The sequence below is a fragment of the Mixophyes fleayi genome, chromosome 2, assembly GCF_038048845.1.
Source record: "Mixophyes fleayi isolate aMixFle1 chromosome 2, aMixFle1.hap1, whole genome shotgun sequence".
NCBI classification, from domain to species: Eukaryota; Metazoa; Chordata; class Amphibia; order Anura; family Limnodynastidae; genus Mixophyes; species Mixophyes fleayi.
This window is the reverse complement of record NC_134403.1, coordinates 222,941,819-223,085,997: the sequence shown is the minus strand read 5'-3', so window position 1 is coordinate 223,085,997 and position 144,179 is coordinate 222,941,819. Positions and strand designations below refer to the sequence as shown.

At 41.4% G+C, this 144,179-nt stretch overlaps 1 protein-coding gene across 1 annotated transcript; it reads left to right on the top strand.

Moving 5' to 3' along the window:
- Positions 1-47,804: 47,804 nt before the first annotated feature.
- Positions 47,805-142,485, top strand: LOC142138671 (putative transmembrane protein 244). The gene is made up of 6 exons (XM_075195516.1): positions 47,805-47,903; positions 53,701-53,786; positions 93,242-93,315; positions 105,813-105,938; positions 140,651-140,695; positions 142,255-142,485. Exons 1-6 carry the CDS (start codon positions 47,901-47,903, stop codon positions 142,344-142,346), a joined length of 426 nt encoding a protein of 141 aa, XP_075051617.1. The 5' UTR covers positions 47,805-47,900; the 3' UTR covers positions 142,347-142,485.
- Positions 142,486-144,179: the final 1,694 nt, after the last annotated feature.

Below are 144,179 nucleotides of genomic sequence, written 5' to 3'. Positions count from 1 at the left end.
CAAAGACTGGCGCTGATGTTCAAAAAATGTACAGCCCATGGTACACTGAGAGAAACCACCAAATTCCTAAAGAAACCAAACATATGCATGAAATAGTGTATCTAAAGCGCTCATTCTCCCAAAAGGCAGTTCAACCGAGGTAGTTCCTCATAGCATGTATATATAAATCTTCCACATGTTGTATGATGTGGAAGATTTATATATATATGTTATGAGGAACTACCTCGGTTGAACTGCCTTTTGGGAGAATGAGCGCTTGAGGTACACATACACACATGCTTTCTCTGTCACTGTCACCTTTATTTTTGTATTTTCATTAATAGGAACAACAGTTCCCTCACACTCTTCTTTACTTCCCTCAGAGTGTGTGCCATTGTGCCTCCTGCTCTGTTAATTTACTTACCTTTCTATTGCCTTCTTCTTTTTTGTTCTTCTCTGTTCTCTTCTTTTTTTTCTGTTCTGTCTTCATTCTTCTCCATGGTGTGGCTCCTCCACCTGTCCTCCTCGCTGCCGCTTGTCCGCCGGCCCAGGATAATAAAATGCAGCCAAAGATAAAGAAAAAAAAATAAAAAATCACCTGACTTGGAAGTCACATGGCCCGGCAGCCTCCTCCCCTCCTCTCTGCTCCGTACCACTGAATGTCGGGCGTGACATATTCAATGAGGAGCTGAGAGAAGGGGAGGAGGCTGCCGGGCCATGTGACTTCCAAGTCAGGTGATTTCTTTTTTTTCCTTGTCTTTGGCCACACTTTATTATCCTGGGCCGGCAGACAAGCGGCAGCGGGGGGGCCAGGTGAAGGGGAGCGCATCTCAGGCTTGGCGCTCCCCCCTCCTTTCTTACCCTGCTCACAGTGGGCCTCCTGGGAACCGCTGGGTTCTAGGCATGTGCCTAGGTTGCCTAGCGGTAAATCTGACCCTGGCTTAAGCAAATATGCATATAGACTGAATAACTGTTTTCCCTTTCAGCCTCTTTACACAAGTGAGAGAATACTTATCATCAAATAAAACGGCAAATCAAAAACACCTATATTAGGTGAATGAGGATTCTCTTTTAGAATGAATTACTGGCCAAAATTTGCTATCATTTTCTCTTTTAAATGGACACCATATTTCAGTTTTAAAGATAGATAGATAGATAGATAGATATCCTGACTTGAACTGGAATAGTGGGCACACTAAAGTGTCATTTTTGATGGTTTCCATGTTGCATGAATAGACCAGACTGCACAAGCACTTTTTATTGGCATAGAAAAACACACAATCTGATTTTCCTCTTTGAAGTCATTTAATGTATTAGAATTACCAGGTATTAAACAACTATGCAATGTACACTACACAATGATAGAGGGAGCCAGTGAGTGCACCTGTTTGGTATGGCCATACATGTTTGGGTACAAATTTCCGACACTGGAATAGCCGACGACATAATATCCGACGCAATAAAGAAGACATGTACAGAATTGTGACAGTTATATAATAAATGCAATGTAAAATAGACTCAAAATATGCCTACACATAATATCCCAACATGCAGACATTATATCCAAAATTACATTTACAACTCAACAAATGCCTACAATAAATAGTACCGACAAAATAGAAATGTCTAAAGAAAAGAATCCAACTAGATGTAACAGACAAATCCAATATAACGACAAACAGATGCCTTCAATCAATAATTCCGACATGACAGAAATATCTACACCCAACATTCTGATTCATATGTAATTTCCGATCAATCCAAAATAACTACATAACAAATTGCAACATACAATACTACCTACAATACTAATATACCGACACACAAAATTGCTACCTATTTGGATTACCTACAAAAACAAATTTTGACATATAAACATTAAAAGCACGCAATAAATAAATCTGAAATCGCTAAACGATTTATAAGGCTAATCCTGAAAAGGCAATGTAATTACCATCCAAATATCTAACAGAAACTGTCAATATGAAAATAAATCATATCAACTGATATTTCCTCACTCAATATACATTACATTATATTTAACTGTTAAAATATTTTTTTCAGTATCTTATCAAAATTAAATGTTCTTTGTGGTCTATTTGTTATATGTTAACATCTATTTGTTAATAAATTATAATGTTCCCGACCATGTTTTTCATTAGTATATGTTGTAATGTATTCTCTACTAGCGTTTCTTACTTGTTATGGATGTAATTTCAGTTATACCTATGCTGCCTTGTTGTGTGTCTATATGAGTTTTATTGTGTTATACTTTAATCTGTGGTCTGTGAAGAAGTGATGTTAATAACCAATATTTTTGGTACTCTGCAGTGTTTGATGTATAATTGTTATTGTTTATTGTGATAATGATGGTAATTTTTGTAATTGTTTGAACACCTTTGAATATCATTGTATAAAACATTTAAAGTATGTTGTTTTTTGCTGGGTTTTGTCCACCATTTTCAAAATATATTCAATTTTACCTTTGTGTTCACTACTGTTATATCCGTTATATAAGTGTTTAATTGTTTTATGTGTAACCAAAGTATATTATATACATAAAAAGAATACGGTTACTATAATAACAAACTATAAATTAAAATAATAATTAATTGTAATCAAAATATTAACAATATTCAAAACTTCTATAGTAATTTAATGTGCTTTTGCAAAAAAAAAAAAAACTTATTTATATGCATTTTTAAATATCAACATAAACATTTTATTACTTCATCACCATAGATTTCAATATATAAACACATTATTATTTTTTAAATGGAAGACCCTATTCCATCACTCCACGATATGCCAGTTATATTCATGGATAGTAGTGATGGACCCCGTGTTTTCTTTGTATTAGTTGTCTGTATGGAATAGAGATTTTTAATAACTATGTTATTCTTCTTTATTATACATTGGATCCTATAAGAAAACTCCTAATCTTCATCCAATCTAATGCCTGTCCTAATAATGGTAATGTGTTAAAAATTACATACAGTGTTACTTTACCAAAAAATAATATTACATTTTCAACCGCAAATGTAATCTAATACATATACTCACCCTGGTTGTGATCCATATTAATTTAATGTTCATATTCTTCTCCCTGTGTATTCATTAATACTTTAATGAAATTTAAAAGAAACTTGCTTCTTTGCCTCACATTTTCTTCCCTACAGAATCAATACACACAATTTAGTATAAAAATAGCCAAAGTAAATCGTCATTAAATACAATACAGTATCTTATAGATCCTTCCGATTGTTGAAATGCTCATAGGCCTGAGGTAATTCATATTTGCACCCTCCTCTTCTTAGCATACAACATGTCCTTTTTTCCCTATGTAGAAAAAAGGCACTAAAGGCACACTTTCGGTCGGGAGGGAAGCTTGACATCCAGACTTGTTTGAAGACCACCTCAGGCACACAATTTCCTACAGGCAAAACACATTTTTAAACAAAAAACATCACATAGCAGTTCATTTTTTGTAGCACTGCGGTCAACATTGCACAGGTTCTGACATAGCTCAAAAGGCAAACTTACGGGCAATTTGCGGGAGGGAAGCTTGACATGCCAATTTGAAGTCACTCGACAATACATTACATTGTTTAAGGGAAAACAAGACCTGTAAAATATAAAATAAAATTTACATATCTGAAAAGTGCATATCTTTGTGAATACGCAGACATTTTTCAGTAGTAAAAACTCACCTTGAATTTTGTGGTCGTGAATATTCCCACTGATAATGACTACCAGGTACCACAATTTTATAAGTGGTATGCTATCCCTCTTACAAAATGTCATCAAGACCACATTATCTCTTTGGTTGATGCAAGTCTGTTTTCCTTGCTTTTTGCTCCCTTCGTGGTGATGTCCTTTGAGTCTTGGCAGTCACCTTCTCTATTTGGGCTTTTGTGGTGTTCTGTTCTTTGATGAAGTAGGTGATCATGGTGTAGACACCTAACTTCTTCTCTCCCAATATACTATTCCACCGCTGGTGCCAACCTTCCAATTTATTACTGGTTCTAGGAATGCCCAAACGATTATTGTCATGCACCGACCAAATGCTTGGGGGGAAACAACGGTGCTGTTCCTACTGATTGGCTCCTGGTTTTTTTGCGACTTCTTCCCAGCACATAATTTTCTGCGAAATATGTCACGGGCGCTTCTGCATTGTCTGGCAAATGTCTTTTTAGTTCTTCAAAAGCAACTGGGATTTCGTTTGCTGGAAGAAATGGCAGGGCTTGTAAATGCGTCATCAGGAGTGCAAAATCAGTGTCCAGGCCGTATAGCTGAGCTAATCCTGCTGTCTGGATGGTTCTGTAAATGTTCTGACCCAAATGGAACAAAGAACATTTATGTCTGCAATTTCCAAATTCTTGTTGGGTTTCATTGATAGCAGCAATCTCAAAATCTGTCAGGAGATATTGTGGTGCCAAGTCAATGTCAAATTCCATGGCATACTCCTGGAGTTCTTGTGAAAACTTTTTATAGCACTCCTGGCTTGTACTCGAAAGTAATCGATACACCAGGGGTGCAAACTGTAGGGTTTGTGCCCCAATGAACAATTATTCATTGTTTTGGCACTTGTTTGTCATTGTGGTTCAAACAATATCACACTATAATGTATTTTTAATTTTTCTTTTCACATGTCATATACCACTATGAATAATTTATATGGAGGAGAAGATCACAAAGCAGTGATATAAGGATCCATCCTTCAAGTAAATAGAAATATATTTTTCTTCACAATACATATTTTTTGTGTGTGCACTATTAAATTAATAGAAGCACATTATATCAGAATGTGTTTATTTAATTTTTTTGAATATTGGGTTATGCGAACACAGTGGCGCTGGATACTCTTTATTTTCTATATAGCTATCTATATATATGAGAACATTTTGTGTGGTTCTTTTTAAGAGTAAAGAGCAGATCCTGTTAGAAGTGCGGTCCATCACTTTTAACATTTCTTTCCTATTTCACGATTAGATGCCATGCTTTTTTTTGTTTAAGACGCCCGTGACTCCATAAATTATCCATCTATTTTGGATTCTATTTCATTACAAATTTTAGTTTCTATTTTATATGCTTGTGTTTTTAACATTTTAATTTGTATGGGTGTTGGGGGGCAATAGCAATGTTTTGCATATGAATCTAACCATCTCTATCATAAAGTATTTTGTACTAATTTAAAATTATTACATGTGGTTTAGTTAACATTTATTTATATTGCCACAAAAGGTCTTCATTTGGAGGCAAAGCTATACATTTGCTAATAAGATAACTAACTTAGTTTCACTCACTGATTTCTCAATACTTTCAACTCTACTTCATCTTATTATTTAAAAATGTCTACATAAGTTACATACAATAGTTCCTAACATTGTGGTAGTAGGTTATTTATATAGGATTTTTTTCTGTATGGCACATTGCGATAACTTTACTTACATTCACAATATATATATATTTAATGTATTAATACAGTAAGAAAGAACAGTTGTTAAAATTATTAGGTTGAAAAGTTAGACAATCCATCCATATATTTTCTAAAAGGGATGTTCATGTACACTGGCCCCTCTATATTCCTGTCTATATAATACCCTTGCTAAACTTATCCTTTCTTCGTAAATAAAAATAAATGTATTGTACAGACAAAATTATAGTATTTAAAATGAATTTGTATTAAAAGTTTGCTATGATTCAACAATAAATGTAATATTCTTTTTCATTCGATTACGTTGCTCATAAAGATATTATAGACTTTGTTCAGACAGTACATATGATATTTGGTGTCCAGATAATAGTGAGCAAGTGTTAAAGCATAGTACAAGATACATTTGATGCTCTACAAAATCTCCTTAGTATCTATTTTTTTGGTTGGTGATTTTCATTTGTAACGTCAAATGGTCATGGGACAGATGTGATGAAGATGTCTGTACACAGTTGTAGATAATTAGGTGCAATATAAGTTTATGCTGATTTATCTTGAAGCTGAAATTTTCTTTGTGGACACTGATTGCTTTCACGGTGAGGACAGGCAAAACACAATAAAAGTGGTGAAGGGGGGGGGGGCAAGTGTGTGTGTGTCTGGCGGGGTGGTGCAGAGTAGGAGAGAAGGATATGTGTGGTGCAAAGTGTCCATACCTGATGTGGTGCAGTCACTCTGGCCAGTGGGCTCTACTGTCTTCATTCATGTTGCTGTCCATCTGTAGATGTTGTCTGGTCTTCAGCCTCAATTCAATCTGCTTGTGTGAATGCTTCAGAGGTTTGTACCTGAGCTAGCTGGGATGGCCTCGGAGCACTCTGTTGCTCATTTCTTCACATCATGTCATTGACCATCAGTTGCAGACTTGTGGAAACTATATGGCTTGCAACTGCCACCTGCCAGATTTCATTCACTGTTGCCCACATTTAATACTGTGACAGTTGAACATTCCTGAGTGATGCTGAATGCTCCATTTAATGCATTCCCTGGTTCAAAAGTGCTTGGGCAAACAGATTCCGAATGGCCAAAATCTGTCTCTGATTGTCCAGAACCATGCGAATCACAGAGGAATGAGTGACGGGCTCCTGTTGGCTTGCATCATCACAAGATCCTTCCTCATGCTCTGTTGTTTGAGACAAGAGGCTACTTCCACTTCAAATTTGGATGGAGGAGTGTTCACTAGTTCTGCTCTTGCCTCAGGAATTTCAGTGACCTCTATTGGGGATGTGTGCACCTCTTCAGGTTGTTCGCTATCCCGTTCCTGAATCGGGATGGGTACGAATTAATGACACTGAAAATAACAACAACCAATAGAACTACACGAGAATGCCTACAAGTTCCCTATCGCGACAGCTACATACTAGGCGCGATGTAAAACAGACGCGAGCTATGCCACCACATAACATAACAGCATACATAAAATTCCTACAAATTTTAAATATCTATAGCCCAAATGACTACAATAAAGGTGAATGACAGTGTTAAATGTCTACACAAGAAATGCCTACTGAGAAATATTACCTACAAATATAAAAATCACTACAAAAAAAGATCCAACAATAAATATTACCTACACTACATAAGTGCCTACCAAAATAAAAATGACTCTGAAATAATAACCACAAAACCAAAATTACTACAAAATATATTCCTACATCCTATATTAACGACAAAACATTAATGTGTACATCAAAAATCACTACTGAGATATAAACCCTACACATTATTTTTGTAAACAAACCCAAATTGATAATCTATTACTAAAAATAAAAAGTCCATTTAATCACACAAACAAAAGGTGTATGAAAAAGAGTGAAATCGATATCATTAATAGTTATGTAATTCCATATGTACCCAATTACTACATTATATATGTCACGACTAGTATAGCGTACCTGCTATCGTTGGCACTACTCGGAGGAAGGTGCGGAGTCTAACGTGCCCCTGGTGTTCACCAGGGACCCCCGCAAGGAGGTATGGGCTTAGCTGCAGGAAACACGCAGGTCGCGGTCCTTCCACGAGTCAGATAGCAAAGTACGAGAGGAATGTCAGACATGCCGGGTCGGCAACGGTGTGGGCCATGCAGGTACACAAGGAGAATCCGAAGGGGTAGTGAGTCAAGCCGGGTCGATAACGTTCTGACAGCGAGGTACAAAAGGGAGATCCAAAAGGGTAGTAAAGGCAATCCGGGTCACAATGGTCACAGGCAAACGGCAATAAACTGGAGGAAGGAAAGTGTCAGGAAACAGATAATCACAGGAACACTGGAACACTGGAGGACAGGAAAGGACCTGAAACTCTGGCACAGGAAGTGGGGTCAGAGAGGCTTAAATAGTGCTGCTAGCCAATGCCCTCAGCACTAGTAGTGCTGTCATACTCTTTCGTTCTTGGAGGAACTGTTATTATTATTTTAACTGCTGCCGTTTATGATGTTTAATTGTCTATGTTTATATTAATTCAGATATAATTTAAAGAAAATTGATGTTTACCTTGTAATGTATATACTTTAAAAAATAAATATAATTATTTTTTATTATTATATTCTCAACCATTTTATTCATATTGTGTAATACTGTTATATACATGGTATTATAATTCTTTATTTTTACATTTAATTTTTGTTTAACTTTTTTACATACAACCAATTATATATTATTTAAAACATAGTTAATTTTCTCCCGTAAGCATTGCAGACACATTCTTTTGTATATGTGGTAATTTATTGTTAATTTATTAATATTGACATTATTAAAAACAGTAGGTTTAATGTTGTAAATGTACAATTCACAGATCACATCCATAGATTGGGCATATAAATCTGTTCTTCTCAATTCTTCATTTCCACTGTATTTTTGAAAAACAAAAAGGTGATTGTTAGCATAAGAAATTGTATAGAAAATAATAACAATATTCCTAGACATATTTTAAATGTAAATTTCCTGTTTAAAGCACTTCAATCACTGTAACATCTCTAATTTTTAAGCATAACTACAAAAATATATGTTATATCATAGCCCTTACAAGATAAATACTTACATTTGATTAGGAAATGGAAGGCCCTATGCATCACTCCACGATATGCCAGTTATATTCATGGATAGCAGTGATGGCCCCCGTTTTATCTTTGTATTAGTTTTCTGTATGGAATAGAGATTATAATAACCATGTAATTCTTCTTTATTGTACATTGGATCCTATAAGACAAACTCCTAATCTTCATCCAATTTAATATCTGTCCTAATAATGGTAATGTGTTTAAAATTAAATACAGTCTTACTTAATGCAAAAAAATATATATTTTCATAGTCAAATCTAATACATATACTCACCCTGGTTGTCCATAATAATTGTATGTTCATATTCTTCTCCATGTGTATTGATTAATCCTTTAATTTAATCTTAAAGACACTTGCTTATTTGCTGCTTATTTTCTTCCCTATAAGCCAGGGTTTCCCAAACCCAGTCCTCAGGGTTCCCTAACAGTGCAGGTTTTCCGGATCACATGTGACATAAATAGGACCACCTGTGGATCTGTTACAATGTGTCAGTCAGTAATGAATACACCTGTGCTCAAGCAAGAAGATATGGAAAACCTGCACTGTTAGGGAGCCCTGAGAACTGGGTTTGGGAAACCCTGCTATAAGCAAATAAATGAAAACACACAATTTAGTTGAAAATTAAACAAAGTAAATTGGTCATTAAATTCTTTGCACCCACGGTATTCTATAGATCCTTTCTATTGTCGAAATTCTCATAGGCCTGAGATAATTCTTATTCAGCACCCTCCTCTTCTTATCATACAACATGTCCTTTATTTCCTAGGTAGAAAAGGTCACAGTTTATATAAAACTAGCATTAAAAAGTAGTTTGTAACATGTGGTAGCGCAGTGCTCAAACATTGCTCTAAGTGCAGACTCAGGGCTCCCCAACAGTGCAGGTTTTCTGGATCACATGTGACATAATTAGGACCACCTGTGGATCTGTTACAATGTGTCAGTCAGTAATGAATACACCTGTGCTCCAGCAAGGAGATATAGAAAACCTGCACTGTTAGGGAGCCCTGAGAACTGGGTTTGGGAAACCCTGCTCTAAGTGTATACTCATGGGCAATTTTCGGGAGGGCAGCTTTACATCCAGACTTGTTTGAAGACCACCTCAGGCACACGATTTCCTATAGGAAAAACAACATTTTAAGCAAAAAATATCAATCGTCTGTTCATTTTGGTCACGCAGCGGTCAACATTGCTCATGCTCAGACATTGCTTGAAGTGCGGACTTATGGGCAATGTGTGGGAGGGAAGTTTGCATTACACTTATTTTATTTGCAAAACCAACTTGTTTATAAGTGGTAGGCGATCCCTCTTAAATATGTCATGAGGTCCACTGTTTCCCTCTGGCCGATGCATCTTTGTAATGCAGTTTTCTGTTCTTTTTACTCCCGTTGTGGCGGTGTCCTTCCAGTGTTGCCAGTCACCTTCTGAATTTGGTCTTTTGTGGTGTTTTGCTCTTTAATGAAGTAGGTGATCGGGTTGTACACACCTAACTTCTTCTTGCCCAGTATGCTGTTCCATCGCTGGTGCCAACTTTCCAATTTATTATTTGTTCGCGGGATGCCCAACCTGTTATTTTCATGCACCGACCACATTCTGGGGGGATCAATGGTGCTGTTCTTGTAGATTGGCTGCGAGTTCTTTTGCGTTGTCTACCAAGAACATAACTTCAAAATGTTTAACGACTGGTTCTGCACTATCTGGTAAATGTCTTTTCAATTCTTCAAAGACATCTGGGATCTCGTTCAGGGGCAAAAAGGCAAGGGCCTGCAAATGCCTCATGCGGAGTCCAAAAGCTGGGTCAGTGCCATACAGCTGAGCTAATCCTGCTGTCTGTATGCTACGGTAAAGACTCTGACCAAGGTGAAACAAGCAACATTTATGCTGGCAGGTTACAAATTGTAGCTGAGTGGCATTTATTGCAGCTATCTCGAAATCGGTGAGGATGTATTGCGGTGCCAAGTCGATGTCAAATTCCATGGTATAATCCTGTAGTTCTTGTAGAAACTTTTGATAGCACTCCTCGCTTTTACTGGAAAGTAATCCAGAAACCAGTGGCACAAAATGTCTGGTGTGTTCATTAGTACCAACCATAGCATGGATGGTGTATATCTGCCTAAATAATGTTGGGCATGTTTTGAAGGTGCCATCCATCACCCAATATGCGGCTTCCTGTAGTTTTTCCAAATCTCATGCTTTGCAAACTGTAAAATTAGTTCACTGACAAATATGGTGTTCTCCATCGATTTCTTTTAAATTGTCGGGGACATTTAAATCGTTTATAGACGTTGGCTGTGCCGCCATGTCAGCAAGTCTCACTCTCTTCACCGACTGCCTGAGAGCAGATTGATTTGCCATGTACACTGGCATTTCACCTATGACATGCTGGATGATCTGTGCCGGGCTCTCCATCGTATTACGTGCCCGTTCCCTGATGTTGTGTCTTGCTCTGGCAACATCAGTTCCTTCTGCACTCGCTGCATGGTTATGTTTAGTGTGTGAGATGAGCTCGCAGCTATTGCTATTGGCTATTGATGACCCATGCATGACAACTGTCATTTTTAAACTCGTTACAACGCGCTTTGTTCTTGGTGAAAATAAATCCATCTACGTTGAGTAGATTTCCACCTTTCTAAGACGGCACTAGGGAAACAGATGCAGTAGCCAAAATTTCGGTAGTAGTATAATCTGTGTCTACACAAGTTTCTCGAATTTGCAGAGATTTGACACAAAGGTGGATAACAGCGGAGTGGAAAGCAGGTATCCCAAAGGGGTATATAGCAAAATCTGTTGTCTGTAAAAGAGTCACGCAAAGCCAGGTATGCAACACGAATTAGCAAGCTAATTCAGTAGTAATAAGTGACGATGTGACTCTGGTCGGGAGAAGTTTTTATAGGGGCAGATGTGAGGTTGGACTATTTACCTACATTACATAATTATTTACTCTATGAATGAATTTCTGAATGATAGCCCAAAGCTGTAGTTGTCAGACTGTGTGTCTCTGCAGTAATTTACTGTTTGTTATTCAATTAGTTGTAACACTTGTAACAGATACACCGTGACATGTTCGTATGAACTTTATTAGCTTGTAAATTAGGCGACAGGTTTGCAGTTTCATCATCATCATCATCATCATCATCATCATCATCATCATCATCATCATTTATTTATATAGCGCCAACATATTCCATAGCGCTTTACAATTGGGGACAAACATAATAAACTAATAAACAAACTGGGTAAAACAGACAAAGAAGTGAGAAGGCCCTGCTCGCAAGCTTACAATCTATGGGACAATGGGAGATTGACACATGAGGTTAAGTATACATTTTGCATCTTGGCCCAGCCAGACTGCAAAGGTAAAGTGACTCATAAGCTAAATGATCCTGTCACACAACAATGTTGATCAGGGGGTAGTTGTCTTGTGTGAGATTGTGTAACAGGCAGTAACAGGCTAAATAAAGGTAGTGAGGTTAAGAGGGTGGTTAAGGAATATTATAAGCTTGTCTGAATAGGTAGGTTTCCAGAGAACGCTTGAAAGTTTGTAGACCAGAGGAGAGTCTTATTGTGCGAGGGAGAGAGTTCCATAGAGTGGGTGCAGCCCGAAAAAAGTCCTGTAACCGGGAATGGGAGGATGTAATGAGGGTGGATGAGAGACGCAGATCTTTTGCAGAACGGAGTTGCCGAGTTGGGAGATATTTTGAGACAAGAGAGGAGATGTATGTTGGTGCAGCTTTGTTGATGGCCTTGTAGGTTAGTAAAAGTATTTTATATTGGATTCGGTAGAAGACAAGCAGCCAGTGTAGAGACATACAGAGTGATTCAACAGAGGGATAGCAGTTTGTTAATACATGTAGATTGTAAGCCACAGACAATTGTAATATCTTAACAAACAATGTGGGGAATTAGTATAATAAATTTAACTGATGAATCAGATGCCATATATGTTTGTAATACAACATTATTCCATATGTAATAAATCTACTTTCTACAGTAAATTTAATGTTGTGTTTTTAGTTTTTATTAATTAAAATTTTGAAATTTTTAATAACGCTGGTGGGTTACTGACCATGTTATGTTAACGAATGTCACTATCAATGTTATGTAGCGTGTTTTAGGTGATTTTTATACATGTTTTTATAAACATGTACTTGCAGGGCACACTATAGGATTTATGCTGTTTAAATTTTATAACTATGTAGTATTAAAGTAATTCTATCGTTTTCAAATAAGCATTGCCCAAGTGATTGTATTGTGTTTCCGAAGCACAAGCAATTTATTTAGCAAAAGCAATTTGTTTAGCAGTTCAATAAATAAGTACAATACAGTACAATATAGCCGATACATGATACCTATTAAAGATGTTTCATTAAAGCAGGAAAGTATGAAACACCAAATACATTACATTTTCCTTATAGAGCTTCACCGAGGTCCATGGAACACAGCCATGCTCACATGTAGCCACGTTCAGAGAGAGAGAGAGAGAACAAAAACCAGCATGCTTGTATATACTTGTCCAGCTAACACTTAGTAAGGTCTTCATTGGTCCTGGCTTAATGGCATTCCAGTTCCTTGCAAGTTATAGGTCAGTTCATTTGATCCTTACAAAGGGTGAGGGGAACATCCCCCACCCTATTGTTCCCATGATTTGTCTCTGAATGACCAGTTCAAACTGACCCACACAAAAGTATTTTTTTTTAGCATTAATCTCATATTGCTTGTATCTTGCAATCGCTAGAAGCGATCGCTATTCCGTCCACACCGGGTTAATGCTGGTGAAATAAGCTTTAATATGAGACCAAACTCTTTATCTTTTAAAACACCTGAACCATAAAAATCTTTACTACAGTATTATATATGAATAAATATACAATCTAATAAATTTTACTAATAAATGAATAAGTGGATTGGAACCTTAATAAATATGAAATATATAAATAACTAAATGTTGTAGTGTGAGTGTGTGCGTGCGTATTGTACCACGTGATAGCGCCATGCCCCGTGTAGCATGGCATACTGAGTGCAATCGCACGATAAAACAAGATTAACCAATATACTTTTGTTCATCCAAATATACAACTTCGACAGTTCAACCCTTTGATAGTATAATAAACTATCACCTTAAAGATTTTATATGGAGGATCTCAGTACCACGTTTCATTGCTCTGTAATGTAAGTCCCCCTTGGTGTATGACCACACTGTCTGTAACTCTAAACAAGTTATCACAATATAGAGTCTTAATCCTCAAAACTTTTTTTTTCTTTTACTATAGACCGTATATACCTCTGGAGCTTGGAGATAACCTTTTTGTCTGCCCTTCAAGGGTACATTAAAACATGTAATACATTATTTGGAAGGGTACAGAGTACAATAGAACATGTATCAGTTATACAGAATACTCTACTACAGTTCTTCATGTCTAACAGGTTCATTTGTTAAAAGCATGTCTTTTAGCTCAGACAACATTTAGATAGTATATGTTCATCAATAACCTCATCCTATGTCTATCAATCATGTCATATACAATCTCCTTCAGCTTGCGTTAGTATATACCCTCTAATAATGTCATCAGTTCTTTTCATCAACACTTGTGGGACGGGCTATTGTCCGTTCGTTCTTCCCAGTCTCCCAATACTCAAGTTTCTTTGTACGTGAAACAGTGATCAGCTTGCCAAATATTGGGAGACTCCAGACTAAGGGACCTTTTCCCCTAGTGACCTCCCACCCATAATTTGGGTACCTCAGGAATATTTAGTGGAAACAGAACTACTCCTACTCGATATAACCACTGGGGCACATGAGAGCACACCCAGCACTTTTTGGTCTACAACCTTACCCACCCAAGAATGATAATCATTCTCAAGGATGCCTGCTCAAGTCCGAATATTACTGGACCGGTATCGCTGGATGTACCTCTCTTCAACTATGGGGTCAATGTACTTACGGACGTAATGCTACTCAGACAATAGCCCCTCGCATTTTCTCCAAGCTCCAAGATTTCCACATTTTCCTTTACCCCTGAATTGAATAGAGTAATTGGCTGGACCGATTTTGCTACTAACTTCTCCTTCATCCCCAACTCCTCAATATCATTATCTGAACCAGCCTCTGTCACCTGTTCACAATTAAAAGAATTGACTGTTCTGAGAAGAGAATGAAATGAGAGAAACACAAAACAGGAAAAACCACAACTTCATGCTGGACAACTGTCTTAGTCTTTGGCTCAGGTGCTACTAACTGCATTCGAGGCCTCCCAGAACAGACCCTTCTCTGGGGGCTGGCTCCTCTGTAGTGGGTGGAATGGATACCAGTGTGTCTCTGCTACCCTTGAGGTCGTGATGCTGGTAGCCCACACTTGGTACCTGTCTCTCGAATAACCTGAGCCTAGGAAATTACTGTTCCACAACTTACTCTCCCGGTCTAACATCCTGACAGTTAGTGTAACTTTTGAGGAGACAGTGTTTTGTACGTTCTCGGTTACTGTCTCATTGTTTACCCTTCCTCTCAAGGTCTAGACTAGCCTTTCAGTTACAAACTCATCACAAAAGAAGTTAAAAACATTTCAAAAGTCGACAGGTTAAGAGGCAGCTCAGGAGTGATCATGATAGTGGGGAAGGACTAGTGGCCAAAGCTATTAGCCACTTCAATCAAGTTTCAACCCTCATTCTATTCAGTTCGTTCTAACTAGTACTGTTACTTTATGTTCACACTGGTTTGTGGCTAATCAAAAGTATGTAATTTGTTACCACTACTCATACATTACACATTTATTATCAATAACGTGAATACCCCTATCACCTATTATAACTCTAGGGCTATCACATTGAATAACAAAAGCTTTGAGTATGACACAGTAATACATTAGACCTTTACCCAGATATATTTCATCGGTATACCAGTGTATACTTGAGAATCCTGCAAGGTGGTAATTGGATGACGTGGATTTGTTTTACCTGGAGAAAAACCCATCAGCAGGAGGGATATGGGATGACTCTATTGGTATCATCTTCCTGACATTTTCTTAATCAAGACAGGACGTTGCCGTCCTACTGACTTGAGAAGAAACGTCTGGTGCACCCCAATATACTCTTACCAGCTTGCACATACCTTCTGTACCCAGCTGAGCCAGACAATGTGCTGCCTCCTGTAGGTCTGGAAGATACACTCTGGGAGCTACTGGTCTACCTTGTCCATCTCTCCAGGGTCCGCCAGACTCCTAGCCACATCTCTTCACCTTCCAGACAGTTTATTCTTCAGGTAACACAAATCTTCATATATTAACTAATATGTATATGCATGCATGTGTGTGTGTGTGTGTGTTCACATTTTACAACAATACACTGAAAAACAAAACAAAACATAAATTTGTCAGCTGTCACATAAAACCCTGCTGTCTATTTGACAGCTATGTTCGCCCTGGTGTGACAGCCATGTATAGTCGTGTGTGTAAGTGTGGTCTTTACTAGCAGCTACTTCAGTTGGTAACTGTGTCATTGTATAAAGTCCTCTATGTAGTGTCCTACTCATGTGCTGGTATTGCTATAAAGGATTTCTCAGTCATCTCAACGTCGCCCCCTAGATTAGAGAAATGCTGAAGACCAATGTATATCAATCGATTTTCCCTCTGCCAACTCACATGCCATTTTCAGTACCTCACATTCAGCTACTTGACTAAGTGAGAAGGGCAAAGGGGTCTGTTTCTATAACACTTTTCTTCAAATATAACTGTACCCAGTACATGTCTGTCTAACAGTGAAAAAAATATAAAACACGAAAATTCTACATTTTCTAGGGTTTCACATCATGTCGTATCTTGTGGCAAAAATCCTACTCCAATGTTCTACTCAGAGATGCATATCTGTATGCCTAATCTCTAGTGATCTCTCCACCCTTTGTGCATAAATATAAAGGCACACTTTGTACAGGAGGCCCGAGAAAAAAAAACAAAACAGATATGCAATCTATAAAACATGAATCGTATTTCCACAACAGAACCTTTCTGCTTAAAATTAGCAGCTTCTATACACATAAGACAAACCCCTAACTGTTTCTGTAACTTATGTCAATCTAGTGTGTATATCCCTGAGTCCGTCTTAAGACACAAATGTCTTAGACCCATGAATGAGACCATGTCTACGTCTTTTTGTACCTCTATACAAGAGAAGAGAGTGAGATACTCACAGAAATGTAAAGAAATGAAGAATAGGAGAGCAATTAATAATAAGAATACAAAGATTTGAATACAAGGATTTGAAAACAAACAGAAATGCAGAAAAGGAGATTTTTACAGTAAAAATGACAGCTGGATTGGACACTATGGGAAAATAGCTCTATTTTATTCCACTAATTTGCTTAGCTATTCGCTAAACTATGACCCCTCCCCATACTTAACTAGGGGGTCTTACGTTAACCGTACAATCCAGTGTCGTCCATTGTTAGCTCATATGGAACTCAGTATCTCATGACTATAATGGAGAAGTGCAAAGTTTACCCATTGTGACACATACTTTATCTCATGTGTGTCCTCCTGAAATACATAAAACAACATCAGAGCAAAGTATGTGCACACTTCATTTTAAATGATGAATCTCAACCAAATAAATTATTGTTAATTTGTCTTTCAAGGGAAAGCTTTGTACTTCTTCTGTAATCCCCATAATAACTAAGTATATATCCTTCTTTCTTTGTCCTTACCTACAAAAAGAGAAACAAAATAAAGTCAATTTCAAATAACAAAAAAAATCAAACATGATATTTCTTTTTGCTTTCAATCCTTATCATCGACCTGTGACAGGAACCTAAACACAACACAACATAAAATAAACCAAAACTCTCTGTCTCTTCATTCATTGCAGAAGAACTCCTTAGCAACGCTATCTCCAATCTTTTGTGTACTGTTCTAAGGCTATATAGCCTCATTACAGTCAGGGTCAACTAACAAAGACCATTTGTCTGGAGACAATGGATATCTCTCACCTACATGTGAAACCTTATTTTTATTTTTTTTCCTCTAGGATTCCTGAATCTCAGGCTATTTGCATAGACACAACACATTTCTTTTGTTATACTTCAGACTGTTTGAAAAACCTGGTCTTTTTTTTTTTTTTTCTATTGCAGGGTTATTTTCCCAAATTTAATCACACCCACCATACACAAAAAATAAAAAAATAAAAAATATACATTTAAGTTACTCAGCTTTTAAACCTGAATAGTTACACATATAGTTACATTTGCTATTTTTATAAGTTTGTTTTTTTTAAAATTATATTCGGTTTTATATTTTCCTGCTTTGCGCTTGCTTCTCTTCACTTGGCAATGCTTACTTCCACTATGCACGTAGTTTTCGCCATGCTTACTTTCGCTGTGCACGCGCTGCCTGGCCACGTGTACCCCTCTAGTTGCCACAATTTCAAACAATCATCATGTTCAATTCTCGTTTTTGTTGATTTAATCAACCGCACTTTATCTCTAACATTATTTAACACCTCTGACTCGAAACTACCTATGTTTGGAAAATGTCTCTCACAATCCTTGGTCATCTTGATCCATTTGTCACAATATGCCGTTGCGTACGCACCATATTTTTTAAACATAAGAAACCGCGCCGAACCAATCGGCACTTCCTTAACCTCATCAACCATTTCTAACATATGTTTAGAGACCTGTTTTCACCGTATACCCTGTATACTACTTATTCAAATCACGTACTTCTTCAATACACTGTATACTACTCACAATACCGTATACTACTTAAAATAACACCGTATGCTACTCAAAATACCACATACTACTTAAAATAACACCGTATGCTACTCAAAATACCGCATACTACTTAAAATAACACCGTTCGCTACTCAAAAATCTGCATACTACTTAAAATAACACCGTATGCTACTCAAAATACCGCATACTACTTAAAATAACACCGTATGCTACTCAAAATACCGCATACTACTTAAAACAACACCGTATGCTACTCAAAATACCGCATACTACTTAAAATACCACCGTATGCTACTCAAAATACCGCATACTACTTAAAACAGTATTCACTTTGCAAACACAACCTCGGCCGTCCAGTCCACCTCGTCAGGCAGCAACTGATATCCCTGTCTTTTCAATCACCTCTTTGTCTGTCTCTTTTCAACAGTATGCAAATTCTTTCCTTATCTGTCTCTTTTCAACAGTATACAAACTCTTCTCTTATCTTTATGCATACCATTCACATACAACCTTTTGTTTTCTGCCCAGAAGATAGATTTCCCAAACAATAGTAATATTTTTTTTTCAGAGGCTTTAACAAGTGATTATACTATGCATATATAACAGACTATGAACACGACTGTTTAAACACGTGGCAATAATACCGTAAGTACACATACTTAATGCAGGGACACATACGCTATGCAATACAAACAAACCACATTTAAATTGCAAAATGACATAAAAAAGAAACAGTTTTTTTTTCTTTCTTGTCCCTGAATTCTCACTAGCACCCCATAGATTGCACAAAGCGGATATTCGATTTAGCAACACTAGATGATATAAAGGCATATGTTCTCATCCCACCCTTTGTTGGTAAACCGAAATCCGGCAGTTTTGTGAATCTTTGAGCAATGTAGTGCCTTTTCAAGCCCCCAAATTATTAAAGTAATTCTATCATTTTCAAATAAGCATTGCCCAAGCGATTGTATTATGTTTCCAAAGCATAAGCAATTTATTTAGCAAAAGCAATTTGTTTAGCAGTTCAATAAATAAGTACAATACAGTACAATATAGCCGATACATGATACCTATTAAAGATGTTACATTGAAGCAGGAAAGTATAAAACACCGAATACATTACATTTTCCTTATAGAGCTTCACCGAGGTCCATGGAACACAGCCATGCTCACATGTAGCCACGTTCAGAGAGAGAGAGAGAGAACAAAAACCAGCATGCTTGTATATACTTGTCCAGCTAACACTTAGTAAGTTCTTCATTGGCCCTGGCTTAATGACATTCCAGTTCCTTGCAAGTTAAAGGTCAGTTCATTTGATCCTTACAAAGGGTGAGGGGAACATCCCCCATCCTATTGTTCCCATGATTTGTCTCTGAATGACCTGTTCAAACTGACCCACACAAAAGTATTTTTTTTAGCATTAATCTCATATTGCTTGTATCTTGCGATTGCTATTCCGTCCACACCGGGTTAATGCTGGTGATATAAGCTTTAATATGAGACCAAACTCTTTATCTTTTAAAACACCTGAACCATAAAAACCTTTACTACAGTATTATATATGAATAAATATACAATCTAATACATTTTACTAATAAATGAATGTGGATTGGAACCTTAATAAATATGAAATATATAAATAACTAAATGTTGTAGTGCGAGTGTGTGCGTGCGTATTTTACCGCGTGATAGCGCCATGCCCCGTGTAGCGTGGCATACTGAGTGCAATCGCACGATAAAACAATATTAACCAATATACTTTTGTTCATCCAATTATACGACTTCGACAGTAGGTAATATACTTTGGAATTCAGACTCAATTTATAAAGTGATTGTTGGTCAACTTATGTCGTAATGTCCTATTTTTGACTTTAAAATATATATTTGTGTATTGTTCAAACTTTTTATTGGAAAATTTGCCAAGTATATTACACTATTTATCAAGTTAACCAGTAAATTAACCAAAAATTTACATTCTATTGTAATACGGATGTTAATATTCACTGCAACCACATTACCATAGACCCCATGCAACACTTATGTATTTTAATTAATTGCATAGAAAAAATTAATTAGAATGGACTTCTTCCCCTGCTTCTGCTGCTAACCCTTGACTTTACTGTAGTAGCTAAGGAAAAATAAAAAATAAAAATTATTTTCAAAACCCAAGTGAGAGTAAAATTTTTAGAAAATGCTTAAAAGTACCACCAAAAAAAAAAAAAAAAGAAACACATTGTATTATAATTGAAACTAGGCCAGAGGAAGGAAAGCAAGGGCAAAAGAGATAATTATACTGAAATAAAACATAGTTTTGCCATGCTGTAACTTTAAAGTGTAATTTACAGATGGATTCACATTTACAGCTGGGTTAATAAATGTGCTAGATAAACTAGAAATGTGATTTTTAACATACAGCTAACAAGTTTTTGGGTGCAATGGGAAGAAAATAGTATCAATAGACTTATGTGTATAATAAAGTTTTTAGACACACTTGCAATTTAAAATGTGGTATCTTGCACTCTACCCATGTCTGACCCACCCTAACCATGGCATTTTTGTTTCTGTCTCTGTACCATTAAGATTATAATTTGTGAATATGAATACTTATAAAACAAAAAAAATAGTGTCTAGGAGAAATGAGGCACATTTTTTAACTAGTTTTTAAAATAACATATGGAAAATAGGTTTAGCAATTTTAATTTAATTATTTAAAAGCTTACCATGAGACTTGGATTTTCCTTTGGGGGTTTTCACTGGCGAAAGATCTTCATCATATGTATTGAGGTCATCATACTTCTCCTGCCATTGGTTGAAGTGGACATTGGGTCTCTTCTTACCAACGGACACTTGGGCTGTCTTCGCAATCTTCGACTTGGTGTTCTTACAGCAGTCACGGAAACGCTTCTTACAGGTTTTTTCACTCCGAGGGGTGCCATGGACTGCAGAAACCGCTTTGGCAATGGAAATCCAGATCTTCATCCTCAGTGGCGCACGCCCTCTGCTTAAAAAGTGTCCTACATAGCGGCACTGTACTATACAGCAGCCGCTGCGCTGTCAAAGAAGCGTCCGTGGCGGTGCTGTATACAGCACCGCCGCGGACTCTTCTTTGACAGTGCCGCGGCTGCTGTATAGTACAGTGCTGCCGAAACGGAGCTGCTGCACATGCGCGGGTGCATGCGCAGCAGCTCTCTCGCTTTTTTTTTTCCGGTGGGGAAGGGGGGGAGAGGAAACCCCCCCCTTAACAATCCTGCGCGCGCCCCTGGTCCTCATGTGATAGCTGGCTTTCATGCCCTCTTTGCCCTTGTCCTCGACTTGCAAAACCTATATCAATTAATTAATAAAATGATTCCAAAATTAATAAATGTAGGATTATAAATGTTTATGTACTGTATGTAGGATTGGCACGGCCCATTGCTGATGGGACTTTTAAAGGAAAAACTTTTTTTTTTTTCAGTGGGCAAAAGATAAGAGGATCAAGTGTGGTTTTGCAAAAAAAATAAAAATAGGTCCATTTACATGGGGTGAATAGAGGCTCCACTGAGTTAAGAGATTACAAATGGCAAATAGGACTATTGTAAACATAGGTTAAAAGCCATAAATGTAAGGGAGCACAGGTTCAATTTATAATTGAAAAAAGTAAACAAATGTGTGCCACATTCAACAATTTGTTTTGGGGTTAAAGAAGGGTTTAACAGTTTAACATAACACTTTAGATAAGCAAGTATATAACAGGTAATATATATAATGTGCAACTATGGTGACAAAAATAAGATGATTTTTATAAGTTTAAAAGTAAATCATACTGTTGAAAGGAATAAAAAAAAATGTTTTACTGTTGCAAAATTCAAACGAAAATGTATGTTTTAAACAAAAATAAAATATCTTTAAAAACAGTTGTGTATTACAGAGCACACATTTTGCAGGGCCAATTTTTTATTACAACTACAGGGCTCACTTTTCAATAATATTTGGGCTCCAAGATAATTAAATGAGTGGACCTTTATATAATCCAACCAATTTGTCTTGTTACATATATGGCACTAGTTATATAATAAGCAAGGAGAGGAGTCTTACTGTACAACTAATCAGAAGCGGTCAATTGGTAGGCACTGGTATAAATTAGAAAACCAGGAAAATGTATAATTACTGGAATTAATCCTATGACAAATATTTATGGTAATAAGGCTAGTCCAGTAACTTATGGAGTAGTAACGCGGTTGGACAATCAATATTGTCCATTTTATCAGTATTATTTCCAATCAATTTGATCCACTATTCATTTTTTATATTTCGCTATTAGAATGTTTTAAATATAAATAATATAGGAGTATTTAACAGAATTTAATCATTAGAACACCAATATTTTATCCATATGAGTGCCCCATTTGATCATTTCTTTCCTTCTCTCTAACTATGTTCTAAAGTAATTCATTGATCGGGTGCACCTGTCCTCAAGGTGAATAGTCAATGCTATTGAAGCTAGATTGATACATATAACATTGAGAAAGTGTATGGATTACCTGGTGCGGTTTCTCTTTCCAGTTGCAAAATCGTAGAAATGGCAAAGAGCAAATTTGCACTTAACATTTTTATAGGAGCTGGTCAGAGGCAAAAAATGTATCGATATTATGCTAATCCTTATCATCTGATAGGATACCATTAATATATTCATATTTCAGTGACGTCATCGCTGAGTTAGGACCACAACTACCTGGTCATTTTTTTAAAAAAACCCAATTAAGACGTATTAAAATGACAATGCTATCGAGTGTTCTAGAACAAATATATTATTCAATAAAATTTAGAAAATTTAATTACATTTAAAATTTGGTTAATTAATTTAAATTGCTGTGATTTATACGTGGGTTTAATACCAATAACATGTAATTGATGTACCTTTAAGTAATATGATGGGGATGTAGGAAAAAATGAAAGCAATATTATTGTTTGGTTATGTAACACATCTGCATACTGTTAAAGCATGAAAATCAGACATAAAGAAATTTAAAGTGTGGAGTATAGATTACGATTTGGGGCGTGATTTAGTGATTGTCTACATCTATAGCGTAGATGGTTTAACTATGTCATAATTTTAGATGTCAGTATTTATATTAAGTCAACTTTAATTGTCTGTATTTATGTTTGTAGGCAATGAAAGTGTGTATGTTTTATTTTTTTGGAACCTTCGTATGTCGGGAATGTTGGTATGTCTGTTTAAAAGATAAGTAGGTATTGTTGGTTGTCTAAATTATTCAAGTCTATGTTGTTGTGTTGTAGGAATTATATGTGTCTTGATGTTATGTATGTATTTTTTATGAATATTTCTATATTTCAAGTGTTGCTATGTATTATGCCAATTTTTTCACTTTGTAGGTTTTGTGTTTGTTGGAATTTATTAATGTGAGTGATACTTTGATATTTATTTTTTGTTGTCATGATTTATTTGTAGTTTCAATTATGACATTCAGTAACATCGCGTCTGTATTTTTAATGTCGGAAACATCAGCATCGGAAATATGACTAACATTGGCCATACACATAGCCAGCTCTATCCGTTCAAAGGCAACAAAGATTTTATAAAGATTGTTTTTGATCAGCTCTGTTACACCCTTAAGAAAGTTAGGGAGCTGAAGCTGGGATGTGTTGTTAACAATCAGCTTTCCCATGTCAAAGTTACATCATTATATAAATATTACTTAGATTAAAAATAGTTCCTGGACAGCCTGCACATATTTAGCGCTCCCAAGCAGCTATTTAATAGTACCAGAGAGGCATGGTATACTCTGCTCTAGTGTATTTTCATATTTGCATATCACCATGTTTCAATTGGCTAATGCTTTCCCCTGAGCTGTCTGACAATTACACTGACCAATGACAGAATTCCATTGTGAGGTACACTGATAGGGAGTTCCTGAATACCTGAAGGTCTTGGATGGGAATTAGGAATGCAAATGCATTTTATCCTGATCAGCCTGTCACCTGACTGGGAGGCCAGATACCCAAACTGGTCCACAAGAATAGAGGACAGCCCTCTCTCCTCCATTCACTCCAGGCATCTTAAACCAGCTCTCCACCAAACCATCGGTCTGACAGTGGTAAACTAAGGTCCTTGAAGGTGAGTGACCTTGAAGAACCTACATAGTTCCTTCATGAGCTTTGATATAATCGGGATACCCCGGTGTCAGAATTTCTTTGCTAAAGTCATGGAGTACTTCTCTAGCTATTCTCTTAGTTAAAGTATTGTGTAATGGTATCACTTTTGGATATTAAGTAGCATAGACCATTATTACCACAATACAGGGTGTTTCAAATAGATAGACTCAAAGCAATATATTTCTTGATGGCAACATGTTACAATTACACAATAGGTTAGACGGTTTAATGAGTTATCAAACTTTAGTAATCATTTAATGCTCTATGTGCCCTCCACCTGCTATATGGACAACATTGAGACAATAGTTGAATTCGTCCCAAACACCTTTCAGAGTCTTCTTCAACTGAATTCACTGCTGCCGTGATTTTGTTTTTGAGGTCATTCAGATTACTCCCCACAAGAAAAAGTTGCAGGGTGTAATGTCTAGGGATCTTGGAGGCCAAGACTGTAGCGCCAAGTCTTGGGGTCCCGTGCGACCTATCCAACGTTGAGACAGTGTGTAATTTAGAAAATGTCGAACCTGCAGGTCCATCATGCTGAAAAATGAAGTAATCAGAACCTTCATTAAGTTGTGGAAAGAGCCAGTTCTGCAGCATTTCGCAATTATTAAACGTCGCTTTAACACACGCCAGACAGTCGTTTGAGGGAACGCAAGTTCTCGGGTGGCAGTAATTGATGATTGAATTGAATGATTAAGCCTCAAGGGCGAAACGTACGTCGGGCCGTCACGTTAGTGTGACGTCAGACCCGGAATAGGGTTCCTATAGCGGCATTTGAACCGCTAGACCGACTATAATTTGTTACCCTAATACTATATAGGAAGGATCCTTTTAGTAAATATAAGGCAGCATATCACTGACGGGAGCACGGTCTATATGATTAGTGCTTCCCATACTATATCAGCGCTGCGTGAATAGAGAGTTTTTCAGTAAGGCAGCTCTGTCTCATACCAATTTATAATCGAATGAACATTGACCTACTTAGATATAGGACAATTATAACCTTTGAATATAGCAGTAACCCTTTATGTGAGCAAACAACTTATGAGATAATAAATGCTACTGTTGCACACTGTCAATGGTTATACAGACTATTAAACACTATTAAACAATGGTGCTTAACCTTTTTGAATATAATTTTTCAATCTTATCTTCAACTCCATAAAAATTTGACTTATGAGAAATATGTTTCAGTGTGAATAAACATGTATTGCTGCCATCTAGAGTCTGTCTTTAGATAATGTAATTATAAGTTACTAAATAGGTGCAACATTGTTGCTTTGTGTGTCAGGCAGTTTGCTAAGAGAATTCAAGAGGGATACTTTGAACCCTATTATTATGTAAACACTAAAGGCAACACAAAGAGTGCCATGTTGATGCTTGGTGCATAATTTATTTAATAAAGAGGATCTATAAGAGATCAATCATATCTTTCTAGTATTCCAATTATACCTCAGACACTAGTTGCCAGCATTTTTCGTTTCTCATAGAAGTTATTTTCATTGCTCATACTTATATAAGGGTATTATTACTGGCTAATTCAGGTCCAAATCACTATCAATATATGGTCAGTGCTACTACCGGGTCATATTATTTTAATATTCTTTCTTCTATTCAACACTATTATTTTTAATATTTCGCTCCTCCTATTTTTGGCTGTTTACTAATATTTTAATCAATACTAATAAAAAATAATTGTATTAATGTAATTAACTTTCTAAACCTGGAGTGCTTCTCTGGTCATATCTTTCCACTTTTGGATTTGTATAAAAATGTATATTTCACAGTTGTTTATGGTGGCTAAGGTTAGTATAGCGAGGCTGTGGTTAGTCCCGACAAGTCCCACGATTAAGAATTGGAAAGCTCTGGTTAACACCACTATAGGGCATGAGAGATTTGTATATGTAACTCTCCTGTCTTTGATATTGGCTTAAAAGAGATTGTTTTTCTTTTTTATGTTATGTTCTGTTTGATATGTATGCAACTTGAAATTTCCAATAAAAAAAATACTGGATTTAAAAAATAAAAATTCCTACAGAGATTTTATCTACCTCTAAGGGCTAGATTTACTAAACTGCGGGTTTGAAAAAGTGGAGATGTTGCCTATAGCAACCAATCAGATTCTAGCTATCATTTATTTAGTGCATTCTACAAAATGACAGCTAGAATATGATTGGTTGCTATAGTCAACATCTCCACTTTTTCAAACCCGCAGTTTAGTAAATCTACCCCTAAGTGTCCTGTCATTATGTGTTCATGAACAAGGTCTAACACTGTTCTGATTCTTTTATGCCCTTTTTGGCCACCTGTACAAAAACGTATCATCAGCTTCTACTGGCTAACTAATAGTGACAGTAGAACCACAGTCTATGTCTAACTTAGCTGAAATGTAATAAAAAATGTCTCTGTATATAAATTGTCCCAGCGGTTTTCCCCTGGTGTTTTGTGGTGTTAATTTCTCAAATTTTCATGGTCCTAAGCATTATCAAGGATCAAATGGAAATAAACTTCTTGAGGGTCCCCAGAAACAAATGGTAAAATGCATGCATGCTTGTTTTTAAGCCATCTTATTTTAGCACCACAAAACAATTATTTCTAAAAACAGAATTAAATGACATGGGTCAGGATGGACCTATACCACCCTGTCTGTGCTTACTGGGGACAAGCTGGGCTTGCCTTGCCACTGTGCCCTTTTTTTTATTCCAAACTGTGCCCCTCTACATGCAGTAGGTGGGCCTTTTTCTGCCACCACTATGCTCCATTGCGGCACCTAGGACTGCTTTCTTCTGGGTTGATCTTGCTGCTAGTGCACCCCTTTGCTGGGCAGCTGGGAGTGTACACATGACCTCTTCCTTTAGATCAGGATTGCTGTGGATGGCTCACCCTGGCCTATCACACTGGCCAGAGCTGTGCGTAGTGGGCAGAACATTGGTACTGGATGCAGGATTCCAACCTCAGAACAGTTGGATAACAGATTAGATTGGTTTAATCTGTAGGTCACAGGAATTACAGCACAGGTAAGTAGTTGTCTAAGCAGGATCTTGAATCAATGATGTTTTATTAGCTCACGTAGTCATAATAAGGACAGTTACACACCAGTCTGTGGTACTAGCGATCTTTCCAAAAGTTACAAATGGTATGATAATACATTACAGCTCCTTATATATAGTTTGCACGCAAACCCTAGCAGGAGGTAATCCAGCCTCTTGCCCCTCTAACCAATCCAGGCTGCTTTATGCAGCCTGCACATAAACTAACCTGGAGGGGTTTACACATCAAAAGGCCTAATCAACTGAAATGAGGGATTCCACTCGAAGTTACACAACAGATTTCTTCAAACAATGCCTCAGAAATCAGTACATTTCTAACACACAGTATCAAAAATCAGTGCATTTACAATTACATAAATTGGTGCATTGTGCTAATAATTTAAATATATTTGTACAACAAGTTATTTAAAAGTGATCCAGCCACATGACAACATGACTTTTACTACTCGCATGCATCCTCCAATACAGTGTTCCCTAAACCCAGTACTTGGGGACCCGTAACAGTGCAAGTTTTTAATGTCACAAGGGAAATAAGTAGTACCACCTGTGGATTTTTCAAAATGTGTCAGCCAGTAATGAATGCACCTGTGCTCCAAGAAAGAGATATGGAAATAATGCACTGTTAGGGGTCACTGAGGACTGGGTTTGGGAAACACTGGTTTAACAAATCGTTACAGGCACAGGTACCAAATGTTATGTCCTGCGGTAGATTATGGAATTTAGTAACACAGCAGCCAATAACAGATATGGAAGTCCAAGAGAAAAACTTAATCTACGGTACCGCAATAACGTACGAAAATCCGCATTATTGCGGTACCGTATTACCGGCAGTAGTGCGCATTTTTCGCAGTAACGCGCGTTACCGCAGATCGGGATCGGAATTGAATATGCCCCATAGAGTCTGACATACTAGAATCGATTTAATTTACTATTTATTAAAATTGTGTGTGTTTGTGTGTGTGTATATATATATATATATATATATATATATACATATATATATATATATGTAACAGAAGAACAAGCAGGGCGCCTCTCAGTGATATATCAAATATACAACGTGGTATAGAGCAATAACATGCGTACCGTGAGGTAAACAACGATGAGTCTTTTAGGAGATAGTGGAGTAGTCTTTGCTGTACTTGTAGTCCTCCAGATCACCACCGATCAGTACAAAAATGCGGAAAAAGCAAACATAGTATAGCTCTGTAGTATTCTTAGTAAGGGCAATATCACCAATAACCCCACTATCCTATGGGGTGTGTGGGAGTGGTATCCCAAAATTACCAATTTAAATGACACCCATATAAGTGCAAAAAACGTCTAAATCTGCGTACCAGATATCATGAAGTATCCCACTTCTGAAGAATGTTAAAACAGTGCAACACCAATGACTTCACAGTCACAACCTTATCCAGATGGCGAAAATGCATAAGATTGAAAAAAAGGAAGATATTTTGGTATGCATATACATTTTTTTAATAAAATGTAATAAAAGCACTCACATGAGGTACTGGAAAACACACTGGATACAGCTCAACGCGTTTCGTCTTGCACAACTCAAGACTTCATCAGGAGCATAAGACATACATGTGCACCATATTGGAGCTATTTATAACACAGCCACGCTGATTAGCACATGCGCGGTGACCGCCACTCATCGCGCATGCGCAGACTATAGAGAATAGCTTTATTGCTATAGATATAAACAAACAAATTCGAAAGTGATCCACTGGATAAATAAATAAATAATCAATTGAATAAATGGAATGTGAAAGGTCCCCCAGAGTTGTATATAAACCTTTTTTAATGATATGTGAACTCACGTTATATAACGTTATTCATAGCGGACCCATGCTGAATTGGTACATTCACAGCATGAACCCGTCAGCGCGCATGCGCCAGAAGATGGAATAACTTTATTGCTATAGTTGATATATGTGCAGCGTGAGCCCGTCAACGCGCATGCGCCAAAAGATAGAATAACTTGATTAACACAGAAACAAATAAAACAAAAAACGGCAAAAAACGAAAACAACATGAACATAAACAAACAAATAAACATAATACAATATAATTCCAGGTCATCACTATACCACAATTGTTTTAGTCCTGCCTATTATGATATACATTCTTTGAAAAATTAATTAGCTATGCCATACATCTAGACACCTAGTGAGTTGTTTAAACTATGTAAACGTATGTGAATAAATAATACTGTTACCTTACTATACAGCATGGCAACACTCACAACGTTTCTACATATAATCCACAGTATATTATAATATTCTACCAAGGTGTCATTAAAACTGTAATAAACCACAATAAAATGTATGTAAATAACATATATACAATTATCTGAACAATTTGGAGAAGTTGTCATTGCCATAGCATCAATATTAGTATATATATATATATATATATATATATATATATATATATATATATGTATATATATAAATATATTATACAGTATACACACATCAAAAATTGCTATACACAAACTGCCAGATGGTGTTCAATGCATCCAATACCTTAGAAACACTTGATATAAATTGATCATGCAGTCTTGCAGGAACTGTATCAATAGATATTATCTAGCTTTAAAGGATACACTCATCGTCTTTATGGTAAAACAAAATATAAGAGGCTATCGGCGCTATATGTAGGTATAGGGTCTAAGATGTAATTTCCAGCACTACTGGTGTTTAAGAGATATTCTCATTGCCGTAACCACAAGTCTCTTGATAAATAAGCTCCCCAGTCAGCGGCCTCATTATAAAGATGTTCTCTCCGAGTCCGCTTCAGTGTAACCTTGTTATCATGCACTGGACTCTCAGGTCCTATTACTTGCCCCTCTGCTATCTTTCTCGACTTTGCCTGCGATCCACTTTCTCTGCTGGTTCCAGATCTTTCTGCAGGATGCTGCCCAGTCTATTTCCACTCCAGAGATCCCTCCAAAACCAGTGCACGGGCGCAGACATCTTGGATTCTGTCACATGCTCCCTCTCAGCCAGTGAGAGTGCTGCTTAAGCTCAGCTAACTGCAGCCTACAATCAGTACATGGCAGTTCCTATAAAAGGACATTCTGGACCTCTAACCCATTGCCAGTGCAACGTTTATTCCTAAGATGCCAACCTGGTTTCTAGCAGTCTTCAGAGTTAATTCTGCCTAGACAATGCAGTCAGCACTTTGGTTCCAGTCTGGTCCAACAATCCGGTTCCAGTCTGGTCCAACAATCCAGTTCCAGTCTGGTCTCTCCTGCTAAATCTGATCACTGCCTTTTTATTCTCGACTTCTTGACAGTCTCCTGTGCAATTAATATTTAATCTCCTGAACTCTCAGCAACCACCATCTGCACCTGTTCTTTCCCTCCCATATGAGGGAACCTAATCAAGGCACCCAGCTGTGTGCACATAGCCACCAGTTCAGTTCCAGAGACACAACCCAGTACAGGTACAAACAAATCCTCAAACATGACACCTGTCTGTACAAGATGAACCGTTTTGCTAATCAGCTGGTTCCTGTGTACAGGTAAGATACAAGAATGGATGTAATGTTATAGCTTTGATCATCGACTCATTACAGTGTTTGTTGGCACTTTCATCAGAAGGCGGTAACTGCTTTAGCTTCAGCTCCAACATTATAAAGAAAAGTGGACATATCACATTAATTAAAATAGCCTAACATTCTCAGCACACTTAATGCTCTAAGACACTTATATAAAACGTTTCAAAAATAGCATATTCATAAATAAAAAAATGAATTAGCACATTCAATTAGTATATTAAAATAATGCCTCAAACTAAGCTAGTCATGCTATTGCATAAAACAATAAACAAATAACAGTTACTTTTGTCCATATAGTGTGTGTGTCTATTTGTATGTGTGAATGTATATATATTAGAGATGCTCACTGACCCCTGTGTTTTGGTTTTGGTTTTGGATCTGGATTACCGTCGTGTTTTGGTTTTGCCCGACCGCCATTGCGTGTTTTGGTTTTGTTTTTGTTTTGCTATTTTGTTTAAAAATCAATATTTTGGGGCATAAAATAACCAAATTTAGTGCTCCACCTGTTTCTTGGATAAGTAAGGTCATTCTAAAGCTAATAAATTAGGAATAAAACAGTTTACTCCCTGGTAGGCCGTTCTTAATTCTGCACACAAACCTGATTGTCTTCCTCTTCATCTTAGCCTATTGGCAATGCAGCCATCGTCTTTGGGTGTCTATTACACCCTACACTTATAGTTAAATATATAAAGAAATGGACAAAGGTGGTTTAGTATCTGTCTCTCTAGGCCACCCTCCACTTGTAGCAAATACTAAAAAAATCAGCCGTTATAGACTGTACAATATAAATTGAAATGGACAAAGGCAGTTTGGTTTCAGCCTCTATAGACCCCCCCCCGCCCTCCACTTGTAGTTGAATAGAAAAAAAGCAGCCTGCATAGACTGAACAATATAAAAGATAAATGGACCAAGGTAGTTTGTTGGCTGTCTATGACCCCCCCCCCGCCCTCCACTTGTAGTTGAATAGAAAGAAAGCAGCCTGCATAGACTGAACAATATACAAAATAAATGGACCAAGGTAGTTTGGTGGCTGTCTATGACCCCCCCCCCCCCATGCCCTCCACTTGTAGTTGAATAGAAAAAAGCAGCCTGCATAGACTGTAGAATTAGAATATAAAAAGAAATGGAGAAAGGCAGTTTGGTATCTGTCTGCATCAGACCCCCTCTCCACTAGGAGTAAAATAGAAAACTATTCAGCCGTTATAGACTCTAGAATATAAATAGAAATTTAGAAAGGCAATTTGTTATCTGTCTGCATCATAATCATCAACATCATCATTAGTGCCCTCGTCGCCTACACAAATCTCCTCCTCATCCTCTTCTAATTCCAAAGTGGCATCCTCAATTGGTGTATCACTGGCTACATTCGGGCTGTTAAGGCACACATCAGCAGAACTGCTGAAAGGACCCTTCTTTATGGGTACACTGTCACTAACAGAATGCTCACGATTAGACATACCAGTGGTGGATGGACTCTCCACAGGGATTGGTGTCATTTCTGATTCAGAGCATACATTATCCTCTAATGCCTTACTGTTTTCTTGCAGCTCGGCTTTCACGCGTAACAGTAGTTGTGCACCACTTTTAGACTCCAAATTACTTGGTCTTGCTTGGTCACGAGTGACCGTACAAGAAGAAGGCTCTGTAACATTTTTGGATCTGCCACTAATTGAGAAAGGCGAAGGCCTCATTCTCTCTTTGCCACTGCGTGTGTAGAATGGCATGTTGGCAATTTTTTTTTTATCGGCACTTAACTTTTCCTCAGTTACACTTCTTTTTCGCTTCAACACGGTAAACATTTTTGGGGTGTGTGTTTTTTTCAAAAGATTATGTAGTTTGACATCGCCTTTCCCAGATGACGTAGAGGGAACACTACCATCAGGACTGGTGACAGAACCTGGTTGCTGATTCTGCTCATATGTGGACTGCTCTGAATCCATTTTAATGAGGCCAAAGCACTTGTAGTGCTAAATATTGTTTTAGATACTGCTGACAAATATGACTTTTGACAGCCAGAAAAATTACAGTAAAACACTGGGGAATTTGGGACACCCCAAAAGCACTTGCAGTGCTAAAAATTGTTTTTTATACTGCTGACAAATATGACTTTTGACAGCCAGAAAAATTACAGTAAAACACTGGGGAATATGGGACACCCCAAAAGCACTTGTAGTACCAAAAAATGTTTTTTATACTGCTGACAAATATGACTTTTGACAGCCAGAAAAATGACTGCAAAAGAATGGGGAACACCCCAAAAGCCCTTGGAGTGCTAAATATTTTTTTAATATACTGCTGACAAATATGACTTTTGACAGCCAGAAAAATGACTGCAAAAGAATGGGGAACACCCCAAAAGCCCTTGGAGTGCTAAATTTTTTTTTTTGTATACTGCTGACAAATATGACTTTTGACAGCCAGAAAAATTAATGCAAAAGAAAGGGGAATAAGGGACACCCCAAAAGCACTTGGAGTACCAGAGATTGAAAAAAAAACCCTTCCTCTATCCTCCTCTTACTGCTGTAACAATTGGTATTAAGATTAGAATTGTATTGAATAGAAACAATAATGTGTCCAATTAATGCTCTGTCCCTGCGCTGATATTGCCTGTGACCTAACCCTGCTCTCTCCCTCTGTCAAATGGCGATAGATTGCTGTGGAGGCGGGTATTTATGCTTTTCAAATCTCGCGAGACCCGAGCCCAGAAATACGAATATGTCACGATGACGTTTTGCCTCGATTTCGATTCCGAATCGGCGGGAGAGTACCGAGCGTGCTCGGCTCGGTACTCGGATAGGCTTAATTCGGATCTCAGGGGAACCGAGCTCACCCATCTCTAAAATATATATATATATATGTATATATATATATATATATATATATATATATACAAGGTTTGTCTATTAAATAATGAGTCTGTGATTCCACCTAGTAAAAAAGTAAACAAAGCAGTCAGAACCCATTATAACTGCATACTGTCACGGGCACTAGGAGTCTTTACCCAGGGATCACCAGATGGTAGGCTTACCAGAGCAATGTAGATGGTAATAGGGTACTCTGGTAGCTGGGTGATCACGGAACATGAAATGATGGCCGATGAGATGCTCAGGAAAGTCTATGACTAGCAACACTGGTAATAATGAGGTAATGATACACAAGGAACTGTATGGACAAGGACACGTGAAGGTAGTCAGTGGTCTGCGATAGCAAGTTGTACCACTGCTATAGTGAGGTGGAATGTCCAACAGAAACAAGGAGGTGATGAGAGTCAGCGGTCTGCGGGTAGCAAGTTGTACCGCTGTCTGAGTGAAGGAATGGAATCCAAGTGGAGGTATCCAGGTAGTCAGTGGTCTGCGGTAGCAAGTTGTACCACTGCTCTGTGAGAGGATAATGGAACAGGTGATACCGGAAACAGGGATCAGTGGTCTGACATCAGCAAGTTGTACCACTGCATATATATGTGAGGAGGTGCACGGGGGAAGACTGCAACACAGGATATACACAGGCACCTTATACACGATCCACAGTAATATGCACAATATAGGTATATAAATGTAAATGACTGATCAGGTCTGCAATCTAGAAAGTCTCTTGAAGTAGTCCAGCACAATGATAACACAGTCAATGATGGCAATAGACTCAGCGGATAGCAGACTCCAGAGAGAACCAAACACAGTCCAGCAAGATATGCAATACACAGCACAGTCAATGAGAAGTATGCATACCGTGGTTCAGTAGTAGCAGTCAGATGGGATTGCAGCGGTACCTGAGCGGCTGGAGGCCGACTGGATAGGAAGTCCCTGGATAGGAGAAGCAGCGGTCTAGCAGGTGCAGCGCACAGGTGAGTAGACCGACAGGGACACGAATCCACAGGAGTCAGCAACACGTGGAACTGGACTCATAGGAAACCCAGGAGAATGGAGATGATCCAGCAGAGGGTAGTAGAAGAGATACAAATCCAATGCTGACAGGAGGGTAGAGACCAGTGGAACACGTGAAGGCGTGGAGAGTGGATCAGCAGGAGATGGACGATAGCGCTGACCACAGCGGCAGGACTCAGCGGCACACGGAGGTAACCAGTAGCAACCACAGGAACCAACAGCGATGGGAAACAGGAGTGCAGCGCAGGGCCGGAGCTGTAGATCACGAAGTGTAGCAGATGGTAATGAAAAGCGGCAGTCTCGAGGAAGTCACAGCAAAGATGAGATGAGAGTGTAGTGCACGGAGGCAGCGGATAGTAATCAGCTGGCAGTCACGATGTTGAACACAGGCGAGTTGCAAGCAGGAGACTGTAGTGCACAGAGGCAGCGGATAGTAGTCAGCTGGCAGTCACGATGTTAAACACAGGCGAGTTGCAAGCAGGAGACTGTAGTGCACAGAGGCAGCGGATAGTAGTCAGCTGGCAGTCACGATGTTGAACACAGGCGAGTTGCAAGCAGGAGACTGTAGTGCACAGAGGCAGCGGATAGAAATCAGCAAACAGACTTGATGAGAAGCAGGTGAGTGAGGTAAAAGCTGGAGTGCACGGAGGCAGCGGATAGCAATGAGCAAACAGTCACATTGATATAAAATAACGTTGAAGTGGTGTAGAAGACTGTAGTGCACGGAGGCAGCGGATAGGAATCAGCAAACAGTCATGATGATAAAGTTGATGGTAGAAGTGGTATGGAACCACAGTAGTAGAAGTGGTTTGGAAACCACAGGAATCAGCAGCACTGAATACACAAGTAATACAGGAACACCTTCAGAGACTCATGAGGAATGAGACTCCAAGATCAGGCAACGTGGTGTTGACCACAGGTGCTTAATATAGGGAGGTTGCCTGATCTGCCAATTAAGTTAAAGGGGTATACACTGAAGTATAGAAAAGGGCTGCGCATGCGCAGACCCTCAGGATGGTGGACGGCCACGGTTCCTAAATGTCCGGGAAGAGGCACTCACGGTCCGGTGAGTGACACATACGTAGTAACCTTGAACCAGTCTGTACCTGCAAGACAAGCTGCAATGCTCTATGACGTTCAGTTGATTGTATTTAGTTTGGTTGTGTTTTGTGAAGAGTGCTGAAAAAATGCTAAATTTAAAAGTTGAACAACGTGTCAATTTGAAATTTTTAGTAAAATTGCACAAAACACCAATAGAAGATTTTCAAATGCTTAATACAGTCTATGGGAATGACTGTCTGTCTCGTGCACGTGTGTTTGAGTGGCACAAAAGATTCGGCGAGGGGCGTGAGAATGTCGAAGATGATGAATGTCCTGGACGACCTTGCACTTCAAGAACCGAAGAAAATGTAGAAAAAACAGTCAGATTGTTCGAAAAGATCGCTGACTCAGTGTTCGAATGATAGCTGAATCCGTGAACATTGACAAAGACACCGTATGGAAAATTTAGCGTGAGGATCTTAACATGACGAAAGTTTGTTAAAAGATGGTCCCAAGGGTTCTCACACCAGAGCAAAAAGAACATCGCAAGGAATGTTGTGTTGACATTCGGCAGCAACTTGACACAGATCCAAACCTGTTTCATAAAGTAATCATTTGTGATGAGACCTGGATCTTCCAGTACGATCCTGAAACCAAAAGACAGTAAATGCACTGGAAAACACCATTATCACCAAGAATATAAAAGCTTGTCACAGCAAGTGAAACTTCAAAGCAATGCTCATTGTTTTTTCCGATATTGAGGATGTAATTTTGGAAGAATGGGTTCAGAAGGCACAACAGTTAATCAGCATTATTATAAGGAAGTTTTGCAATTGCTGAGAGAAAGAGTCAGAAAGAAATGGCTGCAACTGTGGAAAAATGGGTTCTTTCTAAACCAGGACAATGCACTTGTTCACACAGCACTTTCTGTGAAGCAGTTTTTGACCGACAAACCCATTACTACACTTGAACATCCTCCATATTCGCCCGATTTAGCACCTTGTGATTTTCATCCTTTCCCAAAAGTTAAATCAGTGCTTAAAGTAGAGATAGGCGGGCTCGGTTTCCTTTAAACCGAACCCACCCGAACTTCAGGGATCCAAGTACCGAGCCAAGTCGGCTCGGTACTCTCGCGCCTATTCGGATTCCAAAAGGAGGCAAAACATCATTGTGACGTCATTGGATCTCGGTTCTTGCGAGTTTTAGAATCAATAAATAACCGCATCCATGGCGATCTAGTGCCACTTGAGGGAGGGACAGAGAATGGTTAGGTCACAGTATACAGCAGGAATAGAGCCGTATAGAGCAGGCATTTTTCTGAATTTGCACTATAAAGTGTTTGGGGTGTCATATACCCCCTTCTAAAAAAGCTGAATTGTCTGAGTGCTGAACTCCTAATATAGCACAGTATTTTACTGAATTTGCACTACAAAGTGTTTGGGGTGTCATATATCCCCTTCTAAAAAAGCTGAATTGTCTGAGAGCTGAACTTCTAATATAGCGCAGTATTTTTCTGAATTTGCACTACAAAGTACAAAAGAATAAAATACCTTGGAGCGCTAATAGGGTTTCACACAGAATATCAATGGAGGTTCTAAAAATGAAATAAAAAGCATACATAGAGTAGTACAGTAATAAACATACACATGCTATCCAAAAGGGAACCCTCTTCCAAGTGAATAAAATGGGAATCTTCTTAATTCAATCCACCACGTGAAGGGACCCCCTGAGGGATTATGCTTACAGGATTCCCCTTGAAATCAGGCACATCAGATTTATCAAAGACTCGTGAAGCTTGCTTCCATGGAAGTCCAGCACCTCACATAAATGGAAAATGGAGCAAACATAATATAATATCATTTATTAAGAAAGATACTTTTGGTACCATAAACAAAAGTGAAACAGGAGCTAAATACTCCTTATACGCGTACCACAAAGATTCTTGATAAAAACAATGTAAAACAACAGGAGATGATTCAAGTCCACATTCCTACCACCAGATGATGAACCCAAACTTCCCTTTACAAGGCAGCGCCGCTTTAAATTTAAGCGCTGAAGACGCTGAACTTGCCGGAGTTTTATACATTTACCCCCAGATCTCCGCGATGAATAGATGCCGCTCCAGACCAACGCGTTTTGTTTCCGCCAAAGGAATCTTTATCAAGGTCGTGTTTGGTTTCTCATATACTCCCTTCTAAAAAAGCTGTATTTTCTGAGTGCTGAAATTCTAATATAGCATCGTATTGTTTAGGGAGGGCCTATCCTTTTTCTGAATTTGCACTGCAAAGTGTTTGGGGTCTCATATACACCCTTATAAAAGAGCTTATTTCTCTGAGTGCTGAAAGCAGTCATTGCACTGTATTTCAAAAGAGAAGCATGGATGACGCAGCTGGCAGACAACAACAGTTTGACATCTGGTCTGGTTTGAAAGATTTTACCAAAAAAAGTGTGACCTCGGCCATAACTCCATCCGATCCTACTATTAACATGCAAAGGATGATGGAGGATTATTTTCAAGAGTTCATTGAAATCGAAATGTCAGACAGTCCCTTTCCATACTGAAAGGAGAAACAAGCAATTTGGAAACCCATGTACAAACTCGCTTTGCAATACCTAAGCTGCCCACCCTCCAGTGTGTACTCAAAAAGAGATGTCAGCACAGTCGGGAACCTTGTCAGTGATTGACATAGGAGGTTACTTCCTAAAAATGTGAAAAAGATCTTCCACGAGGAAGGCCTTTACCGGCAAATACATCCAAGTACTGACACTTCTCTAATGGCGGATTCCAGCGGAGATGAATTCATTGTCTGTGATGATGATGTACACACTGATGAGGGTGAGGATGATGCTGAAGATGATGACGGCAACATCTTGACAGTGTAGAATTCATTTCACAGCACTGTTGGTCTAACATGCCTTTAGGGCATTGATAGCTGGTTTAGTGGGGGTCCAAACAAACCAAGCACTTCAGCCACAAAAGTGGCAGCCCTTGTCGCTGAAGTGCTTGGTTTGTTAAAGTGTGCATGTCCTTTGTAAGTTCCAACATATCGGTGGGTGGGAGGGCCCAAGGAAAATTCCATCTTGCACCATTAATCTTTCCTGGCACTGATGTGTGTTTCTGCCATTACTCTAACAAGCCCATTGTTAGCTTGTTTAGGGAGGCCTAGCAGTGATTAAACTGTATTTTTCTGAATTGGCACTAATATGTGTAGGCTCTAATATATACACCCTTGTAGAAGAGCTGATTTGGTCATTTTTATTAATCCATAAGTCTTTGTAGGCTTTTTTTCTTCATTTGCACTAATAATGTAGGGTCTAATATATACACACTTCTAGAAGAGCTGCTTTGGTCATTTTTATTAATTTACAAGTCTTTGCAGGCTTTTTTTCTTCATTTGTACTAATAAGTGTAGGGTCTAAGATACACCCAAAGACGAGTGCTCCATTGCTAACAGTCAAAGATGAAGAGGAAGACAAGCAGACTTGTCTGTAGAATTTGCAGGCAAATTCAACAGTGTTACATTGAATGAACAGACACATAGGGGAAGAAGGAGAAGAGGGAGACAGAAAATTAATAATTTTCCTCTTACTCAGGACTGTCAATGGTGTTATAGTCTCTTAGTAGGCTGTGGATTAGCCTGCGACAGTCCTGGATGGTCATCTTCTCCCTTTTCAAGATGAGGCGATTCCTGGCAAGCCACATAGCGTCCTTAAAGCAGTTCATTAGGCTCCAGGCCTCCTGGATTGCCCCAATGATGTGGGTCCTAGGAAATAATCCATAAAATACCGAATGGTATGAAAGGCAAGTTCTGGGCACACAGTCATTATGTTCACGTTCCAGGGCATCCAACAGTGCCTGTGCACTGGTGCAGTCCCAACAAATATGCTGTGAGTCATTGCTCTGTTGCTTACCATCCAGTCAGATCGCTGCAGTATTTGGCTGAAAGTGTTTGAAAAGCATATTGTGACCTGTGAGATGGTAAAAATTGAATGGAAATCACTGAAATATAGTGTTAGTGAGGTTAATAATAATGTAGGTACAAAATAATACCTAAATGATGTCAGGGCCATCTTAACAACATTATGGGCCCCCGGGCAAAGCAGTGCACCGGGGCCCCTAGATATAGATATATAGATGTATACAGATACAGATATAGATATATAGAGATAGATAGATGTACTTGCTTAGTGACCCTTGTAGGCTTTTTTGCAGGTTTTTTTTTTTTGCAGGATTATTTATTCTCATTAAAAGCTATGCCTATGGGACCCCCTTGCCCGTGGGGCCCCCGGGCAGCTGCCCATCGTGCCCAATGGAAAAGATGGCCCTGATTGATGTGAATTTAGCCCAAAAAAATGGAATTTTGTAAAAAATGGCTAAACAAAGCCAAAACCAAAACACGCAAGGGCGGTTTTGGCAAAACCAAAACCCAAAGGTAATCCAGATCCAAAACCAAAACACGAGGGTCAGTGAGCATCTCTAGCTTAAAGGGACACATTTTGAGTCAGTTGATGCTGTAAAGAAGAAAACAACAGATATGTTGAAAGAGACAGAAATTGATCTGCTCCATGCCTTCAACCAGTGGAAAACAAGACTACAGCAATGTATTAGTGCAAATGGGGAATATATTGAAGGGGGCAAACATTAAATTAATTTGTAATACCAATAAATAAGGGTGAGTTATTTCATCAGTCTCGTTATTTAATAGGCATACCTTGTATATGTATATATATATATATAAATATATATATATATATATATATATATATATATATACATTTTTTATTTGGCCACAAGTGTTAATTATTGAATTGAGGTGTTTCAACAAGACCCATTGCCAGAGGTGTATAAAATCAAGTACCTATCCATGCAGTCTCCATTTGCAAACATTGTGATACAAAATGGGTCACTCTGAAGAGCTCAGTGACTTTAAGTGTGGTTCTGTGGTAGAATGCCACCTTTGCAATAAAACAGTTCATACAATGTCATCCCTGTTGGATAATCCCTGGTCAACTGTAAGTGATATTATTAGAAAGTGGAAGTGTTTAGGAACAACAGCAACACAAAGCGGAAGACAACGTAAAATCACAGAGTGGGGTCAACGACTGCAATGCAAATGGAGCGTAAAAGTCACCAAAACTCTGCTTATTCCATAGCTGAAGAGTTCCAAAACTTTCACTGGCATTAATGTAAGCACATAAAATGTGTGGTGGGAGTATAATGGAATGGGTTTCCATGGCCGAGCAGCTGCATGCAAGCCTCACATCACTAAGACCAATGCGAAGCGTCAGATGGAGTGATGTAAAGAACACCCACACTGGACTGTGGAGCAGTGGAAACATGTTCTGTTAAGTGATGAATCACACTTCTCTGTTTTGCAGTCAGATGGGCAAGTCTGGGTTTGGCAGATGCCGGGAGAACGTTACCTGCATGACTGCATTATGCCAACTGTGAAGTTTGGTGGAGGAGGGATAATGATATGGGGCTGTTTTTCAGGGTTTGGGCTAGGCCGTTTATATCCAGTGAAGAGCAATCTTAATGCATTAGTAAATCATTTTGAACAATGCTATGCTTCCAAGTTTGTAGTTTGGGAAAGGCCCTTTTCTATTCCAACATGCCCCTATGCACAAAGCAAGGACTACAAAGATATGGTTTGATGAGTCTGGTGTGGAAGAACTTGACTGACTGACTTGGCCCACACAGAGCCCTAACCTCAACCCCATTGATCACCTTCGGGATGAACTGGAACAGAGATTGCGAGCCAAGCCTTCTCATCCAACATGACATGAAAGTGTTCTTGACTGCCCATTTATCATTCTCTAATGGTGTGTATAATATATATATATATATATATATATATATATATATACAAGTTAACCCGTGCATGATACTCATGCATTCTAGTCAAATCAAGCTACTTGAGGTGTTAAAAAGGTTCTTGTCATGCATTTGGGCCATAGCCCAGGCCTCCTCAGGGGAAGAGCGTTACTTCCCGATGTAAGCGGCCATTTTTAACGTGGTTTTGTCTACATGTCACCACCTCATCATTCTTCTCCATCACCTCATCCTTCATTTTCACCGCCACATCCAGATGTCTATCCAGACACAGGGATCTCTCTCAGCGGTCCTGAGTATCACACTCCTCTCACTCTGTCACCCACGGCAACCACCAACCACTCACCACTGTCACCCCCGGCAACCACCAACCACTCCCAACTGTCACTTCTCCTTCAAGAAATATATATATATATATATTTTAAATCTTTATAAACACTTTTAACAATTAACAAATTAAATTAACAAATTAAAAACATCTTAGTATACCAAATTCCAGCACTTTCTGAATTTTTTTCCCCACACACACTAAGAATTTAGTAGGTCAGTGTATAACTCCGCCCAGCAGGTGGCATTGCAGCTTGGTTTTATTTTTTTCACACACACACACACACAGACAGACTAACACACGCCACTAGACATTTATATTATAGATAGATATATTGTCATGTTCGTCTTATTACTGTCCAATAACGATTATCCACTTCCAGTGATGTGTTTCTAAGCACAATTCAATTTATTATCCAAAAAAGTAGCAGAGTAACAAGTGAGAATAAAATAAGTACAGCCGTTACTTATCGCAGGCGCTCTGGATCCAGTGTGCAGTCATTCAGGTCTGAAGGCTGTGGTCAAGTAGACTGTCCACTAGGTCCAGAGCCCCTGCTTATATACAGTCAGTGAATACAGTAAAACAATACAGATGATCTGGCTTGCTTCCATAGGTCCAGGCTTCAGGAGGGTCCAGTGTAATGCAGGTCATTGGCCAGTTCAAATGAAAATATTCAAGGGTGGGGGTCAGCTCTCCTGGAGATGTATTCCAATTTCCCATCAAGAATCCAGTTTAAACTAGTCTACTTACATTACACAGACAATATCATTCTAATCATTTATTCCCTACAATCTATACTACCATACGCAATGCGCGTTCTGTTTAGTAATTGAACCAGACGTCTGCAAATAAATTGGGGATTAGAATGATACAGACATGATATGTTTCCTGTAACCTGAACCTTAGATGTCACTAACATGTATATAACTTTTAATATCAACCATAAACATTGCAACATTTCGACATAAATAACTATGTGTTGCAACTACTATTAATGTGAACTAATTACAAATGTGCATGTTTGTGTGTATGTGTGTAAATGTAAAACAAAAGTGTTTGCCAAGTGTTACGGCTGAATACCCTCCTCCACGCTGTAGCATACTATACGCATAATTTCGGACAAAGACAATCAAGTTGTTAGATATTAATTGAAATGACTATATCCGATTATCTGACTTCGATAATATGTATATAGATATATAGATATATCTATAGTGGCCTGATGAAAGTAACCTAGCTGAATTTTGTATTTTTATTATTGCTGGTGCTGGTCTGTTCGTTTGTTAAACAACTTTGGGTTCTGTTTTTTGAATTATGAACTATGCACAACTTTTCATGTTTGGATTTATTTATTGTGATTTAAGTGCATCCTTATGTATGTTTTGTGTGTGTATACTTGCATTCATATGCTTGTGGGGACATTGACCTGTTTATACACCAACACTGTGGTGACCTGAGTCGTGGTGGAGACAAAAATTGAGGTCCCCACAAAGCTTCCCAACGCTAATCAATGCAGGGGACCTTGCTGATATGCTCAACATAAAAATCTAGTATGTCCCAATGAGTCACATTTGTCGTAACAAAAGTGTGTGCATGTCCGATGCGGAGGGGAGAAAGTGTGTGTACGCATTCCACCGCTATAGGCCAGTATTCCGTCTGAATGTATAGCAGGAGCAGGAAATGGAAGTGACTGCATCCTGCTGCGTTTTGTACACCAAGCAGGTAAAAACACAGTCAAATTCGTCTGCTGCTGAAGGTAAAGCGAGGACGTTGAAGCATGACAGAGCTCACCGGTAGCTCTCACTATAGCCCAGAGAGCAGTGGAGACGAATATGCCCCTGACACTTCGGATAAGAGCGGTTCAGATACCAGCTGTGATGCCCTGTTGCCCACCAGAGCAGCAGAGTGCAGATACCCAGAGATCAGTTCTATGTACGAACATTCTCGACTTTCCGCTAGCCATGTTTTAAACACAGAAGGTCAGAGAGACGACGCAGTGTCTGTCCAAACGCTATCCAGAAACAGTGATGGCTCCAGGGCGTATAACAAAAAGCAGTACTGCATCTACTGTGAGAAGCCCCTCTTAAAAATTGCCCGGCACATGGTGCATGTTCACTGCAATGAGACTGAAGTTGCCTGGGCCCTGAAATTCCCCAAGCTCTCGAAAAAAAAGGTGCATGCAATTGGCAAATCTTCGCAATAGGAGCAACTTTGCACACAATGTTGAGGCAATGAGGGCAGGCCATGGCTTTCTGGTCCCGTGCAAACTTCTAGACAAAGAGGTGGATGCTGAAGGCTTCATGTAGGTCACTGTGTAGCCTGCCAGGGCTTGTTTGCAAGGAAATACCTGTGGAAACACTTGAAGAGATGTAAGCTAAACTGAAGGGGCAACAAGCTCACACCTGGCAAGAACAGAACCCAGTCACTGTGAGCCTTTGCTCAGCCTGTTCCACCTGACATCAGTGATGGCTTTTGGAAGCTCTTGAATGACATGAGCCAGGATGAAGGCTTACTCGCAGTCAAAAATGATCGATGCATCATGCAGATGGGACAGCATCTGTTCAACCGGGTCGGATCAGATGTTGGTAGGCACGAGTACATCTGTCAGAAGCTTAGAGAAATGGGCAGGCTACTGCTACAGGCCAGAAGAGCTATCCCTTTGGAGAGGATGGAAGACTTTACCGCCCCGTAATAGACGCTGTGAAGCTCGTAGTTTGCTATGACAAGGAGACAGGTACATTTAAGGCGCCCTTGCTGGCACTCAAGATCGGGCACGGCCTACAAAAGATAGTGAGCATTGTGGAGTGCTGAGCCATGATGGAGGGCTGCACTGCTGAGGTTGAAAACACACAAAATTTCAGGAAGCTATATGAGGCGAGATGGAACGAGTTGATCTCATCGGCTGCCTTGAAAACTCTTAAGGAGTCCAAGTGGAACATGCCTCAGCTATTACCTTTCACGGAAGATGTGAAAAAGATGCACTTGTACCTTGATGAGACGCAGCAAGCCTATCGAAGTGGACTATCCACCGAGCCTACGGTTAACCACTGGGCACTACTTGCAAAAGTCACCCTGGCACAAGTGATCTTGTTCAATCGAAGAAGGGAAGGGGAATGTCACGGGCACTAGGAGTTCTGCCCAGGATTCACCAGTTGATAATGCTTACCAGAGGGGCGGGGTTTACACAGCGGTCCTCTGGGCAGTAGGGTGAATAGTAGGAACGTATATAACAGCAGATGGAGAGAGAATGTCAATGGAATAGATGAGAGTCAGTGACTTGCAGCTATACTTGTAGGAGTCAGCGACTTGCAGCTGTACTGGTAGGAGAGTCAGCGACTTGCAGCTGTAGTGGAAAGGCAGGTCTCAACCAAGGAGAGCAGAGTGGACGTGAACAGGTGAAGGGAGGTAACGGGAGAGTCAGTGGTCTGCGGATAGCAAATTGTACCACTGCTGTGATGAGAAGACTTGTCCAGGTGCAGGTAGGTAACGGGAGAGTCAGTGGTCTGCGTATAGCAAATTGTACCACTGCTGTGATGAGAAGACTTGTCCAGGTGCAGGTAGGTAACGGGAGAGTCAGTGGTCTGCGTATAGCAAGTTGTACCACTGCTGTGATGAGAAGACTTGTCCAGGTGCAGGTAGGTAGCGGGAGAGTCAGTGGTCTGCGTATAGCAAGTTGTACCACTGCTGTGAAGGGAAGACTTGTCCAGGTGCAGGTAGGTAGCGGGAGAGTCAGTGGTCTGCGTACAGCAAGTTGTACCACTGCGAGGAGGTGAGGACTTGTCCAGGTGCGGATAAGTGGAGTAGTGATAAGAGTCTATAACTGTATAAATACAATTGGAGAGCAGAGGAGCTAGTCCCAAACAGAAATGCAGCGTCACAGCTAATAGTCTATAGCGGGTATGTAGACCGCTGCTGAGTAGAGAGGCTTGTCCAACGAGGATATGCAGGCACAGCAGGAGAGCTGAGAGACTGTAGGGGGTATGGGAACCACAGGTGAGCAGAGCAGGTAATCCAGCAGACAGCTGAAGACACGAGCAGGACACAGGAGTCAGTAGCGGGTATGGGAACCGCCGATGAGCAGAGCAGGTAATCCAGCAGGAAACTGAAGATACGAGCAGGACACAGGAGACACCTCAAGAGACTCACAGGGAATGAGACTCAAGATCAGGCAACGATATCATGGCCACAGGTGCCTTAAATAGGGAGAGGTGACTGATCCACCAATTAGGTTAAAAGCAAGGTCACAAGAGTTCATGGATCCTGCGCATGCGCAGTCCATCAAGATGGCGGACGGCCGCGGCTCAGGAAAGACACCGGCAGGAAGGATAGAGAACCACGCTCCAGTGCAGAGGCACTCACGGTCCGGTGAGTGACAGGGAAGTTTCAAAAATCTTGCTGACTACCTTCTCCTCAAGAGATACCTCGGATCTCTACAGAGATGTGCTTTCCGAGGTTTAGAGAAAGCTCTGCAGGCACTTCACTCGCATTGAAATCCAAGGAAAATAAGGGAGAAAAGTCTCCATCCTGCTGACACCAGCCATGCAAGCTGCAATGGAACGTCTCGCAGAAAAGCGTGATGCATATGGAGTGGATAGCCAAAACGTCTACATGTTCGCCAGACCAGCTGCCTTGTCACACTTCAGAGCCTACGATTGCATACGACTGTTTGCCCGAGAGTGTGGAGCCAAGCATCCCCACACGCTGTCTTCCACAAAGCTTTGAAAGCACATTGCCACTCTCTCGAAGGTCCTCAAACAACACAGAACTGGATCAGTTGGCATACTTCCTTGGGCACAACATCAGGGTGCACTGGCAGTATTACCACCTCCCAGAAGGTACCCTCCAACTCGCCAAGATAAGCAAACTGTTAATGGCTCTCAAGAGTGGCAGACTGGCCAAAGTCAAAGGCGAGAATTTGGACATGATGCACATTAAGTGGAAAATCTGGGGGTAAATGTATCAAGGTCCGATTTTGAAAATCCAGCGATTTTCTCGGGAGAGTTGAAACTCGCAGATTTATAAAGCTGAGATTTCATGTAATGTTCGCCAGAGTTTTGCTTCTGTCAAAACTGCTATTTCCAAAACCGATAGAGATCAAACTCCCGATAAAAACAAGTGTGTATGTGTGATGTACATAGTGACCTAAGATCCATTCTTGTCACCAGAAACCACACTAAAAGGTGCATTTTTCCTGCATAGTCAAAGAGTCAGGGACACTCAAACTGAAGTGTTTTAAAGTAAACAGGCCTGTGTTTGGGCAATCCTTAAAACAATTAGAATCATGAAATCGGGGCAGAATAAGCCCGGCCTTTGTTCTGATCAAACTCTGCCTACTAATGAGCTAATTTGGGTAAACCCCACCCACATTTTGTTAAGCCTTAACCTTTTTGTGTTGCATCGAGGTGTGCCACCAAAATTGGGACAGATGTGAGGTATGGTTTGCATCAGTTCGGCCATAACTAAGGCTAAACCGACCAGAATTTTAGGAGAAATTCTTAAAAGTTTATTTAATTGAAGGGAATGGTACTAAAGTGATAGCAATTTAGACTTTGATGTAAGGTTTACATTTTTGTACAGTACACCTCCTAAAGAGTTTATTTTAATCATTCTGTATAGTGCTGCACTACTAGCATACTAATACTTTAGAACTATGAAAATGCAGATTGATGGTGATGTAAAATCACTGTGACGTGCTCCACAGTCAATTCTCATTAGCTAATACCAAAAGAGGATTTTTAGAATATCCCATAATCCCTGTTGGCCACGTCATGATCGTCTAGAGGATTATCCAACAGAAAGGAGCATGGTACCGTAACATAATTTAAATGATTATTTATTTAGATGTTTTGGTGACTTTCATTCATGCAGAAATTTGATATATGTATAAAGGGCGCATAATCTTGAACTTTGTGATAGATAGTACTGTGTCTTCTGGAAAATGCAGTTTTAATAGTAAATATAAAGATAGAATTTTCAATAGATGAGGATCTGTTAGTGTGGGGAACACATAAGGGCTGCAGAGTGTAGACATGAAGCTGATTTTTAATCATATAAAGCATTTGTAACAAAACAGAGGAAAACAGGAGTGTTCACAATTTATATTCCCTGGGAAAAATCCTTGTTAAAAGTAACTATCCGAGGTTAATATATGAGGTAAAGATGTGGTCTGTTACTTAGACTGGGACGATAGCAGGAGATGGGATTATATGTTATATTTACAGACTCTAGGATTGTAGAATTATGTTCCCATCAGCAGCAGCTAAGCGAATTTGCCATTTCTTGCTGAATGCTGCCTAGGAACAGTAGTGTACCTCATATTGCACCCAAATGCAAAGATGAGATTTTGTGTTACAGAAGCAGATACTAAAATGAGCATTAAATATACATTTCTCATTAGGGGGTCATTTCTGGTTCAGTGGGTGGCCAAAGAGCATCTTTAACCCCGCAAAATAACTTGATTTTTATAAATCCTCAGTGGTGTCGGTGATTGGGCGTCTATAAGCACTTTCAATGGCATGCTATTTCACCATTCAGGCAAAAACACTTGAGATGCCGGCACTCTGCATGTGGAGTTCTGTCCATCACTTTGTCTGCAATGCTTACTTTTTCCAGCAAGCTAACACCAATTCACCATGGCAAAACAAACAGTGGATATAATAGCCCACTGCAGGAAACTGCTCCATATAGCGATATGCAAATGTCTTCAGCAGAGTTTACATAAGAAAACATGAGGTTTCAGGACAACAAGCCCCTTCATCTGAGAGGTTAAAAAGCAACAAAGTGTATATATTTAAATAGAATTCAACCAATTATGGAGTATAGCCAGAGGTCACCTGACCACTATCACCACACTTGATAAGTACACCCATTCATAGTAGATTCAAATTGTATCTTAACCCATTCATAGCAAAATCAAATAGTCTCTTAAAGTGATATGCTGCCAATATTTCTGAAAGCTATATGATAATTGCAAAGAATATTGCTATAATTTAATAATATATTGTCATATAGAACATTGAATGTTACAACCAATGTCCACTCACTAATGTAGAAATATAGCAACAATAATATCAAGAAAATAACAAGAGTTTTGGTACAAATATGGTACCGAGTTCTGCTAATATTTTTATGTACATGTGCCCTGTTCCTAGAAAATGCTAGATATGCTCCACATATTCAAAATTGGTATAGATATGTGGAAATTTACAGTACATATAAGTATTTTTTTTTTAGAATTCTGTTGTGAATAATAAAATTCAGAATAAATTTGTAAATCAACTGTTAAGAATAACATGTTATGTTATGGTAGTTTTCAGCCCCCCGGGTACCATAAGAAGTTTGCCATAGAGACAATTAATTAGGACCAGAAGGATAATTTCAGATGATGTGCAATTTGATATGAAAGCTAATGAGATTTTTTGCAAAATCTTCACTAAAAGCATATAAAAAAGAAATGTTATTACAAGTTAAAAGGAAAGTGAAAATGATTCCAAGGGCATCACTGTTGGGTGACACCAAAAGTGAGACAGTTAATACAAGAATTCTATTTGCAAGCTGCTATGAAAGGATGTTTGAGATGGTCCACAAGATTGTGCATAAATATTGGTCCTTGTTGAAAGAAGATACTAAGAAGCCTAATTATCAAGTGGAAATGGCTGATCTCTCACAAGCAGGCTTGATGTTCCTCCCCAAAGAGGTCATATATATTTTTTTAATGCCCCTTTAGGTTGGGATACGTTAGTCAGAATTCAAGGATTTGCAAAGTGTGACTGAATTAACATAAATTTAAAAATAAAAATAAAGAAAGTCCAGTCAGCAGACATGTCTTTACACTTGGTCACAAAATGGGCCTGATTCATGTCCGAACATACTACTGAGCCTGATTCATTAAGGAAAGCAAAGCAAAAAAATTAGCAACTTTGCACCTTGGCTAAACCATGTTGCATTGGAGAGGAATTAAATTTAAAATGTGGGGACAGATTTCGGGAAGGGCATGACCTAGATCTACTTTAAATTTCAGTGTAAAAATAAAGCTATCAAGTATTTGTGTGCTAGATGAAAAAATAGGCAGTATTTAACTGATGTGCAAAATAATAAATTAATTTGCACCCTTTGCATTGTTTTACACTCATTTTTTTGCCATACTTTCCTTAATGAATCAGCCCCACTGTGTTTTAATGTAAATACGGTTGTTTTCAGCCGCATCTTTTGCACCTGCTACAAGGCAGTTGTAAATACTGGATGATATTAATGACCAACGCTGCATTACCTATCCAATTTTGATTGGATCATTGCGACACCATTTATTTGCTGTTTGGGAGGTATTTCAAAATGTTGTCTTTCTATATATATTATAAATCACAGTAGCTAGCACAGCAAAACTGTATGCATTGAAGATTTTCATTTGATACTATAAAAGGTACAATTGCCAACCAGTGGAGGCAATTTAAGGCCAATTTTACAACCAAGGGGTTTAAATGATAATTTTAACCTGAGATGTTTTTTATTAAATCGTGTCTATACATTGGGTTTGAAATGTTATATTTCCATGAATATAGATGTATCTGTTTATATTTATCTTTGTTATAGTTTATTCAATTTGTTGTTTGTATTATCTGGGTATTTATGTAATATTTATACAATGGATATAAAAGGTCTAACTCACCCTTATTGAAATTATAGGTGTTTGTGATGTAGTCTTTTCCCGCATATAATGTTACCTTGCAACCAACAAAATTCAATTGAAAATCAAACATCAAGTGACCAACGACATTACTCATTGATTGGTTTAATCCTTTATAAATATATGCACTATGTTGTTTTAAAACTTATATTTTGAAGAGACTTGCTCTCCCTAAACATCATGTTTTATTCTGTAAACTGTAATGACACTGTTTGAGCACTGAGTATCTCTCTCTCTAGCTTTCCCTGAAATGCCTAACGACTATGATGCAGCTATGTATTACCTCTAGGTAGCAGGGTGGCTTAGTGGTTAGTACTTCTGCCTCACAGCACTGGGATAATGAGTTTGATTCCTGACCGTGGCCTTATCTGTGTGGAGTTTGTATGTTCTCCCGCTGTTTGTGTGGGTTTCCTCCGGGTGCTCTGGTTTCCTTCCACACTCACAATATACAATATACTAGTAGGTTAATTGGCGGCTATTAAATTGCCATTAGTCTCTCTCGGTCTGTGTGTGTGTGTTAGGGGATTTAGACTGTAAGCTCCAACGGGGCAGAGACTGATGTGAATGAGTTCTCCGTACAGCGCTGCAGAATGTGGTGCTATATAAATAAATGGTGAGGATGATATGCTCCGCTGTAGGTTGTGACCTACCTCACTATTAATGTTATATGACTATATAGTAAGGGGTGCTTCATTCAACATTTAATGATAACATGGGAAAGAGGAAGAGACAAGAATTGAATCTTGAAGCACTCCAGTCTCAGAGGGTTACCACAAATAATTAAAATTGAAAACTTTATTGAGTAATATAAAAATATCATAAACTACCAGAAAAGGATACGCGAATATATATAAAAATATAGTGTTAAAGTTGGAAAGAAAGTGGTTAAAATAAATAGATAGACCCTGTGGTGGGACTGATTACAAGTATTGTATGCCCCAAATCTCGACCCTCACATAGCTTGGACCAATTAGAGCATTCTCCTTATAAAGTTACTGCATAGTATTGTAACATCGTGTTAATATGTCCTAGGGCTCTTATTTATATCAGAGGATGAGCAGATATCATCCAAATTTCAATTATTACACATAACACTCCTACTTATATTTTTAATTATATTCTTTGTTTATTTACTCATTCTTTATTACTCTTATATTTTTGTATATTTGTTTTTCATATGCCACATGGACAATCCCATTTGTTTGGTCCAAAGCAGATGTTGTATATTAGGTATTATACCTGGTATTGGTATTATTTGTATCCAGGTCCCTCAGTTATGTCTGTTATATAAAGGATTAATTATAGCAATGTAATTTCCCTAATTGGTGTATACAGGGTCATATATTCCTTAGTGACGCCTTATCAACACCATATAGATTTTCCAAATCAATTATTGTAACCTTTAAAATCTATATTAATAAACTATGTAATCCAATAGAAATTAAGAATGTGTTGCTTTATTACTAGTGTGTCATCGCTTATCGCCCCATTGTATATTGGAAGGACAGTAACCTGCAGATTGTCTGCCAGGTTTTAGTCGATTGCATCAAACACACGCTATTAGCCGTCCACATTCACTCGTCTATAAATTATAACAGACATAGATGCACTAAGTATCTTAGCAGAGACAGATAACAAAACACTAGCTAACGACCAAACGCCAGGAACAGTCCCTACCACTTCCGGTTCTGACGTCACATAACGTTACATCTGGCGCAGCGTACGTTTCACCTATGACGGCTTAGTCATGGGAACTACTCGTCTGTTGCCAGAAATTAATTGTATACTTCAAGTGGCCAATCAGCATGCTTAAATTAGATTACTATATATCTCGGCCAATCATGAGTTATCAATGTAATATATTAGGAGAGCATTTATTTCTCATGTTACTAGTGTTTCTTATATAGTGCCTGGTCAAGGAATTGTATTATTAATAATAAAACATTTTTTACAGATCGTAGTTGGATATATTTAAAAAGTAACTCATTTATCTTACTTACTTTCTCCAAGACAGATTGTCACAGATATCGGATAAAAATAAATATAAGTATTGGACACAAATATTACTAATTTAATTAATTTTAGATTTGTATTGAATTTTGTTATTTTTCATTTTATATAATTTATTATATTCCATATATCAGGCTACCATATTACAAAGTGAAAAGTGAAAAAAATTGTTGAATCATTAGGATCACAGGTGAGTATTGATACTGAGTAGGATGGTGTGTAACTAATTTTTACTTATTTTTTCTACGCTTTTCTTTTTTTCAAATAGCTTTAGTTTTAGTTTCAGCACTCTTTTAGTATAAGGATTTTGGACAATATCCTTATAATGTGGAAGGGCAATCAGGAAACTTTTGAAAATTCTTAACGATAACCCTAATAACTTACGTCTGGCATACGAAATGCACCAAGAAAGTATAAACTTCTTGGACTTGACCATCCAGAAGTGAAGGCAGATTAGCCACAGATTTATTTCGTAAATTAATTTTCTGACATCAACTGGCCTAAATGAGAACACAAGCTATGCTAGCTTTCTGTAGAAGCATCTCAATCATGCCCAGCTAAGTATAACATGGACATATCAACCTGGAGCATTCATATTCGAGCTTTCCCATGTGCTATCAAATTGACCCAAGTCTGTGTGTGTGTGTGTGCTTTAGATTGCAAGCTCCAATGGGGCAGGGACTGATGTGAATGAGTTCTCTGTACAGCGCTGCGGATTTAGTGGCACTATATAAATAGCTGTTGATGATGCATGATGTTTAAATAGATAGATCTGTACATCTGCATTTTTGCTGGTTTGAAAATTAACCTTAACATGCTTCTTGATGAAATTAAGTTCTTTAATGTAAAAGAAATGTTGTTGTAAGGCAAGCAGTGTTACCTTATCTAATTCTCTCATATTCCTCCTTAGAACATCCATATCCATGTTCTCCTCTGTCTTCTCATATTCTATACCCTGTTTTACATGGCAAGTAGTGTGTGTGCTGGATTCTTGAGGTAAGAGCTTAGCTACCATGTTCACCAAGCATGCAAATTACTGTAGCATTCATTCCAAAGTAAAAAAAAAATATACCCCTAGAAAAATTGGTCACATTTAAGTGAATACAAATCTCTTAATTAGGACTGCCCAACCATTTTCACATATGTGCAGTACTGTGTACTGTGAATTCAGACTTTCTCATGGGGTACTGTAAGGAAAATTATAAAAAGTAAAATGAAGCAAAATATATGCCAGAGGTGCTCAAACCCAGTCCTCAGGAGTTACCAACAGGTCACGTTTTCAAGATTTCTGTATGTAGAAAGAGGTGGGAAAATTACTGACCAAGCCAAATGGATTAACTTACCTGTGCATGATTAAAGAAAATCCTAAAGAAAATCCTAAAAACACGAACTGTTGGTAGTTCTTGAGAACTGAGTTTGGTCACCTCTGACCTACGCTATGCAAACCAACATAACCTTTAATTATAATGCATCTACCCCCATTATACACCACCTACATATGCTATACAATTATTATTCACCCCTAGGGGATGCTTGAGGGCAATGTAAAAGTTTGATCAATAAAATACAACAAGGCGCATTGGGCAAGACAATATGACCAAATAATTCTTTGATCTTCCAATACAAAAAATAGGAATGAAAATATATTCTATATTCCTTCCTATCTCTTTTGTTCTCCAAAACGGGATAATAAAATCATGTGGTACTACAATAAACTTGGCATAAAAGACTGTTGAACCAAATAAATAGATAGTCCACAATGTCCATAAATAAAAGAAGTCAATCCTTTCAGAAAAAAATGGAATATTCTTAATAGGTGTTTATCAAAGTGGATGTCATGCAGTAAAATCCTCTCTTCTTTTGTGGTGTCTCCAAATGATTGGATGGACGGAATAGGACAGAAGTAAAAGGACACCCAGTTAGTAATTGTACTTATACATAAACTCTGTATCTCAATTCTACGTCCAAAAATATATATACCAATTTAAACTGTGTGCTGACTATTAAGTACTCTAATCACCACCACACGTGTTGCTCATAGCAAAAGGAGCTGAATCACTTACATAGCACACAAAAAAGCAATCCCCGTATAGACGTGATTTCCAAAATCGAGTCCTCTTAGCAAATCATTACCCGATCATATCATATAGAAAGGGAAAGATATAGAGGTAGAATCTGGCATATTATCTGCAGGGTTTATTTCGTAAAAAACATACAACATAAAAACATTAAAACATCAAAGAATCTCTTTCCATATAAGATCCAAGCTTAAAACAACTGATGGACTCGTACCAGATAGGAATGAGAAGTCAGCGTGTAGTTAGAATAGTCGCGGGTAATCACCGCTGTACAGATCACTCTCCTCCGGCTTGTGCACCACCCCAATGTAAAAGTTGCTTGTTTGTGTAAATATGTGTCTGTGCATTTCTATTTCCACCAGTGACAGTTCAAGGCATGGTATGACTGGGTAGATGCCCAGGGGTGCAACATGCAGGGAATGCTGGGGCAGTCACCGATGCTTGTGTTTTGTTTTTTTGTATAGTTAAAAAAATACACATAAATAAAATAAGTAAACTCTAATTACCAAGATGCTTACTACCTTTTGAGTATGTAGTGTCCCTTGACTGCTTTCATTGAGAATGCTGCAAATATGGCGTCTGCATAGAACCTTTGCTATCTTCATTGCAGATGCTGTAACCACATTTCTGCGGGTCTCTTTGGAGGTGGTCAGGTGACTCGTGAATCTAATTATATTTATGCAAAATGAAGGCATGGGGCTATTTAGCAGTAGCCTAATGCGGAGGTATCAAAGATAGTTCCTGCATTAGGCAAACTACCGCACAATACTGCAGTCCCCATTATCAATATATTTTTGATAAATTATAGTGGGGAATCTTTAGTGCTATGATAAGCAGTGAAACAAATCTTACATAACACCAAGAAGGGCCACATATCCCTCCCCCTAGTGTTAACCACCTTGCGGACCATGCAAGGAACACATAATTTCTAGACAGGGCATCTGCATTCTAATGAAATATTCCTTGCCTTTGTTTGACCACGAATTTGAAAGGCTGCATTCACCTCTCTTTTATTTAACTTACGGCTTAAATGCAAAACGGGGTACTCTAATCCATCTTTCTCCTGTGACAACACAGCGCCTAAACTGACCCCAGAAGCATCACTTTGGCGAAAGAACCTGCTATTAAAGTCAGATGCCTGATGCAGATCTGACCAAGCAGCGTCTGCAAATTCAGAACACACTAACTTGTCTGGACAATGCTTTTTCAATAAATCAGTGAGCAGAACTGCTCTAGTAGCAAAATATCTGATGAATTTTCTGTAATAGCACATTAAGCCTAAGAATGGTTGCAACTGTGCTCTCTTTTCTGGCCTCGGACAGTTCCTGACTGCTTACACTTTATCCAATTGTGGCTTATTTAAACCCTGTCCCATGACATAGCCCATGTATTTGGCTTCTTTCATTGCCAAATCAAATTTCTCTGGATTAGCTGTTAACCCTGCTGACCTTAAAGAAGTTAGGACTGCCTACACGTTACTTAGGTGTGTCTCCCAGTCCCGAGTAAAAATCAAAATGTTATCTAATTAAGCAGATGCATAGGCTGTATGTGGCCTCAACAACTTGTTCACTGAATTTTTGAAAAGTACATTTGACCTTGGCATTGTAGTTCCCAGCTTACAACCCACAGTAGTCAAATACCTACTACCAGCTAGCTGAACTACCATTTTGTTGGTCTGGGGTACTGGACCAATGCTGCATTGATAGTCTTTGACTAACTGTTTAAATTCATTGTGATGGAACCAGGCCACACTGACAAGATAACATCTCCCACCGGACCATCAATTAGGGTTACATGGACTGTCACTCCAGGATCAGTTCTTTAATTTCCGCCAGCGGATAGGGGGAGTGCTTATTGCGGATACATGAGGGAGTAAGAAGGAAGGGACAGAAAGTGAGGGGCAGCTAGAAGCCCTGACACATACCATAAGCGGGGAAGAGGTTAATTTCAGGAAGAACTGGGTGTTTTCTAAGATCTGGAGGTGGGGAAAGCCATGGATTACCCATTGTCGCACAGACATTGTGGCAGGGAGACAGCAGGTGTTGCAGCTGTTTCGAGGAAGGAGTCTGAAAAAATTATATTTCTAAATAGAGTCAAATTAATTAACTCTCGTGGACATGGACCAATCTGGTCTAAGACAGATGAGAACGGTAACAATAATACATTTGTATGTGTGTTTTATAAGCAATAATTTTGCCACCCTTACACAGAGGGCATTTAGCTTGGCATTTACACTGATTGAGTAGAGGTGAGCATAATTAATAGTTATCCAAAGAACGCGCCTCATTAACCACAATGTGTTAAAATATGATGTCCTGCCTCTGTGGTTTGGAGACACTAATTCTCTTATCAATGTTTCTAAATAAGCACTAGTATATGAGACAATATGGCCTTGGAGAAAGGGCACTTTCCATGAAGCATAAAAGTTAAACACTTTCATTTCTTGCATAGTGGCTCCCCCACTGTGGATGGCTGACTCATCTTCGCTCTGACTCCAACCTTCTGGTCTAGCACCACCAATGTTTAAGAAGGAGAGTATCCATGGGGTCTTCCCGGGGGAGGGAAAGACACCATGAGAATTTGATCATGGATATAAGGAGCCACTCCAAGTGGGGGGGGGATATTTTTGGGATTGATTTCCTGGATGGTGCAGGGTTGAGTTTCTGTGCTCTACCAGCAGACCTGCTGTCCTGTGTTAGGGAAGGATGTTGTCGCTCCATTTGGGGACCTATCATCACCTCCCTCCATCAGGAGATACTCACCAGGTTCTGGAGAAACTGTTGTGGCCACAGGAGTGGGGAGACTAATATGAGAAGCCCTGACTGACCGGGTGTAACAAGATACCAAAACTACTTTACTACCTGTTGACAAACTTTTTTGCCTGTGGAACTTCTGCGTGACTAAAGTGGGTGGGGAAGTTTACTGGGACTCCTATTGACACTGGTGATCCACTGACCTATTGTTTAAGGTGTGCAGGCTTATTATCTGCTTTGTTACAGTAGAAAAAGTAAGATTAGCATTGTATCTTTCGTTTTTCTCCTTGCCTGTGTGATTCCTGAACCTATGAGGGCAGGGTAAACTAGTGAACTTCGGTTCTAAAAACCTGGTATCTTCACATTCTTCATCAACACAAACAATCCTGTTATCTCCAATGAAGTTCCCACATCAGGTTTACTTAAAGCAGAACGCTCTGGAATGGAAGCACAGACATCCTTATTCCGGGGTATCATTTTGTTCACCTGATATTTTAAGGCCTGAGATATGGAAGGTTCTATTGCCATTTTAAGTGCCCACACAACCATGCCTCCCAGAGAACGAATGTAGACCTTATCTTGCCGACGCACAGTGGGATGGGCTTTCTGGCATACAGAACAAGCCCTACAGAACCTTGTGAGGAAACTGTGTCTACCAAGATTGAACAACCTACTGAGATCCACTGTATGTGGATAAATACTTACACCCAGGCAGATATCCAACTTAACCAATGGTACAATAGAACAGCAACAGGCACAAAATCAACATATGTACAGGAGTAATAATTACAGGTATGCACAATGGATACGAGGGTAGTACACACAATACAATACTATTATGGCCACCTTGGGCAGTCCGACTGTTGGCTTACACTTTGTTATCAGCTCCTTCTATGCTTCTTAGCACAAGTCCTGGGATTACGAAGCCTCAATGACTGCCTGCTTCCCTGTCACCTCACTTTTGGCTAGCACACAGATTCACAATACCTGGGGTAACTTATCCAAAGGAAGAGGAACAAGGGTCCTCGCAGTTCTTCTCGATCCCCCATCCTCAGTCAGCTGTCAGGAACCAATACTCCCTACACCAGCCTGATCTTTCTTAATCCCCCCTGAACATTCCACTGCCCTTTCTTATACCCAAAGAATAGCCTCAGGTGGTAGGGGGGTGTTTGGATGTCTTCTGTGTCTTAGAATATGAAGGCATAGAAACACAATACGCATTTCCTTATTAAGGTGATTAAATCAGGCACAGAGAGCCACCCAGGCTGGCTTGTGAATACACTCCTAAACCTTATCTAGTTTGCCTACAAATGTAGCTAAAAGCGCAAACATAGTCTAGTTAAATAGTAATGTAAATAGCGAGATAGAATATTTACAATCTATATAAAAGGGTTACAGCAAAATGTAATGTTGACTATTCACTCCATTGTACTTTAAACTAGGGATGTGCATGGGCGAATTTGGAGGTCTCGTGTTTTGTGTTTTGGATCCGGATTTTCTCGATGTTTTGGGTTCGGATTTGTTTCGCAAAACACCTGCCGAAAGGTTTTGGTTCGGATTTAAGGTTTTGGATTCGGATTTTTTTTGAAAAAAGCATAAAAAGTTAAAAAATAAATTTTTTGGGCTTATTTTCACTCCTACGCTATTATTGACCTCAATAACATTCAATAACAAGCATTTCCACTAATTTACCGTGTATTCTGAACACCTCACAATATAGTTCTTAGTCCAAAACGTTGCAACGAGCTATCTTTCTGGACTGCGTAGTGGAGTGGTCCCCACAATATAATAAGAAAACCATCAACTGGTCTTAATCGCACCAAAACATGTACCTGGACTGCGTAGAGGAGTGGGTCACCACGATATAAATTAAAAACCCTGAACTTGTATGATTCGCACCAATAAATGTATCTGGACTGCGTAGAGGAGTGGTCACCACAATATAAATTAAAAACCCAGAACTTGTATGAATTGCACCAAATAATGTACCTGCACTGCGTAGAGGAGAGGTCACCACAATATAATAAGAAAACCATCAACTTGTATGATTCACACCAATAAATGTATCTGGACTGCGTAGAGGAGTGGTCACCACAATATAAATTAAAAACCCTGAACTTGTATGAATCGCACCAATAAATGTATCTGGACTGCGTAGAGGAGTGGTCACCACAATATAATAAAAAAACTATCAACTGGCCTGAATCGCACCGAATAATGTATCTGGACTGCGTAGAGGAGTGGTCACCACAATATAAATTAAAAACCCTGAACTTGTATGAATCGCACCAATAAATGTATCTGGACTGCGATAAGGAGTGGTCACCACAATATAATAAGAAAACCATCAACTTGTATGAATCGCACCAATAAATGTATCTGGACTGCGTAGAGGAGTGGTCACCACATTATAAATTAAAAACCCTGAACTTGTATGAATCGCACCAATAAATGTATCTGGACTGCGATAAGGAGTGGTCACCACAATATAATAAGAAAACCATCAACTTGTATGATTCGCACCAATAAATGTATCTGGACTGCGTAGAGGAGTGGTCACCACATTATAAATTAAAAACCCTGAACTTGTATGAATCGCACCAATAAATGTATCTGGACTGCGATAAGGAGTGGTCACCACAATATAATAAGAAAACCATCAACTTGTATGAATCGCACCAATAAATGTATCTGACCTGCGTAGAGGAGTGGTCACCACAATATAAATTAAAAACCCTGAACTTGTATGAATCGCACCAATAAATGTATCTGGACTGCGTAGAGGAGTGGTCACCACAATATAATAAGAAAACCATCAACTTGTATGATTCGCACCAATAAATGTATCTGGACTGCGTAGAGGAGTGGTCACCACAATATAATAAGAAACCCATCAACTTGTATGATTCGCACCAATAAATGTATCTGGACTGCGTTGAGGAGTGGTCACCACAATATAAATTAAAAACCCTGAACTTGTATGAATCGCACCAATAAATGTATCTGGACTGCGTAGATGAGTGGCCACCACAATATAATAAGAAAACCATCAACTTGTGTGATTCGCACCAATAAATGTATCTGGACTGCGTAGAGGAGTGGTCACCACAATATAAATTAAAAACCCTGAACTTGTATGAATCGCACCAATAAATGTATCTGGACTGCGTAGAGGAGTGGTCACCACAATATAATAAGAAAACCATCAACTTGTATGATTCGCATCAATAAATGTATCTGGACTGCGTAGAGGAGTGGTCACCACAATATAAATTAAAAACCCTGAACTTGTATGAATCGCACCAATAAATGTATCTGGACTGCGTAGAGGAGTGGTCACCACAATATAAATTAAAAACCCTGAACTTGTATGAATCGCACCAATAAATGTATCTGGACTGCGTAGAGGAGTGGTCACCACAATATAATTAATAAACAACCCTCCACGGTTCTTAATTCCCCCAAAAAAAAATCTGGACTGCGTAGTGCTGTGGCCCCGGTACCCAATTTGATACCGGGGCCACAATATAATAAATACACCCTCAACTGGTCAGAATTCCACCAAACAAGTATCTGGACTGTGTATTAAGGTGGCCCCGGTACTAAATTTGGTACCGGGGCCACAATACCTCCTTCAAGTTCCAAGTGTAGTGTTTATAACATATTAACACTACACTAATTCTAGCACGTCAATACCTCTTGTTTTAAATAATGACAGGGCATTAAACTTTTGATTTAATTTTTTGAATTTGTTGACATTTTCTTTTACTTTTTGAACATGGCAAACGACTGTTGAATGGTCACATAATGCCAAAAAAAGAGTTGCAAGATGGAATTGTCCTTGGGCCCTCCAACCTACCCTTATGTTGTTGAAATAAGACATGTACACTTTAACAAACCAATCATTTCAGCGACAGGGCCTACCAAACAACTGTGGCTGAAATAATTGGTTTGTTTGGGCCCCCACACCGAAAAAACAATTCATCTCTCCCTGTACAAACTAAACAGGCTCTACTGAGGAAAGATGTCATCCTCATCCTCAACCTCTGATTCCTCTCCCCCTACAGTGTGTACTTCCTCCTCCTCACACATTATCAATTCGTCCCCGCTGGACTCCACAACCACAGATCCCTCTGTACTATCTGGAGGGCAGTGCTGTACTTCATTGAGGAATTAATTAATCATTTTTATAAACATCATTTTTTCAACGTCGTGAGGAAGCAACCTCCTTCGCCGCTCACTGACCAGGTTCCCCGCTGCACTAAAAACTCTTTCCGAGTACACACTGGAGGGGGGACAACTCAGGTAAAATAGAGCCAGTTTGTACAGGGGCTTCCAAACTGCCTTTTTTTCCTGCCAGTAACAATATGGACTGTCTGACATGTCTATTTGGATGGTGTCAGCAAAATAATCCTCCACCATTTTTTCAATTGTGACAGCATCCAATGCAGCGACAGAAGACATGTCTGCAATGGTTGGCAGGTCCTTCAGTCCGGATCAGATGTTATCAGCATCCCCGCCAGCGGCTCTTTTAGGAAAACTGAGCTTTTTCCTCGCAGCCATAGATGTAAGAAGAAAATGAGGGTGGAGCTGTTGGCATGTCACGGTCCTCAGAGGACAATCTCCTGACCAGAAGGTCTTTGCACCGCTGTAGACTTGTGTCCGCCGGAAACAGAGACACAACATACGCTTTAAACCAAGGATCGAGCACGGTGGCCAGAATGTATTCCTCTGACTTTAAAAGAGTGACCACCCTCGGATCCTGGCAAAGCGTACGAAGGGCTACATCCACAAGAGCTACATGCTTGGTGTAATCGCAATGGTTTACCAGCTCCTCCCTCACTTTCTCCAGCTGCTTTTCCAACAGCTTGATCAGGGGAATGACCTGACTCAAGCTGGCAGTGTCGGAACTGACTTCTCGTGTGGCAAGTTCAAACGGCTGGAGAACCTTGCACAACACGGAAATCAGTCTCCACTGCGCTTGACTCAGGCGCATCCCCACTCCTTTGCCTGTGTCGTAGGTGGCTGTGTAGGCCTGAATGGCCTTTTGCTGCTCCTCCATCCTCTGCAGCATATAGAGGGTGGAGTTCCAGCGCATCACAACCTCTTGTTTGAGGTGATGGCAGGGCAGGTTCATGCTTTTTTGATGTGCCTCTAGTCTGCGGTAGGCACTGGCTGAATGCCGAAAGTGTCCAGCAATTTTGCACGCCACCGCAAGCATCTCCTGCACACGCCTGTCACTCTTGAGGTAATGCTGCACCACCAAATTAATGGTGTGGGCAAAACATGGGACATGCTGGAAATTGCCCATATTTAATGCCCGCACAATGTTACTGGCATTGTCTGACACCACAAATCCCCATGAGAGTCTAAGTAGGGTAAGCCACTGGGAGATAATTTCCCTCAGTTTCTCTAATATGTTGTCAGCGTTGTGCCTCTTATTAAAGCCTGTAATACACAATGTTGCCTGCCTTTGCACGAGCAGCCATTTTGTAGATGCTGCTACTGATGCAGCTGTTGCTGTTGCTGCGGAAGGGGATGCATCTACCCAGTGGGCTGTCACAGTCATATAGTCCTTCGTTTGCCCAGAACCACTTGTCCACATGTCCGTGGTTAAGTGGACAGTGGGTACAACCGCATTTTTTAGAGCACTGAGGACACTTGATCGTACTTCTCTGTACATTTTTGGTATCGACTGCCTAGTGAAGTGGAATCTCGACGGGATTTGATACCGGGGACACAATACCTCCATCAACCCTCTAAATCCCACTCCACTGATGGCGGACACCGGGCGCACGTCTAACACCAACATTGCAGTTACAGCCGCAGTTATACGCTTTGCAATAGGGTGACTACTATCGTATTTTGTGGTCATGGCAAACGACTGTTGGACGGTCAATTGTTTTGTGAAAGACTTAGCGGTCTTACGACTTCCCCTCTGGGAAGATGACCGACTAACAGCAGCAACAGCAGCAGTGGCAGTAGTAGGTGTACCACTGCAGGATTCCTCGGATGAATCCCGTATTGGAGAGGACTCAGTCTGGCTGCTGACTTGGGCTGCAGGACTGAATCTGATGGAGATCGTGGAGGAAGTTGACGAGGAGGGTGTTGCTGGTGTGTATCCAACTGGACCACGGGATTTAGGTGTCCCTGTACCGATGACGGTCCTAGTCCCAGTTCCTGAACTAACCACTGAGCTATGAAGGTTATTCAGGTGACGTATAAGGGAGGATGTCCCTAGGTGGGCAAGATCCTTACCCCTGCTTATTTGAGCTTTACATAAGCTACATATGGCCATACATTGGTTGTCCGGATTTGGATAAAAATAACTCCAGACCGAAGAGGTGCATTTTTGGGTCTTCTGACCAGGCATGACGATGGACTTTTTCATCCCATGGACATCAGCTGTTTCCCCCCCCCCCTGTGCCTCATTTTCAATAACCACATCACCATCCTCATCATCAAGTTCCTCCACAGCGCCAGCTACATCATCAATAGCCTCCTCCCGAGCCACCTCTTCCCGTACAGTGATGGGAAGGTCAGGCTTGATAACCATCAACACCCTTGAACTCGCCTTGGGGATTTGTGATAATTTCTCTTTAGAAGGCAGAGTTGTTTGCTGTTTTGTTGCTGACAGCATAACTCTCTTCAATTTTTTGTAGGGGGGGGGAGGAGGAGGAGGGCTAAGATCCTTGGGTGAAGCTGGACCACTAGTCATGAACACGGGCCAGGGCCTAAGCCGTTCCTTGCAACTACGTGTCGTAAATGGCATATTGCCAACTTTACGTTTCTCCTCAGATGATTTTAAGTTTCTCTTTTTGCTATTTTTAGAGAACTTGGGCTTTTTGGATTTTACATGCCCTGTACTAGGAGATTGGGCATCGGGCTTGGAAGACGACGTTGATGGCATTTCATCGTCTATGTCATGACTAGTGGCAGCAGCTTCAGCATTAGGAGGAAGTGGGTCTTGATCTTTGCCTACTTTATCCTCCAAATTTTTGCTCTCCATTATATGTAGCACAAGATACTGCTGAATGTGTGAACTTGGTAATATTGCAGTACCAATGGGCTTATACTGCAGGATTGGTTTTGCAAATTTTGTTGTAATTAAAAAAAAAATTAATTATTTTTTTGTATTTTTTTTTATTAACTTTTTTTTAATTTTTTAAACACTTGGGAATATTGGGGAAATAACTATGCCCTTAGAAGCACAGAGCACAGGACACAGGACCACTGGACTGAACAGGACACAGCACACAGGACCCAGCAGCACCACTGAACTCAAAATTGACAGAGCACAGCACACAGCACCACTGGACTGATACTGCAGAATGTGTGAACTTTGTAATATTGCAGCAGTACCACTGGACTTTTACTGCTGAATGTGTGAACTTGGTAATATTGCAGTACCAATGGGCTTATACTGCAGGATTGGTTTGGCAAATTTTGTTGTAATTAAAAAATTTTTAATTAGTTTTTTGTGTATTTTTTTTATTAACTTTTTTTAAATTTTTTAAACACTTGGGAATATTGGGGAAATAACTATGCCCTTAGAAGCACAGAGCACAGGACACAGGACCACTGGACTGAACAGGACACAGCACACAGGACCCAGCAGCACCACTGAACTCAAAATTGACAGAGCACAGCACAGAGCACCACTGGACTGATATTGCAGAATGTGTGAACTTTGTAATATTGCAGCAGTACCACTGGACTTTTACTGCTGAATGTGTGAACTTGGTAATATTGCAGTACCAATGGGCTTATACTGCAGGATTGGTTTTGCAAATCTTGTAATTAAAAAAAAAATTAATTATTTTTTTGTATTTTTTTTTATAACTTTTTTTGAATTTTTTAAACACTTGGGAATATTGGGGAAATAACCGAGTGAAGATGGCGGCGACTAGCGGGGAATTTATAGGTTCCGAGTATCGCGAGATCCGACAGCGGGATTATGACTCCGAGCCTCGGTTTCAAGTTTTCATTGGGCGCCAATACCCGGATCTGTCTCGGATCCGACTGGGATCGGGAACGTTCGGGTGGGCTCAGATTCAGGAAATCCGAGTGCGCTCATCTCTAATAATATAACTGGCCCTATGTATGCAGAGCACTTTGATCTTGGGTAAACACGAGATCTTGGCTCTAGCAAGGACAGAGCTGAAGACTAGTCTAAGCTCACACCCAGAGTCCACGACTGCGAGACAAATCTTGTTGTTCACCTGTACAGTCATATTAATTAAAGACGGACCACTGGTTGTGAAACTACGAGAATAACAACTTAGAAAGATAGGCCCAGCCTGGGCAAATGAACAGTTCATAGGCTTTTGGAGTTCAGTGCACTCTGTTTTAAAGTGGCCAAGCTCCCCATATTCAAAGCAGCCCAGTCAGACAGCCTTACAGCTATACCATGACTGACTCTCTCTGAGGACTTGGAGTTGAGGTTCACAAATTTGGACGCTCTCATCCATAGTGTTTGCTAAGTCCCTTATGTCATCATTCAGCTGCTTGCTGCATTTTTCTAAATCCGCATTCGTTTCCAATGCATCTTTTAGAGAAGATGCCAAGGCCAAAGCTATGACCTCTTTATTGAGAGCCTCTGCTTCAGTTATGTCATAGTCTTCAGCATATCTAGAAGAAAAAGTCTTTTCCACAAAGGACAATCGTTCAAACCCTTTACAGCCAGAGAAAACCTTTCTAACTTACACTCCACAAGCCCCTTTATAGACTTTTACTGAACCATGACAAATTTTTGTTTCAAAACAACAATTCCTTGCTCTTTCTCTGTTGCAATCTATTTTGCAGTCTCTTTGGGAGCTTTTACTTCTTTTCCTCTTTCTTCATATTACTTTTGCAACTCTTACAATTCACGGATTTAAAAACCACTTCATAAACTTTTATCCTTTTATCACACTGTTCCTTTAAGTTCCACTTGTTCTTTTTCATGACAGTGTTTTTTTTCTCTGGTAAAAAAAAAACCTTTTCTCCATGCAATCAAAGTTTTCCTTTGCTCCAGGTAATAAGAGGTTCTTGCAGAGAGCAAGAGGTTTTCCAAATCATCCTGCTGGAACTGATGTTACATTGCAACATGGTTTTGTCCAGAAAACTTGAGTAAGAAAACTTACTCCATTTTTTGCTTAACTTTCCTTAATAAATCAGGCCCTTTATGCTCAATAGTGACAAACACAGAAGTTTACAGCAGTACCTATTCACATTGGGCTTGATTCATCAAGGAAAATAAGGCAAGAAAAGTAGTATGTTTTCTCTGGACAAAACCATATTACAATGAAAGGGGTGCAAAATAGTTTACTATTTTGTACATAAGTTAAATACTGTCCGTTTTTTATGTAGCACACAAATACTTGACAACTTTATTTGTCCACTGAAATTTAAAGTTGATCTAGGACATGCCCTACCTCAACTATAAATCTGCCATCACATTTTAAATTTAGCTCCCCCTCCAATTCAACATGGTTTTGCCAAGGTGCAAAGTTACTCATTTTTTTTTGCTTTCCTTTCCTTAATGAATCGGGCCCATTGTCCATTTTACAGAAATGAATGGTAGTAATATAATTTATAGCCTACAATGCAGTTTCATTCTCAAAAATTTACATTCTATTTTAAGCTATTCTGCTATTGGGTATGGTAACATTTTTGTGTAGCTATATTTCAAATTTGCCTATTTTTGAAATAGAATTTCAGGGAGATTGTGCAAGTAGCAGCAGGACACATAAGCAAGCATAAACTGCTCTGCCCAGAAATGGGTATAGCTCCATCTATGGGCATATCTATCGCCACACAGTTGTGTTTTCAGAACCACCAGGTGTAACTTATAGTACTGTGCACTGCATGCCGCCAGAGGGGGTTCATGTATGGAAGCCACGCCACCATTGGCTTTATAGTGTAGCAAGGCTGAAGGGAAGATAGCAAAGTTGCATTAAATTGATTAAGTCACACACCAGCAATTTGGGAGGCACAGCAGAGTTCTACAGGGACAAACGCAGGATTTCTAGATCTGGGTTCCACAATACACAGCCAGAGTCGGCTTCACTATCATGCAAGTTGCGTGGCTATCATTTTAGCCAATGCGAGGTTGTATATGTGGCCGAACTAAAAGAAGACTGTCGAAGCACTGTTAGCTTCAACGATTCCATGAGAGATTGTCTGGTGTGTGGGATTTCAACCAAAAGTGTGCAAAAATTTTTATCAACAGAGACAGATCTCACGTTTAAACGTGCAGTACAAGTGGCACTATCGATAGAAACTGAAGCTAAAGATGTTATGGAACTCCAGATAGGAGGCAAGGCAGCATCGCAAGTTCACAAAATGATGGCAACAACAACAAAACCCTTGCACGCAAATTCTACCGCTATGGGGCAGGTATTCATTCACCCAGGGACTGTAGTTTTAAACATGAACTGTGTAGGAAATGCAACAAAAAAGGGCATAATAAATGGGTTTGTCAGTCACAGGCATATAAACCAGAGGCCACTTGTGAGAGACCAAATCTCAGTAGAGTACGGAATACATACGCTTTTGAAGGCCACAAGGTGGACAGTGACCATGATCTGTGCAGCTTGGAAGGGTTTGCAGAAATGGGGGGACAAGCAAGCAATTTGGCTCACTCCACAGGTAAATGGCCAACCTATAAAAATGGAAGTGGACACCGGATAAGCAGTTCTGTAATGTCGCAGTAGGAGTATAAACATTATTAGACAAAACTTCACTGCTGTTAAAAACATATACTGGGGAGAAAGTAATTCCATGCGGAATGTTGTGTGTACTTGTGTAGTACAGTGACTTTGAGGAGGCCCTAGGCTTATACATTGTACGGAAATATGGCCCAGGATTTTGGGGCCAAGAATGGCTGCGAAACATACAATTAGACTGGTTGGCCATCAAAAGCCTGAGCGTCACGCATGCCCTTAAGACAGTCTTTGATTGAATGCAGTTGTTTTACAATCAGGCATTGGGATTTTGCAGCACATAAAGGGAAGCTAGCGCTAATGGATGGAGCTGTTCCCAGATTCCATAAAGATTGCCCAGTACCTTTCGCTATCTAGCAGAAGGTGGAACTGGAGTTGGACAGGCTTTAAGGTGAGAAAATCTTATCCAAGGTGGATTGGAGCCCTTGGACGACTCCAGTCATCCCAATAGTAAAGAAAAATGGCACAGTACAGCTGTGCAGGGACTTTACTATCACGAGTAATCCAATACTACAGACATATCACTATCTGTTACCAAGAATTGTAGATATATTTGCGAATCTGGCAGGAGGACAAAAGTTCAGTAATTTTGACTTATCTGATGCGTACCTATAGATGGAGATAGAGGATGATGCAAAGGGGTTCCTTACCATTAATACTCACAAAGGACTTTACAGGTACAATTATTTGGTGTTCGTTATTGCTTCTGCCCCTGCCCTTTGGCAACGAGACATGGACCAAGTGTTAAAAGGGGTACCTGGTACCCAATGCTTTCTGGATGACATTATCGAGACAGGCTCATCTGATACTGAACACCTTGAAAACCAGAAGCTGATGTTTCGGCTTGAAAATATTGTTCAGTGTTAAAAGACATAAGTGTGTGTTCTTCACGGCTTCTGTCACATACTCTGGGCCCACCATTGATGCAACTGGAGTGCACAAATGTCAGGAAAAAATGGAGGCTGTGTTAAAGGCTCCACCACCAAAATATATGTCCCAGTTTTGTACCTTCTTGGGGTTCTGTCACGCTGATCGTGAGGGAAACCCACCTTTTGGTATTGGCACCGCTACTCCAGGAGGCACAGAGTCTAAACGTACCTCTGGTCTTCACCAGAGACCCCCGCAAGGAGGTTTGGATTTCAGCACCGTGCGGGCAGAGATAGAAGGGAATAGGCAGAGCCGTAGTCAGGATAGCCGAGGGTCGGCGGTCAGAATCAGGTGACCGCCGACAGGAAGCAGAGGCGGGCGTCCCGTTGCCAAGCAACAGGGACGGCGCCTGCCGGGCATGGACGCGTCCCGTTGCTTAGCAACGGGGCGTGAGGAGGTGGAGAGGGAAGGAGTCCGTCCCCAGCACTTCCTGTAAGTGCGGGGACAGTGCCTGATAGTACCTCCCTCCTCTCCCCGAGAAGGGTGATCCTTAAGTCTTTTAAGAAAGGCAGCCATGAGACGGGGAGCATGGATGCCCTCTTCATTCACCCAGGATCTTTCTTCAGGTCCAAATCCTTTCCAATGAACCAGGTACTGAGGATGCCCACGATGGTGACGAACTTCCAGGATGCGACTAATCTCGTACTCCACACCGTCAGAGGATGGAACGGGAGGAGGATGGGAGGGAAAATGAGTAAACTTGTTGAGCACTAGGGGTTTCAATAAAGAAACGTGAAATGTATTGTGAACCTTGAGAGAAGGAGGTAGAAGAAGTCTGTACGTGACGGGATTGATGACTTGAGTTACGGGAAATGGACCAATAAAACAAGGGGCCAGCTTCATGGATGGTACCCGTAATTTGAGGTTTCGAGTGGAAAGCCACACTTTATCTCCAGGCTGAAGAACAGGAACCAAACTCTGGTGGTGGTCAGCAGAATTGGTAGAGGATTCCTGCGAAAGTACTGCTCCCACACCGACAGATGAAGCATCTACCTCGAGGAAAAAAGGCTTCCCTTGGTGAGGTTGGATTAGAACAGGAGCTGTAGAAAAGGCTTCCTTTATAGACTCAAAAGCCGGGATAACTTCCGGAGTCCAAATCTTAGGATTTGCTGTCTTCTGAGTCAGGGCGGTGATGGGTGCGATTCAGGGCCCTCTTTCCCATTGGGCACGCTGGGCAGGTGCCCGGGGGCCCTGCAGTCCAGGGGGGCCCTCCGGAGGCAGGAAAAAAAAAAACCCTGCAAAAAAAGAAGAAAATACTTACCGTGCTGTCAGCTGGCGATCCGGCTCCCTCCCTGGTCTCCTCCTCCGTCGCGCTGGCAGTGCATGTCGGGCGTGACGTCATCACACCTGCCCGACATACATCTTTTTTTTTGTATATACTGCTGTGCCCGGGGGCCCAAGAGGTTCTTAAGAGGGCCCTGGTGCGATTTCCTGATAAAGCCACATTTTAGGTTTTCAGTGATGTAAAGGGACATGGCTTGGTTTTCCGGCAAAGAGAGTGGAAAGATTCTTCCTTTATGTATGGGTTTATCAGGTACCAATTCGATAGAGCAATCCTAAGGACGATGAGGAGGCAGAGTCTCCTATGAAGCCTTGCAGAAGACATCCCGAAAGGAAGCATAGGCCTGGGGAAGATCGGTCTGAGGAGAGAGAATACAGCAGGGAACGGAGTCTGTGGGGAAGACTTTAGACAGACACTTCTTGAAACCCTGAGGACCCCAAGAGGTCGACTCCAGTCGAATTGGGGCGCGTGAAACTTAAGCCACGGAAGACCCAGAATGATAGAATTAATGGATTGAGGCAGAACCCCCTACCGTTAGCCGAACCGGGGAACTTATCCGGGAAATCAGACCTTTGGAAACACGATTCCCATCCACGGCAGTGAGGAAAAGTGGCTGAGGCAATTCTTGAGTGGAGATAAGTAGTTGTGAAGCCAAGGTGGCAGAGATGAAATTACCGGCAGTGCCGGAATCCACAAAGGCAGCAGTTACATGAGGGCCGGCAGGAGTGTCTAGCGAGATGGTCATCAGGAAGTCTGGACTAGAAGAGATGTAGGGAGTAGTAAGGTTAACTCCTAAAGTGGCCTCCCCGATACTGATTAGGAGGGAGCTTTTTCTGGTCTCTTCGTGCAGGAGGAGAGCAAATGTCCTGATTCTCCACAGTAGTGGCACAATCTCTGTTTGAAACGCCTCTCTCTTTCCTCGGGCGAAAGACGAGAACGACCATTCTGCATAGGTTCATCCGGGGTAACAGGATTCGAGAAGCATGGAGCAAGGCGAGAGAAGGTACGTCTGGTGGTGGATCTCTCGTGAGAGCGTTCCTGGAGGTGGAGATCGATTCTGTTACACAGAGAGAGGAGGGTATCCAGATCCGAAGGAAGCTCGCGAGCAGCCAATTCATCTTTAACCTGATCCGCCAGGCCTTGCCAGAAAGTTGCTACCAGCGCTTCGTTGTTCCACTTTAGCTCGGAGGATAGTGTACGGAATTGTACCACATACCGGCCCACGGGCTGGGAGCCCTGGTGTAGATTCAAGGGGCTGGAAGTGGCAGAAACTACTCGACCCGGTTCATCAAACACATTACGGAAGGCTTCAATGAAAGAAGAGGCGTTAAGAAGCAGAGGGTCATTATGTTCCCACAGAGGAGAGGCCCACGCCAAGGCTTGATCGGAAAGAAGTGAAATAATAAAAGCGACCTTCACACATTCTGAAGGGAATGAACCAGAATTGCACTCAAAATGTATTAGGCATTGGTTCAGGAAACCTCAACATCTCCTAGGATCCCTGTCGAACTTCTCCGGAACTGGGAGACGTAAACCGGCTGCCTAAGTAATGGTGGGAGCAGGTGGAGGCTGGATAACTCCAGGAGGAAGTCACGGCTACTGCTTGACAGGATGCCACCGCGGTCTGTAACGATGCCAACCTGGCGGAAACTCCTTGAATGCACTGCAATAACTGAGCCTGCTCGGTCTCCTGTTTCTCTACCCTGTGAGCCAGGTGCAACAATAGGTCACGGACAGAAGGTTCTCTGGAACCGTCCGTAGACATGGCCAGAGTATACTGTCACGCTGATCGTGAGGGAAACCCACCTTCTGGTATTGGCACTGCTACTCAAAGAGGTGCGGAGTCTAAACATACCCCATGTCTTCACCAGGGACCACCGCAAGGAGGTTTGGATTTCACGGCAGTTGCATGCAATTCACGCCCTCCCAGGTAGCCACCAGAGAGATAAGGGGTAGTCGTACAAGCCGGGTCAGCACCGTGTGGGCAGAGGTACAGAAGGGAATAGGCAGAGCCGTAGTCAGGATAGCCAAGGTCAGTTCTGAAGTAGCAGAGATCCACAGGGAAAAGCCGAGAGTAGTCAGGAAAGTCGAGTCAAATCCGGGTTGAAAGTCCACAGGGATAAGCGAAGAGTAGTCAGGGATTGCCGGGTCAAAACTAAAGGAAGTCTCAGGAATAGCAGGGATAGACAGAATGCTGGAGCTCTAAGAAGACCAAGATACTCTGGCACCCTAGAGGTGCCAGAGTATTCCTTAAATAGTGGGGAAGAGAAGCTCATTGGTGGCAGCGGGGTCAGTGGTCAGAATCAGCTGACCGCCGACAGGAGGCAGAGACGGGCGTCCCGTTGCCTAGCTACGAAGGTGCCGCGGCTCTGCGCATGCGCCAGCGCCTGCCGAGCATGGACGCATCCTGTTGTTAAGCATCCTGGGGCGCGAGGAGGCGGAGTGGGAAGGCGTCCGTCCCTGGCACTTCCTGTAAGTGCGGGGACGGCACCTGATAGGTTCATTAAATACTACCCTAGATTGTTGCCTAACTTAGTTACAGTTCTGCACCCATTACATCAATTGGTCCAGTGGTGTCAGAAATGGCTATGGTCAAGGGACTGTGAGCATGCTTTTAATACGCAAAGAAATTTATTACATCGGACACTGTATAATCCACTAGGACACTGTGCTGTTATGTCACATACTATGGACAGGAGCGTCCAATCGCCTTCGCATCCCAGGCGTTATCCAAAGTGGAACATAACTATGCAGAGATTTACAGGGAAGCTTTACGCCTGGTTTGGGGTATGAAATGGTTCAATAAGTATTCATATGGCAAGAAATTCCCTCTTCTATAACTTGATCGCCATCCGCTTTTGTCCATCTTTAACTTTCGGAAGGGTACTCCTGCAAGGATACAGTGCTGGGCCTGTTCTTAGGTGGACATTGCTATGCTACAGAGTTTAAGTGGACTGCACACCATGCAAATGCAGATGGATTGTTGCGGTTGCCTTTACAGACTGCTCCATTGACACAGAAAAATTTGTATTCTTGGGATATTTTCACGTGGATGCAAGTGAAATTCCTTTACATAACCGCTTGTTTGATCAGATGCGAGACTGTTCGAGACCCAATCTTGGCTCAAGTACTCACAAAAAGGAAGGGTTACACCAGTGATTTGGCTCTTTACTATCAACACTGGCAGGCCTCTGGGTGTGCGGATCATTGTGGCTGTAAAACTGTGAGTGAGAGTCTTGGAAGAACTCCATATGTGCCACTTAGGCATGGTCAAAATGAAGTCAATGGCCAGGAATTTTGTATGGTGGCCAGGTGTTACAACTCTGAAGGTACCTGTGTCAATAGCAGACCAGAGGCACAGAGTCTAATGGATTCCCCAATATTCACTAAGAACCGCCGCAAGGCCCTCTGGACTGCTTCTGGACGTAACATAAGGTCCAAGGTGGAAGTTGGAGAATTCTTTTAGAAACTGAGACCATATAAAGAGAAGGCAGGAACACATAGAAATCTGCACAGGTCTGGCAGATAAGGGACTGTACACGGGTAGTCAGGCAGAATAATTGGACAGGCCAGGATCCGGTACACGGAAAATCATGCAGCGGATGGTCAGACAGGCTGGAATCTGGTACACGAAAAAGCCAGGCAGAGGATGGTCAGACGGGCTGGGATCTGGTACACGAGAAATCAGGCAACGGATGGTCAGACAAGCCAGGTTTGGTACACAGGAGGATCCAGCAGCACGTAGTCAGACAAGCTAAGTTTGGTACACAGAGAATCCAGTAACATGTAGTCAGACAGGCAGAAATGGTACACAGGAGATCCAGCAGAAAACAACTTACAATGAGGAGCACAGGGGAGTCAGACGCACAGCAACTAGTTGCACTGACACTGAGGAAATGTCAGTGCCGAAATTTTATAGAGAGAGAGATTCAATAAAGCCCGCCCCGGCAGCCGAGTCATGTGACCCGCTACCCAGAAATGCCGATCGCGGCATGGTGGACACAGCACTGGAGCGAGGAAATGGTAAAAGCATTACAGTACCCCTGCCGTAAGGATGGACTCAGGATACCCTAAAAGGGTTTGTTTTGAAATTTCTTGTGAAACTGAGCAATCAAGGAGCATGAATATCTGAAGCTTTAACCCAACAGCGTTCCTCTGGGGCATAGCTTTGCCAGTAAACTTGAAATTGTACAGAACCTCTGAATTTTTGGGAGTCCAATAATTGCTTGACCTCATGCTCTGCTTGATCTTGCAAACAAACTGATGCAGATCTCCCAGGAGTAGCGAACCGGTGCAGCACAAATGGTTCTAAGAGAAAAATATGAAATAAATGTTAGGGCCCACGACCCCAGGTCAGCTCAGTGCAGTAAAAGCTCATCAAAGATGGCCGGAGCGCAGATGGAACCAGAGGCGCTAGCCCAGACTGGAGCGGGTGGTCAGAGACAGGCCGAGTTCAGTGGTCCATAGCAGACAGGCAAATCAGTATCCAAGCAGAGGTCAAACGAAACAGCGGAGTCCAGTATGCAAGCCAAAAGGTTAGGGCAACAGGCAAACAGGCAAGGTCCAAGGTACAGGCAAGGGTCACAGCAGGAGATCAGGCAAACAAGGATCCTACAGCAGGTCAGCATCAGCACAGGACTGCAAACGCTATAACCGGCAGGGAGGCCCAGTCCTCCTGCCTTAAATACCCAGAGCATCCAATAGAAGCAGAGCAGCCCAGCCTAACCTAATCAGCCCCAAGAGGCTGATAATAAACATTCATCTAATGTGCATGTGCCCGGCTAATCTCCCCGGCCGTTGCCCTAGCAGCGGTCTGGCCGGTAGCCGGAAGTGATGTCCCGGTCGTCAAGAAGACAGCCGGGAATTCGGGGACAGAGGAGAGAGAGCCACGGCGTGTATGGACAGCGCCGCGACTTGTAACAATAAATTGGAAATCCGAAGAGATGAGGGAAGCTTCAGTCTAAAAGCTATAGAATTAATGATATTGGAAAATTGAAAATGTCCAAAAAATTTAGGCACTAGCTTCCTACTGGGAACCGTTAAGCAAATATTCCTAGTAGACAACCAGACTTCATCTCCTGGAGCTAATTTAGGAACTGGATGCCTTATTTTATTGTAAAGCTCCTTGGCGCAGGTAGAGGCTTTTTTTTATGTTAGTCTTTATCTGTGCCCAGTGTCATGCCAGAGGATCTTATTTTACCCAGACTGTCCTCGCCTGGTTCATCTCATACCTTGTTAACCTTTCCTTCTCTGTAGCCTCGTCTGGTTCTTCACCCACCCCCTCCTCTCTCCCTGTAGGAGTCCCTCAGTGCTCTGTTCTCGGCCCTCTACTCTTTTCGCTCTATACTACCTCCCTTGGTGCTCTCATATCCTCTTCGGTCCTCAGTATCACCTTTATGCTTATGACATTCAACCCTACATCTCTTCTCCTGATCTTTCCTCCACCCTCCTCTCTCGTGTAACTGACTGCCTCTTGCCATCTCCTCCTGGATGTCCTCACACTTTCTCAAATTAACATTTCTAAAAGTGCACTCATTGTCTTTCCTCCTTCTAGATTTTCCTCCCACCTTGACCTCTCTATCACTGTTAAAAACACCACCATCTACTCTGTCACCCAACTCCGCTGCCTGGGCGTTATCCTCTACTCCTCTCTCTCTTTTGCCGACCACTTTCAATCCCTTGCCCAAGCCTGTCCCTTCCAACTACACAACATTGCCCGCATCCGGCCTTTCCTCTCACAGGATGCCACCAAAACTATCATCCATGCACTCATCTCCCATCTTGATTACTGCAACCTTCTCCTTACCAGTCTTCCCCACTCCCATCTCGTCCCCCTTCGTTCTGTACTCATCGTGACTTCAAGACTCTGCCTTGCCTTACACTGTCTCCCATTCCCCTACAGAATCCTTTTCAATCTCCTCACCATCACCTATAAGGCTCTCTCCCACTCTACTGCCCCTATATCTCTAACCTCCTTTCCATTCATACTACCACTCGCTCCCTGAGCTTGGCCAATGACCGTTGCTTCTCCTCCACTCTGATCACCTCATACCATTCCAGTATCCAAAATTTCTCCCATGCTGCCCCCTTCACTGGAACAACCTCTGTCTGTCCCCTAACCTGTGCTCCTTCAAAAAGGCAGTTAAAACTCACCTGTTCCTTATAGCTTACCAGCCATCCATCTAACCCTTTCTTATCTCCTCCACTCATAATCTCTTCTCTCCTCCCGACCCCTCTCATCACTCCTCCCATGCTATATCCCCTTAACTGACTCCCTTCTGTTCCTGATGTATGTTTACCCTCCCTTAGGATGTAAGCTCTTATGAGCAGGGCCCTCTTCATTCCTGTCTCTATACCTGTTCTTCTGCTATATCTTTACTGCAATAGTCATGCCTGAAGTTTCTGAAGTCTTGTTATTATTTGTTTATTGTTCAGCACTGTTTCACCCTGTATAGTCTACTATTTGTACTGTGTGCGGCGCTTGAGAAATCTTAAGGTGCCTAACAAATAAAGGGTAATAATAATAATGATTGGGGACTGCGTTCAGCTGGGCAGAAGCAGCACTCCGAGTTGCTGAGATAGATCAGGTGAACTGGTTTTGAAGGGAAATCTGGAATGGAGGCTGCTATCCCCTATTGGCTGAGATGGATTCATGTGACCGAATCCAAGATGGCAGCGCCCATACCCTGATTCTGGAGGGATCTTTGGATTGGAGATAGACTGGGCAGTATCTTGCAGAGAGAGCTGAGGACAGCAGGGACAGCTTGGAAAGACAACAGAGAGGTAAGTGACAGGACTTGAGAGCCTGGTGTGTGACACCCAGATGAGTGAAAAATTGCATATCAGGAAATCCATTGCTGGAACAAAAGAAATAGGAACTTGAGAAAAGGTTGGCTGCCTTGAGTGATAACCATACATGATATAAAAGGGGTAATTAGTGACTGCCTCGTGAAAGTGATTATTATGGGCGAATTCTGCCCAGGTGTCACTCACCAGACCGTGAGTGCCTCTTCACTGGTGCGTGGCTCTCCAGTATTCCTGCCAGCACCTATCCTGAACCGTGGCCGCCCCCCATCCTGATGGTCTGCGCATGCGCAGTTCCTAAGAACTCTTCTGACCTTTGCTTTTAGTTAATTGGTTGATCAGGCAACGCTCCCTATTTAAAGCACCTGTGTTCATTACCTCATGGCCTGATCTTGGAGTCTCATTCCCTGTGAGTCTCTGAAGGTGTTCCTGTGTACTTCTCCATGTCTTCAGCTTCCTGCTGATTCCTGCTCAATTCATTGCCGGTTTCCAGACCGCTTCAAGTCTCCTGTGTTCTACTATGTCTTCAGTTCCCTGCTGATTCCTGCCGGTTTCCAGACCGCTACAAGTCTCCCGTGTTCTACTATGTCTTCAGTTCCCTGCTGATTCCTGCTCTAATCATCTGCGGCTTTCAGTCCGCTATTACCTCTAGTGTTCTACTCGTGTTCGCTATCTCCAGTGATTCCTGCATTGCTCATCATTGTTCTATCCGTGTCAAGTTCTCTGCCTGTGTGCTGACCCGGACCATGATTACCGCTACCACTCACCTGTGGTTTCTTTACTCGTGCTGGAGTGCAGCCGCTCAGCTGTTCCGGTATCCTCTCGTGGACAGCCTGCTCAACTGAACCGCGGTATGCTTACTTTCTGTTGACTGTATTCGTTTACTGCATATCCGCTTGGACTGTTCTCCATTTACCCACGGAATCCTCTATCACCCTGAGACTGTGTTTTTACTCCGCATATCTGCTGGGAAGTTTACCTCTTTGTTCAGTCGTGAGATACATATGCTAATTGACCTTCTGCTATTAGCCTGGATTCCAGTAGTGAATTCGTCTCTGTCAAGCAGCACCTGCCACACCAACATAGACTTGTGCATATTGTTTGGGATCAAGTTCCTTGTGCTCTCAGTGTCTACATTCTATGTTTCCACTCATTGACACCTGTACCTATCCCCACCTATAGCAGTGGTACAACTTGCTGTACGCAGACCACTGACTTCCCCGTTACCTACCTGCACCTGGAACAAGTCCTCTCACTACAAGCAGTGGTACAACTTTCTGTACGCAGACCACTGACTTCCCCGTTACCTACCTACACCTGGACAAGCCTTCTCACTATAGCAGTAGTACAACTTGCTGTCCGCAGACCACTGACTTCCCCGTTAACTTCCTGCACTTCTTCACGTCCATCAAGATCCTCGTGTTCATATCTACCTAATCATTAACCAGATTGCTGCTAGTCATTGACTTTTCTATTTGCATCCTCTCACCATCTGCTGAGTCATATGTTCCGCTAATCACCCTGCTACCAGAGGACCACTGTGTAAGCCACACTACTCTGGTAAGATCATCATCTGGTGATATCCTGGGCAAAGACTCCTAGTGCCCATGACACCAGGGAAGTAATTAAACCCATTCCGACTGGTGAGCAGATACATGTATTCAAAGGAACTTTTTGAGTTCTTCATTCATTCTTTCTGTGAGCACATTGGACTGGGGGTGATACGCTGAAGGAAAGTGAAGTTTAATTCCCAATTTAGTGCCGAAGGCCCTCTAGAACCTTGAAATAAACTGTGACTCCCGATAGTATACAATGTGCAGAGGACAACCATGCAGACGAAACACTTCTTTTATAAAGAGATCCGCCAAAAATTAAGAGCATGGAAGTCCCTTGAGTGGTACAAAATGGGCCACCAATAATAGCTGGTGAGAAGTGCTCCAGTCTGCTTTACTACAGCATGACCTGAAAAACAGAAGATATGTGCCCATTGTAATAATTTGTAACAAAGATATGGAAGAATAACGGTTTTGCCAGGCGGGCAAGTAACGCTTCCAAGAGGGACATCTAGAATACAATTGGGATCCAGAATGGGCTTGATCTCCTTGGGAGAGTCCTGGTCATCCAAGCTAAAAGACCTGGAAAATGCATCCGCTTTCTTATCCAGGCCGAAATGTCAAATTAATATCAAATCTTGAAAAGAACAACCATCTGGCCTGACAAGGGTTTAGACACCTTGCAGAAGATAGAGAAGGTACTTGTGATCTGTATAAATTGTTACTGGAAATAGAGCTCCTTCAAGAAGGTGTCGCCACTTGGAAAGTGTTAACTTGATGGTTAGTAGTTCTTGATCACCGACTCCATAGTTCCTTTCAGCTTAAAGAAATTTATGGGAGAAAAAAACACAAGAATATAACTTCCCGGAGGGACCTTGTTGGGATAAAATTGCACCTGTACCATAGGAGGAGGCATCAACCTCAAGGAAAATAGGAAGTTGAGGATCTGGTTGAAGAAGAATAGGGGCTGAAGAAAAGGCAATTTCCAGTTGGCCTTGAGAGCCTCAGGAGGCCAGGCCTTAGATTTGCCATCTTCTTAGTCAGAGCTGAAATGGGAGAAATGATGGAAGAATACCCCTTGATGAAATTGTCAATAATAATTAGAGAACTCGAGGAAATGCTAGATGGCTTTCAAGCCAGTAGGTAGAGGTCAATTCAAGATAGATTTTAACTTATCTGGGTCTATTTGAAGTCCGGTTCCCGAGAGGATATATCTCAAAAAAGGCAGTTACAAAGAGGCTTTTTTCCAATTTACAGAAAAGATGGTGTTCGCTTAGGCAATTGAGCACCTCACTTACATGTCTCCTATGAGAGAGAAGATCTCGAGGAAAGATAAGGATATCATCCAAGTAGATGATAACAAACTGGTAAAGGAGATCTTGAAAGATTTCGTTCATGAAAATTTGGAGCACAGCTGGGGCATTACAAGGCCCAAAAGGTATCACCAAATATTTGAAGTGGCCATCATGAGTGTTAAATACTGTCTTCCATTCGTCTCCTTTTTTATGCAGAAGAGATTGTACGCACCTCAAAGATCTAATTTGTAGAAAACAGCCCCTTTAATACGATTGAAGAGTTCGGCTATTAAAGGTAAAGGATATCTATTTTTAACAGTAATAGCATTTAAGCCATGAAAATCTATACAAGTACGAAGACCACCGTCCGATTTCATCACAAAAAAGAATCCAGCAGAGAATTTATGTATAGGCTCCTCCGGGGATGTGACAGGTGCCTGGAACTGGGAAGCAAAATGGAAGGTTTTGCACCGGGTCTGTTCCTTTTCTTGAGGCCTCTCTTTGAACCTTAAATCCACTATACATATATATAAGGATATACATTTATCTAGAGAGGAAGGAAGATCATGGGAAGCCAACTTGTCTTTAATATTATCTGATAAGCTCTGCAGAAGGTAGCCACAAGTGCCTCGTTGTTCCAGTGCAACTAAGTGGCTAAGGTCCTAAACTGAACGGCATATTGGCCAACAGATTGCGAGTACTGTCGTAGATGAAGGATTCCTGTGGTGGCACTAGAGACCTAAGCAGGTTCATCAAAAATTCTTTTGAAAACTTTCAGGAATTCGGCAAATTCTTGTAGTAGCAAATCATTCCTCTTCCATAAAGGGGAAGCCTAGGACAGAGCCTGTCTGGAGAGAAGAGAAATGATACAAGCAACTTTAGCCTTCTTGCTAGGGAAGTTTCCAGGCAGAAGTTTGAATTAGATTGCACATTGGTTTAAGAAACCTCTATATAATTTTGGGTTCCCATAAAACAAAGGAGGATTGGGAATCCGCAACTGTGAAGTAGAGGTAGTGGCTGGAGCCAAGTTAGGATCTGGTACACGGGAAATCAGGCAGCGGATGGTTAGACAAGCCAAGTTCGGTACACAGAGAATCCAGCAACATGCAGTCAGACAGGCAGAAATGGTACACAAAAAATCCAGCACATAACAACTTACAAGGAGGAGCACAGGGGAGTCAGATGCACAGCAAGTGTCAGTGCCAATATTTTATAGAGAGAGATTCAAAAAGCCCACCCGGCAGCCGAGTCATGTGACCTGCTACCCGAAAGTGCCGATCGGGCATGGCGGACACAGCACTGGAGCAAGGAAAAGTTAAGAGCGTTACACCAGGTTTGGATTAGTAGTTGGAGAATATGGCCAGAGACTGTTCCTCACCATGTGCATAGTCAAAGGTACATTACAACACAAGCTTTCCAAATTTTTGTTTGCATACAGGAATGCAGTACATGTCACAACCAATCAAACCCCAGCTATGTTGTTAGTAGGTAGAAACCTTAGATCTAGACTTAATTTTATCAAGCCAGATATTTGCAGATTGATTTGTGACCATCAAATGAAGCAGTCTTAAGTTTCAGGTGGCACGAAAACTTTGACTTTGTCTATAGGACAGACAGTGTGGGCATATAGCTACTGTGGAGAGCAGAAGTAGATAATCACAAATGTTACACAGTGTAGAGGGCCATTGTCATACATAGTGGAAATCGAGCTTGGAGTACTGTGGCACCGACACTTGGATCAACTATGGAAGCATAATGGATTACCTGGCTTCACAGTGAAAAATCTGCTACAGAAGCTTTGGTGTCAATGACTGCAAAGGTAGAAGCAGAGAACTGTTTAGATGACTGAATGTCCAGAGTATCAAAACTGTTTCAGTCCAATGATAATGCCAGATTGAACCTTGATACAGTGGAGTCCGCAAACACTGTAATCACTCCTGCTTCAAGTTCATCAGTCATACATCACAAAACTGGACTTGTAAGAAGTGGGGGGTACAGGAGCATTTATCACCATGGCGAGGGAATTGTTAGATATTGTGATCAGGATCCACTATGCCTGCAATACCATGTTTCACCACTGTGTTGTTTGGCAGCCTGCTGTAAAACATGTTGCTTTAGGTTTGTTCTTCAGTTTAATAAAAAAGTGTTTTACAGCATGCATAACACAGCTCTTGGTCTCCATGGGCCTGATTCATTAAGGATCTTAAATGAATAGGTATCTTATTTCAGTCTCCTGGACAAAACCATGTTACAATGGAAGGGTTGCAAATGTGTGTTCTGTTTTGCACATAAGTTAAATACTGACTGGACAGATGCCAATCCAGTGGATGGACCAATCAGGAACTGACATTATATGGTTACCTCCCATATAAAGCCGTCTGAGAACACTTTTTCTTTATCACCCAACTATAATCCCTGACGAAGCCCCACGTGGGCGAAACGCGTACAGTACATTTATTCAAGCAACACCTAGCTCATGAGCATTCTTTCATCTTTTTTTACGGACTCTGCCGAATTTGCGCCTCTGCGCATGCCCATTGCCCTTGGCAACATCGGGAGACACAGATACACATCTGCATAGAGAGGAGGGGCAGCCGGCCGGGAGTCACTCCTCACTATACCACAGGACCCAGGACAACTGTAACGCAGCACGTGGAGACCTGAACACCGGACCAGGGGTATTCTGGATATTCACTCCGTAAATAGGTCAGTAATCCTGCTGTTTTCAGGTACCGCTGTTTGGCAACCACCGCTTCTGTGTATGAACTCACTACTCACACTGACCACAAACAGCGGTTTGGCTATTGGACTTTATACAGTGTGTCTCTGTATTTGGGCTACTGTTTATTCAGCTGCTGTGATCTTGTCATAATTCAACCCTTATCTGGACATATAGACTCTTTGAAATCCGGCATTTGTGCATTTTTGGACTTCTGTTCATACGGAGTTACTAGTGTTTTAAGACGAGCCTTCAGCTGCAGCTGTTTCAGTGGTTATACAGCATATCTTCCAGGGCTCAGTCTTTGCTATATACAGTCAACACCAATTGCATTTCCTCCGTCTACATTTGTGTTTACTTGTAATATCATGCATTTGTTCTTATGTGTGCCAATATTCTGTTAAACTGCATTGTTTTTATTACACTTGCTATCTTACTGGCTTGCTATTGATTTCCACTATCTCATTTTCAATACATTTGCGCCTGGGAATTCTATAATATTTTAGAATATGGCATAACTGTGAACTTGTCTAAAGGAGGCCTTTCTACAAAACTTCACATCTGTGCAAGAAGGACAATTTTTAACAAGGCCACCAAAAGGCCTATCAGAACTGACAGAGTTACATTTTTCCATGACAGAGAAGCTGTCCCTGGGACAATGATAGTCAGGGCATTTTATAAATCCGTACTTTATGAGATGGTGTCAAAAAGAAAACGTTTGAACTATTGAATAAAATTGGGTGAAATGTCACCAAGAGTTTGTCAAAAAGTATGAGGGATACCATATACAAAATGGAGAATTATTCTCTAGTCTGATGAGACCAATATTAAAATTTTAGGCCTCAACACTAGCGCTGTATTTGGGGCAAGGCTAACACTGCACACTATCACAAAAGCACTATGCCATGAGGCATGGAGGCTGGCATATAATGTTATGGGGATTCTTCTTTTATTCAGTGTGAGGACACCGGGGTTATAACCAAAGCTCACTAGATACCCAGTCCTCTAGGTTCACAGGTCACACAGGTAAGGAGACAGGAAAGAAATAATAATCCATTTTATTAAACAAAGTGCACACACTTAGTAAAATACAACAGTGCTCCCCAAGGAGAAACTTGTTCCCCCACCAAATATATCAAGTGTCAAAAAATCACCAGTGCAAGTAAAAACTCCCCAACAAAGTCCCCAGCAGGTTATCTCCAAGCACAGAGTCCTAGCAGGCCCAAACTCCTGGTAATAAAATCCACAGTTGACAATCCAAGTGGGCCAGGGTTTCTGATCCTTAAGGTGGGTCTTTGTATCTTGCTGATCTCAGCCTCTCGGCCAACTCTCCACCAGCTTGGTGGGACCCTGGGTATTAGTCTCTCTATCGATGTAGGCTCACCAATTCACCAGAATCTGTGAGTGTCTCCCAATGGAGTGGTAACAGAATCAGTCCTAGAGGTACACTGTCCGATCTCTGTCAAGAAGCTCCTGCTTCAAGCATTCCTTTAAGGCCCTGCGAGAATATGGTTACTCTCAAACAGTCCAAGTCCTCACTGTCTCAAGATTCTCCAACAACAACAACCCCCTCCCCCAGATAGCTCCTTTTTGTCCCTTCTCACAAGACATCTGATCCTGGCCACCTCCCTGGATCAACCTCCCGCTCATTGTCCTATTGTGATTGGTGGTGTGAAGAGTTTGGGTGGTAACAGGGGTGGAAATAGAGCATGACATCAGTGGTCTCCCCCCTGCAGTGATGGTGCCATTCGGACTGTGTTGCAGAGTTGCTAGAACAATAGTTAGCAAACAGGGAGAGATCCCCTCCTGATTTTAGATAAGGTCCCGACCCTCCTCTTTTTAACCCCTTCCACTCCTTTTTGATGTCACAGGGTCCACAGCTGATTCACACTTCCTGTGAGCTGCCTTCCCCCTCCCTCTCTGGACACCACAGCAATAACAGATTTGACCACCGGGCAGCATTTAATAACAGAGTGGGACATGGTTGTTCAATTGGCCCACTGAGGACAGACTGGGTTGGCATGATATTCTCAATATAAGGCCCGGGTCTGTCACATACCTCCCCCTTATTAAATCAAGGGGACAGTTGGAGTCTTGTGGTCGGGCTCCAGTGGGTTTCTTGATGAAGGGTTCTTCTCCTCTCTTCTGGAGAGGTCTTTCCCCTTTTTTTGCGAGCCTTGTAATGCTAAACTCCACCGTAATAACCACCCATTTTCCCCAGCAGATCTTTGTATCCAGTAAAGGGGGTTGTGGTCTGTAATTACTGTGAACTCTTGGCCGTAAATGTAGGGTTGTAATTTCTTTAGGGCCCACGCTATGGCCAGGCATTCTTTTTCAATGGTGGCATAGGCTACCTCTCTATCCACCAACTTTCGGGATAAATAGACCACTGGGTGTTTATGCCCATCCTCCCCCACTTGGCTGAACACAGCACTGAGTCCACACCCTGAAGCATCTGTCTGTACCAGAAATCATTTCTTGAAGTCTGGGGCTGCTAACACTGGGGACTGGGTCAATGCTGCCTTCAGAGCGTCAAAGGCTCCCTCGCACTCTGGGGTCCATTCTATATGTCTGGAGTATTTTTTCTTTGTCAAGTCAGTCAGGAGCCTGACAACAGTGCTACACTGAGTCACAAATTTTCTGTAGTACCCTGCGATCCTGAGGAACGCTCGTACTTGCTTTTGTTTGGTGGGTTGGGGCCACGGAACAATGGCTTCTACTTTTGCCGGTTCAGGTCGTATGATTCCCCCACCAACACGGTGCCCCAAGTATTGCACTTCTGCCATGCCCATGAAGCATTTGTCTGGGCGAATGGTCAACCCCGCCTGCCTGATTCTCCTCAGGACCTCTGACACTTGCACTAAGTGATACTCCCACGTCTGGCTGAAGATGGCAATGTCATCTAAGTAAGCCTGGGCAAATTCCTGACACTCCCCCAACAGGTCATCAACCATTCGTTGGAATGTGGCTGGAGCATTTTTCATCCCAAAGCGCATTGTCGTACACTCAAACAATCCCAGTGGGGTTATAAAGGCTGACCGCTCCTGAGCCTCGGTGGTGAGAGGAATTTGCCTATAGCCCTTACTCAGATCCAAGGTGGACACAAACTTGGCTGCCCCTAGCCTGTCTAGTAGCTCATCTTTTCGGACCATGGGATAAGCATCAGTGGTGGTGACCTCATTTAGTTTACGGTAGTCCACACAGAGGCGGATGGTCCCATCCTTCTTCTGGACCAATACCACCCCTGCAGCCCAAGAATTATTTGACTTCTTAATTACTCCTAAGGCCAGCATTTCCTCTATCTCCTTCCGTACTTGGGCCAGTACTGCGGGGGTCATGCGGTATGTCACCTGCCTTATGGGCTTCTCCTCCCCCATGTCTACATGGTGGGTGGTTATGTGGGTACACCCGGGCTTACAGGTAAATTGGGCCTGCTCCTTCTCCAGCACCTCCCTCATTTCCTACCTCTGTCCCTCTCCTAGCTGCGTCCCCACTGTCGCTGTCTCCACCCCCTTTTCCTCTCTCATCTCCCCTATCATCTCCAGTAGGGGGTCTACCTCTGTGGGACCCATGGGGGGACAACACACCACCATTGCTGCCATCTGCCGTTCCACATAACCTTTTAGTCGATTGATGTGGAAGGTTTTCAGCCAGGTTTCCTCATCATCCAGCGCTACTACATAGTTGACCGGCCCTACCTGCCTCACCACTTTATATGGGCCATCCCAGGTAGCTTGAAGTTTATTCCGCCTCATTGGGACTAGCATCATCACCTTCTGTCCTGCGTTCAGCTTCCTATCCTGAGCGTGGCATCGTACTACTCTTTCTGTCTTGCCTGGGCTCCCTTTAAATGGCCTTGTGCCAGCTGCGCTACTCTCTTCATCCTCTCCCTCATCTTCTCTACATATTTAAGGATAGGCTGCTCATTGGCCTGGAACGTTCCTTCCCAGCTTTCTCTAACCAGGTCTAGGGGGCCTCGTACCCTCCGGCCATACAAAAGTTCGAAAGGAGAGTATCCGGTGGACTCCTGGGGCACTTCTCTGTATGCGAACAGGAGCTGCTGCAAGGCCCTTTCCCAGTCTCTTCCTTCAGACTGTACATATGCCTTCAGAAGGTGTTTCAGCGTTCCATTGAAACGCTTACATAACCCATTGGTCTGGGGATGGTACGGGGTGGTTTGCAGGGGCTTAATGCCCCACTTTTCCCATAGAGTCTGGACTAGGTCCCCTTGGAATTGGGTCCCCTGGTCAGTAACCACTTCCCTGGGATATCCTACCCGGCTGAAAATGTCCACCAGAGCCTGGGCCACATGCTCTGCGTCTATGAACAACAGTGCTACTGCCTCTGGGTATCTGGTGGCAAAGTCCACCAGGGTGAGGATGAATCTTTTCCCAGTGTAACTGTGGATGGCTAATGGCCCTACGATATCTATAGCCACCCGGGCAAAGGGCTCCTCAAGTATAGGCAGGGGTTGTAGTTGGACTTTCTTAGGGGCTCTCCCTATTCTCTGGCAGGTGTCACAGGAGGCTTTGTACCGTTTCACATCCTGGGTGACTTGAGGCCAGAAAAAAGTCCGCAACACCCGGGCCAACGTTTTTCTGGTCCCAAAGTGCCCCGCTCCTGGAATGTCATGGGCCAGCGCTAATAAATGGGTCCGGTAAGCCCATGGTACTATCAACTGCTTCACTTCTGTCCCTGGGTCTTGATCTAGGGTGGGGGCGAATACCCTATATAACAGTCCTTTGTCCCACACTACTTTACTTCCTGCCACTTCCCCTCCCCCAGTGTCTGCTGCACTCCTCAGTTTGGCTAGGGATGGGTCAGGCTGTTGGGCCTTCCTAAATTCCCTTCTGTCCTCCTCCCCAAATCAATTTCTGGTACAACATCAGATATTTTTGGGTTACTCACCGATGGTGCTGCCTCTGGCTCCTTGGCTCTGGTTGCCGGGGTTAGTCTTGGTGGTCTCCTTGGCGTTGCAGCGGCTTGTGCTGCTGTGGCTTGCGCTCGGCTCTGGCTGCGGGTCAAAGCTTGCACAAAGTGAGTGACCAATCCCTGGCCCAAATCATTCCCCAAAATCACTTTTGCTGGTAGTCCATCCAGGATGCCCACCTCCACCATTCCAAATCCCACCCCCAATTGAAATGTACCCGGGTCACCTGAATATCTGCAAGATGGCCCCCCACCGTGGAAATCCCTACCTGCTGTCCCTCCATAACTTGGGATCTTTTAATTATATCAGGCTCCACCAGGGTCAGGGATGCTCCTGAGTTTCTCAACCCCTGGACCTTGCAGTCCCCCACCAAAACAGGTCCTGAAGATGATGTCTGCATATTCCTAGGGCTCTGCCTTCCCTCCCCCAAAATCAGGTTCACCGCATACACCCCTTCCCTTGCCTCTGGAACATCAGGACAGGGTGGCTCGGCCTCAATGCCGATTTCAAAATCTCCTGGGGCATACTGTACAGCGGCCACTGGTGCAGCTCTGGCTTCTGGGAACGAAGGTCTGGTATGGGGACAATCTCTCTGGAAGTGCCCCACCTGGTTGCACCGATAGCACCTCTTTGAATTCAGGTCCCAGGGTCTGGATCGGTCTGGTTCATCTCTTGGATTCCGGGCAGAGTTCTCTCTAATAAAGGGGGCTCCGGGTGTCACTAGACCTGCTGGAATTGGTCGGCTCCCCCTCCCTGCAGCTGCTTGACTAGGCATACTCGGGGCTCTCCACTTGGGTCGACTCACCACATACTCATCAGCTAGCCCTGCTGCCTCCTCCAGGGTCTCAGGTTTTTTGTCCGCCAGCCATTCCCAAATCTCTGGGGCCATTTTTAGAGTCAGCTGCTCCAGCATAATGAGCTCTTTAATTTGCTTAGCGGAGCTGGCCCCTTTCCCTTGCAACCATTTCTCGCAGGCCCTCTGTAGCTGGCTGGCAAATTATTGGTGCGACTGTGAGTCTCCTTTATTCAAAGTCCTGAACTTGTATCTGTACGTCTCTGTATTTAACTGGAATTTTACCATCAGCGCCTTTTTCACAGTACCATAATCCCCACATTCTTGCGGGCTTAGAGCCTGGTAAGCTTCCAGCGCTCTCCCAGTCAGGCTGGGTCCCAGATATTTGGACCACTCTTCCTCCTCAATCCCATGGACTCCCATCAAGTTTTCAAAAACCTGGAGATGGATATCAATGTCTGTGTCTGCCTCTTTAAAAATTGGGACTCCACTATATCCCAGCTGAGGTCTCAACCAGGCCTCTCCACGACCTTCTTCTCTCTGAATCTGGGGTAATTCAATTGCTACCCCCAACATTGCTTGGAGTACGCCTGCCCTTTCATGCAGGGTTGCCCTTTCCCCCCAGTGCTGTCAGCCAATATTACAGCACTGCTGGAGTGCCGGACGGTGGTCTGGGTTGTGTCCCACTGGGGGGGTCTCTGTGGCTGGTCTTTGGCCTCCTCCTCCTCTGACTCTTCCATCTCCTCAGGATGGGCCTTTTCCCATTTCATTAGTTTGGCAACCAGAACTACATGCACGTCTGTGTCATCAAAGTCCACCCCTTTGGTCATGCAGAACCCCTGCAAGTGTTGTTTCCTGGCTTTCTTATAGAATCTCTCTGTGGCTTTTAAACTGATCTGCTCTGCTTCTGTGGCCATTCCTGCTGGCTTCCCAGCTAGGTTTTTTTTTTTTTTTTTTTATACTAACACTGGTGCTGACAGACTGTTGCCTTGTGTCCTTACAGAGCCTGACCGTATCTGGATACGAGTCCCTGCGCTCTACCCAAATGTTTGGACTGTGTGACCCCACTGCTTGCCACCAAAATTGTGAGGACACCTGGGTTATAACCAAAGCTAACTAGATACCCAGTCCTCTAGGTTCACAGGTCACACAGGTAAGGAGATAGGAAAGAAATAATAATCCCTTTTATTAAACAAAGTGCACACACTTAGTAAAATACAACAGTGCTCCCCAAGGAGAAACTTGTTCCCCCACCAAATATATCAAGTGTCAGAAAATCACCAGTGCAAGTAAAACATCCCCAACAAAGTCCCCAGCAGGTTACCTACAAGCACAGAGTCCTAACAGGCCCAAACTCCTGGTAATAAAATCCACAGTTGACAATCCAAGTGGGCCAGGGTTTCTGATCCTTAAGGTGGGTCTTTGTATCTTGTTGATCACAGCCGCTCGGCCAACTCTCCACCATTTTGGTGGGACCCTGGGTATTAGTCTCCCTACCGATGTAGGCTCACCAATCCCCCAGAATCTGCGAGTGTCTCCAGATGGAGTGGTAACAGAATCAGTCCTAGAGGTACACTGTCCGATCTCTGTCAAGAAGCTCCTGCTTCAAGCATTCCTTTAAGGCCCTGCGAGAATACGGTTACTCTCAAACAGTCCAAGTCCTCACTGTCTCAAGATTCTCCAACAACAACCCCCTCCCCCAGACAGCTCCTTTTGTCCCTTCTCACAAGATCTGATCCTGGCCACCTCCCTGGATCAACCCCCCATTCATTGTCCTCTAGAGTTTGGGTGGTAACAGGGATGGAAATAGAGCATGACATCAGTGGTCTCCCCTCTACGGTGATGGTGCCATTCGGACTGTGTTGCAGAGTTACTAGAACAATAGTTAGCAAACAGGGAGAGACCCCCTCCTGATTTTAGATAAGGTCCTGACCCTCCTCTTTTTAACCCCTTCCACTCCTTTTTGATGTCACAGGGTCCACAGCTGATTCCCACTTCCTGTGAGCTGCCTTCCCCCTCCCTCACTGGACACCACAGCAATAACAGATCTGACCACTGGGCGGCATTTAATAACAGAGTGGGCCATGGTTGTTCAATTGGCCCACTGAGGACAGACCGGGATAGCACGATATTCTCAATATAAGGCCCGGGTCTGTCACATTCAGAAACAGCAAAACTTGTCAAGATTAGGTAAATGTGAAGGAGCAAAATATAGGCAAACCTTCCAGGAAAACATGCTGCTGTCTGTACCAGACCTAGGACTTGGCAAATGTATGTTCCAGCAGCAATGACCCAATGAAGCAAAAATACTCTGTAATGGCTTAAAAATAAAAATAAATGTGGTCCAGTCAAAGCCCAGACTTTAATCCAATTGATATTCTGTGGAATAGTTTGAAAATTGCTATTCCACAATGCACCTTATCCAACATGATGGAACTCGAGCAATACTACAAAAAGAAGAAAAGAGCAAAATATTGTGGTATCCAGATGTGTAAGATACTTATCCAAATAGTTTCACATACAACCAAGGAGGCTGACTGCTTTTATAAACAATTATTGTCTGTTTTTATTGTAATTAAGAAAACGCTTTGGTTATTTTTTACATTACAGAGAATTTTTTGTTGATTGGTGGTAAAAAATTTTTGAATAAATCCATTTTGATTCTATGATGCAAGAAAACAGAATGTGAAAATGTCAAATTGTTGATTACATTTTATAGCCAATATACATAATAGTGAGCTGCTTCCTCTCATTTAATGCTGTAAAGCAGGAAAATAGAAAGTTGGATGTACTTGATTAAGGGATGGATTTATCAAACCTTCTAAAAAGAAAAAGTGGTGTTGCCCATAACAACCAATAAGATTCTAGCTATCATTTTCTAGAATGCACTAGATAAATCAGTGGTGGGCAACAGGTGGCCTTCAGCTGTGACCCCCAATCGGATGCTTCCGATCTTAGTCTCTTCTTTAACATACCGGGGGTTGTCAACCTTCATGTCATGTGACTTCCTCTACACAATGCAGGGAGGCAATGCGGCATAAGAGAGGTGGAGGGAGTGCAGTATCCTCTCCTGTTATAGCTGATGGAGCTCATAACAGTAAATATTAACTTATCACACTGATAAGTTGAAAATTGCTGATATTAAACTATGTTAAATTAAACAATTTATGATGGGTTTTGCTGCATATTTTAAAAGCTCACCAGAGCTAGTTTATTGAGTCTCAGGTCAACATTGTCCTGCACAACCTCTCCAGGGGCTTCTTCTCCCTTCAGGTGCAGTAAATCAAATATAGCGTCACATACTGGGTTTTACCCCATTTAAACAGTTAGGCCAGAATAGATATTATTACAGCCAACATGTACAAACATAAGTAAAATAAATGTACTTGAAACTAAGCTACTTAGTGCAAATAAGATATTGTTCAGAGTGCACTGCATAAATATTCTACATATTAATTAAATCAACATGTCTATATAATCACTAAATGATATAACATAGTTACCAATATATATATATATATATATATATATATATATATATATATATATATATATATATATATATATACATTATTAAAATATTGAATCTAACATAGTAACTTAGTTGATGAGGTTGAAAAAAGACACCAGTCCTATTTGGATCCTATTTGGATCTCCTGCAATCCCCCTCTTTTATTTGAAATTGATCTCGATAAAGTAACCACCAATCTGTTTCAATCTGGAAAAATCCCTCCTGACCCAATATTGCAGTCAGTTTAACTAATTTGTCATTTGACAGCATTTCTCAGTTTGCACAACATACACTATGTTCATCCTGTTAGACAAACTTTTCACATATCATTTATATAGAACTTAAAATCAGTCAAATATAAAGTGCAACTCAATCATAGTTGGTGAGCTGTCATTCTGGAGAGCTTGCTATTTGTTAAGAAGGCGGGGGGCTCCTGTAGTGCGAGCCTAGAGCAGCTTTATGGAGAGTGGACCCCTACTTTCATATGGATTTTGATGATTAGTCATAAGTAATGTAAGCAGAGGCTCTATGACTTTATCTAAGGCAAACTTAAAATATACCCAATCAGTATTATATTAGCTGTTTGAAAATCAATAATATATACAATAAACCTACATATAAACTATGGAAACATCAGAACCGCCATTCACACATGGTGATAATGCCCAAAAAAGTGTGGAGAACCTACCTATCTTCCCAAAGCATGTTGGATGACATTATTAGATATCCTTATACAAGTAAAGCAGGGTGAAACTATTATATATATTCAATTTTTTTCAGTGATTTAAATATAATCCTGGATGCTTGGACCTCTCTATTATTTGTCACTAATGAGATATTTTGGTGTTTAACATTTAGTTTACATCATATACTTAATATCCTGTAACCTTGACCCCTATTTACCCTTTGCCCTCCTGATCGCTTTATTACTTCTTCTGATCTAATTAAATGCTTATATCTTTCCAAATTCACTCCTGTTATAGACATGTATTTATGTTGTGTCATTAAAATATTTAATGCAATAAAATTTCCATTCAAAGTAAATTTGCCTTTTACAAGCTACCTATTGAGTTACATATATTCCCCTCCTTTCTTTTTAGGATAGAAGATTTTGATTGGATGATACCTTTTAGACATAAAATTATACCATCTCTAAGCAACTCTGAATATCTCGGTGGGTATTGTAATGTTATTATCATCCATGATCACCTGTCCTGGGGTTATAGGTCTCACTCTTTGAAGAACTGTTGCTCAGTGGTAGCCTTTCTGCTTCATATGTTTGATTCCAACCAGAGCCCTATCGGTGTCAGTGGTGCACGCAGGGGGGGTTCTGAGTCTCCAGAAACCCCCCCTGCGCTAACCAAGTGGCCACCATAGCGGCACTGTCCTATACAGCAGCCGCTGGCGCTGTCAAAGAAGCGTCCGCGGCGGTGCTGTATTGTATACAGCACCGCCGCGGACGCTTCTTTGACAGCGCCGCGGCTGCTGTATAGGACAGCGCTGCTGAAACGGAGCAGCTGCGCGGGCGCATGTGCAGCAGCTCTCTCTCGTGGTTTTTTTTTGGGGGGTCAGGAGGGGGGGGGGGGGAGTTTAGATGTTTTATCTGTTTGCATGGGTTTCCTCTCACAATCCAAAAACATACCGGTAGGTTAACTGGCTTCTGACAAAAAATGTACCGTAGACTGTAAGCTCCACTGGGGATGTGAATAGGACAGCAACTGTGTGCACCCAAGATTGCTGCCTCACCTGCTGCAAAATATGTTAAGTGGTTTGAGTCCTATTGAGAGTGCTATATTTATATTATTATTATTATTATTATTATTATTATTATTATTACTATACCAATATATAACAAATTATGTGTTTTTTAAAGAGTTTGTATTTATATTAATGTATGTATAGTGTAATTAATAGATTTTCCTTATTATGTATACTATTTATATGGGTATATGAATATATTTATTTACATATGACATTATTTTATTTAATACTTTGTTGCATTGCTGGTCCATTCTGGCATATCCTAGCAACCTTGAAGCGTTGACACACTGAGGTTTGGGTGACAGAAAGTGGTAGTTTCAATTAGAAAGGGGTAGTTTCAAGTAGCTGCACGCTCCAGTAGGAACTTTGCACAATATGTCTCTGTGGGTTGTTTGTAATAATAATTTTAGCTCAAAAATTAGCAATATTTCCTGTACTGTCATTGCAGTAACTGTGCAGAGAAGCATGTTCGCAAGGTTCATATGGTATCTCACAGCTAATTGAATCATGCCCAAAGAGTCAGGAGTTTAGATGGGGATTATGTTGAGTGGATGAATAAGATTGTGTATATAAACAGGGAGTGTATGCCAGTGTAGAAAGCATTGTATAAGTGTTATATGTGCAAAGGTGAATATAATAGACAACATATTTATTTGTTTCAAAATTGTTTTATTGAAGAAATAAGGAAGAAGGCGAGGCAGTCCCAATTTAAGAGCCCTGTTCGTTCAGGAAAGCTTTGCCCAGCAGGTGGGAAATTTGGGAGTTATGTCTCATTCACTGCTGCTCTGCATGGCAAAGCACTGGTGTTTGTACACACTTGAGCACATGGAAATGGAGAAGTTTGGCCTCCACCCCACACCTCATATATATATATATATATATATATATATATATATATATATATATGAGAAATGGAGGAGGAGGCGCACAATAGTGTAGTATATTGATATGATATTTGAATCACACAGGAATCCACCATAGGACCAAACACCAGTGTAGAGGAAACCAATGTAGAGGACACCACAATATATGTAGTATACCCAATAATGAGGGTATGAGTGTGCCAGATATATAGTGGCAGTTTATTAGCTTATAGTAACAGGACTTAGAATATTTCCATGTTCTATAAGTGACACCCACATAAACCAGGACACACTTGTGCAGATATATGCGTACCAGAAATCAGTATTTTTCAACTTGTCTGTGTAGAAATCTCACAGCTGATCAGGAAGAGATCACACAACTGGATGCACAGCTGACAGCCTCAGGAAAACAGGACACACAAGGGACCATAGATGTATTATCCATTAGTACATTTTAATAATAAAAAAGTAGCAACTTACAAGTTGAACAGCAAATACAGGAAATATCTCCCAATGGTAATGGGATCTCAGTAATAACTTCTCAGCAAGTTCTCAACGCGTTTCGTCTATATGTCAGACATTGAAGCATACTGACTTCCCTACGAAGCAGAGTGAAAGGAGCATCCAGTGTGTGAAAGACTGAGAAAGTAAATGATACTGAATTGAATTTGCCCAGGAGTCACTAATGATACATGTAATGTGCTACATGGTCACGATATCATGGTTGAGAACTTGGATCCCCCGAGTCAGTCTAGTTTAGCAATACTCAGCCCAAAGACACAGAGTCTAATGAGGCAAGTTGTCTTCGTCAGGGACCCCTGCAAGGAGGTATGGTCTTTGTGGCCTCTCCGCCGCAGGTCGCGGCCCTCTAGGAGAGTACTAGACGAGACCTGTTAGGAGATTAAGAGTAGGTGACAGGCTAGTGGACACCCAGAACAGCAAATGGAGAGCCACTGGAACAGGGGGTTCCACACTGGAGGAGATAATCTGCGGAGAGGAATCTCAAGGCAACAAGCTGAACCTGAGGAGGTGACACTGGACAGCAAACCTATCACGCATCTCAACGGTTTAGTTCCATCCTGAGCCTTATATACATAGGTTGCCCGTGGTTAGTCCTATCTGTTGTACAGCCTGACGTTCTTCTATCCTCAGACGCCATCTTGCCAAGCATTCTGCACATGCGCAACCCGGGAACTTTTTAAAACCTCTGCTCCAAGGTGAAAGGAAGATCACCAGCCAGTTCCCTTTATAAGGGTTCTCTTCCTTTCTATGGGTGTCAGTTCGTCAGGTCTCCTACCTGATAGGAAGCATCTCCTCTGACTCCCGTCCGTGCTCATACTAATCTTTGTTCCTGTCTTCGCGAGTTAGGCCGCTCGTTCATTGGCTGCAGCATCAGTCCTGTTCCAGAATTATAACACCTGTGTGGATCTCAGTGCTTTTGCTCTCCGTAGTTGACCGCTTCACAGCATTAGCTGTTCAGCTTATTCCACAGTCAAGACCTGTGACCTTACTGCAGAGTATCGCCCATCATCGGTCCTGTTCCAGTGTTATATCACCTGTGTGGATCTCAGTACTTCTGCTCACCTCAGTGCATTGATTCACAGCTATATCTGTTTAGATTATTCTGCTGTTTAGACCTGTGACTGTACTTCCTGCTCAGCCTATCCTATTACCAAGATCCGTGGCTATACTGCTGATCATCCTCTTCCGGAATTCCATGAACCTGAGGCTACATTCCATTCTGCCTTACAGTTACTTTGTGGTTCTCTGTATTATCTGCTCTGTGGACCGTGAATTGCGGTTGAGAGTAGATAATACCATATTCTCTTGCGGGAATCCCTGGTGAATACCTCTCCTCCGTTAGACTCCACGCCTCTCTGGGGGTAGCTGTCACTCAAGCAGAGATCAAGACCATTCCAACTATCTGGCTTTCGTGACAAAACCAAAGCGTCACTAGAACAGCAAGTTGCACACCAGAGGTGATAGTCTGTGGAGAGGTTATTGCAGGACAATAAGCTGAGCACGAGGAGGTGACACTGAACAGCAAACCGGAGAGGCACTGGAACAGCAAATAGCACTGCAGAGGTGATGGTCTGCGAAGTGATGATAGCACAGGTATATGCTGAGGAGCACTAGGAGCCACATCTTGCACCTTCACAGAAATGAACCCAAAGAACAGGCACCTGACTGCAGTGTCATGTGCCTTAAATATGCAGAGGAGGAGGAGAAAGCAACAATGGCAGGGAAGAGAGATTTTAAAAGGGATTGGTTCTGCAAGGCTCAGCTCTGAAAGAGAAGCCTGCGTGAGCAGGTGAGTATGCCAGTGTGACATACATTTTGTGAACATATCATATTCTGGATAAAGATTATATATTTAATTTAGGTAGAAATTAAATAAGGGGAACATATATGACTACCAATAATATAAATTAATTTTGCGCATTTCAGGAGAAGTCTAAAGTCAAAAGTCTAAAAAATGAGTACTGACTTTATCTATTCCAGATCTTGGGCCAACACTACTGGGACCCTATTAGCAAAGTATGAAAACTAAAAGAGTAATTTCCCATATCTATAAAATAATCCTAAAAATAACACTGCAAAAGGATTTTAAATATTAAGTATTCAGTAACTTTCCAGGATGTTGAATCTCAGATAAATATCTAACCTAGGGCAAGTTTATATCTTCAAAGTTAGGACAAAAGGCTCTTCAAAGAGGTGTATTTTGATGTTTGGATCGAAAAGGAACCATTGACTAGACTGATTGTCTCTATTTGTGGGAGTGGCTTACTAATGTCCTCTTGTCCTATTCTTGGAGAACTGTAGGCAAATGATACTGGTGGTGTTGAAAGATTTAGCCTTGTTATCTAAGAAAAATAAAACTGAAGTGAAAACCCCATTTATTCTTTGGGATCTATTTATTATTACACAGTGTTATCAATCATTATGAATAGCTGCAAATTGCTTTACTGCTGCTATTTACAATGTTGGGGCTGCTCTGAGAGCCGAGCCCTGTTGATTACTCTCCTATACCACTAGTAATTTTACTCTTCACCGGCAAATGCTGGAAGTGAATTGTCCATGTGCAGCTATTGTATGCACATAATGATCTGACCTGGTGAGCAGGGCCTGATCAACCAATAGGCTGATCAGGCTGCAGCCTACGGCGCTGGAGGCTGGGGGTGCTGGGAATTCCTCTTTTCCCCTTTGATTTCTAATTATAGCAGCGGGCCTGGAATCATCGGGAACTAAAGGGGACGGCCCGACTGTCACTGTTACATGACAGGCAGTCTGGCAGCAGTTGCTGCCAGCTGTCTGTCAGTTTGGCCGCAGGCGCTTCTTACTCTCTTGTGAGATCAGGACCTCCACATCTCACATGACCAGAATAAGAAGTGCCTGCAGCCACACTGATAGGCAGCTGGCAGCAATCGCTGCAAGACTGCCTGTCATGTATAGCTGAAGAGAAGACTGCTGCACCAGAACAACAGCAGGTAAGTAAGTCCTAATGTCTGGGGGGGAGGGGAGCTGTGCAGGTGGTAAGGGGGCATGTGAAAACACTAAGGAGGCATGTAAAAACGCTAAGGAGGCATGTGAAACCACTAAGGGGGCATGTGAAAACACTAAAGGCATGCCTGCACTCTCTGCGATCTTGGCTGCGCCCTCTTTCTCGCTGGTATCTGTGTCGTGGTGGAGAGGGTAACCGTGGGGGATAATAGGGGTATGGAGCAGGCTGATGAACTAATCCTTGAAATTGTGTTGAGGTAATGAATACCCAAGATCCCGGGTTCCCGCTGCCATTACTGAGGCTGTGTCCTTTGGATCCCCATGCCTGCGGAACATAGCCCCCATTGGCGGGTAAATCTGTGGTCATGCAAGTCAGAGATGAATGCTGTGATGAGGGTGTATTGCACAGCCCCTCAAGCTGTTGCCCCATTAAGCTGCCTTCTTCCCCCGAATCATCATCATCTTCAGCCCCTTGACCATATGCAGTAAGTTGTTGGGGGAGGTGGGACAGTTTCCTCACCATGTGCTGCTGCTCTGTGATGATTTCTGCTGTTTGCTGGGTTTGTCCTGCCTCTGGCTCCAGCAAGATAGTTGAGGTTCCCTTGCTGCATTGCTTCCTCCTGGCTACTCTCTGACCTTTTTCTCTGCTTGTTGCTGCACTCCTTCTCTTGCTGACATGTGACCCATGGCCATTGCTGTGTAATGCTTGTGCCTGGCTAGGCTTCTCAATCTCAGCTGCCTCGATCAAACGCCTGGATGGGTTCCTCTGCCTTTTTGGAAGGCTGCTTGCAGTGTGTTCTTGTTTATTTGCAGGCATGTTTTTTGCTGGAATTCAAGTAGTTGTGATTTTCCTGATCTGCAATGCCTGCTTCTGCTATGAATCTCTGCTCTATATTGACCCTTGACTTCCTGTCCCTGTCCCTGCAAGCTCTTAACCTCCCCCACCTGTCTTTCCTAGTAAGTTTTCCACTGGTCTTCTTACTCCCCAGGTGTGAAAGGGGCACGTGCCTGCCTGCACGTCCCCCCCTTCCTGCTGCATGTGTATCTGAGTCAAACCTCCTTATCTGGCTTTGGTGCTAGTGAAGCACCGCCGCCCCCTTAAAGGGGCAGGTGAAAAAGGCTAAAGGGGCAGGTTAAAACACTAAGGGGCAGGTGAAAACACTAAGGGGGCTGGTGAAAATTCTAAGGGGAGCAGAAGAAGGGGGCTGATGAAATTGCTGAGGGGGATGGCCGAAAGAAGCAGCTGAAATGCCTAAAAGGGGTAGATGAAATGGTTGAGAGGAGTATTTATAAAATAAAGAGCAGCTTTGGGAGGGCATGATCTTTTTATTGTGTGGCAGTTATTATACCTTCTGATGTTACTAAAGGTGTTCAGCGGTGTTAATGTGGGATGTTAAGCCACAATGCTTTTGTAACTTAAACAGGTTGCTGTTTATTTACAGATGATAACAACAGATGAATGCAGTTACTCACAGTTGCTTGTAGTACAGCAGTATTCAGCAGTAACAACAGTTGCAGCAATCAGGCAAAACAGATTATATAGTACACACTTGTATATAGATATGCTGGTATGCAGATGCACTCTTATGCAGACATATAGATATGCAGTTGCACGCATGTTTGCAATACTGCACAGCCGTCAAATTAATGGGACAGACTCCTCTAATATATATGTAGGGACAGTAGGGAGGCTCTGGTGATAGTTGTGGGCACTTTGAGGGCTTATATGAGCAACAGTACGCAGCTACTAGTTAGTACGTCCGTCTCTCTCAATGTCTTAATGGAAGTGACGGCGCGAAGCCGAACTTCCGGTTATCGTAAGCTGGCGCATGCGCAGTAGCTAATCTGGATGCCGATGTCATGCCATGACAACGAATAAGGAGATGGAGCAAAGCGCTCCTTAATACTAACAGTTATGAGGATGCTATCTGTGGTCTCTAGGGTCACTAGAATGTTAAATATTAGTCAGGTGGGGCTGATAAATGACTATGTTTGGACTAAAGAGCCTAATCATTCAGGGGTTGTTAACATTTTGCATTATAATACAATTGCTGCATATTTTCAAAACAGGATCCCAACTTTCCACAAGTCAGCTAGACAACAACAAAGCTGCAAGAACAGGCAAGAGAGAAGAGCAAGAACTGATACGATTGAATGCACAATCTGTCTAAATTTTGTCTAAATTTGAATGCTGGAGAATACTCCTAAATATTCATATTCAGTAGTAGTCCTAAACGCCTATATTGGGGGGAAGGAGGAGTGAGGGCTATGGCTGTAATAGCGTAGGGCGGCCGGAACCCTTAATCGGTCCCTGGCGGTGGGGACTAAGTAAAGCCTTTCTGGCTCCACTGGACCCAATAGGAACAGGTAAGGTAACACTATCCTGATGGCATTAGTTTGCAGCAAAAATTAATGCTTTTTGCTGCTTGATAAATCAATAACATCGCATTCCCCATAGTGTTCTATGTGGATTGTTGTAACAAACAAAAATTAGATTAATGCAGGAGAAGTGTTTACTCCTTCCTAAATTAAGTAAAGTCCTGCAATAGCCATTGTCTAGAGAAAACAGCTGTCTTTGGGCTATCATTAAATAGAACCCTATCTTGTTCTACAGTACAGTGGCACAGTGGTTAGTAATGCTGCCTCACAGTGCTGGGATCATGGGTCTAAGTCCTACATTGCTCTACCTGTATGGAGTTTGTATGTTCTTCCTGTGTTTACATGGGTTTCCTCTGGGTACTTGGGTTTCCTCCCACACAAATTTGTCCTAAGATTCAGACTCCATCCTGTGCTGTGCAGATTCAGTTGATCTTATGCTGGTGGCCTTGTGCAAAAGAACTGTGTTAATTCCGGAGGAGTAGTAGGTTTATTTCCTTTAGGCATTTTAAATGGGATTTGCAAGATAGAGCATACTTGCCAACTCTCCCGGAATGTCCGGGAGACACCCAAAATTCGGGTAGATCTCCTGGACTCCCGGGAGAGCAGGCAAATATCCCTCAAATGGCCTCTTGCTGTAAAAATGACGCGATTCCCGGTGAATCGTGTCATTTTGGCCCCGCCCCCCACCACAAAATGACATTTTTTTGTCACAGGAGGCGGGGCCAAAATGACCCAATTCACCGCGCCCCGCCCCACCCGCCCTCCAACAACACACCCCTGCCTGGGATCTCCCGGAAGGAACTTGAGATAGAGATGTATAATTATTTGCAGAAAGTTATTTAGGTGTGCTTTTATTTGTATTCATATTTATGCATGAATCTGTCATCCAGATAAAATGTTGGGTTTGGTTACATTAGCATTATAAGAATTGTCCCAGACATTGCTAACATGTACTTAAATGTACATTGGGGTCCAGACCGGTCATTACAGGTTTTTTACACGCAAAATAATTAGTATACCAGTGTTTGAATGCAAATTCTGGCTTGATGATTCAAGTCTAGAACTGTGATGCCCTCTAGTGACTTTAGAAATGATAGCAGGAGTAATAGGAATTTTCCCGAAGGTAATAAACAGTGGGGGTAAATGTATCAAGGTCCGATTTTTTCAGCATTTTAAAATCGCGGGTTATTAGTCCCAAAGTCGCCAGATGTATTAAACTGCAATTTTTACTCTGATCTGGTCATCTCTGGCAATTTGCTGCGATGTCAAACACTCCTGTGTTAGCAAACTCTACTGTGTTGTCTTCATCTAGCTGCGAGATTAGTAAACACATCACTGTTACACTGTTCTACCTATTCAGCTGGAGGTCCGGCAGCTGTCAAATGTTTAAAAATAGATAGCCACTATTAACCCTAGTGCTGCCAGCCTAGCATTTTTGGATTAAAAGCTGCTGACGAAAGAAGAACCTGATTGGTAAGTATTTTGGGGATTTCTTATTTTTAATAAATACATGTGGTATTAATGAGGGTGTGTATTGTTTTTATTGGGGTTTTATAATTTTTATTAACATTTGGTGGTTTAAACAAGGAGTAGTGGTCTCTTTAACATTTTGTTTTGTGGAACTACAGGTCCCAGCCAGCCCTGGGTGTCAGGGCATGTTGGCACTTGTGGTTCTCCAAGTGCCAGCATGACCTGCCTGCCATGGGTATGCTGGTGCTTGTAGCTATAGAAACATCAGCATGTCCACACTGTTTATGGCACCCTGGCATGACAGGGACTTGTAGTTCAACAAAACAAAATGATGTCCATTCGTTTTTTTACATTATAATTGCCGATATTACCTTACACCCACTGCCCAGGGGTGTAGGAAGAGCCCAGTGCTTTCAGCCTGGCTGGTTTGCCTAGTGCTGGGGAACCCCACGCAAATTTTTTCCAGATTTTCACATAATCAGCAGTAGGGATGATACTGGTCGGACATCCAGCTCTATAGACAGGCAGAGTAACAGTGATGTGTTTACTAATCACACAGCTAGGAAGCAGCGTGTTGTTTGTAGCGATTTTTAAACGAAACTCGGGAAAGTTTGCTTAATCGCAGTTTCATACATCTGAGATTTGTATAGCTAGGGTGGCAAACAGTCGGGATTTTAATCTTATCGACTTTTGAAATAGCGATTTTGACAGAAACACATCTCTGACGATTTTACATGAAATCTTAGGTTCATACATCAGTGAGTTTCAACTATCCTGAGAAAATCGTTGGATTTTCAAAATCGCAGCTTGATACATTTACTCCCAGGATTGATGTCCAAAGGGTAGAATGTATAATCCTGGCAGATGCAAGCTCTGGTTCCATAGAGGTGCACAGAGCAGGTTGAAATACCCCTCTGCATGAGCAGGGACAAAGAGGAGGCAGAAGTGGTTGTGGGGTCTATGCATCAAGGTCATTTCCACTTAAAAGATGCGGAAACTGCCTCTTCGGCTTTGCAGAGTTTGATACAAGGTTAGTGCTGTGCGCACTTCCTCCTGTCACCAGCAGCTCTAAGCTGCCGGTAAGCAGGAAAAAAACTTTGCTCCAGAGGGCTCCCAGTGTAGCCCCGGCATGATGCATCTTAGCGGTACATAAGTAAGCATCACTGCGATGTTGTTAGGAACTCCCCAGCCAGCACAGTAAAACTCGGAGTCTACTCCGAAAGTCTGGTGTTCGCTGGAGCCCCTAGTGGTGGGGACAGTCTTGGTCGCAGGCTGACAGAGGGTCGAGAATCGTATACCGGCTAAGGAGAACCCAGGAGTGGAGTGATTGGCGGACAGCAGCGTGGGGTTCAGGCAGAGTAAACCAAGGTCAGAGGTCACAAGCACAGATTCGGAATCCAGGGACAAGCGAAAGGTCAGGGGCACTGGCGGAGGAGCAGAATCTGGTTTTCAGGCAAATGGTCAGGGTCAGAAGCGTAGGTTCAAGGTCCAGGAACAAGCGAGAGTCATACATGGGAAGTCAGTCACAGGTTTTAACACCAAGCAGAGCGAGAACAAGCAGGCAGCAGAATTGTGAACAGGACACTCAGTTCAGTCCTCACTGCCTTAAATAGTACAAGGAGCCAATCAGAATAGAGCCCTACCAGCACTCACAGGAATAGCCTATTGATAGTTGCTAAATGGCCAATGAGGCTACAGGGTACCCAGCAAGGAGTAATCAGCCAGGTGGCTGCATGATAAATTAATGGCATACAACCAGTAGAAGCAGAGCAGAGCCTCCTCAATCAGCCACTATTGGCTGAGTATTATGCCCCCTGTGCGCATGCACCCGGCTGTCTGACAGCTGGCCGGGTGCTGCGTGATGTATCCTCCGGCGTCCCGGTTGTTGCCTAGGCAACTGGGACCGGAAGTGACGTCCCGGTCGCCATATCGACGGCCGGGACAGCAGCTGGGAGACAAGAAGAGTCGCGGCGGTGCCCGCGGCCGCCACGACTACTAACAGATGTGCAGCGATGCATATTTAGTTGTACCGCATCAAATTGATGCATAGAGCCCTATGTTATCCCATCTATGTAAGTGTAGCATACACACGCGTGTGAGTTTCCAGGATTTCCCAGCTGAGGTCGTGGGAATATTATAAATAACCCTAGTGGTGTAATTAGCTGTTTAGGTGCCAGGAGCTCTTTAGTGAAGAGCTAGTCTAGCGTAGTGATTTCAGCACAGGGCTGGGTATCCCTAGGGGTGGTTCTGCATGTTTTCCAGCCACCCCTTTTCCTAGGAAATCCATCCCCGTACTGACTAGCCTGGGGCTTATTTGTCATTATGGCAGGGGGGCCCCACACCACAGATTCCCCTGCTATAGTGCCACCAGCTTCAAAATCTAGTGCTGGTAATAGTAAAATTGGCAGGTGCACACTTTTTGGCACCCCGATTTTGCTAGTAACAGCCAAGGGTTAATGAGAAAGGGGTTACGTATTTATGTTTTTTGACATTGAGTTCCAGTTTATTTATTTACTTTTTACCAGTGGTAGTAGTGCCGGTGTTTCAAGCTCTTTGTGGAGGGCACGCATTAGTGTTTTTTAACATTGTGTTCAGTTTTATTGACTTCTTTTTACTGTATATTGCCGGCGGTAATGTTTGGGGTGGTCAACATTCAGAATGTTGACACCATAGTATCGACAATCAGAATGTCAATTTAGGTAAAAGGTCAATATTCAGAATGTCGATATGTTCACTATGTCGCCACAGTTAAAATGGCAACAGTCACAATATCGATATAATGCTTGCAGCAATACCGTCGCCACTGGCAGTACCAGGGGCAATATGCAGTAAAAAAAAACGCATCTGCGTTTTTTAACATTGTGTTCAATTTTATTTATTGTTCTGCTGGCAGTAGTGCTGGCGGCGGCAGTATACTACACCATATCATGCTCAGAAACTGACTTTGCACCAATGAATGCATTTGCATGAAATACATGTCTGAATGCAAATGACACTTACTACTGCCGAGAACTTGAAAGATGGAACTTGAAGGGGAGTTTTAACATAAGCAATGTACAGTAAGAGTGTGCCGAGAGCGCTCCAACGCAGATGCGGTCAATTCAAGTTCTGTGTTTCCCTTAAGTTAGTGTTATTTAGCCATATAATTTGCACCAGCTACATGGCAGGTGTAAGTGCTGACTGATTGTGATGACTGTTATGGTATTGTCTTTGTATTAAAAACTACACATATGTGTGCAACTAGATAGCACAGAACATTTGTATGCAAATAAGAAAAACTATAAAAATGGATTGTATGTACATTACACATTAAGAACATCCCAATTTATGTATTGAATGTGAAAATAAAAATATATTTTCTAAAACACATTTTGTTAATTAATGATTATAATATTATGAGTTGGTAATTCCTTTTATAATTTTTTTTGCATGCTTTCTAAATGAACTTGATATTGAACAAATGCATCTGTTCTGTCTGTTAACATAGGACAAGTACTGTTTGAGCAGAGCATACTTATACCCAGATTCAAATTAAAACGTGTCTTGAGATCCACTTGGATATGAATACGGGTGTACGTATGCCCAAGTTTTTCATTTTAAAACGCAACTTGCGTTCAAAGATGAATCAGACCTATAATGTGTAAAAAGAAGTAAATTTAGACTACTCTATTAACCACACCTTCACTATGTCTACCAGTGCAAGTGATTTCTGCGGGCATAACCTTTTTCCTGAGTGGCCTTCTGTTTGTCCCTGTCGTTGGTTCTATGGTATGGGATTTTTCTGCCACAGTTACCCTCCTTCATTTCCTCGTCTGTTGTGCAGGTAAGTAATCTGTGTATGGATACAACCATTTTTTATCATTTTACACTTTGGGTTGTACAGATATCTTAGTTAGTAGTATAATATCAAGACACTCAAAGCTCCTTTTCGGTAGATTTATCATTTTACATTTTTTAGATGATAATACAAATATGAAGAGCACTGTTCCAATTACTCTGTAAAAGGCAGGAGAAAATTCTTATCATGTTTACCATCATTTTCAGATTTTGTCTATCCATTAAAGTTATTGAAGGGTCTGGTGGAGGACTTTATAGCATGTATGAAAGAATTCTCATATTCATTAACCAAATATGTATACATTGTAGAATATGTATGATATAAATAATATTGGGCCTGATTCATTTAGGAATGTAAATCCCGATACGCTCCACTTTTTGCGTAAAATTGCTCTATGCTATACGCCAGTGATCGCAAGTGCATGCAATTCATCTTCAAACACAAAGGACACTTCCGACTGCCTACAATTTCAAGGGTGGAACAGGGAAGGGAAGGGGCGTATGTAGGTAGTCAATGTAAAGTAAGTGTGTGCCAAGCTCGAGCACGCACAGCAGCGTCTGATTCAAGCTTTGGGCATCTGTAACGTACATGTTTTTCTGTTGTGCCACTTGCACCAGCTACAGGTCAGGTGCAAGTGCCGATTTACTAGTTATGACGGTCGCGTATGCATGCTAAAACATGTGTTTACAATCAGGAGCGACTGTTAAAATCCTTTTGAGTGTGTATGTTCATGTGGTAGGAAGTATAGATTTTTGCTCCCCCAGGTCAGGGACTGATGTAATAATTAAATATTCCCTATAATATATAGACACTACATAAATAATGGTAAATGAATAAATAATAAATACAAAGGAACAATTCAAGTATTATAAAGTGGTCTTACAACTGGGGTAGAACAGATCACAGTGAAAATGATACAAGTTGGTATGGTACAGTGACAAGGACCTAAAATATTAAAAATATGGATGAAACATTATGCAATCATATAAAAAATGTATACCGTCACTTGTGTAAATAATAGTGCCCCCGTGATGATATAAATATATTGTAGTTCCCTGTGATGATTTAAATCGACAATAGACCCTCCCTAATTCTATAAATAAATAATAATGTCCTCCTGATGATATAAATAAATAATTGTGCCCCCCTGATAATTTAAATAAATAACAGCACCCCTCGAAGATTCAAATAAACAATAGTACCCCTATAATTTTATAAACTAATAATAGTGGCCCTATTATTATATAAAATAATAATAGTGCCCTTTGATTATACAAATAAATAATAGTGCCCTGTGATTATATAAACTAATAATGGTGCCTCGGCAATTATATAAACTAATTATGGTGCCCTTGTAATGATATAAACTAATAATGTTGCCAAAATGATTATACAAATAAATAATAGCGCTCCTGTGATTTTATAAACTAATAATGATACCCCTGCGATTATATAAAATAATAAATGCGCCCCTGTGATTATTTAAACGAATAGTGCACCCAAGATTATATTTATAAATAATAAGTACCGCTATGATTACATAAACTAATAATAGTGCCCCCATGATTACATATTTATCAATTGTAATAGTTTTCCATGCAACACACACACACACTTACATTTACACTTCAATTTGTAAATAGTACACATTTAATAAAGTTACAACTAGAGAGATGGGCGAGCTCGGTTCCCAGAGAACCAAACCCACCCGAACTTCCGGAATCCGAGTACCGAGCCGAGTCGGGGTGTGTTTGGGGTGTTATATTTCCCCCTTCTAAAAAAACTATTTTCTGACTGCTGAAATTCTAATATACCAGCACTACATATTTCTGAATTTGCACTACAAAGTGTTTGGGGTGTCATATCCCCCCGTCTAAAAAAACTGCATTTGCTGACTGCTGAAATTCTAATATACCAGCACTATATATTTCGGAATTTGCACTACAAAGTGTTTGGGGTCTCATTAAAATGGATTCACAGCAGTACACATATGAGCCGGAGCAGCAAGCAGCTGCTGCCACCAGTCCTCATGGTAGTCTTCCCTGTACAGCATCTGGTAAAGCCTATATAAAAGTACATAGTCTTTTGAAGTCAGGGGAAAAAATCACAGAAAAAAACATCTTTTACCGTGTTGAAGAGAAAAAGAGCTGTAAAAGTTAACTGCCAATAAAAAAAATGGCAACATGGCATTCTACACACGCAGTGGCAAAGAAAGAATGAGGCCTTCACCTTTCTCTATGAGTGCGAGATCTAAAAATGTTACTGAGGCTTCTTCTTGTAAGGTCACTCGTGACCAAGCAAGACCAAGTATTTCGGAGTCCAAAAGTGGTGCACAACTACTGTTACGTGTGAAAGCCGAGCTGCAAGAAAACAGTAAGGCATTAGAGGAAAATGTATGCTCAGAATCAGAAATGACACCAATCCCTGAGGAGAGTTCGTCCACGAGTGGTATGTGTAATCCTGAACATTCTGATAGTGTACCCATAAAGAAGGGCCCTTTCAGCATTTCTGCTGATGTGTGCCTGAACAGCCCGAGTGTAGCCGGTGATACACCAATTGAGGATGCCACTTTGGAATTGGAAGAGGGGGATATTTGTGTAGCCGACGAGGGCGCTAATGAGGATGTTGATGAGGTTGTTTGTGTATGTCCTGCACCATTGGAAGTAGTTCTGGCACGTGACAAGAAGGAGGCCATTGTCATGCCTGGGCATAAGACCAAAAAAGCCACTTCTTATGTGTGGAATTATTTCTACCCAAATCGTGACAACAGTTGTATAGCTATTTGTAGTGTATGTCAAGCCACAGTCAGTCGAGGAAGGGACCTCAACCATCTTGGAACCTCATCCATGTTACGCCATTTGACAAGAGTTCATGGCAAGGTGTTGGGAAAAGCTGAAAGTTATGGCAAAAAATAACAACAAGCACTCCATCATCAGCTAGGACCCTTCTCTCACCTACATCCCATAGCCTGCAATCTACACCCACAACACCATCCTCATCAATATTCTCAGTAGCGATCAGAGTTAGCCCTGCATCCAACTTGGTAAGGCTCGATGACTCCTGCACTATAATTGATTCCTCTGAAGAATGTTTGAGCGTTAGTCCGACTGCTGCTGCTGCTGCTGCTGTTGCTGCTGCTGGGGGTGAATCTTCCTCCCATAAGAAGCCCAAGAAGAAGAGCACTAGTACTTTACAAAAATTAACTGTGAAACAATCTTTTGCTAGAGGAAGCAAATATGACAGCAGTCACCCAGTCGCAAAGTGGATCACAGACGCCATGGCGACTATACTAGTGTTAGATCTGCGTCCAATATCCACTATAAACACAGCTGATTTTTCACAGTTAATTGATGTTTTGTGTCCCCGTTACAAAATTCCATTGAGACACCACTTTTCACGAAAAGCTATTCCGCAACTGTACCAAAACGTTCGTAAAAATGTACTAATTGGGCTCAAATATGCCATTTTACCCACTGTACACTTAATCACAGATATATTGGACAAGTGGAAGTGGCCAAACCAAAGATTATATGACTGTGACAGTCCACTGGGTTGGTCATTCGCCTTCACAAGCAGGAACAGCAGCAGCATGTACAACACTACGTAACATATCTCACAGGCAGACCATTCTTTGTATCATCGGCTTCACTAACAGACATACAGCTGATAATTTGTTACGAAAACTAAGGGATGTCATTGATACATGGCTTATACCACTTGGACTCTCCCCAGGATATGTTATTTCTGATAACGCCAACAATATTGTGTGAGCATTACAGCTGGGTGAATTCCATCACATTCCCTGTTTTGCTCACACAATAAACTTGGTGGTGCAGAGCTTCTTGAAAAATAACCATGAGGTGCAGGAGATGCTTTCGGTGGCCCGTAAAATTTCGGGACATTTCAGGCATTCTGCCACAGCATGTAGGAGATTGCAGCAGCTCCAAGAACAATTTAACTTTCTTTGCCACCAACTTAAGCAAGAGGTGTTAACAAGGTGGAATTCCACCCTATACATGCTTCAGAGGATGGAGGAACAGTGCAAGCGATGCAAGCGTATTGCACAAGCCATGACATTGGGAAAGGAGGGGGAATGTATTTCAGTCTTGCACAGTGGAGAATCCTTTCTGTGCTGTGCAAGGTGCTGAAACCATTTTAAGTTCTGACATGTGAAGTGAGTTCAGACACTGCTAGCTTGAGCCAAGTCATTCCCTTAATTCGACTTTTGGAAAAGCAGCTTGACAAACTGAAGGAGGAGATGAAAGAAAGCAATTCCGCAAAGTATGTTGTCCTTGTAGATGAAGTACTTAATTTGCTTCGCAATGATCCAAGAGTTATTCAAATTTTGAAGTCGGATCACTATGTTTTGGCAACAGTGCTTGATCCAAGGTTTAAGACCTACATTGATTCTATGCTTCCAAATGACCGAGATCAAAACAGTTGCAATGAGCTATTGGTCAGCAAGTTGTCCGCCGAACTGGGCCTTGGCTTGACGACGTCTCCTCCTTCAGTTTCTCAGGGAGCTGCTGCTCGGAAAAAATTGCACTTTCCAAAGACAAGCAGGGATGACACAGGTGGCAGACCACAACAGTTTGGCATCTGGGAGTAAATGTATTAATGTCCGGATTCTTCAACTCCGGTGTGTTCAGCGTCTTCGGCGATTAAATTTAAAGTGGCGCTGCATTGTAAAGGGAATCTTTATAATGTTCTTTTACTCTTAATTTTTAGTCTTGGACTTCTGATTTATTTGTTCATTTATATGAGAGATCCATTGACCCCACTAATACATTTTTGTTATACAATATTATAATTATTTTAATTATAGTCGCATTAAATCGCTACGGAATTTGCTGGCGCTGTATAAATAAATGTTGATGATGATGATGATTCCCTGGTTATTCAGTTTATTGTGAATGTTTATTTTACAACACACATCTTATTTCAATTATTTAATCAGTTACTGATTGGTTTTAACCTGAATAAATGACCTTCTGGTTTCTTAGACCAGATACTCCTTTTCCATCTGATGAAAGTGCTCTGTAGCATAGAAACGCGTCAAGGTTCTCCATAACATTTATTTTGTGCTTGCAGATTATTGAGTCATCTATATTCACAGCGGATAAGTTCTGTAATTTTTTAAACTGTCATCATTGTAATCTCTATGTTTTGTTAATTTACTTGTAATCAGTTCATCAGGACACTGAAGCATGGGTGGGCACTGCTGAGCTCTTTATTCAGCCATTTGCAGACTTAGGTACATTGCACACCGCCCCACCCCCACTTCCCAGCATTCCCCATGGTCTTAGGGACCATCACTAAAGATCCAAGCTTAAACATATAAGGGAGTGTCTACAAACATTAAGCATATCTAATGCAATAACATCACACTCTATACACAGCAATCACAGAACTTTTACAGGTGGGAGTTATTACATCAGCCGAGGATTCGGGAAACTTCTCCCCTTCATCTGTCCTGCTGGTGGGGCTACCGCCCATGGTAATCCAACTAGAGGGCTCTCTTTGAACCGGATATCGGCAAAGTTCCATCTGCCTCCACTATCCTTGCCGTGTTTCTGAGTGTCCCTCCGCATCTCCACGCTGCTACACACTATATGGCTGTTATATGTTTCTGCAAGACTTCATTTCACTAGAGGGCTACTCATCGAGCCGACACATCGGTAAAGCCCTCATCTTTCCAGCGCATCTACTAATATCATATCCATGTACTGCAGTGCTCTAATACAAATATCCCATTTCTCACCTTTTATCAACAACTGTGAGTAGCCGGCTACACGCTAGCATAGCAATTACTATTTTTTATCTATATACAGATGAATTCAACATTCAGAAGCATATTGTCTGGCTTCGTTTATTTTCCACTTGCAAGCGCTACAATAAGACTTTGTATTATTCATTAATGTGCACATTTGAACTTTTGGTTCTTAGATGTTAATTTTTCATCTGGAACTATTGGATATACACCAGTTTATGTAATTTGCCTTATTCATGTTTTCTATCTATTGTTATTATATTCCTTATTGAATGTTCATATGCTTTTTATTTTTATTTATATTCTCTGAACAATAAATGTAGCTATAGATTTTATACTTGGGAATGCGACTTTTTGATATTTAATCTATATATTGATTAGTCAAGATATTATTTTTTTTAGCACAGACACACATTTTACATTGTTTCTTTCTTTCCATTGGGTACTCCCAGTACCTTTTGTGACTGCAGCTTATCGTTATTATTAATTTATACTATAACCAATAGCGCCATTAGGGTTTCAGTTTGGAGTGTTGACTCTGTGGATGCGCTACTTTTGGTTTGCTTTTAAACAGCCACACTCCTACTCATATACATTTTTTCTGAATTTTTATTTAGCTTGACGTTATTTCTTGCAAAATGCTTTGGCTAAATGACACCTGTACTGAGGCTGCAAGATCAAGTTTATAGGGTATCATTAAGAAACTTCTAATGGTGCACAGTAATAAAACCCTGGACCAGGTTTATTAAGGACACAAAAGTGCTCTATTTGGAATAAAATAGCTCTGTGTATGCCCAGAACTGGAACATATGCTAGTGAACGCAGCAAAATCCAATTAATCTTCAAGCGCAAAGTACCCTTACTACAGCCTACGATTGCATGGGTGAAACGGGGAGTGGAATAGGCATATGCATATAGGCAATGTGTACAGCAAGGGCGTGCCAAGGCTGCACGCACCCACATCCGTCCGCTTCAAGTTCTGTGCATCTCTCAGATACGTGTTTTTTTGTCATATCACTTGCACCAGCTACAGGGCAGGTGTAATATCGGATTGATAGTGATGCATGCCAGAATATCTATTTGCAAATAAGAGCAACTGTAAAAACGCATTTTATGTACAGTAGACATAAATAAATTTTTTTTAAATGATTTGTCAGAACTATGATTATTAGGAGGTGACATCGTTTTTATTTCTTTTTTGCGAGTTCTTTTGTGACTTTATATTCCACATATGTATTGGACGTATCCTGCAGTGTATTGTCTGTTAGAGCAAAATGGACCTAGACCCTTATTCAACAACAGGCACTCCTTGTTGAAGTTTGTGCATATGCCCGATTTATGTGCAGTTCTACAAAAACGTACCATACGTTCATTTTGCATGCCTTGATGAAACAGGTCTAGATGAATTGCATGCCTAAATAAACAGTATATTAAAAGTGTAAATGTCACAAACCCGCTCCCAGCTGCCGTGACTTTGGGGCGATTTGCTGTATGAGGTCACACGATTGCAGCCCCCAGTCTCTCTCCACCTATCACACAGGTTATAGACCTACTGAATCGCCCCAAACAGCGCTCACACCTCACACACTTCAGGTTTGCAACCAACTATTGAATAGGGGCAATAGGACCCCAATATACTGTCGCACACTGGCACACAAGGCTTCTAGCTAGCCGAGATATTTTCTTCTTAACAGGCTAATGGATTCGTTAGAGTATCAAGGACGCAACATATTAAATTATAGATTTAATATACAAAAATACAGGGCATACAGATATAAAAAAATAATTAATAAACAATTAATAGATTGACATACACAAGCAAAAGACTTTTAAATAAAAGGGGTTACATTCAGAATAGCACTTACTTAAGTTGCCATGGGAAATTGGCTAGGAAGATGGACAGCTTATCAATGTGAATTGATTTTCTAAAAAAGTCTGACAATTTGCTATACCTGGTCTCAGCCTTTTAAAGACACTTCCACACCTCTTTTTACCCCCAGGGGGATATGGCCTATGACACTTTTTCAATCACCAGCACAGTGGCCTAGTGGTTAGCACTTCTGCCTCACAGCACTGGGGTCATGAGTTCGATTCCCGACCATCTGTGTGGAGTTTGTATGTTCTCCCTGTGTTTACGTGGGTTTCCTCCGGGTGCTCCGGTTTCCTCCCACACTCCAAAAACAAACTGGTAGGTTAATTGGCTGCTATCAAAATTGACCCTAGTCTCTGTCTGTCTCTCTGTGTGTGAGTGTGTGTCTATATTAGGAAATTTAGACTGTAAGCTCCAATGGGGCAGGGACCAATGTGAATGAGTTCTCTGTTCGGCGCTGCTGAATTAGTGGCGCTATATTAGAGATGGGCGGGCTCGGTTCCCAGAGAATCAAACCCACCCGAACTTTGAGTACCGGTACTCTCCCGCCCGTTCGGAATCCAAATCAAGGCCGAACGTCTTTGTGATGTCGTCGGATCTCGGGGCTCGGTTCTCGCAATACTTGAAGATTATAAATACACGCCTCCACAGCAATCCATCGCCATTTGACAGAGGGAAAGAGCAGGGTGTAGTCGCAGGCTGATTAGAACAGAGACAGATAATACAATATTCTGATTCCAATTGTGCTAACAAAAATCGCTAGAGAAGAGAGGAGGATAGAGGAGTTTTTTTTTTTTTTTTCAATATTTGGCACTCAAAGTGCCTTTTGGGTGTTCCCCATTATTTTGCCTAAATATTTCTGGCTGTCAAAATTACTATCTGTCAGCAGTATCTACCAAATAATTTTTAGCACTCCCCAGTGCTTTTGGGGTGTCCCCCATAATTGTGCATAAATATTTCTGGCTGTCAAAATTACTATCTGTCAGCAGTATCTACCAAATAATTTTTAGCACTCCCCAGGGCTTTTGGGGTGTCCCCCATAATTGTGCATAAATATTTCTGGCTGTCAAAATTACTATCTGTCAGCAGTATCTGCCAAATAATTTTTAGCACTCCCCAGTGCTTTTGGGGTGTCCCCCATAATTGTGCATAAATATTTCTGGCTGTCAAAATTACTATCTGTCAGCAGTATCTACCAAATAATTTTTAGCACTCCCAAGTGAATTTTGGGTGTCCCCCATAACTGTGCATAAATATTTCTGGCTGTCAAAAGTCATATTTGTCAGCAGTATCTAAAACAATTTGTAGCACTACAAGTACGTTGGGCTCATAATGGATTCTAAGCAGTCCACATATGAGCAAAATCAGCAACCAGGTTCTGTCACCAGTCCTGATGGTAGTGTTCCCAGTACATCATCTGGGAAAGGTGATGTCAAACTACACAGTCTTTTAAAATCCGTCAAAAAAACACACAGCAAAAAAATTTTTACCGTGTTGAAGCGAAAAAGAAGTGTAACTGAGGAAAAGTTAAGTGCTGATAAAAAAAAATTTGCCAACATGCCATTCTACACACGCAGTGGCAAAGAGAGAATGAGGCCTTCACCTTTGTCTATTAGTGGCAGATCAAAAAATGTTACCGAGTCTACAAGTGTTGCACAAGTACTGTTATGCGTGAAAGCCGAGCTGCAAGAAAACAGTAAGGCATTAGAGGATAATGTATGCTCTGAATCAGAAATGACACCAATTCCTGGGGAGAGTCCATCCACAGGTTGTATGTCTAATCGTGAGCATTCTGTTAGTGACAGTGTACCCATAAAGAAGGTTCCTTTCAGCAGTTCTGCTGATGTGTGCCTTAACAGCCCGAGTGTAGTCGGTGATACACCAATTGAGGATGACACTTTTGAATTAGAAGAGGATGAGGGGGGGATTTGTGTAGACGACGAGGGCACTAATGATGATGTTGATGATTATGATGCAGACAGATACCAAATTGCCTTTCTCAATTTCTATTTATATTCTAGACTCTTTAACGGCTGAATAGTTTACTATTTTACTCCCAGTGGAGAGGGGGTCTGATGCAGACAGATACCAAACTACCGTGGTCCATTTATTTTTACTTTCTAATTCCATAGTCTATGCAGGCTGCTTTTTTTCTATTCAACTACAAGTGGACGGCGGGGGGGGGGGGGGCATAGATAGCCACTAAACTACTGTGGTCCATTTATTTTTACTTCCTAATTCCACAGTCTATGCAGGCTGCTTTTTTTCTATTCAACTACAAGTGGAGGGTGGGGGGGCATAGATAGCCACCAAACTACCGTGGTCCATTTATTTTTACTTTCTAATTCCACAGTCTGTGCAGGCTGCTTTTTTTCTATTCAACTACAAGTGGAGGGCGGGGGGGCATAGATAGCCACCAAATTACCGTGGTCCATTTATTTTTACTTTCTAATTCCAAAGTCTATGCAGGCTGCTTTTTTTATATTCAACTACAAGTGGAGGGTGTTATATATACCCAAAGACGATGGCTGCATTGCCAATAGGCAAAGATGAAGAGGAAGACAACCAGGTTTGTGTGGAGAATTAAGGACGGCCTACCAAGGATTAAACTATTTTCTTCCTAATTTATTAGCTTTAGAGTAAGCTTACTTATCCAAGAAACAGATGGAGCACTAAATTAGGTTATTTTATGCACAAGAACATTGATTTTTAAATAAAATTGCAAAACAAAACCAAAACACGCGAGGGTGGTTTTGCAAAACCAAAACCAAAACATGAAGGTAATCCAGATCCAAAAACAAAACCAAAACACCGGGGGTCAGTGACCATCTCTACGCTGTATAAATGATGATGATCACCTTTTGCATGTTGCCTGATTTACTAACCAATTCTACTATGTGACATAAGTTTTCTGTGGAGTGTCGCATAGATCCAATTTTATTATGTATAAAACCCCTGTGACTCTGTCCATCTTTTGATACCAAACATGATGAAATGTTGACAATGTGACATACTTTTACCAAAAATATATGTGATTTAAGCTGTTCCCGGATACCACCTTTACCTGTCATTCACAACACTGGTGTGATTTCTGCTCCTCAGTATGGAGTGCCACCCGGATTTCCCCAAAAATGAACTATGAAGACATTTTCCTTTGAATATAATATATTCCTATATACCTGTATATAGGCCTGCAAAATGCTGCCTTGGGCTGCAAGGATGTCCCGCTGTGACCGGCCCCACAAAGTCTATTCAGGAGTCTAAAAACTAACTTGTGTCAGGATATATCTCTCTTGAAGCTGCTACAGGTGACATGGTTTTCTGCTCACACTGGGATGTACAAATACGCATACAACAGTCTTTCTGTCTTCACACAAGGGTTTGCTCAACCTAATTACCTCCTACTGGGCTAATTGTTTACTTTTTAAAAACATTTGGTAAACATTTATCTCAGTTGAAAATTAGGTTCACTTCTATGTATCAATGCAATATTTTATTTGAGCCCTGGCATTTAATATTCTATTTCATCGTATCAGATTTATGCTCTCATCCTGACAGCAAACAATATGTCATAATCAACTGATTAAATATCCGTGGAACAAAAGTCATTTAAAATATTTAAGAAAATAGCAAATTCAAAACAATCATATATTAAAATACAATTTATATACAGAAATCCATGTTTACTAATAACTGTTGCGCCATTTCAATCTATCTATCCGAATAACGTGAATGAGTTAATCGACATGTTTAAAGTGAAATGCATATTTCCTTATATCTGATTGCCTAGTGCTGTACTCCTAGAAGGATGCAAGCTGCAAAACTTGCATTTTAGATTGCATTGTCAGATGTGCATTGGTCATATCTTGGGAATGCATTTTATGCATGTGTGAAAGGACTGATGGAAAGTTTTGGCTGGTTTTATATCCACAAAGAATTGGAACACATTTGTTAAAAACTTAATATGATTGGTGTACAGGATCGACAAGCACACATGCTTGATGAGTGAATAGTTCATATATATATATATATATATATATATATATATATATATATATATATATATTAATGAAACTTCTACCAAAATACTGTGTCTATTAGTTTGCACTTGAAAAGAAAGGAACAAATTGTGCTGGGAGTGAGAGAGAGTATGTGTGAGAGAGCAAAAGATGGAAGGAAAGAATTATTTTGTTTTGTACTTTTATTTATTGGTTTTTTAAACACCTATTTCACATCTTTAAGAGGTACTGCTCATTGTATTCAACACAGAAGTATCTGAGGACACATTAGGTGTAGCATACATCTTGTGATTGCCATACCCAAATTATAACTTAATCACATGCACACAAAAATCTCCACAGACATACACACAATATATATATAATATATATATATATGAAATCATAAAAACTATCCAGCCCTTGTGAAAACATAGGTGATATGCTTATGACAGAGTGCCAGACAGCTGGCTAGTTGTCAAGACTGCAGCAGTATTGCTGCAACCTCCAAAGTCATGCATAGATATTGAACAATACTACTCCCAATCATTTCCCCTAGACGTTCTTATACTAATAGAAAAACAGCATAGACCACTGAGCATTACCAAGGTAAGGAGCATGTTAGATACTCTAGAAGGATGGGATAATGGCGTATTTGAGCCCTCATCCTCCTATCTTTTCATCCTTGCTCTTTCAGATCTAATTGCAAATCTATTTTTAACTAGCTGGCTTAACCAGGGCATCACTAAATTGAAGGATTTTTATGATCTTTTGTATCTTGTTTTATGTTGTTTTGCGCGTTTACAGGAAACATACCAACTCTAACACTTTGAACCCTCCTACCCCTTACATACTCCTGAAAATGTCCTCATCAAATCACACAGGCATATCTTCATGGTATAAAACTCTTTTGGCCTCTAGTGAAAAAAATAAACTGATTCTCTAAAATTATATCCAATATCTTAAATTATATCCAATATCCAGAGGAGTTACGATATGGAAACCATTGGTTTCAAGTACTTCACGTCGGCTTTCTCCCCTGATGATATAGTGTCAATGGCATGACTTCTACTCTGAGTCTCTCCTCCCCAGATTGTTATTGTTCTTCCCATAGTTTTCTTTCATACTTGATCTATACTGTAACAGAAAATTGCTTAATAAAAGGATAGATGTTAAAAAACTAGCAATGGCATGGTAAAGTTTGTGAATCCTTTAAAATGTATGTTAATGTTTATGAACCCTTGAAAATAATCTCTGCTCTTGCATTAATTTCACCTTGGGCCTCATTTAGAGGTTGACATACATCCATTTTTGTAACATGAATATACGGATTCCTGCTCTGCGCAAGCCTTTCAGAATGTGTCTGTATATAGATTTCTGTGCATCCTATATGTTCAGCCCTTTATGCCTGGAAGGCGGAACAGGAGCAGGCAAGCTTTAGTTGAGTATAGTAAGGGCAGTTACACAGTGGTGTAGCATGCTCATGGAAATATGCCACTATCATGAGACTTAAAGGAAAATGTACTAAACTGCAGTTTTACAAAATCACACTTTTATGTAGACGTGAGATTTACTTAAAAACAAATTGTCCCAAAAGTGCCAAATTGTATGTATACTGTAAGCACAAGTTTATTCACAGTAGAGTTGTCCAACATGCGTGATCAGTGCACTAATAAAGGTACCAATGACATACCATACATTTACATACACAGCAAGTGCTGTAAGGACAAGTAAATTAGCATAAACATAGCCACTTAGCATTGAAGTCCATGATATACTCATGTGCAGTCTAAAAACAAGCTGCTTGCACCAATCTCAGGTATTGGGGGTTATAATGCAAGATATTCTTTCAGTATTCAAATGTATAACGTCCCGTTCCTGCTGCTTGTGACATATAAGTTAAAATAAAAAGTCACATATATCCATATAAAATCCAACCTTCCAAGAAAGCCTTGTAAGAAAATCGGTGATATGGCATACCACTTAGCAACTTTCCTAGTTGCAGTTCGTGATGCTTTCAACTAATGCAAAAGCCGAGCAATGCAGGTTTCGTTTCCACAAATGAAAGGCTGCTCAAAGACCAGATATTGATAATAGGTGCCCCATTCTCGCTGGCGCGGCTAAAGGATGTCTCTGGATAAGTAGTCACTCAGATAGTTAGGACTAGATCCGATAACGAGGTCCTTCTGGTGCCGCTGTACAGTCCGATATTTGAAGGCACACTAATCATTCAGTAATGTATACCCAAGTAATCGCTTACCCGATAGTTGATGATTCATAAGGGTGCTGATTCTCAGTAGGTATTCCGGGTGTGGATGACTCCGTAATCCAGGGAGATGAACGCGACTGCGTCTCCTTCTTCGCGCATGCGCACTTCGCGATTTCGAGTTTCCGTTCTCGGATCGTTCTCGTGAGCACAGCGGGATTGAAGTTCCTTTGGTAATGCAATCGTCAATGTCCGTTTCCTACGCGTTTCGCCTTTTTACGGCTTCGTCAGGGATGGATGCATTTAGATTAAAGAGTCATCTTATTTATAGAGGTTCCTTCTCTCTTAGGTAATCTTTAATAGGTCGCTCCGATGCAGAGGCTGGTGTTTTAATAGGCCAGTCATCTTGCATATCGGGTGCTGATTGTCTTTTCATATATCCATTTGTTTAGGATAGTGACACCATCAACAAAAAGTGAATAAAAGTTCTATACAACACAGAATTTGATTTGACTTTTACTTTTGTTCCACACATGATGTATAGAGCATGCTATTTATGCATATAAGTTTGATAGTTTACACATCAGGAATTGTTTCTATTTTTAAAAAGCCATCTAATATGACTCTTCAGTTGATAACTTAAACTCCAAGTTTTCTTTGGATTGGTGCCGCTGATGGCACCAAAACACACTATCTTTCCCCTTTTGGTTAATCGCTTTACAAACACTATTTATCATGTATATAATTGGATTCCTGGATATAGTCTGGCTTCTAGGAATCCCCCTAGGGATCATTTATTTTCTCATTGTGTCAGAGACGTGTCCCATACAGGTACACTTACGTGTAACCAGATGTATATTCCTGCACTTGGAAGGCATCCTGAAATCGATATCCTAAATAATTCTTGCATAGAATATATAAGGGAAAATCTATAGAAATTTTGCCAGTTCAAAATCTATATTGAGACCATGGGGGGTCAGTGTTTTAGCCATATATATCAATTTTGTCTCTTCTCTGGATAGGCATTCAATATAGTCTCCGCCCCTCCATGGTGGTTGTACTTTGCATATTCCCATGAAATTTAGAAGTGAGGGATCTTTGTTGTGATACTTACGAAAGTGGTCCGAGACACTATGTGCCTCGAACCCTTTCTTTATATTTCTGAGGTGTTCTGAAATACGTGTGTGTAGGTTCCTGGTGGTCCTACCAATGTACTGTTTTTTGCACGGGCATTCTAACAGATAGATGACCCTCTTGCTGTCACAGGTAAGTTTACTCATTACTCTGTGAGTCACTCCTGTGGCCTCCGATACAAATGTTTTAATGGGTTTCGTATCCCTTTTTGAGCTTATCCTACAGGCATGGCATCTGGTGCAATGGAAAAAACCATTCTCGTTTTCCCCTAGCCAGGTGCTGTTTTTGGTTTGTGTTTTTGGTTGTATACCACTTTTCACTAGTCTCTGTTTTAGATTATTTGCTTTCTTATAAATAAAATTAGGCTTATCGGGCAATATTTTCCTTAGTTCCTCATCTCCTAATAACACATTCTAGTGTTTCTTGATGATCCCTTCCATTTTTCGTGAATCCTCACTGAATTTCGTTATAAACGGTAGTTTTATGGCTGCTGTTTGTTTTTCTTTCTTCCTCAGCAGGGTACTTCTATCAATCTCCCTTACCTCCTGACATGTCTGGTCTATAAGTTTAGGGTCATATTGTCTTTCTAGGAACCTTTTTGTTAGAATAGACGCTTTTGCATCATACTGTTCTAATGTTGAGCAATTTCGCTTTATGCGTATGAACTGGCCTTTCGGAACGTTTCTTAACCAATTCCTATGATGGTTGCTTGTAGAAGGAATGTAAGAATTACAATCCACAGTTTTCAAAAAGGTCTTTGTTTGAATCTCTCTATTTTCTATATAGACATCCATGTCCAGGAATTCAATTCTCTCTGTACTGATATTCGATGTAAATCTGATGTTGAGGTCATGTGTGTTAATATAATCAACAAAGGAATCTAGTTTTTCTCTAGTTCCCTTCCAGATACATATGACATCGTCAATGAATCTATGCCATACTAATAAATCTTCCGAGAAGGGATTATTCTGCCATATAACCTCATTCTCCCAGTGGGCCATAAACAGATTCGCGTAGCTGGGCGCGAATTTCGTGCCCATCGCAGTCCGGCGAATCTGCCTATGGTACCCACTGGGGGCCCAGAAATAGTTGTGTTGCAAAATGAACATAATGGCATCAATCAAAAATGCAATCTGTTCTGATGGTATTTCCGACTCATGGGTCAGAATGGATTTAACATGATCACACCCTGCCTGGTGCTCTATGATGGTATATAGCGATGTTACATCGCATGTCATAAGAAAATAACCCCTCTTCCATTCAATGCCATTGAAAATTTCCAGAACATGACTTGTATCTCTCAGATAGCTTCTCTGCCGGGAAACTAATGGTTGCAAGAAGAAATCTATATAACTGGATAGATTGGTGGTTAATGACTTTATACCCGAGACAATGGGTCTCCCTGGTGGGTTGTCGAGTGATTTGTGAATTTTTGGCAGTTAGTACAATACTGGTAATCTCGGGTTGTCAATCGATAGGAATTTCTGTTCTACTTTATTTAAAATCCCATCTCTTGCTGCTTTACCTACTAGGATGTTGAAATCCTTTTGGTAATCATTTACAGGGTTGTGCGAAAGATGCACATAAGTCAGTGGTTCCCAAACTTTTGCAGTTCGCGGCACCCTTAGAGTCTCCAAATTTTTTCAAGGCACCCCTCCAAAATAATTATTGAGCAGTCCTGTTTTAGAAGTAGTTGGGTCAAAAAATTGTAATAAGTATTTAGGTCAGGACAGAAATACTTATTTAGTTGTATGCAAAGATGCCCCCTCTGCATCCAGACACACTGCCCCCTCTGCATCCAGACACACTGCCCTCTCTCACACTGCCCCCTCTGCCCTCTGTCACGCTGCCCCCCTCCTCTGTCACGCTGTCCCCTCTCCTCTGTCACGCTGTCCCCTCTCCTCTGCCCTCTCTCACAATGTTCCTCTCCTCTGCCTTCTCACACGCTGTCCCCTCTTCTGCCCTCTCACGCTGTGTCCCCCTCCACTGCCCCTCTCACGCTGTGTCCCCCTCCTCTGCCCCACTGTGCCCCTCATCTGCCCCACTGTCCCCCTCCTCTGCTCTCTGTCCCCCTTCTCTGCCCCGCTGTCCCCATCCTCTGCTCTCTGTCCCCATCCTCTGCTCTCTGTCACCAACCTCTGTCCCTCTGTCACCAACCTCTGTCCCGCTGTCACCATCCTCTGCTCTCCTCCTCTGCCCGGCTGTCACCATCCTCTGTTCTCCTCCTCTGTCCCGCTGTCACCATCCACTGTCACCAACCTCTGTCCCGCTGTCACCATCCTCTGCTCTCCTCCTCTGCCCCGCTGTCACCATCCTCTGCTCTCCTCCTCTGTCCCACTGTCACCATCCTCTGCTCTCCTCCTCTGTCCCGCTGTCACCATCCTCTGTCACCAACCTCTGTCCCGCTGTCACCATCCTCTGTCACCAACCTCTGTCCCGCTGTCACCATCCTCTGCCTCGCTGTCACCATCCTCTGCTCTCCTCCTCTGCTCTCCTCCTCTGTCCCACTGTCACCATCCTCTGCTCTCCTCCTCTGTCCCGCTGTCACCATCCTGTCACCAACCTGTCCCGCTGTCACCATCCTCTGCTCTCCTCCTCTGTCCAGCTGTCACCATCCTCTGTCCCCCTCCTCTGCCACGATCCCTCTCACTCTGCCCCGCGCCAGGCGCCAGCCATAAAAAAAAACAAAACACAGAAACTTACCAATCCGTCGGGCGTCGGGACCCAGCAGCCTCCTCTCTACTGCAGCTTGTTACTGACGTCGATATTCAGTGACAGCTGCAGGAGAGAGGAGGCTGCTGGGTCCCGGCGCCCGACGGATTGGTAAGTTTCTGTGTTTTGTTTTTTCTTATGTCTGGCCCGCGGCACCCCAGTGACAGCGCGGCGGCACCCCTGGGAGCCGCGGCGCACAGTTTGGGAACCGCCGACATAAATGGATGTATCACTCAATTGTCTTTCTAATTCAGCATCGTAATCATCTGTGTTTAAAATGGTTATGCCGCCACCCTTATCAGCGGGTTTGATGGTTATTTCCTGATTCTGTTCGAGCTCTTTCAGAGCCTTCTTTTCTGTTACTGATAAATTCGAATTATGAGGTGTTTTCTGAATTTTGAGATTTTCTAGGTAATTCTCCACTAATTTTTGGAACGTCATAATAAACGGTCGTTTAAGGTGTTGTGGATAAAACACAGATTTCTCTTTAAATTTAGTGTGTATATAGGGATCAAGAGGTTCCACTCTTTCGCTGTATAGCTTTGAACTGCCAGTTTGGGCAATGGGGTCCCGAGTGAAATATTTCTTAAGAGTGATCTTTCTTATAAATTTATGAAGGTCTATAAATGTTTCAAACTTGTTTAAACATTTAGTGGGTGCAAATTTAAGCCCCTTTCCTAAAATCCTTTCTTGGGGTCTGGAAAGTGCCACCCTACTAAGGTTGAAAATACCCTTAGCTCCTTCATCTACTGTTGAAATCTCATTTTTGCCCCTCCTCTCCCTTTCTCTTCTTCTTCTTCCTCCTCGCTTCCCTCTAGCATCTCCTGGCGTTTTTTCTTTTTTCGCGGATTTGGAGTAGTGTTTTGGTATGTACCCCTCTGGCATTCTGATTGGTTTAGTGGGGAATTGGTGGTTTTCCTGGCGAGTTCTAAAAAATGTTCTAAGTTCTTTTCAGGGTCTTCGTCCCACAGAGTGTCGTGGGTATCTGAGCCTTTCTGCAATGATTCTATTTTTGTAAGAAATATTTTTTGTGTTTCTGCAATCTCCTGATAGTATGATCTCTTCCCTCTCTTATAGCTCTCTACTTCTGTCCTTGTTTTTCTCGGGGGTGTTCTTACCTTCCTTATTGGTGTATTGAATTTTACCTGATGTTTATTAATGTAGTTGTCACGAGCCGCGGCGGTACTCACAGCCGCCGCGGCTCGCTTCTCATGCGCCCCAGCGTCCCGGCCGTCACCTTGACGACCGGGACGTCATTTCCTCTTCCTGTCCGGCCATTACCAGGGCAACGGCCAGACGCTAGTACACTAGCGCTGCGTCCCGGCGGTGCTGGTAGCCGGGCGCATGCACATAGCAGGCAGCCTGTGGGCTGATTAGGCTTATTAACAGGCATTAGCCTGCAACTGTGTAGGTCAGGGGCAAGCCCTGATTGGCCCTGCTGGATACTAGTAAATTAGTCTGCAGGAGTGTGTTCAACTGCTGATTGGTCTGTGTCTGTACTTAAGGCAATGAGGTCTGCTGCCTCATTGCCGGTTATAGCTTCTGTGCTCCAGTCTGCTGACCTGCTTGTTCCAGTTCCTGTATCCTGTATCTACGTTTGACTTCCCGTGTATGACCCTTGGCTTCGTATTGGACTTCGCTTGTGTTTCCTGTGACCCTGATCCTTGGTTTGTTTACCCGTTCTGCTACTTTGCCTGTGACCTCTGACCTCAGCTTGTTCATCATTACTGTTACCTGCTGCCGGCCTTTGACCTCTGCGTGGACCTGACTCTTCTTGCCTGGGTTCTCCCCAGCCGGTACACACTTCACGACCCTCTGTCAGTCTGCAGCCCAGTCTGTCCCCACCATCAGGGGCTCCAGTGAACACCTGACTGGCAGAGTAGACTCCGGGTTGTGTTGTGCCGGCTGGAGGGGTTCCTAACATTATAACCGGCCTACTCACGGAGACAAGATTAGGATGGATGCAAGTGGATCCACACCGTCTCCGGCACAAACCATAGCAGGCCATGTTGAGTCTTTGTATCAGATGATGCAGGGATTGGCTGAGCGTATGTCTGTTCAAGAAGAAGCCACAAAAGCTTCACAACCTCCTCCAGGTCCCATCTGTGAGCCCAAAATGAATTTACCGGATCGGTTCTCCGGAGATAGAACCTTGTTTCGGAACTTCAGGGAGAGCTGCAAGCTCTATTTTCGTATGAGACCCCGCTCCTCCGGTTCAGAGCAGCAACGAGTTGGGATTATTATTTCCCTTCTACAGGGTGACCCCCAGTCCTGGGCGTTTTCTTTGCCACAGACCAGTCCGGCCATGCAGTCCGTAGACTCCTTCTTTGAGGCATTGGGTTTACTGTATGATGACCCGGATCGAGTGGCCTCCGCAGAAGCTCATCTACGGTCCTTGAAACAAGGCCGACGGTCAGCAGAAGAATACTGCGCGGAATTCCGTAGATGGTCACCTGACAGTGGATGGAACGACCCTGCCTTACGTAGTCAGTTCCGTGTCGGCCTATCTGAACAGATTAAAGATTCGCTGGTGCAATACCCGTCTCCTAGCTCTCTGGAGGATCTGATGCACCTCTCCATTAAAATTGACAGGAGATATAAAGAGCGGAAAACTGAAAAGGAAACGTCATCTCCTCCATCCGCCTTCGTTCCTATCTCCCAGGATGGTGAGGAACCAATGCAATTGGGAGCATACCGTCTTTCCTCTGAGGAAAGAGACAGGAGACGGTCACAAGGCTTATGTTTATATTGTGGCGCAAGAGGCCACTTCTCCCGTTCTTGCCCAAACAAGTCGGGAAACGAGCATGCCTAGGGAACGAGGGGAGAGTTCACTTAGGTCTACAAATTGTCTCCCAAAAAAATGCGGTATTGGTTCCTGCACAGCTCACGTTCAGTGCTTGTTCTGTGGGTCTGGCGGCCTTCATTGATAGTGGAGCTGCAGGTAACTTCCTGGACTTCGAGTTTGCCCGCTCTGCTGGAATTCCGCGGGTTAAACTCAAATCCGCCATCACGGTATGTGGCTTAGATGGTGCTCCATTGCCAGGCGGTAAGGTTACCTGGGAGACCCCGCTACTACAATTGAGGATTGGGGCTCTCCACTCCGAATCTATAGTCTTTCGTCTCATTGAATGCCCGTCAGTACCTTTGATTCTAGGTCATCCTTGGCTATCCTGTCATAACCCTGTCATAGATTGGGCAAAAGGAGAGATTGTCCAGTGGAGCTCTCATTGTTCACAGTCCTGTTTGACAGTACCTCTACGTGTGGTTCGGTCCATTCCGGAGCAGCTTCCCTCCCAGTATCATGACTTCTGGGATGTCTTCTCTAAAAAGGCTGCTGATATTCTACCACCGCACCGGGAGTTCGACTGTGCCATCGAGTTAATTCCAGGTACTAAACTACCCAAGGGACGTTTGTATTCTCTCTCTGGTCCAGAGACCAAATCCATGCAGGAGTACATTGATGAAAATCTGGAGAAAGGCTTCATCAGGCCATCTAAGTCTCCAGTAGGGGCTGGGTGCTTCTTTGTGTCCAAGAAGGACGGTGGACTCAGACCATGTATCGATTATCGGGGACTGAATATGATTACGGTTAAAAACACCTATCCGCTTCCTCTCATCTCTGTACTCTTTGATCAATTAAGAGGAGCAACGGTCTTCACAAAAATCGACCTTCGTGGTGCTTATAACCTCATACGCATTAGAGCAGGTGATGAGTGGAAGACGGCGTTCAACACGCTCTCGGGCCACTACGAATACTTGGTCATGCCGTTTGGCCTTAGTAACGCTCCTGCTGTGTTCCAGGATTTGATTAATGAGGTGTTACGTGAGTTCCTGGGACACTTTGTTGTTGTCTACTTAGATGACATTCTCATATATTCCAATTCATTGCCGGCACATCGGAGTCATGTCAGACAAGTCCTACAGAAACTACGGGAACATCATCTCTACGCGAAACTCGAAAAATGTGAGTTTGAGGTTAAGAAGGTATCCTTTCTTGGCTATATAATCTCTTCAGAGGGTTTCTCCATGGACCCCACCAAGGTCCAGGCAATCCTGGATTGGGTACAACCCAATAACCTCAAGGCGGTCCAGAGATTCCTAGGATTCGCCAATTATTACAGGAGATTTATTGGCGGTTTTGCTGACATCGTGGCTCCTATCGTTTCCTTGACCCGCAAAGGGGGTGATCCGGCTGTTTGGTCACGGCAAGCAATAAATGCATTTAAAACCTTAAAGGAAGCTTTTGTGTCCGCTCAGGTCCTTAGACACCCGGACCCAAAGGTACCATTTATTCTCGAGGTAGATGCTTCTGACGTCGGTGCTGGAGCTATCTTGTCACAAAAGGATCCTCAGACTCACCGCTTGCATCCATGTGCCTTTTTTTCCCGCCAATTCTCCTCAGCAGAGACCAATTATAACGTGGGAAATCGAGAATTACTAGCAATTAAATGGGCCTTTGAGGAATGGCGACACTGGTTGGAAGGCGCTGCACACCAGATCTCCGTTATAACGGATCATAAGAATCTGCAGTATATTCAGTCAGCTAAACGCCTAAACCCCCGTCAGGCTCGGTGGTCACTGTTCTTCACCCGATTTAACTTTATTATCACTTATCGTCCTGGTTCTAAAAATATTCAAGCAGACGCTCTGTCTAGAAGTTTTCTGGCACATCATGCCCCAGTCACTAACCCAGAGCCTATTGTTCCTGTATCCATGGTCCATGCCGGATTAACTCAAGATCTGAGCTGTACCTTACAAAGGTTTCAGAAGTTGGCTCCTGACAACACTCCGGTAGGACGGTTGTTTGTCCCAGTTCATTTAAGGAAGACAGTTCTTGCTGAAACACACAACAGTCGGACTGCTGGACATCCTGGCATCTACAAAACACTAGAGATACTTTCCCGTACTGTATGGTGGCCGTCTCTGTCTGCTGACGTCAAGAGTCACGTCCGGTCCTGTGAAGTTTGTGCCAGGAACAAAGTTCCCAGGACTCGCCCGGTAGGTCAGTTAGTTCCGTTGGCCGCCCCTGGTAAACCTTGGACACATCTGTCCATGGACTTTATAGTCGATCTGCCACCCTCTGCGGGACACAATACCATTTGGGTCGTGGTAGACCGGTTCAGCAAGATGGCGCATTTCATTCCACTCACTAGGCTTCCTACTGCTCGAGATTTGGCAATCTTGCTCATTCAACACATTTTCCGCCTCCATGGACTCCCTACAGACATCGTCTCCGACCGGGGTTCCCAGTTCATAGCGCAGTTCTGGAGATCATTCTGTACCCTCCTGGGAATCAAGGTCAGTTTATCATCTGCATACCACCCTCAGTCAAATGGGCAGACTGAAAGGGTTAACCAGTCCTTGGAGAAGTTCTTGCGATGCTACATATCGGAGTTCCATGACAACTGGTCCTCCTTGTTGCCCTGGGCAGAATTTGCCTGTAACAACTCCTGTCACTCATCCACGAAAACCGTTCTTTTGCAATTATGGTTTCCACCCCAGATCTAACTCTTTGTATTCACTCCAGTCCGTTGGTATTCAGGAGATCCGTTCCACTGCCAGGGATCTCAGAGTTGTCTGGAAGAAAGTACATTCATCTTTAAAACAAGCCTCACTTGTTGCAAAAATTTTTTCGGACCGACACCGTACCCCCTGCTCTCTTAAGGTTGGCCAGAAAGTCTGGCTGTCTACAAAAAATATCAGGCTGAAGCAACCTTGCAAGAAGTTGGGCCCTAAATTCATCGGGCCGTTTCCCATCATCAAGCAGGTGAACTCTGTTGCATTTAGGTTAAAAATTCCGGGCTCGTTAAGAATTCCAAACACATTTCATTGTTCTCTGTTAAAACCAGTTCTTTATCCAGCTCAAGCCCAGTCTTCAGGCAAGCCACAGAGGTACAGTGTTCAGAAAATCTTGGATTCCAAAAAAGTGCAAGGACAGGTGCACTTTTTGGTACAGTGGAGGAACCGCGGGTTAGAAGAACGATCTTGGGTTCCGCGGAGACAACTCCATGCTCCCAAACAATTGAAGGAATTCTTTAGGAAATTTCCAAGAAAACCTGGGTGTCGGGGTCCCTTGACCCCTCCTCAAGGGGGGGGTACTGTCACGAGCCGCGGCGGTACTCACAGCCGCCGCGGCTCGCTTCTCATGCGCCCCAGCGTCCCGGCCGTCACCTTGACGACCGGGACGTCATTTCCTCTTCCTGTCCGGCCATTACCAGGGCAACGGCCAGACGCTAGTACACTAGCGCTGCGTCCCGGCGGTGCTGGTAGCCGGGCGCATGCACATAGCAGGCAGCCTGTGGGCTGATTAGGCTTATTAACAGGCATTAGCCTGCAACTGTGTAGGTCAGGGGCAAGCCCTGATTGGCCCTGCTGGATACTAGTAAATTAGTCTGCAGGAGTGTGTTCAACTGCTGATTGGTCTGTGTCTGTACTTAAGGCAATGAGGTCTGCTGCCTCATTGCCGGTTATAGCTTCTGTGCTCCAGTCTGCTGACCTGCTTGTTCCAGTTCCTGTATCCTGTATCTACGTTTGACTTCCCGTGTATGACCCTTGGCTTCGTATTGGACTTCGCTTGTGTTTCCTGTGACCCTGATCCTTGGTTTGTTTACCCGTTCTGCTACTTTGCCTGTGACCTCTGACCTCAGCTTGTTCATCATTACTGTTACCTGCTGCCGGCCTTTGACCTCTGCGTGGACCTGACTCTTCTTGCCTGGGTTCTCCCCAGCCGGTACACACTTCACGACCCTCTGTCAGTCTGCAGCCCAGTCTGTCCCCACCATCAGGGGCTCCAGTGAACACCTGACTGGCAGAGTAGACTCCGGGTTGTGTTGTGCCGGCTGGAGGGGTTCCTAACAGTAGTGACCTCTATTCGGGGTCCCTACATTCCTTGGATTAAACGGTTGATAAACCCTATTTGGTGCTTTTCTTTTCGGGGTCTGTTTAATCAAAGGTGATTTCGGTGTTGTTTTTGTTGAGGAGAGACGTGTGTGTTTATACTGATTATGGTTTTTCTTGGTCTTACTCCTAGAGTTTAAACCCGGGCCTCCATAGCTTATTGGGGGCCGTGCTGTCTCTTCCTCAAAGTGTAAGTGTGTCCGTGGGATTTGATTTGAAACTGAGTTTTACTTTCATAATCGTTTAGATCCCTTATGAATTTCCTCTATATTCTTAATTTTATTCTGAGTCAATTCCTCCAAGTTTCTGAAATCTTCTAGTTCTTTAAGTGAGTGGAACTTCCCTTGTATCAGAATAATTTCCTCTTCTATTCTTTTTAGGGATAGTTCCCTATCCTCTATAATAATTCTCATTAGTTCAAAGGAACATGTAGCCAATGTTTGGTTCCATGTTTCCATGAATTTGGGGTTGTCCACATTTATTGTGGGTAGTTTAGAGATTCTGAGACCCCTTGGGACTATTTTATTCTCTATATACTTCCTCAGAGTGGTGGTCTCCCACCATTGTCTTACTTCTAAGGTGAGTAATTTTTCATACCTTAGGTAATGCGCGCAAAAAGTGTCTTCACACACTTCTGCTTCTATTACCCTCTCCTTTTTGGTAGAGAATATGTCCCCTAGTCTAGATAGTCTCTCTTTTCTTCTCAATTCAAGCATATCAATAATGGTATTTCAAATACAGGTAAAGGGTGCTGCAGATTTCCACTCAATAAGCCCACAAATATATATAGAATAAACAAAGCGGTGGATTCCGTGCTCCCTGCACATATATGTACGTAGGCTGCCTATAGGGTCGTGAAAAAGAGGGGTGGGCTACATCCCTCCATGATATACATTAAAAACAAATGAGATTTACTTAAGCCCACACTGCAAATAAAGCTGAAAGTTTTGTAGCTGCACAGTTTGAAACTGACTTTCAAATTTTTTCAAATGGCAAGTATACAATACAAACTGTGTATTTTATGAACGTGTGGTATGCAAATCAGCATGCCGAGCCGCCAGAAAAATTGCAGGTTTTTTAGACCTGCTTCTGATAGGAAAGATAGCTCAAACAGTATGTGTCTTATTATTCAGAACATAAGAGGAGCCACAATAGACATATGAATTATAAGGGCACTCATTAATTATTGATTAAGGGGCAATATTAAGTTATGATTATATTAAGAAAACAATATAAATTTATCAATATATTAAGGGGGCAATAGTAAGACTTGATTATATTATGGGGCAATACTTTTAATGTCAGTGCAGCAGTTATTATTTAAAGATTGGAGCACCATTTATACTGCATACTTGTGGCACTACGAGTGCCAGCTTGCGCATTGGCACAAGTGCATACCCACATAATCAGCCTTTTATTTTTAGCAGTTTGCTGTAAAAAAAATTTTCATATTTTCCATAAAAGTTTTATAATATGAGATCGAGAAACTGTTTGGGCCAGGGCTTTTCCCTACTGGAGATGATTTGATGGCCTCGGATAATTCTGCAAGTGTAAAGGGGAAGACTAGAAGTTTACTAGTTTCTTGTATAATCTTGGGGAAGTGAATGTCCTGTAGATATTTATTTATATCTCTTTCCCTAAGGGCAGAGGCGTCAGCTGATGTTAAGGGGCAAATATTGTGTAATCAAGAGTAATAGTTCCGAAACTCTTCAGCAATTTCTTTGTCTGTGTGATTCACTACTCCTCCACTATCTTGAATAGATTGTATTTAAATAAGAGATCTTTGGGCTCGTAAAGCTCTTGCCAAGAGGCGACCCGGTATATCGGCCCATTGATAGTATTTGTTTCTACAGTCTCCAGGCTAATTTCATTTGATAGTTCAACAATTTATTAGGAGCTGATTGTTTATTTCCCAGCTCTACCAGTGCCTCAGGGGAAAGAGAGTGTTTGTGATTAGTTTCTAATTTTTTAATGTCTGAAAGAAGAGCGTCTCTACCTGCAGCCTTCTATTTCTTGAAGAATGTGCCTAGTTGAATACATTTGCCACGGTTGACACATTTGTGGGCCTCCGAAACCCTCAGCTTAGATGTTTGAACATTATCATTGATGGAAATGTATTAATCAAGAGCAGAGATCAATTGGGACTTACAGTACTGGTCCTGTGGAAGTAATTCGTTGAACTTCCACATCCATTGTCAGGAAGGAAAGACACCAAGATTGATAGTCAAGTAAATAGGGACATGATCAGAATCTTTCATTTGAAAATTAGGCCCCATTTTCTTAGAACCCTTTAATCAAAATTTCTAATGTAAATGGTTTTACACCCCAGTCATAAGAAGCCCATATCACGGTCATTCCTAAGGAGTGGAAGTATCCTTCATTATGCCCCAGTTACCACCTAATTTCTCTACTAAATATAGATGTCAAATTATTTGCCAAACCTATTTCCAATCGGCTGAAAGCCCTTCTTCCCAACTTGATTTCTAATGATTAAGTTGGGTTTATCCTCGGAAGAGAGGCAAGAGATAATACAACCAAAAATTTAGATCTCATACACTCTGCCTCTATTTCTTCGACTCCCGCGGTTCTCCTGTCTACGGCCGCTGAGAAAGCGTTTGATAGGGTGGACTGGTGTTTTATGAGAAGGGTCTTGGGACACATGGGGATAGGCCCCTCCTGTTTAAGGTGAAAATAAATGATGGACCCTGGGGGCATAAACAATAATGGCATGTAAAATAAACATTTATTGAAATAATCGAGTTGCAACTCTGTATAAACCGCTGTATATTAATCACAAGTACAGCAGTGGTGTATAATACTTATTGTGAAATGACATAAACAGCAAGCATAAACAGCAAGCATAAACAGCAAGCATATAAAGCAAGCATAAACAGCAAGCATAAATCACAATGTTTCCGACCACTTCGCCAAATACCATTCCAAGGACCCATCACAGTTGCAATTTATGGGTATCAAAAAAGTTATCAAACCTTGGAGAGGGAGGGATTTTATTAAATCCATTTCGAGAGAAGAATCCAAACATATATACCAAATGAAAACTCTGGCACCAGAAGGACTCAATATTGATTTTGAACTAGGTCAATTTCTATGTGTCATCCTTTGTGCAATTAACTTTCTTGGCGTGGCAGGATGGCTTAAATATACATTTGCAAATGTGTGCAACAAAGACTTTTGCATTTTTATCTACAGTAGAAATGGCAGATCTGTTGCTGGCTATAGCAGTGTGCTGGGGGAAAAAATGTTGTGTGTATGTTCCTTGCAGGATAACCCCACCCTTTCAAGCACCTGTTATGGCCTATAAATTGATTTGAGCAGCTTCCACTTTTGTATTTGTTTGAGAGGCATGTTGGTGTCAGTAGCTGAGAGGGGGTACTGGCACTGAATTGCTGTTTGGAGGCTTCTGGGGTACCTCTTTGGTAAGTTGGCTCTCAATTTAAAAACACATATGTATGGCCCAAATATATGGGACTCTCATTGTTTAGAGTAGGACCATCCTATTAGCAAAAGCGCCTTGGCGTGGCAGGATGGCATAAACATACATTTGCAAATGTGTGCAACAAAGACTTTTGCATTTTTATCTACAGTAGAAATGGCAGATCTGTTGCTGGCTATAGCAGTGTGCTGGGGGAAAAAATGTTGTGTGTATGTTCCTTGCAGGATAACCCCACCCTTTCAAGCACCTGTTATGGCCTATAAATTGATTTGAGCAGCTTCCACTTTTGAACTTTCTGCATATACACATTCACCTGTCAACCAATGCTTCAATTGTATATGGATGATGCTAAAACCCTTATATCTTTACCATCATCACTACACCCCTAAACCGGTGATACATGTGGGGATTCCTGTATGCCTAATACATCCATATTGCCAATACTACGAATATAACTCATTACGAATATAGCCCACATTGCTATATAACATGCCAAGCCTACTATCCCCATCATTTACCAGCCTAGACTGTGAGGGCGATATTCATCACTATATGCCTATTATTTACTGGATTTTTAATGTATCATGATGGCAATAGATATTTGCTGTAACTTAATTATCACATGTTATTATACAGCCTAGCCATCCGAACTACTGCTTATTTGCAGCATTTGGAGATGTTTTTCAAACATTCCATTACTTCTCAAGGACACTGGACTTCCTTTAAAGATGTCAAACTGTGGCTCATACCTTTTCTGGGGACATTATTACCACCACCCCATCCTTGCAAGAAAAATACAATTATGGGCGTTTTGGTCTTTGTTATATTCCTAACAAACGGAGCCTTAGCCCTTACATCAAGGCACAAACTAATACAAAATTGCTGATGATCGCTCCACAGTCTACAAACAGCTGATTCATCATATGAGCGCATCCACTCATTATGACACCCCATATTGGACTAGACATCTGTCTGTCAAAGTTGAGAACGTATGGCAGCACGGGAGAACAATGACCTATCAGCAGACTACCTGAAGGAAGGGCGCCTTTTTAAAGCCAAAAAACTGGTCCCCCTTCTTTCACAATCCCTGAAGAAGCCCCAAGGTGAAACGCGTTGAGTTGGACCCGCTTATCTACATATAGCTACGTTTACCACAGATCTACTGTGGACTATCTCATTCAACACCACCGCGACGAGCGGCATTACTACAGAAGCATGCGCATGCGCACTTTCATTGATTGGAAGACTGACACTTCCGCCAGGCAGCAGGATGCGTGAGCATCCCCACAGCGAGGCCCGAAACACATGGGAGAATTTCAGGTTATGGATTAACCACTACAATGTGAACTGTATTCCGCTTCACTAAGGGTAAGTCCTTTAACCAGTCTCTGCATTTGGGCTCACCCGATGGACATATCTGCCACTTCTTGAACTAGGATTCGTTTCAGGACTGCTATATTGCCTATCTGTGGAATTCCACTTGACAACAATTTCCATTTGCTTTATATCCTCACACAGGAGGAATGGACTGATGGTATCTATGGTCTGGACATTGCCTGTGTTTATTACACGTTGCGTGACAAATTTGTGGGCTAGCAACCCCTGCACTTGGTCTATTTTCAACTAGCCTGATTTACTATCAGCTCGATATATATATATATTGTGATTTATACTGTTTATGCTTGCTGTTTATGTCATTTCACAATAAGTATTATACACCACTGCTGTATTTGTGATTAATATATAGCGGTTTATACAGAGTTGCAACTCGATTATTTCAATAAATGTTTATTTTACATGCCATTATTGTTTATGCACCCAGGGACCATCATTTATTTCCACTGTAACCAAGGGTTGAGCTACCCTATTACCTTTCCCTCCCTCCCCCCCTTCCCCTTCCCTCTCCTGTTCTCCGGTCCCAAGAGGCTGCAGATCAACCATACCACAATATAGGGAGCGCTGAACTAAACATTCCTCCCTCCTGTTAAAATAAGATCTTGGCTATATATAGTTCTCCATCAGTCAAAGTCAGAATAAATGGTGTTTTATCTGAATCTTTCTCTATCTCTAACGGCACTCGTCAGGGTTGTTCGTTTTCTCCACTAATCTTTGTTATATGTATGGAGGCTTTGGCGAGGGCTATTAGATGTAATCAAAAATATTTCAGGCCTTCAAATGGGAAAGAAAGAATATCATTTGGCTCTGTTTGCAGATGATGTATTACCTATCATCATCAATCCAGTTATTTCTCTTCCTAATTTGATGTCCAAATTCTTAGTTTGTTTACTTCTCTAATTTTAAAATAAATTTCTCGAAATCGAATGCACTTAATAACTCTGCTTCAGAGCAAACAATTGCTGGTCTTAAGACAGCTTTCCCGTTTAAATGGCAATCTTCTCATATACGCTACCTTGGGGTTTCCATTGAAAAATCCAACGATCATCTTTTTACTCTCCCCTGCTATCCAAAATTAAAAGGGAATTAGGATCTTGGTCCTCTTCCAGGTTTTCGTGGTTCGGTAAATAAGTATCATAAAAATAAATATATTACCCAAGGTTCTATATATCATGCAAGCTTTGCTGATCCAGGTACTTAAACAATTCATAGACAATTTTCAAAAATGAATTAGAAGTTTTGTCTAGGGGGGCAGGAAACCCTGATTTAAGCATTCCATTCTGTATAGACGAAAACATCAAGGGGGTGTCCAGTTGCCAATGTTCCAGAATTATTTCCAGGCAGTTCATTTAAATAGTTTTGGAGTGGACTAGAGGAGGTGAAGCTAAACAGTGGGTGAACGTAGAAAGAGACTTTAGTGGAATACTGCTCTGTGCTCTAACCTGGCTGTCTAAAATCCCTAACATTAGCCACCCCACTATTGGCCCAAACTTAGTGGTGTGGAATAGGCTCCGCTCATGGAGGAGTGTGTTGGCTTTTCCATCTCCTTTGTCCCCCATTATGTTTAACCCAGACTTCCCTCCAGGTTTCTCTGGAGCTCTGTTTATGGATGGTCTCGAGCAGGAAACGTTAGCCTCGACCAGCTGGTGGTTAATGGAAAACTTTGCTCCTTTTTGGAACTCTATCCATATATTCTATACCCTCCAAAGAGTACTGGAGATAGATTTAGGTGATGCAATACATTAGTTCAATTGGGGGTATTGGATCAATAGGCAGAGCCCCAACTCCTTTTGAGGTCATATGTTTATCTAAAACCACCCCCATTCACACTATTTCAGGAATTTATAGAATTTTAATAGAGGACCTGTTCCAGTCAGTACCATCTTACATAGGCCCCTTAGAGTGTGACTAGGCACCATATATCTCACATTCTTCCTGGCCTAAAATTTATCAGAATACACACAGTTGCTCCTTGAGTGTTTCACTTATTGAAACACATTACAAACTGTTGACCAGATGGAATAGATGCCCCTCTATATTACATACATTTCATCCACAGATGTCCTCAACTTGTTGGAGATGTAACGGAGCTTCAAGCTCATGTATGCATATATGGTGGGACTGTCCGTGAATCTAATCCTTCTGAAACTAAGTGATTAGACTTTCGGACTTTATAGTTAAACATGAGGTTCCTAGAGACCCTGGCTTTTGGTTGCTATCTCTCTCTATATTTGCTACTTCAAAATACAAGAAATCGCTAATGAAGCATTTAAATAATGTAGCCAGAGCAGTTATACCAACATGTTGGCGGTCCCGATCCCCTTCCACAATTAACGATTGGCTCAATAGAGTGGAGTATTATATGTCTATGGACGATATTATTTTTTCTGCAAATGACAAATATTTAGATGTCCATTTGGTTTAGTTGGATAGAGTTCAAGGAGTTAGAAGAATTTAAGCTGCTCTCCTCCCCCCTCAGTCAAACTGTTGAGTTAGTAACGGGATAGCTCTTCTGATTGCTCACTATCTTGTTTGATATTGGGGATGTCTTTTTTCCACTTGGAAGTTGTTGAAGAATCCTAGAGAGCTTCTCCCTCACCACCCCCCTTCTCCTCCTTTGTCTTTTCCTATTTTTTCATCTTTCCCTCTCTATTTTATTGTTTCTTCCATACTTATTGCGATTTTTTTACTGTTAACATTTATAATAAAAAAAAAAAAGAGGGAAGGGTTGTATAATTACTATAGTACAATCATCTATCGATAGACTATTGATATATCATTCTCGATTCTCACCTGAAATGTTGTTGATCTGATTGATGTAAATTAAGGTACGAATATTCTATTCAAGTTTTATTTCTGAATGTTTCCTCTTTTCAAAATAAAAAAATGTATTAAAAAAAATTACTAAAGATAGTCAATCCTAAGATTTGGGGCTGAAAACCGCACACCAAACCATCCATTGATACATTCCCCCCTTAGACTCCTCCTCAGATAAACTCATTAGGCAGTGTATCATTTGCAGGTACCAGAGGCCTGGTGTAAAGATATGTCATGATGATGATGACCCTTATTAGTGTAGCAGCTATATTATGTTAAGTTGTGGCTGTCTAGTCACAATGCTTATTGGCCTGTTGAAATTAGAGATGAGGGGGCTCGGATTCCGCTAATCCGAGCCCACCCGAACAGTGCAGATCCGAACGGGATCCGAGCACTGTTCGGATATTTCCGGCGGGCAAAAAATTGAAAACGAGGCTCTGTCGTCAAAGTCTCGTGTCGAATCTCGCGAGGGGTGGGAGGGAGGGCCCAGAACAATTCCATCTTGTACCTCTTTTTTTTGGCATTATGTGCTCAAGCTACCTCGGTGCAACCTTTTGGCCTAAAAACAATATTGTGAGGTGTTCAGAATAGACTGGAAATTAGTGGAAATGATTGTTATTGAATGTAATTGAGGTTAATAATAGCGTAGGAGTGAAAAAAACCCCCACAAAACTGGTTTTTAGCACTTTTGTTTTTTTCAAAATAAATCCGAATCCAAAACCTTCAATCCGAACCAAAACCTTTCGGCAGGTGTTTTGCGAAACAAATCCGAACCCAAAACCTCAAGCAAATCCGAATCCAAAACACGAGACACCAAAAGTGGCCGGTGCACATCCCTAGTTGAAATACTGCGGGAAAGGAGATTCCTATTGGATTTGTGAAGTGGTAAATGATGGATGTGATTTGTACTTAATGACATTTTACAAGTTGCATATCTATGTTATCATTACTAGTATATGCATTTGGACATTTGACATAGAAATAGGTCTGTGTTTTGAGTAGCAAATATATTCAGATACTTGCGACTCAGCATACACACGCAAGACTGCTATTTTTGTGACAAAATTCGTATGCATATGTTCAGGAGCAAAATGGGCTCCTACCTGAATTTGGCATTTGAACGACTCAAACAGGGCTGTCGTTGCCATTTGCCACTCTTTGTAACATTGTAGATTGCAATGACTGTACACATGGTTACTGATGTGGCTGAGCGTTAACATCTTTTTATCATATTTTCAGTTAAGTTGCATTTTAACCAGAATAGTTAGCACCACTGATGGAGTCTGATGAGCCAAACAATAAGTTGACAGTTCTTCTATTAAAAAAATATAAAATCTTTTTCACCATCAACATTTTGCTCTTCATAACACGATTTTGTGAAAGTTAAGTATGCCCTGATCAACAGACATTTCTGAGGACATCAGAAGAGTTTTCAGTGCTCATGAGCCTGTGAAGTATTACAAAAGTATTTCTAAAGCCTTTGTCCTCCAAACTCTTATTCTTTGCAGAAACAGTTGTTTGACAAAAATAACTAAGATCATGGAATCCAGCCACAGGTTGGATATGAGCAGAAAAAGAAATAACAAACTCCAGTCAGGAACAACCTTTATTTGTTTGATGCAATACTTTGGCGTTCAAATTAACAGAGATAAGTTTAGAAAACAATGAGAATCCACAGAAAGTGTAACACTGTTAACCTAGAAATCTCTAATGCTATTATGGTCAAAAAATCTTAATTGTACTGAAAATTGAAAAATGTTAACAGGCTCGGAAAGGGTGGGCGATTCTAGAATCTGACAGAGACCTGTCACCTGTGGATTCTTTGAAGCTTTGTCATGGGCTCGTCTGATGATGTGTTATCCACATTATAAAGACTTAGAGCAGCATTGTACAAAACTATCAGTCACCTTGTATAAATATACATAAAATCAACTCAATCAAGAACTGCTTAACAAAGCAGAGTATAAATTTGTACAGAAAACATAATATGAATAAAAATAAAGCACATTATATAATATTTCCTCTTCAATATCAACACATAATTATAAAGCAAATAAAGATAAAGAAAATTTTTATCTATATTCAGAAAAAATCCACTGTCTCCATTCAGTATTAAATGAAAGAGCAGTGACTCAGACTCTCAGTTAATTAGCAAATATAAAGGAGGAACATTTCAGGTTAGAATGTAGGGGAGAAGAAAAAAAAAAAAAAAAGGACCACTATTTTGCTCATATCTAACCTGTTTAAATCCTTAAGGGAGTGATTTTCTGTTTTGAAATATTCCAAATGGTGTGAAAATGTGATCTGAGCACTTTCTTTCTGGTAGGCCAGGGGACAAATGGGAAAAGTCCTGGGGGCACATGTGCATTCTTATATACAATTGCTATGTGTATGTATATGTGCTGGTTGATCAATTAAAGTTTATTTATATCTCTTTTCCACAGTTACTCAAGAAGTTCCTGACACGTGGCAATGGTGGCTACAAATAGGTAATGTTGGTAATATATTTTATTGTACATGGCAGTGGGGCTTCTAGAATCTATAACTAGGGTTCCCATAATTGCGAATTTAAAAACCAGGACACTCGTGTCTCCTGAAGTTGGCCTAAGCCATATAAAACATCCCCATACTTCCCTATCCCCAAACACTTATAGGAACCTTTCCCACTTTATCCTGGTAGTTTGGGTGCATCAGGAGTTGTAATTATGGCAAAATGAGTATGAAAAGTTAAAGATTTTGAGTGAAGAAAACTAGATGTCTGGAACATCTGGGAGCTCTAACTAGTACTCTTGTATACCCTTCGACACATAGGGAAGCACTTTTAATGTCACAATTGAAAAGATTTTATTTCAAAGCTCATATACATAGAAAGGAGACTCCTGATAATACTGAAGAAGTGACAGGCGATTTTCACCGGCTTGGTACACTTCAAGTCACATGAGTGTCCGGGTTTTCTGATTTAAAATGATGGAACCTACCTGTTAGAAACATACTGCAGGCAAGAACTGTGGAGGGCAGGAGTTAAGAGACCGGCGTACAGTTAAATATTAGCTATATTATACCCAAATGCAAGAACACCACACACAGCAACAGGAGTGATGTAGGTTAAGAATGGGACTAAAGGGGCTATATACACTTTACACAAATGTAGGGTAGCACAGAGTGAAATAACATACTACATTATTTCCTCTTAATAATCTACTTCATAGTGGGCCTGCTGAGCCTTATAAATGGCATAAGTCCATCCAGTTTGAGGACGTAGGAGAGCTAACCAATGCTTCTTGAGAAGTTAATCTCTTCCAAAATGCAGGGGCTGGCTGTGCTGGGGAGAATATTACCCCCGGACCAGTCCCTTAATGGGCTACCATGGGCTGGGTCACTGGGCTACATGCATTTATTTTCCTTTAAAATGTTCCCAATTGGCTGGTGAGCAGAGTCTCACCCCCAAGACTAAAGTTTGCCAGCCCTCCCCTGCCAATATGGCAGAGTTCAACTTGCTACACGAACACAGGGGAATATATAGGTTGTTGGGATACAATTTATACCACCTACATGACGATCTATAAAACATGCACTTTTGGTGAATACCAAGAACAGCTCTGACAACTTGTACTAAACATAACTTGTAATACTGCAGTGACCTATATTTTGAACTACAGTGGAAATTTACAGACCATTGAAACTGAAGAAACATTACAGCAATAACACATACTTCCCAACATTTCAAAATAAGAATATCAGGACAAAAGTGAATCTGGCCCAACCATCAATTTCCTTTAGCCATACAACTACTCTGATACTCTACACCCATTTGGACCTCTGAAAATCAGAACTATCCCACAAAAAATGGTACTAGGAGAGTAAAAATGCAACAGCTACATGTAGCCATGTTTATTACAAAAATAAAATAGTTAGATTTTTGGGTCAAATATTATTCATATAGAAGAGAAAACAACTATGCCCTCCTTAAGGCTAAATTTAAACATACATATCAATTGTACATGATTTGAATGATCTTTTTCATTAAACAGCGACTCTTGTTTTTCAGGCTGTGGATTGCTCCTTATGATTTTATCAGGTCAAACACTTGCATACTTCACATGCAGAAGCTCATTTCAAAGACACACAACTACCATCTAACATCTCCAAACAGGCATTATTGTTTCAAAGTAATAAACAAATAATGAAAACATTGAGGAATAAAAATGACTGTGTAAAACACTTTCTTCTTAATTCTTTATTTGTCAAGAAATCCATTACAGAGAAATGCATTAAAATACCAACTGAAAATAAGCGACATAATTTTTGTATTAAGTGATAAGCAAATGTGAACATGAGGTCACACGACTACCTCCTTTTTATTCAAAAGTATGAGATAAGTAAAATTGTGATTTCCAGCATTTATTTGCTTTAAGTAACATTGAGAACCCAGGTATTGACCGCAGGTTCCATAGAAGTGGGATAGTTGGCAATTACTTTTCTTGCATTTATTAAAATTTCAGTGAGGAACACTATAAATATACTTTTTAAATAATTGAAGGAGGCAGTGTTAGGTGGTACCTTGCAGCCTGTAAATTGTTAAATAAGAGGTAGCATATCAGCAGCCTATGAAGTATCATGTAAGGGGAGGGGAATTGGGGGGCTTTTTGTGTATTGAAAAGCAAGGGTGTGGAATGCCATGAATATTTAGCAAGCTTCCTGTGTCTTATTTTGTGTAATGCCTTATCTGTAAGCAGGAAACGTTTGCCCATTGTTGCTCAGTAATGTTGCAATTTAAGCTTCCTGCCCTGTTTACATGTGAAAGCATAAATTATCTGGAGACAGTAAAATATTGTATAGAGTAATAAGGAAGTAGTTATCTCCGTGTGCATAAATCAAGGCAAAGCAAAGGAAATTAGGAAAGTGTTCAGCTTGCATGTATAACCAGGAATCTAAAGTCTAGGATATTTTTAACTTGCGTTGAAACCTGATTTTGTTAATGTATGTAGTTTTATTACCTTACAAAGTATGAATAAAGAAACCCACTTCAACCCTTACTAAATTGTCAGGACAAACTTGGTGGACTATCTTAAACATGGTGATATGGATTTAGGGATGTATTTAGAACTGAAGTTCACTACCTCTCCACCTGAACGCATTATTATATATAAAATGTTCTGAGGTTCAGTTTAATGTGTGGCATTGGGAGAAGGTGAATTACTATAAAGTAGGTAAGACCGATTTTCAAATGAGGAAGGTGGTGAAAACTATTAAAGTATGGTAGTGAATTATTTATATGTCTGACCGCCAGTGCCCCATCCTATAAGTTAATCACACTTATCAACATTTTAGTCTTTTCCTATGGGAGATCCCGGAGGGGAGGTGAAGTGTGAGGAAGGAGGGGGGGGGGGGGGCGAAGGGCTGCGAGTCGCATAATTTTGGCCCCACCCCTGAAATGTAATTACACAAAATTACGCTTCATGGAGGCTTTCCAAAACGATGTAATATACCCAAGATTATATAACATGCCAAGTAATTTACTCAACAAAATGTTACATGCTAAATAATATGCACTCAATAAAATATGGCAAGCAAGATGTTACATGTTAAATAAACTCACAATATTAAATACCAAAGAAGATGTAATATGTCAATATCTCCATCAAGAGGTCCTGGAACACAGCAAGTTGCACTGTGATGTCTCAAGCAGCCACTCCTTAGTTCATCTGTTCTGTGTCTACCCTTCAGGTATACCTCTACACAGTTAACCTGTTCTATGTTACATGAAGTAAAATGGGGGTGCCACCAGCTTCTAACTGGGCGAGGCAGCTCCAAACACCTTCTGGGTTTCACTTCAATTTCTTCCAACTTCCTACACCATAGAGTTGTTGAACAACTAAAACCAAAATATCACATGATCTCCTGAAAGACACATATTTCTGTGTATGGACATGATGGCAATCCTCTAATAGCATACATTAAAGCAATGTAGAT

Bases quoted from the DNA above. Each gene is read 5' to 3' on its own strand.
- LOC142138671 (XM_075195516.1), top strand. The intron at 53,787-93,241 runs GTAAGAGCTTAG...CTTTCTTTTTAG, and splicing joins GTGTGTGCTGGATTCTTGAG to GATAGAAGATTTTGATTGGA. The intron at 93,316-105,812 runs GTGGGTATTGTA...TATGTCTACCAG, and splicing joins AAGCAACTCTGAATATCTCG to TGCAAGTGATTTCTGCGGGC.